Source organism: Cynocephalus volans, chromosome 3 (genome assembly GCF_027409185.1).
Source record: "Cynocephalus volans isolate mCynVol1 chromosome 3, mCynVol1.pri, whole genome shotgun sequence".
In the NCBI taxonomy this organism is placed as follows: domain Eukaryota; kingdom Metazoa; phylum Chordata; class Mammalia; order Dermoptera; family Cynocephalidae; genus Cynocephalus; species Cynocephalus volans.
Window position 1 is genome coordinate 12,935,465 of NC_084462.1, and position 144,179 is coordinate 13,079,643.

Consider the following 144,179-nt stretch of genomic DNA (forward strand, 5'->3'; position numbering starts at 1 on the left):
TTTGTATTCATCAGGAAAATAATTTGTACATATATGTGTATATGATTTGTTGTAGCTGCTTCTTGTTCTGTGCCATAAACTTGTCTATTTTTTCATTTTCAGTATAAAGCAGTTAGTACCCATTGTCTTCATTTCATTTTACTTCTTACTTATTTTTGTAATTTTGATATTTTATAATCAATTGGGAAATGTTAGGAATGTTACCATTTAGATTAGAATTACTTTAAATAAAATATTTTGTAAAAATGTGTTTACATATACTATCTTAGGCTATAGTTTGAGCTAATATTTATTTCTGATGTTCATATTTCTATAGAGTTTTAAAATTTGCTTCAATTTTCTTTAAAATTATCTGATTTTAGGGTTATTTTTACCAAATTTTATTTAATAGGCTTGTTTTTTTTAATGTATAAATCCCAGTGGATTTGGCCAATACATGATTTGGAAGGGACATCAGGGTATTTTTGCAGAAACTTTTGCCTTGTATATATACCCCTTAGATTTTTAAAAATTGAAATGTTTATTGTAAAAAATGGCAATTCACGTAGGTTTGTAAGAAATAATATAGACAGATTCCATGTAAATTATACTCAATTCCCCCCGTGGTAACATTTTGCAAGGCTATATTATAATATCAAAACAAGAATATTACCATTGGTAACTATTGTTCTTAGTTTCTTCTAGATACACTCAGGTGTGTGTGTATGTTTATCCCTCTTGGTTTTAAAGCCACATGAAGGATTTTTCTTTGGAATGGCCATCAGCTCGACACAATCATTCTCACTTCTTATCTCATTTTACTTTTGATTTTATGAATTTTAAAATTTCATTTTGACATAACAGTATTTAAACATTAAATAAAATACTTATACAAAGTCAAAATTATAACTCAAGGAAATTCCATAAATTTTTATTCCTGTCCTTTTAACCTGTCGAATTCTCTGTCCATATTCTTATACTCTTCTACTTGCCTCAAAACCATAGCAGATTTTGTATGCTATTTTGGATCATAGTTTTTCAACTAAGAATATACCATGGAAAAATTCTATAGAGTAAGTTCCGCTATAATGCAAGATATGTGTTCCTGAAAACCATCAAGCTGTGCAAAATCCAATAAAAAATCACATGGCTTATTAGGACATTCAAAAATGTCATTAGTGAGACAGTAAAAGTAGCTAGAAGCCTACTAAATATGGTAGCACAGTTCTACGCATGTTAAAAGTTTGAGCAACACCTAAGTAGTGTAAGAAATATGGCACTTTATCTTAAAAAGCCTGAAGTTTGCTTGTGGAAATAGATGTTGGAAAGGTTGCAGCTTGTGAATTAATGTGAAATGGTGACCCCTGACATCTGCACCCAGCCTGGCAATGACCAAGCCACCACTGGAAGCCCCACAGTCTTCTCTGTGGGAAGTGGAGGGTGCCACAGGCCTCAATCCTGCCCCTCCTTCTTCCTCCTTCTTCCATCACATTTCCTTCCCCTTTGCCCTCTTCTCCTCCCTCCCAACTGCTCTACAACAACGTCATAGAATGTAAAAATATATATAAAATTAAATTAAATTAAAAAAAATTTTCTTTTTAATGTAAAATGGTGAAACGAGGTGACCTAAAGTCAGATGGAAGGTTGTATTACCAGATGTGAATGAGTTTGGTTCATACCACATGGTGAACTGGGTAGCTGGTAGATATTTGAGTTTTTGCTTGTGTGTGATTTTATATTCAAACATATCTCAGCTGGGTGCAGTTTACTACATTCATCTGTTTTTTCTTGCAGATGAAACACCCATAAGCAAGCACAGAATTTGCTTCATGCTCAAAATGTTTCCTAATTTCTCAATCATATTGTGAAAACTTCTGAAACAATACCGATTGGGTCCATACACAGAGTCATCTCTACAGCTGGACAGATCTTTTGTGCAGTTGTGCTCTCATTTATTTACCCAGACTTTTCTAGCTAGACACTGAGGCTATTTCCAATGCAGTTCTTCAGTGAATTGCCTTTGCACAAATAAGCATTAAATGTTCATGCCTGCTTAACGTGAAAAAATATGAATTAGGATCAGTTAGGATGAATTAGCACATAAAAGTACGCTCTATAGTGATGGTAAGACATTTATTTTGGCTTTTTTTCTATTGACTCTTCGGACTTCAATCAAAGCCAACACCCCTTAGGTACTGATGAAATGGATGCTGCAAAATTGGAATTGGGGATCATCTTCCTCATTCAGACTGGAGTCGGGATCCTTGGAAACTCTTCCCTCCTTTGTCTTTACAGCTTCTCTCTGCTCACTGGATACAAGTGGAGACCCACAGATGTCATTCTTAACCAACTCGTCTTAGCCAACTCCTTGGTCCTTTTCTCTAAAGGGATCCCTCAAACAATGGCAGCTTTTGGATTGAAAAATTTCCTAAATAGTGCTGGATGTAAAGTTGTTTTTTATTATTATAGAGTGGGCACAGGTGTTTCCTTTAGTAATATTTGCCTCCTAAATGGCTTCCAGGCCTTTATGCTTAACCCCAGTATATGCAGGCGGATGGAGCACAAGATTAGATCCCCAAAGTTCATTGGCTTCTGCTGTTCCCTCTGCTGGGTCCTGCAACTCTTGATAAATTCATGCGTACCTATCTTAGTGAATAGACCACTGAATAGTGAAAACTTTACTGTGAAGAAAAGTCAAGGATACTGTTCCTGGATAATGCCAGAGAAATTTAGTTCACTATATACAGTAATATATTTTTCCCCTGGCTTTGTGATTTTGGGCTTCATGATCTGGGCCAGTGGCTCCATGGTCATTTTCTTGCACAAGCACAAGCAGCGAGTCCAGTACATTCACAGCAACAGCCTTTCCAAGCCCAGACGTTCTTATGAGGCCAGAGCCACATACACCATCCTAATCCTGACGAGCTCATTTTTTACCTTTAATTCAATCTATACCATTTTGACTGTTTGGATGACTCTGGTTGCAAATCCAGGCCAGTGGATGGTGAATAGCTCTGTGCTGGTGGCATCATGTTTCCCAACATTCAGCCCCTTTTTGCTCATTGTCAATGACAGCAGAGTTTGTCAGTTCTGCTTTGCTTGCAGGGCAAGGATAAATTGTTTTCCTAATGTAGTTAAGGTGCTATGAGTTCATTTTCCACCTGGCATGCAGTCAATTCATTTCAACTTTTTAAACTTTTGGTTGTCTATTACATGCTAGGAATTTGTGATGCTGTTGCCAATAATGCCAGTAATGTCTCTGACCACATGGATCTCATAATATTGCTAAAAATGAACATCATGTCCTTAATAATAAAAGGATCATTCAGGTCTCAATTCTCTCTGGATCCCTCCTGCTCCAGGCACTGAGTCATAGCTATACAATACAGCAAGTCCTGCTCTGTAGAGGACTTGTCTTCTTTCCCAGTGAAGGCACAGAGTAGGGTAAAACTCTAATAAAAACAGCATGGAGCTGAAGGAACAACCAGTGATGGCTTGAGCTTTATGTTTATGAAAGAGGTAAAGGTTGCTAAGCCAGAGGAGGTGAAGGTCTTAGAGACTCAGGAGAAAAGGTGGAAGGAAAATGAAATCCCCAAGTTGGAGGAGGAAGAAGCCTTAGAGCTAGAGGAGGTGGTGAAGTGGCCTCAGAGCTGGAAGACGAGGAAGAAGAGGCATCAGAGGAGGCAAGAATGATGGAGAAGAGACCTCAAAATTGGAGGAATGGGGAGAAGAGGTGTCAGGGCTGGAGAAGGAGGGAGAAGAGTCCTCAGGATTGGAAAAGGAGGGAACAGAGGCTTCAGGATTGGAAGACAAGGGAGAAGAGGCCTCAGGGCTGGAGGAGGACAGAGAAGTGACTTCAGTGTTATGTGGGGAAGAGGACTCAACCCTTCAGGACCGTACAAAGCAAGGAGTTGAAGAAATAACCAGTGATGGCTCAGACATTATTATCTTGAATTGGTAGAGGATTCTGAGCAGGAGGAAAAAGGAAAGGACTCTGAAATAAGAAAGGTAAAGACTACCTTCTGGACTGAGAAAAAAGAGGCCTCATATGGACTTAAAGAAATTGCCTTTGGTTATTTGGTTTGGAACTCTGAGAAGAAAAAGTTGGCAAAACTCCAGGTGGTGCACAAACTCAGAAGGAAGGGGAAGCAGCTATGCCCAGAAGTCAATGAACTGGATCACCCTGTTTGACCTTATGTTTGGCCTCTCCCTCAAAGTCACTGGAGATAAATTATGATGAGCATAAAAAGCATTTACATGTAAATTTGAGTACTCCATCAGGAGTCACCAAACTTTTCAGGAAAACAGAGAGACACACAAAACAGCAAACAGAAAGACTAACATCCAAAGATGCAGACAATACAGGAAGCAGAAGAAAACTAGAGGAAGTGTGATTAATATCTTCAAAAAGATATGAGAGGAGGTTGAAAATATAAAAAATTGTCATCCAGAAGTCTTGGAAATTAAAATTTTAATGAATGATCTGAACAGCAGAATGGACATACTTGAATAAAGAATGAACAATCTAGAAGATCATTGAATTCTCAAAGGATACAATGTAAATGGTCAAACAGATAATAAAGAAAGAAAGGTTAAGGGAGATGGAGGATAGATCCAGAAGCTCCATTTGATAGGGATTCCAGAAAAAGATGATAAAGAGAATAAAATAGAGGACCTAACTAAAGAAATACTTGAAGAAAACTTTCCAGACCTAAAGCAAGGCTCAAGTTTTGAGATTGTCAGTGCTTACCAAATACCCAGTAACATTGATGAAAAGAGACTCACTCCTATACACATCTTGGTGAAATTTTGGAATTCCAGTGATAAAGAGAAAATTATAAAGGCTTTCAGGGGGAGAAAAGAAATAACCTGCAAAGGAACAGAATCATATTGGCAACAGACTTATCATTGGGCACCCCAGATGCTAGAAATAAATGGAGCAATATTATAAAATTTCTCCAAGAAAAAGGCTTTAAAGCTAGAATTTTATATCCAGCCAAATTGGCAATTGATTTTGAGGATGAAACAAAGATTTTTTTGAGTATGAAACGAAGAATTAAGAAAGTTTATTTCTTGTATAATCTCTTTGAAGGAATTACTGGAGAATATACTCTAGCAATATAGGGTGACTACAAACACATACACACAATATGCTTTTCTCCCACCAACATACATCCAAAAATCAACAAGTAAACCTGGAAAATAAAACAACACACCTCTACCCAGAAGGATGGACAGCTAACAGCATACCTGGGATGAGGGGAAAGGAAGGTTATAGATACTACCTAGATGTTGGTAAAGTTAAAGGGTGTATTAAAAAAATGTAGTGATAACCATCCTAGCTTGTATGGGAGTAAAATTTCCATACTGGGGGGAGGGGATCTGTCAGTGTAACCGTAGGTAGGAAATGGTGAGAGAAAAATAATAGAAAGTCACACGGGAAAAGATGGCAAAGTACGTTAATAAAGAAAAATGGAAAAGCTGAGCTCATCAAGAGAAGAATATTTCATAAATTTTATCATTTATCATGGTGTGAATCTTGAATCTTTATATTAAATCATTTTCCTTTGGGAAAAAAATATTATCCAATCTGTCTTAGGTTCAATGCAGAAATCTATGGAAATCTGAAATAGTGTGCTAAAAGAAAATTTCTAAGTTTAAGGCATTTAGGGGCATCTCTCACTTTGGGTCTTATGAAGGTGCACAGCAGTGGTTTTTGAAAAAAAATATATATGTATATATATTTTTGCAGTTTTAAAAATACTTTAAAAAATTTTAAGCATATGCACACTTATTTGTTCAAATAACAAATACATAAACTGAATAACAGATGAATAACAAAATACTCTGTAGAATGTAGGGATTCAACTTTTCACAAAACCTGGAGCTGTAAAACTTATTAAAACTTACGTATATCATTTTATAATCTCTACAATTATTTGAAATATTCTCTAAAGTCTTCCAACAGCATGCAAATATCAAATTAATTTCAACAAAGGAAGATGAATAAACTTTTCAAAGGCAAATTATTTTCTCAGCAAATCAGTAAGTCCACTTACTACAAAGCAACCAAGAACAGAAATTAAATATCTAAGTTTAGCAACATAAATTGCATTAAAAAATCAATAAAACAGAATATAAACACAAGGGCACTTCAAAAAGTTCATGGAAAAATAAAATGAAAACATAATGGATATCTTTCCATGAACTTTAAAAAATTTGTTTAAATTTTTCCTTTTTCTTTTTTTTTTAAGACTAAGATAATAGAAAATATGTTCTCTGTCCACAATAACAGAAGGAAATTTAGAAAACTTACATATATGCGGAAATTAAACAACACTCTCCTAAATAAACAATGGGTAAAAAGAAAAATCACAGGGAAATTAGAGTGTACTTTAAGATAAACATCAAAGCACAACATATCAAAATTATATGATGCAGGGCTCATGCAATGCTTAGAGGAAAATTTGTACTTGTAAACACCTATATTAAAAATAAGAAAACTCTCAAATCAGTAAACTTATGTCTTAAGAAAATAGAAAAAGTAGAGCAAACTAAATCAAAACAAATATAAGTAGGAAATAACAAAAATTATAACAGAAATGTATGAAATAGGCTATTAAAAAACAAATCAACAAAACCAAGAGTTGATTCTTTAGAAAGATCAACAAAATTTGCCAATGTTTTTCTAGACTGACCAAGAAAAAAAGAGAAGACTGATATTACTAAAGTCTGAAATAAAGGAGCATTATTACATTGTCACTGTGGCTTTATGTGGTGGTAAGATTTAGTTTCTTTCTCTTTCTCATTTGCATTTTTATTCTGCCAGTGGGTTTTGTTCTTTCTTGTGTATTCGTGGTAGTGATTATCATTTTTCAGATTCCAGATGCAGAACTTCCTTGAAGATTACTTTTAGGCCTGGTTGTGTGGTGGTGAACTCCCACAGTTTTTGTTTGTCTGGAAAATACACTATTTTTTTCCTTATTTCTGAAAGATAGCCTTGCTGGGTATAGTATTCTTGGCTGGCAGTTTTTTTCTTTTAGTATTTTGAATATATCATCCCACTTTTTTCTGGCCTGTAGAGTTTCTGTTGAGAAGTCTGCTATTAGTCTGAGAGGGGCTCTCTTATAGGTGACTTGACCTTTTTCTCTTGCTTCTTTTAAGGTTCTCTCTTTATCTTTGAGCTTTGCCAGTTTGACTATAATATGTCTTGGAGAGGATCTTTTTGGGTTGAAAATGTTTGAGGATCTTTGAGCCTCCTGGATCTGAAGGTTCACATCTCTCCCTATTCCTGGGAAGTTTTCCATTATTATTTCATTGAATAGGTTTTCCATGCCTTTTCCTTTCTCTTCCCCTTCTGGAACACCCATGATGTGAATGTTTGTACACTTCAGGTTGTCTGCTAGCTCTCTCAGATTTTGTTCATTTAAAAAAAATTTTTTTTCCTTTTTCTGTCTTCCTGGATTATTTTTAAAAAAGACTATCTTCAAGATCAGAAATTGTTTCTTCTGCTTGTTCTAGCCTGCTGCTTAAGCTATTCATCGTGTTTTTTATTTCACTGAGTGAATCTTTCAGTCCCATGAGTTCTGTCACATTCTTTTAAAAATATTAATCTCTTTGTCAATTTCCTCCTTCATGTCCTGGATTTTTTCTTTTCATTCATTATGTTGTCTAACTGGGTCTTCTCATATCTTGGTGAGTTACCTTAAGATTGTTGCTTGGAATTCATTCTCAGTCATTTCAAGGATTTCCTGCTCTATAGGGTTAGTATTTGAGAATTACTATATTCTTTTGGTGTTGTCATATTTTATTGGGTTTTTTCATTTCTAGTGTCTCTACATTGATGTCTGGTCATCTGGTAGAGCAGTTGCTTCTTCTATTACTATGGAGTGGGCTTTGAGGAAAGAGACATCCTATTCTTTTTCTGGTCTCTGCTGGTGACTCTCCTTTTGTCATTGCAGTTGAGTATTCAGCGGGCCACGTACACAGTGGCTGTGCTGCTACTGTGGCATCAAGCCACGTTTTTGGCAGCCATGGCTGTGGCAATGGCTCTGATGGGCCACCTGCACGGTAGTGGTGTTTTTGGCATGCTCTCTTGCCTGTTTTGGGGTGGAGGGGGCTGAAGCCCTCTGAAAAATATGTTTTTAAGCATATTGGGTCTAGCTCTTTTGAACAGAAGAAAGGCCACCTGTAAATACTGTATGTTAAGGAAGGCATGTGTGGCTTCAGGGGATTGGGTGAAATCCCTTATGTTTGGAGTGTACAGAAATGGGGAGAGTAGCAGAATATAAATCTAGAGAGGAAAGCAATAGAAGTTTCTGGGTGAGCACTTAGGACTGGCTAGGAAATCTGAATAGTTGTTAAAAAAAATAGCAAATCAGTGAACGGGTTCAAATTGTGGGTGATAATATCATTTATCTTTATTTTAAATTATTTATAAAATACTTAATTTAAACTTCATATATTTATCTAGTAATACTTTATTATTATAGTTTAAATTTTATAGATTGAATATTAGTCTTAAAAAATGAATTATCAATTTCGATGTCCAGTGTTAAGTTTCTAATATTTACAAAAAATATATATATTTTTTGTCTATTTTCACCTAAATGACAAATTTTAAAATAGAAAGCTGATTTTTTAAAAGATTTAACTATGTTCTTTTCATAAATTGAGCATATTCTACTTTTGTTTTCTCTACTTTCTTATTATGTAAAAATTGCAAGTATTTTATGCAAATTATTTTTATTTATCTACATAATCTCTCATTATATTCTACATCTTGAAATTACAACAGTGCTTATTTATACTCAATATATGAACCTTAATTTTAATTATAATCTTGCTTAATTCCAGCTGTCACTTTTATTTTTACACAGTAACCAGTAAGTTTGAAGAATTCATTCCATCTGACACTTATGTAATTACTAACATTCTCCCCAGCAGATGACAGATCATGAATATTCTCAGCCTGCATAATCACGTAAGCCAATACCTTAAAATAAATCTCTCTCTCTGCTACAATGTTATATACTCTAAAGAGTAAAAAATATATATATATTTTATTTTGTAATGATTATCTTGTCACATTCAGATAATATTACATTTATGTCTTTAAATATAACTGTATTCTAGGGCTGGCTGGTTAGCTCAGTTGGTTACAGTGTGGTGCTAATAACACCAAGGTCTAGAGTTCAATGTCCGTACTGGCCAGCCACGATATATGTATATGTACACGCACACACACACATATCAAATCATATATTCTTCATCACTTTTTCTGTTGTCGAAATCTCAGTGACAGGATGGGAGGATGTGCAGAGCTTTTCCTACTTCTCAAGCTGAGCAGAGGACAAGATACACAGCTTCTCTTGAGAACACAAAATAGAAGAGACTAATTCTGAGATATTTGCCCCATAGAATACAAAGAGCAGTAAAAATGAGCTGACCGCCACTGCACTAACAGACAGATAAGTCTACCCAACACAAAGGAAAGAAGTTGGTCACAGAAAAATGTATACTTTTTATGTGTGATTCTTTTTGTAGAGAGTATACAAAGTGTCAAACTTTACTGTTTGACCTGGGTTACCTGAGGTGGTAAAATGATAAAAAAAAAAATTCAAGGGAAATAATTTCAGATTCAGGGAGAGTCAACTCCAGACAGGAAAGTTGAGGGGAAAGGGGGAGAGGCTATGAAACTCAAAATGTTTTGTGTATGACTTTGAATGACAGTTACACTTCTGTACATTTTTACTGAAATACATAAAATTCTATATATGAGGGCATTTCTAAAAGTTCTGGAAAAATAGAATTAAAAGATAATACTCTTATGTTTCTAATGTCTTCCATCTCAGTGAGTGGTACAGGAAGCTGAAGAAAGAGTAAACTGGTTTGGGGAGTGAAAAATCTTACTCTCTTCATGTATAAACCACAGATAAATATACAGTAAATATAATGAGATACTGTGTAACTTTGTTTTTAAAATTTTATGTTTTTGCCGTCCAGCTCCATCTCGGATTAGACAGTTTTCCCAAATGCATCAAGAATCCACCCTCACGTAATTGGCACATGGCTATACCTTGTGTGTTAGGTACTGGGCTTGGACCCTCAATGAGTGGTCAAGGTTTATAAAGTGCAGTCCCAAATGTAGAACACAATTTTAGAAACTTCTGAGTAACTTGCCTTCTAGCCTTGTCAGGAAATGATTTTTGTTTTTGCTACAGGTGTAGGACAGAGAGTGGGCTGACTCTGGAGCATCAGCCAACTCTGCTGCTGAGGAAGGAATTTCTGGAGCTGGACATTGGTAGTGAGTCTGGCAAACTAGACGGCATAAAAATTCCTGGTAGAGGCCACATGCATAAGAATATGGAGATATCTGGGGATAATCTCAGAGACTGCAGTGAGATGTATATGGTTAGGCTAGAATGTGCCAATAAAATATTATAGGGATGGCAAAAATCAAATGAACAGAAGTATTCAGAGCTATTAAATTATTACTATAAAAGTTGAATCCTTGTAGAAGGTGGGGCTTTGTTCACTTTCCTTAGGGCCAACCCACACTTTGCCTATGACGTGTGTTTGCTTTACTTTTGTGTTAAACTTATATCTAATGGGCAGCTGCTCACTCTCTTGAGGCAGCCTAGACTTTGTACTAAACTTTAAGTGTATATTTCTTATTTTTATATTAAACTTAGTGCTGGCCCTGCTTTGGAGCTAGGCCACACTTTGCTTGTGAATATCTCACTTGTTACATTAAACCTGTTTTCACTTTCTACTGTGACTCTGCTCTTGAATTCTTTCCTGTGACGGGGTCAAGAACCCGGAAAAGGACAGGGTGGGTTGAAGCCAGCCATTGGACCTCCCCAGACCCTCTCCTCTGGTATACAATCACTCCAGCCAGCACCATAAGTGTTACCTGTGTACTTTTCTGAACAGAGTTTATGCCTAATACGGGTGAGGAGTCTTTGTCTCTCTTATTTTCTGAATTGTCCCATATACCTACACTAGTGACAGAACCCATTAGAAACTCACTGAATATTTGTTTTCAATGACACCACAGATTCCCTGTCCATTTTACTACACTGGCTTATCTAAATATCCTTTTAAATTCTACCTGCAAGCTGGTATTAATATATTCATTTAAAAAACCATAAATTTTGAGGACAAAACCCACGTTTCAACATGGTCACATGCTTAGCTTAATTCTATTTCTTACACTTCAGTGTCTCCTGCTCAAATACCTCTGAGATTTTAACTTTTTTCACCTTCCACTGCTTCCTCAGAGCTATTTCTGGCCCTATCTTTGAATAATTGCATAATCATTATTAATAATGTTCAGTAATATTTATTATACAACTTTTTCTGAGATAATCTCAACTTCCTCTGTCGACATTTTCCTTACAGTATCAGTAGAAATGATAATCACTTCTCATCAAAGGGATGAGATCTTGGTGTCCCAAACCTTTATCTTGGGGTTCAGATATTCCCTTTGTACACTTGCTCTGGCTGTGCACACTTAACACATTGTACTGTCTCAAAGTGACATTTGGTATGTGACTTTCTTTTTTAGATAGTTGTCAGATTCATCAAAGGAATTGAATATATCTCAGAATATGAAGTAAGAAATATTATATACATAAAACAGTGTGATCACTGGGTTGAACACAACCACTGACAATTTGTCCTGGAGAGATATTTTCTGAAGGAACCTGCTATGGTTTGAATGCGTCCCCTCTAAAATTCATGTGTTATAAACTTAATCCCCAACGTGACAGTGTTGGGAGGTGGGGCCTTTGGGGAGGTGTTTAGGTCATGTGGGTTCTGCCTTCATGAAAAGATTAATGCCACTATAAAAAGGAATCGGGGGAGTGGGTTCTCTTTCTTCTGCCCATGTGAGAACTCTCTTATCCTTCTGCCTTCTGCCATGTGAGCACACAGTTAGAAGGCCTACACGAGACACTGGCACCTTGATCTTAACCTTCCCAGCTTCCAGAAATGTGAGAATAACTTTACGTTCTTCATAAATTACCCAGTCTGCAATATTCTGTAAGGGCAGCACAAAACGGACTAAGACAGAACCAGAAGTAAAGTCCCATCCTTGTTTACGTGCTTCAGCGTGTTCTCTATCTTCACTGCCATGTCCCTATCCGCAGTCTTTTCTCTCCTGTCTTCTAACTTGACGAAACTAACAAAACTGCCTTTAAGGCTCCAGGCTACATGCATTTGAACAGCAGCAAAATAACTTTTATTAACTTTCAGCCATGAAGTGGTAGCATTTTGTATCTAAGTGATTCTGTGAAATAAAGCGTCCATTTGGATCTATAGCCTTCGGGAGCTACAGAAATAATACTTTTTAGCTTCTGGGAGCAAGCTGGGCTTCATGGAGTCTGAGATAACAGGTTTATGAACACTTTGGTGATCATTTGCAACAACACACCCCAAAATATGGGTGCGGCTTTTTAAGAAGGAGTGAAGCCCCCACCCCTCCCTTGGAGGGTGGCGACGCCATTACCCAGAGCCCCTCTTGGTGCTTCGACTTTTGCCCGGGCAGCAGGAGCGGGAAGCAGCCTCTGTTACCTCTACGGAGCTGTGGGAACTACATTACCCAGAATGCTCTGCTCCGAACGCCAGCGGTGATGAGCCAATGAAGGGCCAGGAAAGGGACGTTTCCGCGCAAGTGCATCACGTTGGGGCGGGGCTTTCGGCGTCCTCCTCTTGGCGGTTATTTTGGCTTGTTTTAGGTCTGACCACCCAGTCTTGGGTCAAAGCTGAGGCGGTGAGACTCAGAAGGCGCGAGAGGAGCCACTTTTCCCGTGTACAGAGGCGGGTCTGAGGCTCGGAGACGCCGACCGGGGTGACCTCCCCGCTCCGCCCACAGAGTCCGATGGGGGCGGCATTGAGGGACTCGCCCTAGGTGAATACTTTGCGTCCTCCGGGCCTCACCTGCCCTTCCCTTATCCAAATTCCAAAGCCCCGAGTGAGGGGCGTCTGTTTACGTCCCTGCAGCTCGTGCCCTGGTCTCTGGGACAATGAGGCGCTCGTGGGTGGGGTCCCTATTTCTGACAGCTAGTGTGGTGGGGTGTGGGAGAGTGTGACAGACAGAGAGACTGGTGTGTGTAAAGTCTTGGATGTGCGACTGAGCCGGGAGGATAAGAGAAACCTGCGGTCTCGTGTCCCGGGTGGAAGGAAATATAGTTGTATATTTGTCTTGAGGTTCTGGGAGTCATGGAGAGTTTTGAACAGAGCAGGGACATAATCTGAATTAGGGTGTCAAATATTTCCTAAAGGCTGGATTGGATGGGGGTTGATGAGGACATTGAGGTATTGGGATGTTGAGTTCTTGTGCAAGGTCACACAACTGTAAGAGGCAGCACTGAGGAACAGAGGTTAGACAGCTCAGGTCACCTGGCATCAGTGCTGGGCAAGAGTACCAGTGAAGCTTGAGACCAGGGAACCTGGCCATGGTTGCATTTGTCTATAGCCTGCCTCATCCTACATGTTCCATGGTTGATGAAACCTACATAGGTGAGTGGAGAGTTTCCCAGGCCCTGGCTGATCCTGACCCCATGCATATGGTCTCTGGGATTGAGGTGTCTTTGGAGTCTTTGCCTGCCCTTCTCCTAACCCTTGGGCCTGTGGGACCCTGGAGAAATCCCAAGCCAAGGCTGGATATTACATAAAGGGGTTCTCATTTCTGACAACAATGGAAAGAAGTGTGGAGTTTATCCCAGGAGCAAGTACCAGTATGTGTAAATGCTTGGAGGTGTGCCTTGGCTGGCAACAGTTCAGGGAACTGCAGGTCTCCTTTCCTTCTCATGGGAACAGAGCTCATGGGGGCAGGAGGCAGGACTGGTATGACTGTCTGAAAGTTTGGATGTCTATTCTGAAGGTAATGAGAGGTTTGGATAAGAGAGTAGTGAAATGATCTTACCCAGGTCTTTTTTTTTTTTTTTTTTTTTTAAAAGACGACCGGTAAGGGGATCTTAACCCTTGACTTGGAGAAATGATCTTACCCAGGTCTTAACAGGCTTTATCTGGCCACACAGTGGAGACCAGACTCTTGTGTAAAGAAGGAGGAAAATGACCAGGGAGAAGGTAAGTGTTGATGGATGTAAATGGTGGTCATGGAGGTGGGAGAAGTGGTTGGATTCTGGATTTGTATTTTTTAGGTAGGGCCAGCCAGACTTTCTGATGTGGATGAGGGAGAGAAAGGGAGGAGTCAGGGATGACCCCAAGGTTTTTGGTTTTATTTTATACCTGGAAGGATGGAAGCTCCATCAACTGAGATGGGGTAGTGAGTAGTACAAGCAAATTTCAGTGGGAATATCAGGCTTGTTTCAGCCGTGTTGAGAGCCTGGGATGTTTCAAAGACACTGAGGAGAGGCATCAAGTGGGCAGTTAGACATAACTGGTTTGGGAGGGTTTCAATGGAGTCATCCCAAAGTTAATTGCTGCTGTATGGACCAGGGTGCAACTGTGAGTCACATTTAAGAGAGGGAATCTTTTGGTCATGGTGGTAATGCTGTTAGCAGGCCAAAAAGAAGATGGTGCAGGCCAATAACTGAGCCTCTTGCTTGGGCATCTGCTTTGACATGGAGTGTATTAAATACACAGGTGAGGGAGAAAAGTGACCAGGCAAGGGTGTGGGAGAGAGGGTGATCTGGCAGTGGCCAAAATTTCCAAGAGAAAAGTAGACATGAGATGGATGCAGAGAAATAAGAGTAATTGAAGCAAGATGATATTCAGGCCAGAACTGGTACTTATTCACCACTCTGTAAACTCACCAATATTTTGTGGTGACCCATGGTGGGGCTTGGGGTGTTTTAGCCAGATTGGTCAATTATTTTAGAGTCAGATATGGTCATCTGTGAGAGCCATTGGGCCTGGGATGGGGGACCACTAGGGCTGGACTTTGAATAAGGATTGGGGGACAGAGGAAGTTTGTGACTGGTGAGGGGACAGAAAGTGTAGCACAGAAGTTGAAGAGAGCCAGGGATGTCTGAGATGGGCATATGGTTCTGAGTGATTGACGGTGAAGCAAGGAACAGAGTCAGATGAAAGGGAGGCTTTCAAAGAAGGATTCAGGGCTGCCCCTGGCAGTGGGAGCCACTGGAAGTCTGGGGTAGTGATAGATCCTCTTTGAATTTGCTGAGCATTCTCTTTATGCCATGTGCTGAGTAACATGGGGAAAAGTGCTTATGGTGTGGGGCAGGGAGGAGGTGGTGATGGAGAGGGCACATCTCTGGGCTCTAGAGATATGAATAAGCTGCAGTCTAAAGAGTGATGTGCACATGGAGAAGGGAGTGTGACTGACGGACCCCAGGTACTGGAATTAGGGACTTAAGGTTGAAGGAAAATCTCAAATTTGGTGTTTCTGGGACACCTGACTTAAGAAGGGTAGAGGAATTGTTTAGCAGGAGGAGAGCACCCTGAGGGCCAGGCCTAGAGTTTAGATGTTGTTTATCTGACCACCTGCCTATCATTGCTAAAGGCTAAACACAGCAATTCATGGGACCATGAGGACAGAATGGTACCAGTGGCACCACTGTGATGATTTTGTGTGGAAAAGACTGTGGGTCTTCAGAAGAGAGACTGTTTGTGGTTTCATCTGTCTCTGTTGTGACAGGGCTATGTGACCTTTGAAGACATGGCTGTATACTTCTCTCAGGAGGAGTGGGGGGCTCCTTGATGAGGCTCAGAGACTCCTGTACTATGATGTGATGCTGGAGAACTTTCCACTGGTGACCTCACTGAGTAAGGCACTCACACCCTTTCCAGTGACCTGGACTAGGCTTTCTTTCCCCTTTTTTCCCAGGGGTGATCTGTCCTTATCACATCACAAACATGGGCACTGCTTCTTTCCCCAGTTCCCTGGGTAGGTGCTGAGGTTGGTAGGTCTGGGCAGAGTGCACTGCCCTCTCTTTTCTCTTGCTGCCCCAAAGCCTCGCAGGGGAGGATTACGGGTCAGTTGTCTTGCAGTTACACTAATGGGCCCCACCTAGCTTGCCTTCTCACTGTCTGGCTGACTCTATCCAAATGCATGGCACTTCAGTGCACCACGTTTTGCCCCTTCCTGTAGGTGACATTTCCTTGTCCCTGCCTGTGGCAAAAATTCATCATTGACATGGTCAGAACTTATGTGGACTGTTCTTGCAAGATACTCCTCTGAGGATTTTTTTGTAATAGTTTTTTTCCCCCCGTGGTCTGTTGTGTGCTGAGTTGCTCTGGGCCAGTGCTGTCTTTCCCTCCCTGGGCTGGGAGGAGAGTCCTGGGTGGTTCACAGAATGGGAATGACTCCAGCCATGGTAAGATGGACTCAGAGGGAACCTGGCCCTGAGGAGTGGTAGGTGGTGGGGCGTATAACATCTGGAATGTGTTCAGATGATACGAGAAACCTATCCTGTTCCACTAGAGTGTTTGTGCTGTTGCCAGTGACCACACCTCATTTTTCTTCTCCGCCATTCTTGACAATTTGCTGACTTGTCATTTCTAATGTGACTTCCAGCTAATTCTCACCTCTTTGGATTTCACATCTCACCATTTCCTGTCACTGCTTCCTCTGCAGTACTTTCCAACATTGGCCCACACATGTTATATTATGAGGTGTGTACATATCCTTAAATAGTTCTTGAACACCAGCTATTCTCTTGCAGTTGGATTTTCCGGGGCTTGGACACACTCTTTTGTACAGTGCTCATGGATCATCAGGAGCAAGGATTTGCTGAAAGCCTCGAGCAGAGGAATGAGTCATAGACCCTGCTTCTCCCTATGCCACATCCTGTCATTGTGTTTTTCACCTGGTGAGGCCTCCCTCATTGTCTGACCTTTAGAGTCCTAATGCTGTATAGCAGCAGCTTCTTCAGTGTGACCCCACTCCCTTTTCCTGATGACAGTGCCAGGGACTTATTCATTGGTGTGTTAGACACATATTTATGATGGGGCTTCTCCTTCCCACAACTGTCTACATGCACTTCACCAGAAATTGTCTGCTTTCAGGTTGCTGGAGTAGAGCAGAAGATAAGGAGGCACCTTCTAAGCAGAGTGTTTCTGTAGAAGGACTGTCACAGGTCAGGACTCCCCATACAGGTTCATCTCCCCAGAAGGCCAATCACTGTGAGATGTGTGGCCTGGCTTTAAAATATATTTTGGGTAAGGCTTTGTATCAAAGAATACATTCTGGGCAGAAAATAAACACATGTAAGGCATGTGAGAAACAAATCTGTTTAAGTACAAATCTTCACCAGCAATGGAAGCAGCATGTTGGAGAGCAACCCTTGAAAAGCGACATGAAAAGAGCCTCGTTTATGAAGAGCTGCAGATTCCTTGTGTCAGGAAAGGCCTTTACCTGTGGGGAGGTCAACAAGAACTTCTCTGCCAGCTCAAGCCTTCTCCAGTTCCAGGCCACTTGTAATGACCAGAAACCACATAGTTGTACTGCTTGTGGGAAACCCATTCATAGTGGGAAAAATCATTATAGTTGGTGTAAATGCAAGAAAGCCTTCAGCCGCAAACATGCATTTGTTCAGCACCAGAGTGTCCATACTAGAAAAAGGCCTTATGAGTGCCACAAATGTCAGAAAGCCTTCACCTGAAAGTTTAATCTCTTTCGACATCAGAAAATTCACACTGGAGAAAGGCCTTGTGATTGCAATCAGTGTGGAAAATTTTTCACTCACATCTCCAGCTTTATTCAACACCAGAGAATTCACACTAGGGCAAGACCTTATAAGTGCAGCACATGCGGGAAATTCTTTAGCCAAAGCTCCAGCCTTACTGTACATAAGAGAATTCACACTGGAGAAAAGCCTTATGAATGTAGTGAATATGGGAAATATTTTGGCCAAAGCTTCAGCCTCTTTAAACATCATAGAGTTCATACTGGAGCAAGACCTTATAAGTTTGGTGAATGTGGGAAATTCTTTAGGGACCCATCCAGCCTCATTAAACATCACAGAGTTCACACTGGAGAAAGGCCGTATGAGTGCAGGGTATGTGGGAAACTTTTTAGTCAAAGCTCTGGCCTAATTCAACACCAGAGAGTTCACAATGGAGAAAGACCTTATAAGTGCAGTGAATGTGGGAAATCCTTTAGCTGCAAATTTGATCTCATTCAACACAAAATAGTTCACACTGGAGAAAAGCCTCATGAGTGTAGGGATTGTGGGGCATTCTTTAGCAAAAACACCCAACTTGTTCAGCAGCAAGAAATTCACATCAGAGAAAGGCCTCATAAGTGCAGCAAATGTAAGAAAGCTTTTAGCTGAAGATCTAACCTCATCCGACACCAGAAAGTTTACCATTGCACAGAAAGGCCTTATATGTGCGGCAAATGTGGGAAAGTCTTCAGTCAATGGTCTGTCCTGATTCAGCACCAGAAACTTCACAACCTAAATAGGGATTATGAGTGCAGTGAATGTGAGAAAGGCTTTAGTGGAAAGTGTTACCTTGTTTGACACCAAGAAGTCCACACTGGAGAAAAAACTTATGAGTGCAGTGAATGTGGAAAAGCCTTGAGTCAAAGGTCTCACCTCATTGGGCACTGGAAAATTCACTCAGCAAAACCATAGACATGCAGGGAATATGCTATTTCCTTGTTCATTGTATTCACACAGAGGAAAGCCTTTGTGAGGAAGACATCTTCCTGAAATTGAAACTCAAACATCTGTACTTATAGTGGGGAGATTCCCAATAAGTTCTAGGTTTATGGGAAGCTTCCAGTAGCTGTACTGCACTTCTTAACCTGCCCAGGACCTTGCCAAAATTATGTCACTTCCAGTTTCTGTGGTACAGGTCATCTCAGGTTTATCATCTGACAGGTCCCCACTTTGTGTATCAGTCACCCCAACCTGTTCAGGGAGGTATAGACATCTGTGATCTCTCTCCCATTCTCTAGAGAAAATAGTGAGTAGCCTGAGCCCTTCGGGAGCCTTTGAGGCCCAACCAGCATATCTTATTCTTATTTTTGGTGGAAAGTCTTCATTGCTTACTGTATTTACTACCACCAAGGCAAGGCTGCCCCTCCCAAGACATTAGGAGAGAGAGGGAGACAATACAGGGTTGTCAAATCTGATTTCCCAAAAAGACTGAGGTGTCCATATTTTTATTTTGAACTATTATTTAAAGATTTATTAAGACATAATGACATGCAATGACCTGTACCTACTTAAAAGTGTACGGTTTGATAAATGTTGACATATATAAATCTGTGAATCCATCATCATAATCATAATAATAAACATATCAATCCCATTCATATTTGCTTTGTATATTTTTATAATCTTTCCCTCCCTGCCCTCTCTGGCTCTTTGGGCAAACCTTGATTTATTTTCCTTTATAATAGATTTCTGTGCATTTTCTAGAACTTGGGATGATTGGAATTGTAAAGTGTTTATTGTTTTTACTGGTTTTATTTATGCTGCATAATTATTTTGAGATTCAACAAAGTAGTTTAGTCTTTTCATTGCTGAATAGTATTCAGTTGTGTGGATATACCATTATTCCATTCATCTATTATGGACATTTGGGTTATTTACATTTTTTGGCTATTACAAATAAAGCTGTTATGAACATTCATGTGGAAATCTTTATACAGCTACACATTTCATTTCTCTTGTGTTAATGAGTGCAATTTCTGAGTTATAGAGTAAGGTGAATATTTAATTTTTTAAGAATTGTCAAGCTATGATCTAAAATATTATTTCTTTTTACACTGCTGCTAACATTGAATGAGTTTCACTTCCTTCTGAAGCTTGCTAATACCTGGTATGATTAGTCTTTTTCATTTGAGTTATTTTAATAAGTGTGTATAGTATTTCACTGGTTTTAATTGCTTATAAGTTTACTTGCCCCCCTGTATATCTTCCTGAGTGATATGTTTGTTCATATCTTTTTGCTCTGTGTGTGTTTAATGAAAGTTGAACTAAAAATTACCTTTTCATTAACAAATAAGACAGTGAAAGAAAGACATATGCTGGAATTTTACTCATCCAATGACCTGAGTGACTTCTTTACCATATGGAATACTTGTTTTGAATATTTTCTCAATATTTCCTTCATTCACAATGTAACAGCTATGAACACCATACACTCAGGATGGAGGAAATTGTTTCCCTAAGAAAAAAAGCTCTTATGTTGAACAAAAACGTTTACAGCAACACTGATGTTACTGCCAATACCTGGAAGCAGTACAAAGGCCTATCAGCACAGAATGGAGAGAGATATTGTGAAATGGTGCACTCAGCAGCAATGACAATGTATGACACAGAGACAAATGGAACAACATGAGTGAATCTTACTGACATTTATTGGGCAAGAGAAGTAAGACCGAGCAGAGTACATAGCATATGATTCTATTCATACAAATGTCAATAATGTACAGAACCAAACTATATTTTGAGATTTATAAAAAGTAGGCAAAACTATCAAGAAAATCCAGAAGATGCTGACTTTAAAAATCAAGATGTTGGAGCTGACCGGTTAGCTCACTTGGGGAGCATGGTGCTGATAACACCAAGGTCAAGCAAGGGTTCAGATTCCTGTACCAGCCAGCTGCCCACCCCTCACCCCCTCAAATCAGGATGTTGGGTTCCTCTTGGAGGAGGTGTAAACAGTGTCTGGCATGGAGGATTCAGGACATGGCAGGGCACTGCTAACATTCTTCATAGTTCCTTAGCGGCAGGTACTTAAGCATGAATTTTAGATATATTTGCTAAACTCTAAATATACATTAAGCAATTCCCTATGCCAATATCATATTTCACAATAGAGTATAAAGAAAAAATTGATATGAATAAACAAATATGGTTCTTACATTAAGTGAAGCCACTGAAAAACAGAAATATAATGTATGGATTTAATGGAGATGAAACACACCTGACCTATTGCACAGAAAGCACGAAAGGAGAAAAAAATTGGAAATAGAAAATGAAGAAAAAGAAGGCTGGATATTAGGCTTAAGTGGCAGTTCTCTTTCAAATAAGGTCTCTGTTGTGAGGGACAGTCATGAGACATAAACACAAAGTCAGTGTCAGTATCAATTCCTCAGACCCAGAGAGCGATTGCCTGAGTGAAAATCAGGTGAAGCACTGTGAAAGATCAATCCATAATATTAAATGACAAAACACAAAAACGAAAAAAATCTTTTCCAAAATGGTTCATTTAATTTAAAAACTGGGTGATAATCAGAATTACTAGGAAGCCAACTATTTCCATAAAGAACATGGTCTGGAACTTGGACAATGCAGTATTTGAGTCAAGCTTTATTGTGGAATGATGGCTGGAGTTTATAGCCTGTAAATCTATGCTTTCTAATCTTTCAGTTGGACATGAGGATACTGTGAGTTGTGTGGATATGTTGTTAGTGAATTCATATAAATGAAATAATTTCAGAACTACTATTGAAAAGAGAAAATGTGAACTCTGCTGTAGAACCAACAGGTAAATATGAACACGGGGGGCAGATATGAAGATGAGAAAAGTATTGAGACAGAAGGTGTTAGAGCATGTCTGGGGGTGCTCACTGCTTTATGAAGTGGGTCTGACTGACTCAGAGAGGCAGGGTCATCGTAGATAACTAAACTGCTATATCTTCTGTAGCTTCATTGATTACTGTCTGAATTACGTGTGATTGGACTAAGGTAAAGTGTTATACACAATGTTTCATCATCAATTATTCAGGAATTAATTGGTCTAGAAATTACCCTACGATTACAGAGGACAGTTTGTGACCTGGGTTAGGTACTTGGAAAGTATTGAAATCAGTATGAATTGGAAAAACACACCCCTCACCTGTGTGAATGGAGGTTATGGGAAGAATAAGGCCTCATCACAGACTATTGCTCAAGAAATAGTTGCAGAGTGTATACATTCTTATAAAAATTAATTGGACTTAAGAAGGCCTTTAAATCTCATCATTTTTGAGTGCAAACAAATACAAGGTTACACATTCTCAAGAAACAGAATTCAGCCCTAGGGTTTATCAAGAGTAGCTATAAAACAGGGGGTCCTCAGCAGGAACCATGGGCAGCCCCTGCCACTGCCACAAACACCACTTCCATGGGGGTGGTCCAACACAGCTACTGCCACCGCAAGGGCAGCCTGCCACCATAGCAGCAGCCATGGCCACTGTGCAGGCAGCCCACTGACCACTTGACTGCCATCCAACCCAGCAATTCTAGCTCTGGGTATATACCCAAAGGAATGGAAGTCATCATGTCAGAGGGATAGCTGCACTCCCATGTTCATTGTAGCTCTATTTACAATAGCCAAGAGTTGGAATCAACCTATATGTCCATCAACAGATACTGGATAAGGAAAATGTGGTATATATACACAATGGAATACTAATCTGTCATAAAAAAGAATGAGATTCTGCCATTCACAGCAACATGGGTGAACTTAGAGAAAATTATGTTAAGGGAAATAAGCCAGGCACAGAAAGAGAAATACTGCATATCCTCACTCATTAGTGAAAGCTAAAAAAATAAGTAAATAATAAAAGAAAGATACAATGATCACAATAATTCATCGAACTTTCAAAAGGAGAGAACGGAACTTAGGCCTCTAGAAGTGGGAAAGGGACTGGGAGGGGGCTGTAGTGAGAAATTGGAAAAGGGCCACAAAATATGATTATATTGCGTAGTGTTAAATATACTAATTATCCTGATTTGAGCATCACATATTGCACACAGGTATTGATATTCAATGCTGTATCCCACAGTGTATATGATCAATTATGTTTCAATAAAAAATAAATAAAACATTAAAAAAGAAGTAACTGTGAAACCGTTGTAAAATTGCCTGAAATCTTCAGAAAAATTAAAAAATTAAGTTTAAATCTTTAAAGACAATATAAGCAGTATTAATTAAATACAGCTAATTAGATCATTGAAAAGAAAACTCATTTGAAAGTAAATGTGAGAAATTAAGTGCAAGCTCTTTTGAAATTTTGCCTTTCATTAAATTAATAAAAGCTCATGATTGAAAATTGGAAATACATTAGGTTTGATAACCATTAAGCCAAAACATCTTGACTAGAATTAGAACTGAAATGGAAGTTTATTGAAATAAAACACATTTAATTATATATGTAGTAAACGATGTCTAAGAAGCGAAGGTGGTAATTCACTCATGTTACTGAACCCATGCATGCATTGGGCTACCATTATTATTAGGACACAGTTTAGAAATCTAATCTACAATATTCTGCCAGGAACACTGGAATTTTTTATTATTCACTGACGCTGCATGTGCATTTCCTACATGGGACATTCCAGGTGATTTTCCCTGGAAGATGCAGCCTCCATCTATGTTCACAAAAAATATTTAAACTATTAGAAGGCCCTGTATAATACCCAACACAGGTGATGTTTTACTTATGGTCACAAACTAGTTCATTTTCCTACATTATACTCTCACAAACGACCTTGAACTTCACTGAGGAATACAGCATATGTAGATTATCTTTGCATGTATAGGTAATCTCATATTCTGGTTAAACTATAAGCTCTAGGAAGATGGGATGTTGTTCTTAATCACCGTGTATCACAGAATTCTAGAAGTGTAACTAGCATAAAATAGTTTACTATATATTAATAAAAGGTAAAATTAAAAATGTAGTAACCTGCACAGATAAAAAGATTTACTGCCATTTTACTAGATTATGGAAAATTGTTTTTCTCGTCCAGCAGGCAAAGTAGAACTGAGAGACACGCTCATCAGTGCTGATGAGCACAAAGGAGCTGAATGCAGGAAAACATGATGCTGTGAACACAGCAGTGTTTACCAGCCACTGTTTTGGACTCAGAATAAGCGCTATGCAAAAAGACAAAATAGAAGAGAGAGAGTAAAAGGAGACAAAGGTGCTCACCAGGATCAGGATGGTGCACGTGGCTCTGGCCTCATGGGAAGATCTAGAGGAAAGGTTGTGGCTGTGAATGTGTTGGACTCTCTGCTTGTGCCTGTGCAGGACAAATACCATCGAGCCATTGGCCCAGACCACGAGGCCCAAACACATAAAGTCAAAGAAAAAATACATGGCAACATTTATTGAGCCTATAAATTTATCTAGTGGTAGCCTAGGACAGTAGCCATATATTTTTTTCAAACTAAGGTTTTTGCTGTTCAATGGCCCAGTTACTTTCATAGGAATATAGATGTTTAATAGGAGATGCAGAATCCAGCAGACAAAACAGCAGAAGCCAATGCACTTTGGGGATCTTATTCTGAGCTCCATCCACCCAGAGATATTAGAATGAAGCCTAATGGCCTGGAAGCCACCCAACAGGCAGGTGATGCTGAGGGAAACTCCTCTGCCCACTCTGTGTAAATAAAAGACAAGTTTACATCCAACATCATCCAGGAAATAGTTCCATCCAAAAGCTGCCATGGTCTGAGGGATCCCTTTGGAGAAAAGCACCAAGTTGTTGTCTATGACCAGTTGTTTGAGAATCAAGTCTGTGGGTCTCACCTTGTGCCCAGTGAATAAAGTGAGGTTATAAAGACAAAGAAGAAAGGAATTACCCAGGATTCCCACTCCTGTCTGAATTAGGAAGATAATCCCCATTTTTAAGTTGGAAGAGGCCATCACATCACTATCAAGTGGAAATTGTTCTTAATAATAAAGAAACTGGGAGGAAAATCAAAATTATATAATACCATCTTCATGTTTCCCCCAGGGCTTATCATAAACCACATTTTTCCTACTTAAAATACACATTCAGAATATGTCCTTAAACAAGCAAGAGGGCGAAATAGAAGTTATTTAAAGGAGATTTTGCTGAGTAGATATATATAAATCAAACTGTTTCTGGAAGGATACACACCAATTGACAACAACCCTCAGACCTTGGATTACTGAAGGAGGAGGGGATTGTGGAGTATTAAGACACAAAACATTCACATTAACTTTATAGACATGGATTTGTTCAAGATGATTAGCTACAATAGGTACAATTGTAATTTTTATTACAGTTTTTATTTCAGCAATTACAGTTGAAAGGTAATTTTAAGAAAAACTAGAACTATATATGTATGTACGTGTGTATGTATGTACATGTGTTCACGTGTGTGTGTACATATGTATATATGTACTTTATCAAAGAAGAATTTTAAGCCAAGGGAAAAAAAAGAAAGTTCCAGAAATAATTTGGAAAGAAACAATAAAATAAATTTAATTCTACAGCACGAATGCCAGTTGATGTTGAGTGAAAATTTATACAGCTTCTGTAAACCAGAGACAACTTAGAGGAGTTAAACTGTGATGACTGATTGTTTTATACACAAGAAACTGGAGTCTTTCAAGGGCCAAAAAAAAAAGACTCATCTACTTGATCAAAGGTGTTTTCATGGAAGCAATTTCAGGGGCTAAATTATGTGCGCTGTGCTCTCAGAGACAGGGATATTGATATGTCCATCAATACATTATCTGGATAGAATTTTATTAACATAAATCATGTTAATGCTATGTGTGTGAGTAGTGATCATGCTAGAAATTCATATTGATCAGAGGGGACAGTGAGGTTCTTTTTGGGTAGAAAGAGTTACAGATTTTTAGGATAATTACAATATCACAGTAAGTTTGAAATCTGGTTCTATGTCAGGGTAACATTGAGAATTTGAGAATATTGAAGTCTCTGATGGTCTCTGTTCTCTTAAACCTGGAATCTTTTGTCACTTTTCCCTTAAATGAGTCTTTTATTTATTCACATGGGAGATGAAAGCTTACATTCTAACACCAATCACAGATTTTAGAGAAATGTAATTGTAGACCTCTTTAACCACACAGGCTTTCAGTGATTTTAAAACAATGACAGCAATCTACCGCATACACCTATAATTACCACCCAGAGGCCAAGCGTCCACTCTGAGGGTGAGAGCTCATTACTCTTCATTTCTATTGAGATTAAATCCCTTAGCCTAAATGTCTTGAGGGTGTGTATGATCTCTTATTCCAGGGCAAGAGGTTTAAGACATCAGACAGGGTTATAGCAGGGAAGGGGGAAAGAGATGCAGCCCTGAAGCAGGTAGTCAAGCATGGACAGTGTGTCTCTAGATCCCTTAGCAAACCTGCTGCTTCTTTTAATTATGAGAGTTCTTGTTTCAATCCAAGCAAGAACTAGTTTTTCCATATAAGTTACTGGGTTACCTGGAATACATTCTATTTCTTCAAAGTTTCCAATGTTTAATGAGAAAAAATAGCCAGCTACCAAATTGTGTTTGCATCTGTATGTCTGTGAATTTGTGGAGATGGGGATTCCAAATCCAAAAATAAAAGGTTGGGATTCTATGATCTCATCTTTTTCTGGGAAGTGATTATCTCTTCACCTGTAAGTGGGGGGAGCAGGTCTGTAGGTGAACTGGAGATTATATCTGAAAAACATTGTGAAGTGAGAAAATTACTTACAGCTACTACCGTTAATTAATAGTTATACAAAGAGAGTGACAGAAATAGAAAATAAAATTATCAGTGAAATCTAAGATTGGATGTCTCAATAGAAGGGAAGTAGAGGTCACTGAGTTCTAAGACTTGAGGGAATCAAGTTGAGTCCATGGCTATGCTACATCTTGGCTACAATGAAAGTCTTGTTTTCTAAAGTATGTTTTTATTTCTGAGAACACTGAGCAAAAACTAACTTGAAGTGTAAGAAAGAGTAGAGGAAAGTTAGAGAATTTTGCCAAGGTGTATGAGTATAAGTAGAAGGAAATAGTGCCCCGTTGTTTCATTGCTGAATAAATACTTATCGAACACCTAGTCAGGCTGAGAGGCTATTCTGGAAGGGTGTTCACATGAGAAATGTATTGCTCACATTCTAATTGATGGGAACAGAAAATAACAAATACAAATAGTGGAGTTCATAGTAAGTTATAAAGTTATATCACCCAAATATAGAGAATAGAAAATTCAGGTAATGATGAGCATGTGCAGTAGAGTATATTGCAATATAAAAAATAGTGGCTAGGGTTGGTTTCACAGAGAGAATGACACAGCAAATATCGAGTTGGGTGAGGCGGAGTGATTTGGATATAAGGGAAAATGTTCCTTGTAGATGAAACAGTCAGACTAATGCCCCCGGGGAGGATTGCGCCTTGATCTTTGCAGGAAATATGAGGATGGAGTATAATTATGAAAAGAGTAAGTAGAAATCATTGAGGTCAAAGAGATAAGGGGGTCAGGTCATGCAAAGCACTGCAGACCAATTGAAGGAATTTGGTGTTTCTTTAAGGGAAATGGTAAGCTGGTGCAGACAAAGTATTGGAATAAAGAGGGGCATGATCTGGCCTATATGTTAGAAGGACAGCTTTGGTCTCTGTGTTGTATATAGACTGGAGGGGGAATAGAAGAGGCAGAGAGGTCAGTGAGTCACTATTGCACAATAATTTGAACAGGGAAAATTTAATATAAAGAAAAATTAACAGAGGACTGAAAGCACAAGGAATTGGCTAGTAAGAAGTAGCTACAACTCTGAAGAATAAAGGAATGTCATATAGAAGGAATAGCTACTGACTATAGGGCCAAGATACAGCACTCAAGAAAGAGGTATTTCCAGGCCTGAAATCTGTACCTTGTTGGAGAGCACACAGCTCTGGCTGCTAAAGGACAGGTAAGTCTCTATAGTATGTGCATTTTCTCCAGCACCAGGCTCCTGCGGTACATGCAGCTTCTCTAGCTCCCAGGATGCATGCAGTGCTTGGTAGCCAGCAGCACCCAGTTGGCAGCAAGCTTCCCCAACACCACCATTCTTGAGAAACTTTGACGTAGAGTACCTCCCACAAGTTACCTCCTGAGCTTTCCCAAATACACCTCACCTCTGGAGGGAAGATTTTCCAGAAGCCCTGCTGGTGAAGCACCACAGCAACTACTCTATCGTTCTGTGAATCACAGCCATGCCCTCTACAAGATCTTATTCTCAGTCTGGGGTGGGGATGTCTTACTTGGACATGCTATCTCAGCCCTAAGGAGAGTGGCTTCTCCTAATATTTGCTATTCCTATACAAAGTTACTTCTAAAAGTTAATGGAAAAACAGAATTAAAAGATAATATGAATCTTTCCATGAACTTTTTGAAGTGCCTTTAGAGCTGTCTTTATTTTTCTAACCAACCTGTCATTACCCCAATTCCTTGTTATACATAATGACTTTTTCTGTTAAACTCTCAGTGTGTACATAATAGCGTGGTTTCTCTCCTCTGATGGCTCCGATCTATCACCTTGTGAGTAATTAAGGAAATCAGAAGTATAGCATCTTTTCTTGATATATCTATAGCCATGCATGTGCATGTGCACGTGCACATGTGCTTGTATATTTATGCACGTGTGTGCATGTTTGTATGTGTCTGTGTGGTTTTGTGTGTTTAGATTGTGTTTGGGTTAAGATTAACATTAGTTTTAGAGAGAAATTAGAAGCAGAATGGAGGAAGAGGCTTCTTTTTTGTTGTGCATATGTGTATGTGTGCTTGTCTATATGTGTGCCAGTGTGTATATTTGTGCACATGCATGTCATGTTTGTGTGTCTGTACATGTTTGTATGCTGTATGCATGTGTGCACATTTGTTTTTTTTGTGTATTCATGCTAGTGCCTGTGTGCATGTGTCTATATGTGTGTTTATATGTCTATGTATTCTTCCATGTATTTGAGCTTTTGTATGTGTGTGTTCATTTTTATGTGTTTTCCCATGCATAGATTTATGTATTATTGTTTGTATATATGTGTGGGGGGCATATATTTGTGTGTGCTTCTTTGAATGTGTTTGCATTTGAGTGTCTGTATGTTTTTCATGTATGTGTTTGTGTATATGCACTAATTGTTTGTTTTTATACTATTGTTTTTTGATGTTCCTTAGAACAATTTTCATGGCAATCAGGTTATTTACCAAGAGATGTAGGATCCAGGAGAGGAAACAGCAGAAGCCAGTACACTTTAAGGATCTACCTTTGAGGGCCGGCCTGTGGCTCACTTGGGAGAGTGCGGTGCTGAAAACACTAAGGCCCCGGGTTCGGATCCCATATAGGGATGGCCGGTTTGCTCACAGGCTGAGCGTGGTGCTGACAACACCAAGTCAAGGGTTAAGATCCCCTTACCGGTCATCTTTAAAAAAAAAAAGGATCTACCTTTGAGCTCCATCCATCTAGAGAAATTAGGGCACAGTCTAATGGCCTGGAAGCTAGTGAGGAGGTAGATGGTACTGAGAGAAACTACTCTGCCCACTCTGTGTAAAAAAAAAAAAAAAAAAAAAAGGTAAGTTTACATGAAGCATCATCCAGGATATAGTTCCTTCCAAAAGCTGCCATTGTCTGAGGGATCCCTATAGAGAAAAGAAGCAAAGAGTTGGCTAACACCAGTTGGTTTAGAATCAGGTCTCTGGGTGTCATCTTATATCCAGTGAGCAAAGTGAAGTTTTAAAAAACAAAGGTATAAAGAATTCCCCATGTGCCAAACTCCATCAGAATGAGAAAGAAAACTCCTATTTCCATGTTGGAAGAAACAATCACATCAATATCCAGAACTTAACTGAACTCAAAAGAATTAGAGACATCTAAGAAATAAAATATGTTTTGATTCTGCCCAGAAATTTCCAGTGCTAAGCCTAATACATGCTTTCTCACTGTAAATGAGCATTAAGGACATGTGCTCATGTGTGTAACGGCCATTCACTAAAGTTCTGCTTTGGAAATAACAAACAATTAAATAAAGGAACCTGTTTGAATACATCATAACACAGCCATCTAAGAAAGTTCTCTACAGCATCTTATTTTATAAAAATAAAGGACGAATTCCTTATTACAAATGTGGAATTTCCTTCAGGATATATTCTTAAGTGAAAAGAAGAGGGAGATGTGTGTGTACAGTAGGCTGTATTTTTCTAGGAATGCAAAGAATACCAATATAAATATAAGTATAAAGATAAATATGAAGAATGATACAGTACTTTATGAGGACTATGAAAGAAACAAAAAACAAAAAACTTTAACAAAAAACTTATGAAAATAATGACCTCATGGGCCGAGAGAAAGTTGGAAGCTGGACTTCTCTGAATTGATCTTATTTTAACTTTTGATTATTGTAAAAATGGGAATATTTTGCATATTTATCGAGAAACATAAACTAGAAATATAGTAAAATAATTCATTATGTTCAGTGTTGAAATGAATTTATATATTTATTTGCTTGTGTGTACGTTGTCTTAGTTTCCTGTCACTGAAAACAAAATACCTGAAACAGTAACTTAAAAGAAAGTGAAATTTATTTCTTAGAGTTTTGGAGGCTGAGAAGTCCAAGGTCAAGGGGTGCATCTGGGGAGGGTCTTCTCCTTGTTGGGAACTCTCTACAGAGTCCCACAGTGATGCAGGCAATCACATGGCAAGAGGCTGAGCCGGAGTGCACTAACATGCTTCTTTCTCTCCTTGTAAAACCACCAGTGCCCCTTCTATGATAAACCATTAATCCACTAATCCATTAATCCATTAGTCCATGAGTGAATATCCATTTACAAGGGCATAACCCTCACAATCCAATCACCTCCCATAGACTCTACCTTTCAACACTGCCACACTGGGGACCAAGGTTTCAGATGAGCCTTGGAGAAGACAAACATTCAGACAATAGTGTGTGTGTTTGTGTGCGTGTAATTTATTACGTGTATAGTTTGTGATCAATTCATACCAATAATATTTTTAGAAACCTAAAAAATAATTGTGTCTGTTTATTTGTATTTGTATTGGGATATGCTCAGGAAAAACAGCAGTCAAGAAACTGTAAATTGGTATCCAATATTATATTGTCAGTGTGGGGTTTTGTTTTTGTTTTTGTTTGTTTTTTGCTGGGGGTGGGGTGAGGAACAACTAAGTAAGAATATTAATGTAATTGAGAACTGAGGCTCTCAACAGAGAAAAGAATTAGAAAAGCCAACGGTTTCTTTAAAATGCTATAATTTTTCGTATGAAAAAAATCAGCATTAAGCCAATCTGTATTTGATTTGAAATATATACAGATATAGATATATTCTGTCGCATTGCACAGGTCTAGGTGTTATGATCAACTCCTGAGCAACTACCAACCCCGTTCCCCAGATGGCGATCTCTCAATGCAATCTCTCACTAAAAGAATGTAAAGCATCTTGATTAAAAAAAAAAAAAAAGCCAATTCCAGGTTAGAGAGGTCAAAGATAAATTTGTAATGTCATCTTAAACCAGCAAGGAAAATGTAAAAAGACTTCTGGGGTCATTTTAACATGACACGGGTTTTAATTTGAAAGGATCTCATTCACAATGATTTTAGAGACTGAGATCAAAGGAATAGTAACTGGAAAGAATTAAACATGTCAAGTACTTAAATACCTACATGTTCCTAATGATACACAGCTACATTGGCTAAGGTTGGAGGATGATAAGGAATTAACATTATTTACAAACTGATAAAGGGAAATTATCAATCATTTACCCTGCCTTTCTTGTTTAGATTGTTTTTCTGTATAACCAAACAGAGGTCATCATTATAGTCAAGTTCCATCAATAAATTCAGAAGTATTAATAGATTCAGAATATCAGTATTTTCCATTTTTTAATGAAGAATTACATCTGGGGAATAATCATTACTGGCAGCTGAAACCCACAGATTGGAATGTGGTGAGAAGCTGATCATGGAGAGGTCTTGATTAGTTACAGCCCAACGTGACCGTACCCTGTGGGGGGCGATGAGGAGGAACTGTGCCAGCTCTGAAGTCGCCTTCACAAGCAACTGAACTAGAATCTGATGAAGCCATTAGCACATGCTGTACATTTAGTGGATGTCCAGGGCAATACGTGAGGCAACATCAGTGTGAAGCAATATGTTAATAGAATGTTTACAATTATTTTAGATAAATGATCCACTTACTTTTTTCTTTATATGACAAAAAAGAGGGAGACTTATTAATTACTAGACTCTTAAAAGACCAAACACTGAATGCCTAAATTATATGAGAGTATATGGATTAGATCCTGATTCAAATGAATATAATATTAATTTTATTTTGGTGGCTGTCCAGTGTGAGAGAATATTAATTTTCTGAAGAAATAAGGAAAACATGACTTCTTATTTTTATTTAATGACAGAATTGAGTTTTTGTTATTGTTGTAGGGTTACAAAGATACTCAGGTCCTCTTAATGACATAATTCCATTTTATAGATGTACAGTCTTGATTTTTACTTCAGAATGTAAATATGTGCATATTTTTTGTTAAATAATTCAGTATGGGTAATGTGGTGGCCAAACAGATTAAATGAAACCTCTGTATACTGATGATTAACAGTTGAAGGTGGTGATGAGTCTATGGGCTTTATTATACTTTTATCTCACCTTTTATGTATATTTGAAATATTACATTATATCAGTTTTCAAAAATGTTTTCTTACATCAATTATATTTCGTGAGTTGTTTTTGCTTTTGAAGCAGTATTTTTCAATATAAGACAATATACTTCTTATTCTTAGCATTTTATTGTTAAATTATTTTATTCTTACTACAATTTTTGTTTTTTGTCAAGTTAGGACTCTCAAAATCAACTGATGTTTGTATCCAGAAGAGACAGATAAAGGAGCAGTTTGCAAAGTAAAGAAAATTAAACCCGCCTAAAGTACAGGTGTTCACAAGCCCATAAGTTTATGACATGTATGATTTTCACATAATTTTCAATGTAAGTATATAAATTCTTATAATATTTAAAAGTAAAAATAATCACATTAAGGAAACTCTTTGCAGGTATCAAAACCAGGTCTATTTTGTATAAGATCAGAGGAAGGCCAGTGCCTTAACTCAGATAAAAACATTATTAATGTAATGAAAAAAGAAGCAGAGATCCAAAGTTAATTAATAAGACATGAAATCCAATATATTTTTTTTTTCTGACCGGTAAGGGTATCCTAACCCTTGGCCTGGTGTCGACCGCACCACGCTCAGCCAGTGAGCAAACCGGCCATCCCTATACAGGATCCGAGCCCACGCCTCTGCGCTACCAGCGCCGCACTCTCCCGAGTGAGCCACAGGGCCGGCCCATGAAATCCAATATTTTAAGGGAAGAATTCCCCAAGAAGAACAGTTATGTCTTCAAGAAATGTTTTGAGTGTTCAGTACTGAATGGAGAAATATGGGAATATTTCTGAATTGATCAGGAAAAAGATGACCATGCTGGACATCTCATGATTGGCTCACCAATTTCCTAACATGATCATTTCAATGAGGCAGATCAAATATCCATAAGGCATATTTATTTTAAATGAAGATGTTAATTGTGTATTATTGACAGCTGAAATACTTGTGTGCCTCAGAAGCACTATAGGATCTCATAAAATATTAAAATTAATAACATAGTTTAAGATTTATATATATATATATATATATATATATATATATCACATAAATCACCAGAACAAATTAGTTTCTTATATATAGGTAATATTGTCTACAATTATAAGGAAAAATACCTTACTAAATATAATTCAAATTTTCAAAATATCAGTAAACTAAGGAATGGTAATGAAATATGGAAGCAAAATTAAAACTCTATTAAGAGATTGAGATCAGTACTAAAAAGTAGAAGAGATTAATTTAATACAAAGACAGAAAGTCTAGTCCTGTAAATGATTTAGTTTAAAAAATTAGTATCTTATTTCATTAATTCAAATAAAAATTTTTAAATCTCTCCTGTCATTACAAAAGAACAAAAGTTTAAATATATATAATATAATTGACATATAATATATATGACTTCAATAAGAGAACTTGCCATACCGAATACAGAGGACAGGGAGTCAGTAAATTGAAAAACCTATGTATGAGCTTATATCTGATAAAAGTCAATTATCAAGTATTTGGAAAAATTATTTACTTAATAAAATATTAAACTATTTGGAGATTTATTTGAAATAGAAGTAAACTTCTAGCTTTCATTTTAAAATTAAATAACATTCTATATATCTTAACATAAAAATGACAAATATCCCAGATAAAAATACTAGAGTATGTTTTTGTAAATTTGTATTGGCAAATCATTACTATGCATGGCACAAATCAGAGGCCATTTTATTTCCCTAAACATGAAAGTAGACATAAGTGTAGACATAATGTAAACAAAATAAAATTAAATACAAAGAAATTATTTAACTACATATAATATAAAAAAAGAAAAATGTTAAGCACTAGCTCAGTATTGATATTAATGATAAAAGACTTAAAATGCTGTCAATGTATATGAACAGGCAGTACTTAGAAGTAAAGCATCATAAAGTTATAAAATGCTTGTCTCAAAAATAATGAGAAAAAGTAAAATCAATTGAAAATGACATTCTATTATTTTCAAGTGTAATTTTTATTAATTTATCAAAATTGTATTATGGGACAAATTTCTATGATATATATTTTTTTCAATTTTTTTTCTGTATCACAAACCATAATTAATTAACAGCTTTAAAACTGTATATTTTAAAAAATGGCCTGAAAAGTTTGAGGCATTTAAAAACTACTTTGAATGCAGAATACTCACTGGTTATTCTGTAAACAGTATAGTTTTATCACCCACTTTTCCTTAACAGCTCTTTAAAAGAATGTATAATTTTAATTATTCAAAGCATTAAGTTTAGGATTAGTAGAAATAAGGTATTTTCTTTCGTGCATTCATATTCTAGTTCACTTTATCATATCAAATACACTGAGTAATTGAAATAAAGGGTGCAATGGCAAAAAAATTGGGGGGAAGAAAACTCACTCTTGATGAAGACACAAGATTGAAAAACATTACATCACCAAAAAAAATATATTATAGAACTAAAACAATGAAGTACAATAAGAACTGGGGGGAAATAGAAGTTATCTGGAGGGTAAATCATAGAATGAGTTTAAATGACAAACAGGAAAGTCAGTAATCATGGTGTGGAATTTAATAATTTCCTTTTTTCTCTTTAACAAGGGATACTACAACAGAAACCTGTGAATCTTGAAATCAATGTGTTTATTAATCACTCTGACCTATTAAAGAATTGTAGCAATTCAGAGGGCAATAACAACTCACAATTTTCACTGCAACAAAGTGGCTCTGTAGTCACAGGGAGGATCTAAATTAAGTGCCCTGCTCTCAGAGAGAGGCAAGAGAACCTGTCTGTCAATCAGGCTCTCTGGTCAGAATTGTTTTCTGTTTGAAAACAGAACCATCTATAAAATGAGGCAGGTGGGTGGGGTGGTCATACATTACGTATATCTTTAGATAGATGATAGATCAATGATAGAGAGATAAAGATGTTTATAGATACAGAAAAGGATGCATCCAAATGGACAGCCGAGATCTTTAAAGGGTAGAAAGAATATCAGATCAGTATGAGAACAAAATCTTGAGGCACTTTTAAAATCTGGTTACTTGTCGAGGTAACATTTGTGTTTTTACACGATTAAAGTCCTGATTATTCCTTTTGTTTGTGCACCATAAACTTTTTGGCATGTTTTTCTTCATATAATATTTTTGTTTCTATAAAGGCAAAGTAAATAAGAGGGTTTTTTTTCGCTAAATGAGATGTGAATGTTAACAGCCTTCTACTAATGAGAGAAATTTAGAAAAATATTACAGACTAGCTAAAACTATATGCCCCTCCCGTTGGTAAAACATAAAGCAACAACACCAGAAATACTTACACGGGCCAGCAACTTCACTCAGACATCAGGCATCCCCTTCTTAGCTGGGAGACCAGCTTTTTATTCTTACTGTTCTTCACATGCCTGTAGCATGAAGCCTTTCGAAAAGGGAGCACTGTGAGGTTCCATGTGTTTAGTCAGGGACACGTGAGAGACAACTTTACAGAGGACTTCTGGGAGAAGAGAAGGCACATCTCTGGCCTCCCTGAAGCAAGTGGACACAGTGGTGAGATGCCTCTGGTTCCCTCAGCAAACGTCTTTCCTGTTTGTGCCTCTAAGTTTTTCTGTTTCAACCTCAGAATGCCTAATTATTTTAAGACAATAGCTACTCCTGGATTTCTTATAATAAATTCCTTATACGAATGTAAAACTTATCTGAAAAGAATGGCTGCTGACTCAATCTGGTGTTTTTGGCAAGACAGTGGCAGCAGGAAAAACCATTGTTGCAGGCGTGAACCCAGAGATAAAAGTTTGGAACTCCATGATCTTATCTCCTTTCCGGGAAGTGATTATTATTTCACCTGTAATTGCACTGACATTGTCTGCAAGGGGACTTGAGATTATCTCTGAAAAACATTTGTGAATTATGCAAATCACTGAAAGATATTAAAAATAAATAAGAATATCCAACAGGAGTGGCAGAACACATGGAGGAGACTTTTGAAATAAACAAAAATTCGTAATGGAAGTTGATTAGAAAACACTAAAATCTAATAAGTGAGAGAAAGAAGCAGGGTACATCCTATCCAAGTTTTAGTCAATTCAGTGTTTGTATCTAAACTATAATTTCTTTTCATCCCTGAGAGCCCCGAGGGTAATGAAATTGAAGGAACAGACTGAATAAGTAGAGTTAGAAAGAGTATACAGAATGTTGCAAATGAACAGAAAATCTGCATTTTCATATTTGTTCAGTGGTCGCCACCACCAGATGGACTTTGGACTTCCCAGCCTTAGAAACTGTAAGCAATAAATTTTGTTTTCTTATAAATTACCCAGCTCCATGTATTTTGTTATAAGCAACACAAAACGGACTAACACAGGCAACAATCTCATTTATGCAGATGGAGCCCTCATGACTTACTTTCCAAAAGCTCCACCTTTTAATACTATCACATTAGGTTATTAGGTTCCAACATATGAATTTTGGGGAGACACCAACATTCAGATCATAGCATCAAGCATGACAGCTGATTCTGGCAAGCACTATATAACTGGTCAAGAATTCTAACCTCCATCCTAAGTATAATGACAAGACCACAAGATCTAAATAAATAAGAAAATCTGCCCTTGTCATCCCCACTTCCTTTATAGCTTGTTTGACAACCCCTTTGTGTCATCATTACTCAAAGTCATATTCCCAGTGATGCCTTCTCTGGGAAAATCCATTTATAAGTGGAAATATATGACATTTCCTGCCCCATACTCATGCTTCATTTTTTAACAGGTAGATTTACTATTTTAAGTACTATGTTTTAAAAATTTTATTTGTACTCTGCATTTATTCTTCACAAGGGGAAGTGCTTATGAGTATTATCTTTCACTACTGCAACCCTCATACATAGTAGAGAGCCTTACAAATAATAGGTGGCAGGTAAATAACCTTAATAAATTAATGCTGTCACTTGCAAAAATGTCTCATTTTATGGAATAAGAGTGGGACGCAAATAAAGACAGACCAACATATGAGCAGAAAATCCACAGAAGAGGAAGAACACTGAAGGCACTGAAGGATATAAATTAATGTTCAAACTCATATTGAGAAACAAGTACCAGATATATAACACTTTAAACCTCTCATAATTATGAAAAAATGAAAAGCTGGAAAATTCTAAATGTTAACTGAGATATAATGATAAACACTTTTGTCGATCTCAAGGAAGATGGGAGGGCAGTCTATACCCTAATTCCAATGATGTACTGGGTCACCATATGAACTAGCCATTTGGCTCTTGGGCACATCTCTTATATACTGTATAGCCATAAGTTTTCATATGTTTTCATATATCAATGATCCTATTTTTCAAGGTTGAAGCAAGTCAGTAGTAACAAATTTTGTAGCAAAAAATTGGAGAAAATATAAATGCCTGTAATGGAAAGATTAAAGGATGAATATAAAATATTATGTGGCAGTTAGAAGCAATTGGCTAGTGACAACTTCATGAAATATGAGATATATTTTAAAATTGCATTTTTGGTTAAAAGAAAGGAAAAAAAACAAAAGAAATTGTGGTCTACAATCCAATAACATATGGTAATTTAAAAATAATGGGGCGGGGGACAAAACCAAAAACAACCCAGGACCCTTCTTGCTAGCACACAAAGGAATCAGACCCACTGAAACAGTGGCCTGTGTACGGAGGGATGAATGAGATGAGAACAAGTAAGTTCTTTCAGGAACCATGGCTGAAATGTTGCTTTCTCATTGTCCAGAGCCTTTGAGTCCAATTTCATCACAAAACTGTTCACTGCCTCAAGGATCACGTAGTTGTTATTACAGAAAGTAGAACTCCAAAAGGAGATAAACAGATAAAATAAACATGTCTAAAGTCAACCTGTCTCCTATGAGAGAATGTATACTCATCATAGAAAAGGTGTAGAGGACATCTTACTCCCACCTGAGATGGCTCTAAAAGAAAGTTATGTTCTTCCTTCTTCTGACATATCCTGTTATTTGCTTAGGAGTAGCAGGATTGCTTTCCAAGAAATAAAACATATCCAAAAGTCTTCTTTAATATTAGTTACACATAAATAACAAAAACATTGTGCCTATTGTTTTTTTTTAATTGAGGTAAAATTCACATAAAATTAACCATTTTAAAATGCACAATTTAGTCGTATTAAGGAAACTCATAATGTTGTGCAACCATCACCTCTGTCTAGTTGCAAATATTTTCATCACCCCCAGAGATCCCCACACCCATTAAGGAGTCACTCTCCATATGCTCATCTTCTCAATTTTTCGATTCCAGTGCTCTGTCCACCTACCACTGAGATTTTAAAAGTTCTTCCCTATTTGTTTCTGCCAAACCAAAATAAAATGAAATACTCACCTGACACTGACAAGCAGGTTCATCTCCCTTACTCTGAGAGCTAGCAATTAAATCCTGTGTCCTTACAGAGTCCCTTTGATCAGGGAAAAATTGACAGCTTTTACTGCCTATTTTAGTTTACTGGGGCTGAGGTAACAAAAGACCATAAACTGTGTGGTTGAACAGAATCTATCGTCTCAGTTTGGAGACCAGAAGTCTGAAATCAAGGTGTCAGCAGAGCTGGTTCCTTCTGAGGACTGTAAGGAAAAATCTGTTCTATGCTTCTCTTAGCTTCTGGTAGCCTCCCACATTCCTCAGATTGAAGACTGCGTTCTCTGTCTTCACATTGTCTTCCTTCTGTACACGTCTGTCTCTGTGACCAAATTTCCCTTTTCTAGAAGAACACCAGTCATATTGGATTAAGGCCCAAACTAATGGCCTCGTTCTCTGTAAAGACCCTTTCTCCAAATAAAATCACATTCTGAGGTACTGGGGGTTAGGACTCCAACATCTTGGGTGACACAATTCAACACTTAACATTGCCCTATGAATTTCTGCTGTTCTTCAAAGGGCAGAGTGATCAATAACCACAGCAATTTCAATATTAACAGGCTCCCACTGCGGGATGGCTTGTTTAAAAAAACTTTAATTCCCCACACTCTTCTGATCTACTTCTCTGTTGTTTACATTCACTTTAGAATTTCTCTTTCATATCATTCCTAGTTCTTCCTCCTTAGTTTTCCTGTTCTAGTTCTAGTACATGGTTTTATTCCATCAGTGATTTCTTAAATTTCTTTTCAATCATAAGTGGTTTTTAAATTTATAAAATTTTCTGCGAACATTTTGAATGTCTCCACGAGTATGAAGTTAAGTTGAATGTTCACTTTTACAATCCCCTGCCCCACTCCTTCCCCACCTCCATACCCAAGGAGTGAACAGTTTAACTGGGTGAGGATCCTTCCAAATACATTTTTCTTTTATTTACAAACACTAAGATTTCTAATTCATCTCTGACCAACTTGCTGAGTTATTTCACTGCCCACATTCCCTTTGTGAAATTAACTGGTGTTTATCAAATGTGAATGGTCCTGGCTAGTCCCACCCCCACAATTCTGTTCTCACAGACTGAGAACCAAGAGTATGGTGCTTTTTATCTCACTTGTTCATTAAATATAACATAAGTAAAGCAACTGAAACATGAGTGTAAAAAACTGTTTTCCCTCAATTAATCCTAAATTGATATTTGGAAAGAATGCAGAACTAAGTGCTTAAAATTTTTACTGACTTAAAAATAGGTGATAAAACAAGTTTAAGTTAATTTATTGTACCTGTCCTCATGTGTTTTTCCTAGACAGTACACTCCATTCCTGCTCAAGCACAGGTCCTATGTGTCAGCCACTCATATGCCCCACTCTCCACAGGGTGACCACAATAGAGAGAGTGGTCATAAAGATGAAGAATGGAGGTCTTAGGGGACTCTTGCCTATCACAGCAGCAAGTTCGTAGTAGGTTCTTTCGCACTGAACACATAGGTGAAGACTATATAGAAAGAGCCAGAAGATGAGAGAACTTAGGGTGGACAACTAGAGTGTCCTTCATCCAATGGAAAACACATCACAAACTGGGGCCCAGGTCCCCAGGCCTGGAAAGAAGAACCCTTTGATGAGAGCCAAGATGTTTCTAGAAAGATTTCTCCAACTCTCTTGAACTCAGGGGCTCAGGTCCAAGAAAAGCCACAGCTACAATACATATGGCCTCCCAGAGAGAGGGTTAAGAAGGGTGGGGTCTTCAAGAGTCAACTTTTCCAAAGAACAGAAAACTATAGTGTCCTGAAAAAACAAAAACAAAAACACAGAGCTCTTAACTCATCAAGAATTGCATTCATAATATGTACATAAAGCCCCACAAAAAAGGCATGTGCCCACTATGAAAATATGAAGTACATTTGTGGTCTTGTGTAAACTAACTCAAAGAAAATCCCACAGGAATCTCTAATTACCACATTAAATGCTAGTATCAAGGGAAAAAGTCCACAGAGGTGAACTGTAAAACCTACATAAACCTGTATATATACAACCAGATTCACCAGTTAAATTGCTAGGCACTTTATCTTGTAACAAAACTTCACACAAATATTTATGAGACAGTGAGATTCCTCTCCGTGTTTGTTTTCCTGGGTTTATCATGAATTTACCTTAGCTGTGTTTTCTTTTGCTTGTTTTAACTATAATTTAATCCACAGAAAAAAAATTTTTTTTAAACCCTTAGAATACTTATTGGGAGAGGACTTGAAAATGCCCTTTTACACAGGACTGAAGAACCTGAGAAACACTAGGAAGAATAAAGAATTAGGACTTAACCTGAGAAAGCCTCACGAGTACAAAATAATCATCATGCTGTCAGAGAAAATAAAGAAAACAAACAAGTAGAATGGAATCAGAAAATCTGAGACTGCTGGGCATTTAAAACCACATTGATAAGGGGTTTATGTATAAAAGCCTTACATGGTTTTAAATGGGGCACTTTTTAATGTGGCCTTCCATATGTGGATCCTTCTCTTGTCAGATATGAAATAGAAGTATCATGACAATATCTTCAGTATTCTAATTTTTTATAAATTCAAGTATCTCAAGCCCTCATACTTCTCATAAAGAACTATCCTCCTCATGAGCAGAGATGTTTGGAACAAAGAAGGTTTTCAATAAATATTTGAAGAGCTGCCCTCACTGTCCAACTATCCTGACACAAGGCAGCAGTGAATATATATTAAAAAACAAAGGGCTGATACCTTTTTACCTCTCAAACATTCCCCTACCAAAAAATAAAACTGATGAAAAACTGTGATAGGCTTGGTAGGAAAGTGTGAAGAATTTAGAAATACATTTCTTTTTTCCTCTTAGAGTCTATGTCTCCATCTCCACCTATTTTAATTTTTTTTTTTTCAAAACTAATGCTATAATGATTTTCCAGTGTAACAAGCAGACACCTGTGCCTGAGGTTTTTATAAGTTTACAGTGTATACCCTAAGGTGGGTCAAAGTCTAATATGACTCTTTACATGACAAGTGATGATCTGTCACAGAAAAGTTTTTTCACAATGATGACAATTACATAATGTAAATTCTCAGATGGCAAATAAGATTTTTCTTCTGGCTAATAACTATCTTTAGTATTATTTTCAGAATGTCTTTCCTGCATGATTTCTCTGATGTTGGTGGAGGTGGACCCACTGGTTAAATGCCTTCCTTATTTCTCTCTGATATGAATTCTTCTGTGATAAGTGAGGGCTGAGCAGCAGCTGAAGGCTTTCTTATATTCATTCACTGCATTCACAGGGCTTCTCTCCAATGTGACTGCTCATATGTTTAGTTAAGAAGAGCTGACCAGTGCAGGTTCCACTATGAAAGGAGCAGTGGGTGAAGGCCTTTCTACCTTCACTGCACCCATAGGGTTTCTCTCAAGTATGGATGCGCTGGTGCTGTAGGAGGTGTGACCTGCGTTTGAAGGCCTTCCCACACTCAATGCACTTGTATGGCATCTCCCCGGTATGAATGACAGAGTGCTGAATGAGGTACGTGCTCCGGTGAAAGGCTTTTCCACACTGGGTGCATTCGTAGGGCTTCTCCCCTGTGTGAATCCGCTGGTGCTGCATGAGTTCTGAGCTGCATCTGAAGGCCTTTCCACACTCCACGCAATCGTAAGGCTTCTCTCCAGTGTGGATGACGTAGTGTTGAATGAGGTGTGCCCTGTTGCTAAAGGCTTTCCCACACTCTTTGCACTCAAAGGGTTTTTCTCCAGTGTGGGTCCTATTATGGCGAATAAAAGTAGAACGATGGGTGAAGGCCTTTCGACACTGACTGCACTCATAGGGTTTCTCTCCAGTATGAATCGGATGGTGCTGCATGAGGTATGACCTGCGTTTGAAGGCCTTCCCGCAGTCAACACACTTGTATGGTTTCTCCCCGGTGTGAATGAGGTAGTGCCGAATAAGGGTTGAGCTCTGGCTAAAGGCTTTCCCACACGCGTTGCATTCATAGGGCTTCATTCCAGTGTGAACTCGCTGATGTCGAACAAGATACCACTTCCTGTTAAAAACTTTCCCGCACTGCTTGCATTTGTAGGGGTTTGTCCCTGCATGAATCAAGGCATCTTTCTCTGGTCGTTGTGAGTCATGTTCATGGAGAACATCTCCTGAAGAGACGTGCTCCTGTAATGCCCTGGAGTGCAGACTATCACCTATCTCCAAACCATCATCTTCAAGGCTCATTTTCCCAGTATGGGTCTCCTTGTGGGTGTCTGTCCCCAGCTTCATCTGACTTTTCTGCATTTTCAAAAGCCCTTCCTTATCCCTAGATTTCCCCAGTCTGAAGTCCCTTGAAGATCCGTGAGTCAGGCTTCCCTGGAGAAGGGCTCCCTCAGAGAAGACCGGCAGACAAGCGGTTGGCTCTCTGGTTTGAAGCTGTGCTCTGTCACCTGAAGGGAATCCAGTAGACAGAGGGGAGGACTTTTAGTTATGCAATATAGAAGAAACAAGATAAACACTTTAACGGGAAAATGAAGATGAAAATACTACCTCTGATACTTGCTGTGTTTTTATATCTTTATAACTCAAGTTTTCGATTACTTTTTATGGTCCTTGTCCCCTTGACAACATTAAAGGGAAGATCTGGAGGTCAGACTAGACCAGAAGACAGACGATCTGGAGTGGAGACAGCCCCACTTCACAATCCAGAGCAGGAAAAGGATGACAGAGTTTTAATGTCACTGTCTAGAGGGCATTTGCTCCAAGAATTGATGTCTCTTGGTGCTAAGAAAGTGTACAGAAGTGGCATGTAACAAGACTGAAAAGAAAAAGAGATCATGGAAGGCTTCCTAGAAGGGGTGTCCCTTGAGCTGGGTCCTAATGGAGAAGCCAGAGTAGTTGCCAGATAAAGAAAGTGGGCACTCAGTTGAAGTGGAGGGAATAAGCATGGGGAGATTCACCCTTGGAGAATACTTAAGAGTTAAAAGAAGAAAAAGGCACCAGATGCCTGACAAAGCCAACACTAAAGGGATGATTACAGTTAGAGGAAGAGAATGAAGATCCCAGCACAAATGGGATAGAGGGACACACAGGAACATATGGTAGCAAAGGTCAAGAGTGAGGGTGCTGGAGACAGAATGACTCAGTTCAAATACTGCTTCTACCAAGTGAGCTGATATTGGATGAATTACTTATCCCACTAACTCTGAATTTCCTCATCTATAAGCATAGGAGACTCAGTTTCTCAGGCATCATGAGGGTTAAATAAGGAAATGTCTGTAAAACACTCAGCACAGTTTTTGATGCAGCGTAAGTGTTCACGAAATTCTGAGCCGTTGTCATTATCATTCTCAATACTGCCTTGGGCAATTAGGACAACAGTGACATAAGCATGAACAATTTCAGTGTTGTGGTCTAAGGAATCTAACTACTGTACCTCAAAGAGTAAAGTGTACAATACCATATGTTCAGGAGGACCTAGTGCAATGGTACTCTCACACCTGGCTGGTGACAATGGGAAATAGTGCAGCCACTCTGGAAAAATATTTGGTAGCTCGATTTAAAAGGTGAGCATAGACCTATCTCATGACTCTGCCATTCCTCTCTTGGGTATATACACAATGGAAATGAGTGTTTAAATCTACTAAACATTATGAAAAGAAATATTCATAGCAGCATTCTTCAGAATACCCAAATAATGTAAACAATACAAATGTCAATCAGCAGGAGAAAGGATAAATACACCCCGATATTTTCACACAATGTTATGGCACAGTATACAGAATGAACCAAGCTCATGGACACAATGGTGATGAAAGGAAGAAATACAGAAGAGAGAAAATACTTTGGGGTTCCGATTATATGCATTCACAACCAATCAAAACTAATCCATAGTGAGTGAGTCTAAATAGTGGTTACCACTGTAGGAAGAGCTATTGACAAGAATGGGGCAACATGAGACCACCAAGGTGCTAGAAATATTCTAAATTTTGACCCAGGTGAAGAATTCTTATTTACATATATGTAAAAATTTAAGCTGCACCCTTAAGATTTGTGCACATCATTATATACCTTAGATGAAAAAAAAAAAAATCAAAGAAATTTTAGACAAAAAATATGGAAGTCAAGTGTATACATGTCTTCCAAAAATGAGATAACTCCGAGGAGTGTGGCTTTATAAGTAGAGTCAACACAAGTTATAGGCTATTATAAATGAAAAAGCATTTTATGTTCATTTTCCTAAAGTGTAAGCAACTTGAACATATTTTTATGCTGAGAATGGAGAGGATGAAGATATACACAAGGCAGAAAGAAAATAAGCAAGTTCCCTGAGAACACAAAAGGTATGCTGTAGGTGTTGGTAGAGAAACTGGCCATAGAGGTAAGATCTCTTCCACAGATGACAAGAAGGAAAGCCACAGATGAGAGACAGATGTAGATGAATCTTTAAGAGCTTAGGAGCAGGAAAGCTAAGTACATAAGCTTTATTTTTAACATGAAGTTAATTACAGATGCTCCTCAACTTATAATGGAGTTACAACACAATAAACCTGTTGTTAAGTTGAAAGTATCCTATAGAAAATGCATTTAATACACCTAATCTACCAAACACCATAGCTTAATCTAGCCTACCTTAAATGTGCTCAGAACACTTACATTAGCCTACAGTTGGGCAAAACCGTCTAACACAAAGCCTATCTTATAGTAAGTATTGAACATCTTATGTAATTTATTGAACACAGTACACTGTAGAGTACAGTACAGGTGTTTACCCTTGTGATTGCGTGGCTGACTAGCAGCTGTGGTTTGCTGCTGCCGCCCAGTATTATGGCAGAATATTGTACTATACTATATTACATATTACTAGCCCAGGAAAAGGTCCAAATTCAAAATTTGTAGTATGTTTTCTACTGAATGTAAATCACTTTCACACCTATATCATAAAGTTGAAAAATCCTAAATTGAACCATCATAAGTTAGGGACCATCTGTTCCAAGCACTGAGACATCAGTTGCTTGAGGAGTGGTAAAGATTTAGAACATGTCTGAGTGGCTGCAAGAGTCAATGCAGGAAAGAGAGCTGACCAGAGACACAGAGCAGATGAGTGGAGACCTGTCAGGAGTGATTGGCATCATAGGATGTAAACAATACAAATGTCCTATCATCAATCAAAGATGATAGGAGCGTGGACTAGGTTGTTGGCAATGGAGCCAGTGAAGGAGGTGGATGTCAGAGATTGAGGGGACATGGATAACGGAAAATAAGCAGGGCTGGAGATGGATGGATGTTCGGTTTGATAAAGTTAGAGGAGTCCAGGAGCTGTCTGGGGTGTTTCCGGCCTTCTAACCTTCTTGGAAAGCAGGACATTCTCTCAACTAGGTACAGGGGAGGAGTGGGCATGATCCTAAATATCTTCTTAGCCATCATGAGCTCAAGGTGACTTTGAGACAATTAAGTGGAAATATGGGATTAATGAGATGGGGGAGGTGTTTGGAACACAGAGTTGAAGGTGGGGCTGGCAAAGAAGACTGGGAGACCACAAGAGAGGTGAGACCATGACTTAGCGGTGATGTCAATCCACTAGGTGGATGGCTCCAGCTAAACTCAGCAGCACAGATGTGGGGCAGAAAAGGCCAAATGTCACCTTGGTGTTTTTAGGGGCAAAGTGGGGCAGGAACATACAGTGCAAGGGGCTTCTTTTAATATCTGATAGACCAAGAGGAGGATGAATGAATGGGTAGTAAAAGTGGAAAAGAGTGGGATACATAGTACGGTGTGGATAGTGGGAGAAAAGGTCCTTTTTCTCTGAATCCAGAAGGAAATATGTGATATCATTTTTATTCATCACGATTACTGCTATTATATGAATAATACTAACAGCTAACTTGTGCTGACACTATGGACAAGGCACTGAACAAAGCTGTGTCATGATTTATCTAATTACATCCTCAAACAACTCAATGATGCAGAAATTACCATCACTCTGATTTTTTTGAGAATAGCAGCCTGAGGTAATGTAAACCAAACCCATTTGCTCTGCTTCTTTGACACGCAGCCAACCCCCATTACTCAGTCCCGAGCACCCAGATGCAGCAAATGCCTACTTCTTGTCAATAATATGTGGAAACGAAGTACGTGTACAACTGGGAATGACATCTGCCCTTCCTCTCTAGTGTCCCTTCTGCCAGTTGGCTTATGTTAGAGCAACCTTAAAACTGCCTGTTCACATTAGAAGGCACCTAGGTCTCTTAATAACCATGTGGTTCAGAGCTCACCTGCTGAGAGGCACACTGCACCTTGATGTGAATCAGAGAGAATGAGGCCCCCAAGAGGCCATAAGGAGTTTTACATGGCAGTTCAGAGGCAGCTGTCCCCTCCTACTCTGAAGGCTGCCATGACCCCACCTGACCAGGCCTTGGCTGCCTACCTGGACAGGTGCTATGTGAGAGGCCTCTCTTCACTGTCCACAGCTCCTCTCCATACTCCAGCAGGTGGATCAACTCTGGTTTTGAAACCCGATGCCCTGTTGATGGTAAAAGAAACAGGAGAGGGATAATTTGATGTGAAGAATGAAACCTCTCCATCTTGCCTGGGTCTTCATCATGGGGCCAGAACATGAATGAAGCTGTTCCCAAAGTAATCAAAATGGGGATATGAGACCTAAAAACACAGGGCATTCCTATGGAGTAAACTGTGCCCCCCCAAAAGTCATGTGTTAAAGCCCTAACTCCCAGTGTAACTGTATCTGGAGATAGGGTCTTTAGGATGCAGTTAAGGTTAAATGAGGTCATAAGGGTGGGGCCCTAATCTGATAAGACAATGGCCTTATAAGAAGAAGAGACCTTTCTCTTCTCTACACCATGTGAGGACACAGTAAGAAGGCTGTTGTTTGCAAGCTAGGAAGAGGGCCCTCACCAGTAACTATATCATCTGGTACTTCTCCAGAAGCTCAGAACTGTGAGAAAATAAACTCCTGTTGTTAAAGCCAACCCACTCTATGATATTTTGTTATGGCAGCCAAGGAGATGAAGACAGGCACAAATCCCATTCTCAGGATGCAACTGCAGTAGAGGGTAGTGCTGTCTGTCTACACATACCCACTGTTCAGGTGAGGTGCATACCACTTTCACACACAGCCATGGGACTCCACAAAGGTGAGCCCCTCCCTCTGGAAGGTATTTTCTAATTAATCTAAGGCACTGGTTCTCAAAAACCCTGTGCTTCACTTGGCAATGCCTCATTCTAACCTCAAACCAAATTAAACAAAATTTCTTGGGGTGAGACCTGGGCATCAGTACTTTTGAAATCTCCACCAGAAGATTCTGGTGTGCAGAGAGGGTTGAAAATCATTGGTTGAAATAAATTGGCAAATGGCATCCCTGATCATCAGTAGTCTGAGGTCGGCAGGTAACCAAAGCTGAATTCTTACTGTGAAAAGAAAGCCTTTATTCCAGTGTGGGAGAAGGTTGAACACAGGTGCCTGCTGCCCCAGTCACGGCTGCAGCATCCCTGAGAGGGAGCCAGCCTGAGGATAAGACAGAAGCCCGGACCAGGGAGAGAGAGCAGAAAGGACCTTAATATCCTTGGTGACCTCACGGGGCTGCTGCATCCCACAAGCCTGAAGCCAGCCCTGCCTTGGAGCTTCTCACTAGGCAAGGTAATAAATTTCCTTCCAGGTGAAACCAGTTTGATCTGGTTTTCTGTTACATGCAGCCAAATGCATTTCACCAGATGTGGGGAGTAAAAAACAGGAGGGTCCTTTATAGAAGACCAATTACTGAGGCACAAGGACCCACAGAAATATCAACTGGCAGATTCCAATCCATAGCCCAGGATTCATTCAGACATGTCTCAGTAACGTTCACTGATGTGTACTAAAGCCTGGCTCTGAGCTCCATGATGGGCTGTGGAAAAGGTGAATCAGACATTCTTTCAGCTCTGCCTGGAGCTGGAGCTGAATTCTTGCCACCTCAGAGTCTTTTCATATGCTGGTTCTGCCACCTGGAACATTGTTCCTTTTCCCCACCTCCCCACCTAGTTAGGTCTTAACTCAAGTCTCAGCTCCACCTTCACTTCCTGAGATGCCTTCTTTGAAGAACCCATGATAGGTTATGACCCCCTGACTATTTACTCCCAAATTCCCCTAATTTTTCTTTCTATAACTCATCTCAACTGTCACCTGTAGATTGATGTCTGTCTACCTAACTGAACTCAGCGTGACAAGTCTACACAGCACACATGGTGTGTCATCACTTCTAATGGCTTCTATTTAACCTGGTCCACTTTCCTTAGATATTTTATTCTGAAAGGAATTTAGTTTTGGTCTGGTAAAAGAGAAAGTCAATTTCATTTCCTACAAATAGGAAGCTACCATCGAAACACAACGATGAAATAAAAATAATGCCATTAAGTCCCAGTGAGCTCATGCAGACTGCTCAGAGCCAAGTTGGAGGCTGTCTCCTCTGCTGAAAAGAGAAATTATCCCTATTTAGGGGAGGGGCATTAAAAAACTCAACACTGATCAAAGACTTTTTCATGACAAAAACCAGCACACTGGACAGAGAAGTAAATGAATGGTTTTCTCAGAGTATCTACCCATGCCATTTGAGGACATTCCTGAGCACCCTCTAAATACATCTCCTGGACCAATGGAGGATTGAGGACCAGCATCAGGGAAAAAGTGATGATCATGCAGGCATCAAGGGGCCTTTTTACCGATTTGTAATGATGACCATGCTAATAATACTGATTTGATCATCACATATTGTACACAAATACTGATAGTCAACTCTGTACCCCATAAATATGTACAATCAATTATGTTTCAAGTGTAAAATTTAAAAAAATAATAGTAATAAAAGGGAGGACTTTTTACCAAGGTCATGTTGTTTAGGAAGATATCTTGGGGGCACTGATGACAAATGCCTCCTGGGTGGCTGCCTGAGAATAGTCCATAACCCATGGCCCCTGATAACAGGGCTGTGGGGACAGCTAATCTCACGATGGTAAATCAAAGTTCCCTCCTGTAGAATCTGGAATAAGGGCCTCCGACTGAGGCCAGAGTATGCTGGGCACTGGGGTGAGGGTTTGTGTTTAGAAGGACTGTTTTTACCCCACCAATCCCTGCTGCAGGAACAGCGAGACCAAGCAGGAGGAGTTAGAACCAGAAACTGCAGGGACTGTGGGGAGGAAGAAAGGCAGCTTCGGTGACCTTCTTGCCAAGCCAAGAATTAAGAAGGAGTCTGGGGTCCCCACAAGGGTGAAAGGTGAGCCATTACCTAGTGAGACTAGGAGCCTGCAGGTCTCCAGCATCACCTCCTGGTACAGGGTTCTTTGGGCCAGGTCCAACTGTCTCCACTCCTCCTGGGTGAAGGTCACAGCCACATCCTTGAAAGTCACCAACACCTGGAAAGTCAAACAGAAGTACTAGTATTGGCCTTGTGCTACTGGATAGGATCAGAGCCAGTCCCTCATTCACTGGTGAAGGTGTAGACAGACCCAGGCCTGAATCCCTGAGGCTTCCTGAGGGTCAAGCTCTGTGCTGGGCTAAAAGTGGAGGTGGATACTACCTGTGGATGCAATGCGATTGTGGCTGAGAGAAAAGCCTCCCACAGGGAAGCCACTAGTGATGACACAGACAGTGGTGATCCCAATCCCATGAGGACTGTGGGGACAGACAGGAAATGCTCTGGGATGTCAGAGGAATGGAGGAAAATGACTGTTATAATAATTCAAATCATGCTAACAGCAGCAGCAGCAGCTGAGCCCCACTGGTCCAAGCTGAAGGCTTCATGTGCTGTGGTAAAGCAAATAAAAATTTCCACCTCTGGAGCCAGACCCCCAGGGTGTGACTCAGGCTTCTTGAATCTGACATTTTCCGGCGGTGTGACTGTGATGAGGATGTCGCATTATTTCTCTAAGCCTCAATTTCTAAATCAATACAATAATTATTCCCACTTCACCAGGCATTTCTGAGAACTACAGAGAAAATGTTCACAAGGCAGTCACTGGAATGCCTAGCACATGTAAGTGCTTGATGTATTTGGCAACTTTTATTAACCATTCCTGAGGTAAATGCCATCATCACTTCCATGTCACGGTCACCAACCTGGGGCTCAGGCAGCTTTGAAAGTTGCCCACAGTCTCATATTTAAGAAGCAGAGGTAGGATTTGAACATCTGGAAAAATATCTCACAAATCTCCCAGAAGGTGGGCAGGTGAAGGCAAGGGGTACTTTAGCTAAAACTAGAACAGCCAGGAAAAGACTATTCTACTAGGTGGCAATGATGTATAGGAAAGATACAGAGGAGCAGCCCTACAGAGATCTGGGGAAGTGTCCCAGACAAAGGGAAGCAGAAGGGCAAAGTTTGCAAAATGAGAAAGAGCTTGGCAAGTTCAAGACTCCGTGGTCGGATGCAGTGAGAAAGGGGAGAATGAAAGGGGGAACAGAGAAGCTGTTGAAAGGGCAGATTAAGCAAAGGCTGTGGGTCACGCTGGGGGTGAGGGGGATGGATTTATTCTAAATGTGATGGAAGCCCTTAAAGGGGAAACGTATTCATTTATCAACCATTTACTGAGTACAATAAATGTCTTCAAGCCAGGCTGTTCTAGGTCTTGGGATATAGCAGCAACAGGTGCTAACATTCCAGAGCTAGAAAGAGATCCTAAACAAGCGACTAAATAAATGAGCAAGACAATGTCAGATGACCCTAAATATTCAGAAGACAAGAAAATAGAGCGAGGAGACCAAAGAAATTATGGTCAACTTTAGATGGGAGTAACAGGGTAGGCTTCTTTAAGGAGGTATTGCTGGAAGGAGTCTGAAATAAAGTGAAGGAGGGAGACACACGGATGAGAAATTAATAAGACAAGTTCTGACAGTAATCAGAATGACTGACAGAGAACAACCCAGGCCTCATGTATTTACATCCAAGGGACACTACAGTCCTGCACACCATCACCGCTGAACTTTTTAATGGACTCACTCTTCACTTATAACTAAATATCTTAAACAGGAAAACATTCACCACCGTCAGTGGCGACACAGCTCCACTTGCTGTAGACTGAGAGAAAAATTCCTTAGCCTGCCCTGCCACCTATTCTGCCCTAGCATAGCAGCAATCCCCAAAATGCTAGTCTCCCCTCTCCCCACTGCAGCCCTTAGTTTTGTAGAGATAAGAGACCTGGGAGGTCCAAAGGTCAGACTACTGTTGGGGTAAGCCTCTACAATCAACACAGGCCCACGAAGTATCTCCGTGGAAACATCTACAGGGGATGCTCTCTGGACCACGGTGGGCACTGGGCAGGGACAAACATCACTCACGTACCTTTTCTCGTTCCCTCAACCAGGGAGGAAAAATGGTTAATACTCCTATTTTCTGCCCCCCCTCCAAAAAAAAAATAGAGACCAAGGGAAGCAGGGGGACTTATTCAAGGTCACAGCCCCGAATCCATACTGAAGACTCCTAACCGCAGACGTTCCACGCACATGGTGACGGGGTCAGAGGGGCTCTAAACGCTACATCTCACCTACCACACCGCACCCCATTGGTTGCCATTAATGGTAACCCTCCCCATATTCCTGGCTTGGACTCTGGCCACGGGACCGAGAGTCACCACAACCTAGGGCTCCGAGAACCAACGGGGAGACGGCAAAGCGAAGGGTCACGGGACGCCGCCATCCCGCAGAGCGGAGCCCCGGGACTATGTGCGCTGGGGTCCAGGGGGATGAAGGCCTGGGGCACAGTCCACTCACCTGTGCCGGGTCTATCCGTACCGCCATCGGACCGTGGGGAGAACGGGGCCGCGTGAGGCAGCTCCCGCGGGATCAGAACCCTCCCCAGGCTCCTACAAAGGCGTGGAGGTGGCCCCCATCCTCCTCACTGTTTTTTCCTGCTCGGAACCGCGGGTGTGGACAGACGGGCCACGCCACGAACGGCCCCGCCTGCGACGCCGGAAGTTCCGCTCCTGCCAACGAGAGCCGCCAGGCACGCCCCCCTTCTGTGCCGTCATTGGTCCAGCGCACACCGCCGTCCCATTGCCTTCTGGGTAGTGTAGTTTTCCCCAGGCAACTGGCCAGGTAAAGGACGCTCGTCTCGCCTACTGGGTAGCGACTAGCGGTCCCCAGCGGGGCTCGGGGGGAAAAGGGCATCCACAGAGGTGCTAATGAAGAAGTGGCCTTGGATGTCCTCAAAGGAGACACACCCGGATTTCCTGGCTATGTTTTCTGAAATTTATTTCAGATTCTCATAATGGAGCAAGAGGGCACACTGTATTGTAAAATTTAAAACTTATTATTCTGACGCATTAACATCCTCACAGAGAGGCTGTGAGCACTCCACCCAGGCAACCAGGTGCACCAGTGTGATAAAGGTTGGCCCCTGCCACCGAGTTCCTCTTCTTGCCCTCCCCTGACTGTGACCTAGTGACATTCAAATCCACCAGTTAAATAAATAAATAAATCTCTTCAGGTCTTTTACTTGCTTACTCCACCCTGATCTCAAATAGAGGCACTTTTCAATAGATTCACAATCTCTTTCAGATCTCCAACTGCTTGGTTGAGCCTGCTTTCTTGGCACTCTTCCCTTATGGTCCCCTTCGTGAGGTGCCATGCCTACCTCTTCTAGGACCTGTGAGTATAATTAATCCTTTAATTTCATAAGCCTCTCAGTGTAATTTCTAAGGCCATGTTGCAGTGATCCTTAAAGACCCAACAAGGACTTACCCCCTCTCTCCATTTACAACACAGGATAGCATAATGTCATTCGGTTACAAAGTACGTTCACCATAGCAGCGAACTAATAAACACTATTTTGTTGCTCTTCAAATACACTCAGACTGAAGATTTACAGTCAGTTTTGTGAGTTTCAGTATGTTAGGTCAGGATCAAGAGAGAAAAAACTTCACAGAGGGCTATGACAGGGATGTTGAGGGAAAGATGTTGGATGTCCCTGAAACAGGTGGGCAAGAGTGAAAACTTTGCTTTTTATAAATTTCTGAATAAATTCATGAAGTTCCTCAAAATTCTGTGTGAACTATATATACTGGATTTCATTTACGTAAAATGAGGGAGGTTTAACATAAATTAAAATTTTAAGCTCTTGTCATTATTCAAATATCTTTATATATATTCTGTTCTACTTATATATATTCCCTAAAGGGGCTTTTGCATTTTTGTTGTCAATCCCTACACATACTATTTTTACGATTTCTCACTTTAAAATACTATCTTTTATAACTGCTGCTTTCTTAACAGTTGCTTCTGACATAGTTCATTGATCAAGGAATTTCTCCCTAAGCATGTAAAGATAAGAGGGTATTCTGGCTACAAGAAATGGGCTTTGTCATTCACTGTGTTTTAGTGCCTGGAGCTCATCTTCCCCAACTTTGATTCAACTTAAAAATTACAAACTATGGCCTGGCCTCAATCATATTCTCAGTATAGCACTGGGTGGGAGACTATCCAGAAGATCATGACATTCAAGAAAGCATCCTTAGTTATCTGAAAGGAATAAGTACTATAAGGAAAGAAAACTATTTAGCTATATAAACTAGTTGAAAAATATTTTTTTGGAATAGACTAAAGTAGGTATAAAATAAAAATAGGTGTATAAATTGTATTCACCGAGGGATGAAAGTTGAAATATATTTTTAAAAAATATTTAAGATACATAATAGGTGGGATCAATAGCAAGATGGGCATAGCCAATTATAAATTTAAAAGCTGGAAATTCAGATAAAGAAGTAGAGAAAGCAATAGAAAAAAGTAAAGAGCAGGAAATATGTAAACAATTATTTTAAAACAAGATAAGGGCCATTAGCATGGAATCTAAGAAATAGATAAAATATTATAGAGGGAAGGAAATATTTAGAAAATAACCCATATCCAGACAGATTAAAATATAACACAAATATCAAAAAAGTAAAATTCTACACTCATACAGTAGGAAAAAATAGATCACCTAAGAACAAACATGAGAATAAGTTCTGACTTTTGAACAAAAACAGTGGATACAAAATTTTAAAGGAAGTAATACATTTTAAAAATGAAGAAACCAACTTTGAAGCAAGATTTTTTCTGCCAATACAATATATATTTGTAAGGGAGAGAACAATATTTATAGTCAAAGATGCCCTTAGCATTTTTATCACACACAGGCATTCAATATTTAAACAAGAAAAGACAAATTTAGGAAGATCCTTTAGTAGAAGCTTGTGTAAGAAGTAGGCGGTTTATAAACCTTACTTATTGATAATCACTTCATATGTAAGTGAATTTAAATTGAAATTACTGAGCTTAAGCATAACTTTAATAATTTAAACAAATATTTTGCTCAGAGTAATTGCCAGACTTTTAAAGTACCTTGTGTTGTTGTATCCATGATACAGCTGTTTACATGTGAATTAAATAAAAGCGATTCTGAGAATTTTAAAACCTAATTCACCATACAAAGGCTGGCTTATCCTTGAAAAATTTGATGCTATGTTTTTTATTATAACAAAAGAATCACAAAAAGGAGAACCCCAAACAAATTTTACAAATCTCATATGTAAGATAATATGTAGTTCTCCGTAATTTCAAGCGTCACGAACCATAACTGCTATCTTGTATGATTTTTGGAGCTAAGTTCATCTATTTGCTTCTGTAAAACCTATTAACAGGCAAAGTCAGGGTAAACCACACACCAAGATTGGGAGGTATCAAGAAGGAAGTGGTTAGATCAAAGGTTATAGTGCTCATTGTCACACTGGAAGGTAGACAGGTCCAAGTATGGAAAGAAATTTCTCCCTTATATAGCTTTACTTTATTCCCTTACTGTTATTTAATCTAAGATATATTTTCATATAGAATTACTCATTCATAAATATCTATGTATGAATTGCACTGCAAAATGATCCAAGCGTTAGAGTGTGCAACCATTTCTTGATGATCTAGGTTTGCTAATTACAAAAGCTTTTGTGTTTTTGTTTTCTTTCTTTCTTTCTTTTTTTTTTTTTTTTGATGGCTAGCAGGTATAGACCTTGATGTTATAACACTGCTCTGTAACCAACCGAGCCAACCAGCCAGCCAGCTATGTTTGTTTTATGTAAATGATACCACCCCATTTTCTGGTTATAAATATTGGGAGAAGTGAGTTAATGAAATGAAAAGCCTCTCACAGAATAGAACATAAACATGGACACAATAAATTTTTACAGAATAGGTGCATTTTTATAAAAATGGAATAGGTCAGTGGTCCCTAAAGTGTGGTTCCCGTACCAGCAATATCAACATTACCTGGAAACTTGTGAGAATGGTACAAACCTGCTCCACCCTAGACTCAGTCAGACCCTCTGAAGCTAGTATCCTACTATACACATCTGAAAATGAAATATAAATCCAGGGATTATATATGGATAAAATATAAAACATTTTTATAAAATACATAATCTGTCATAAAAATTATAAAATTTCATTAAAATTCTTAACATAATTTTAAATAACAAGATTATATTAGTCGGATAAATGAAGAGTAACAACGTTTCTCTGAGTTAAAACAAAAAAAAAAGTAGAATAATAGGAAACCCTAATTTAATTGCATTGAAGTGTCACAAGCACAGGAAAAAATGTTTTTAACATTAGTTGATGAAAGCTGATCATTTCGCTATGAAAATGGTTTTAGGTGGGACCAATAAATATTACTTTAAAATTTAACTAAAATTAAAAATTGGAAATGCGTCAGGTTTTATTAAATAATAAACATGTTTTATTAAATAATAAACAGACAATAGGGTATCTCAGTGTGACTCAATGAGAAGTTCAGACCAGCGAGTATGCAAGGTCTTTGCCAAAATTTGACTCTAAATCTACTAAACCTTTCCCTCCAATTAACAATGTACAGAATATATGGAGGGGAGAAAAACATGCTAACATCATCTAATGGATGAAATTAGTCAAATTAGAATGTGGAAATTTTACTACAGGAATGATTAAGATTCCTTATCAATAACTACAATAAAAATTGAAGGAGAGAAATCTAGAGGTCAGAGGAGACTTAAGTCTCGTATGTGATAAAAGTGAATTTTCAAGTTTGCCCTATACATGGTATTTATTTATTTTTAGAAATTTACTTTATAAAACAAAGTTAAACATCTACCTTAAATCATACATATGGTTAAGAGATGCAGTGTAGAATAAAGTATTTTTTGTAAAATATCAGAGTATAATTTTATAAATTTGGCTTAAGAAATTTTATTAAGTAGATCACAAACCTAAAGAAAACCTTTTAAAAATACATATAAAGGAATAAAAATAATTAATAATTAAATTAAAATGTAAATATTTCAAACATAAAAGTAGTTTGATAAATTGTCTCCCCACCCAACCCCCCCAAAGCTGGTGATACATATTTGCAAGCAGTAACTGAAATAAGGAATTCATTTATGTATAAATAATGTTTGTTTCACAAATGATCAGGCAAAGAGAAATAAATTTATACTGGAATTCTGTTTTTCCCATATCACATATAGCCAATTTCTATAATTTTATTACAGGGTTGCAGCCCAGTATGAAGAAATTTGAAAAGCCAGAAGGCAGAGATGACATGAAAAACTTGGCTAATAATCTCTTAGGGCAATGATCAGAAAGGTTGTTCTAGATAAAGACTGTCAAAGGTCAAGTCCTTTGACTCGATCGCTCCTGGAGACCCAAAACTTCTCACATTTTTGAAAGACACTGTCTGGATTTTCTCCTTCATACAGCTGAACCAATATAGACAGACACTTGGATGAAACCTCAAAATTTCAGAATCTTTGTTAGGAAGCTTGGATTTTCTGTTTAAAAAGGGGAAAACTATTTGGAAATGGGCATATAAAAATTAAGTCTTTTCCACAAATATTAGTAAAAAAGCTTTAGCTATGTAAACTTAACTTGTCCCATTTCTTTTCAGAAATACAATTTGGATAAAAATATAGGTGGAGATAAATCAGTGGGTTTGTATTAGTATGTTTTATTGACGCGTGACTAAAATTAAAAATAAAAACTGTAAGATCTGCCTCTGTCTGTGTGTTTATATATATGTGTGTATACATATTTTTCTACCTCCAGATGGTATTACCAGATTAATTTATAAAATCCCTTAAAGGAGCTCTAATTAATTGGCTTAAAGAAAAATATGTGCTTATATGAATTAACTATTCCTTAAACTCTTGGAAATATAGGAACTAATACAAATTATTTTCAGTTCACATGATTTAGATAAATATTTGGTAAATAAGAATAGTTTAATATTGTTGGTTTAATAAAAACAGCCGTGTCTTCTGATTTCTCAGCCAAAAAACATGTATTTAACTTTTTAGAGTTCTTGCTTCTGTGATGACTGTCTGACACGCATGTACTGTTAAAATACTTAATAGGGAAATAACGAGATAATGGCTAGCTTTGTCTACTGTCTCATATAATTTTCATGAGTAATCCAAGCATAATTGTTAAGAACAAGTGAATTAAATGGATGTTAGTGGGATAAAAGTTTATAAGTGAATTTTTCAATAACAATAATGTTCTATAAAATATATCCACTTAAAAATAATTTCAAAAATCCTTACAATAATAGATATTTATTGATGATGTAGACCATTATAAAATAATGTTTGGTCCATTTGTAAATAAGATAAAGTGCTGAAACTTTAATGACTGAACATAAGTTGAAGCTTATATGCTTTTGGCTTTTTATTACAGAAGAACTAAAGATATTTGGATCTGTTAGTAAATATGTCTTGTGCCACATTAAAAAATTGTATTATGAGGAAACATATGTGTATAGAAGTTTTAAAATGGTGATTTTCTACAGAATACTGGTGTGACAGACAGTTCACAATGCTTACTGCTTTTCACTAGAAATTAAGGTTACTAAGAGTCAAAAATTATAATTAATATATTTAATTAAAAATAATAGAAATAATAAGGGAATAACTGTATGCAACGTGTACGAGGAAAGTAAGATGTTTTAGATATACGTATAAAGTATAAGGATATTTTTTCTTGTTGTTGAGGAAAGAGTAATTTTGTCTAGTTTGGAGTTATTTAAAGTTTTTTCAGAATAAATGAATGAAGAAAGAAAAACTGAGTGAATATAGAAAATTAGTAAAAGAATGGGCAACAGAGAGAATCCGGTGTGGTCAAACTGACAAAAATTGAATGCATTTATTATAAGGGTTTCAAAAATGAGCCTTAATATCAAAAATACACTGATGCAAAAGTAGAATTTGGTCTTCTCCTTTAAAATAATGTTATCTTGGAGTACTAAGAGACTGTGAAAGGTTTTCTTTACCTTTTAAGCAATCTGCCTAGAAAACAAAGATTTTGTGTCTTATCAAAGTAATTTCCTGTGTTTCATGTTGTCTTTTACCAGGTCTTTGATTACTTAAGAAACTGAGTTATCTCTGTTAAAAGAGCTAAGGTTTTTTCTACAACTCTGTAAATTCTTGTATTTGCCTTTGAAATCTTTTGTCACTTTGGTATTGTTTCATAATAACCTGCGATCCTATTTCGATCAAATGTTTGAAACCTCTGATATTTTTTACAAACTTACCAAAATCAAATACTAAATTAATTATTTTTCTTGACCTCAAATTAATTTTGAGATTTTCCAGATGAGCCCCTGAAATATCTGAAAAGAATCTGTTTTCTCTTCTTCTAAAAAGAAGGATATTAAACTAATTAGGCTCATTTGATAAGCTAAATTTGTGTCAGCAACATTATCAAATAAAAATGATTAATCTTCTTTGAGTTATATGGATATATGGTATTAATATGGGTTCCAGAAATTGTATGATTTCTGATGTGTGGGTGACTCAGAGTTCACTGAAACATTCAATGCTGTAATCAAAGACATTCAAATTGCAAACCAGGAAAATATTCTTTGAGCTCAAATCTAGACGTCTTGACTGACTTCCCTCTGGACTTAGAGACCTAGTTTATAGTTTGTTCTAGCCATTAACCTTTGATTGTTTTGTTTTGTTTTGTTTATTTTAGTTGGTTTGGCTAATGGGGACCCTGGCTAAGGAGCATAGTCCAAACACTTGGAATTACCCCCCTGATAGTCATCATAGTAGTCTCCCTGGTATGCTGTACTTTCTCAATGGGTCTCAAATGTCTGCATGCAGCCATCCAATTAACACCAAATGGTTTCTCTCCAGCTGGAACAACAAAAACTCAAAGCAAGTAGATAAATTTACTTGGAGTGAGAAGAAACAAAGTGGTATTCTCTGCAGCATCTCTTCAAATCATGAAACTGCTCAGCCATGGTTATAGATTTTTCCTTCTCCTTAGCACCTGCTATTCCAGGTGAAATAAAGGCCCATAACTTTCTTCTGGTTACAGGGTTCAAAGAAGAATCAATTCAGATATTAATTAAGTACAGCATCTTATCAGGAACAAGATGGGGAGAGATTGAACAAGGGGCATAAAGAATAATTATGATTTGTAATAATATGTACGCTAGTAATATTGATTTGATCAACATATCTCAATGTTGAACCCCAAAAATATGTATAATCAATTTTGATTCAATAAAACTTTTTTTTAAAAATTAAATTAAATTAAGTTAAAGAAAAAGAAAATACCCATCCCAGATGCTCAGAATTGGATTTCTTGAAATAAAACCGTTTATGACTGCTGATTGGGAAGAAGGAGGACTATTATGGTATAACCCTAAATAATGGGTAGGAAGATCTGAGGGACTGTAAGGGTAACAGTGTAAAAGCTGCCTCAGAAGATTAGGACATCAAAGGACCTTAATCTGGTTAGATGTCAAGTAAACATTTGTACTTTGAGTAGCAAAGGTGTTGCTTATACCTGCTTACGAAGTCTGCAATGATTAAACACAGTTTCATGATCTTCATAAATCTCTGTAGGGGTTATAAAGGTTTAAAATTTGCATCCCATCACAGAAAGATTTGGTGACAATATATTGTAGACTCCATTCAGCAGAGCAGAAATCCAAGGAAAAACTTGAATGCACACACCGCAATGTCACAAAGAGTATGCTTTCAGTAGCTGGCAACAAGTAAGCATTATCTTATGGCTCTTCAACTATATGTAGATCACAGGTTTAGAGTGCATTTTGTGGGCCTCAGTATGGGTGGTCAAGGGACAAGAAAGAAACTAGTTCAGCCAGCGCCAAGACAGGGGAAATGGATGAGGGATGTCGGGAGGTCCTGAAGCAGGTAGACAACGTGGTGTTCTGCCTCTGTCCCCTACACCCCCCACCCCCCACAATTCTTCCCTACATAGATACATCTCAGTGTTTGTGTTCCAAACCCAGCAAGCCCAACTGCTTTTTTCCATGTCATATTTTTAACTCAATTTCCTGATAGACTCATTTTTAAATGTTAGACTTATCTGAAGAGCCACTTACCAAATGCTTTTTCCTGCAGTGACAGTGGCTGCCACAATCACAATCACAACACATGTGCCAAGGGGGCATCTTATCCCAAATAAAAACATTTGGGACACCATGAGGTTATTTCCTTGCTGGGAAATGATTGTCATCTCACCTGTAAATGCAGTGATAGTTTCTACAAGGGGAGTTGAGATTATCTATGGGAGAAAAAATTGTGAAATGTGAAAATTATTAAAAAACTAGAGAGCGAATAAGAGGATGAAGCTCAGCACATGTCTAGACTGAGACCTGGGCCACTGTGAAAGTTTTGTCTCCACAATGCAATTTTTTTCGTTCTTGAAACACTGAATGATACCTACTAGGAGAAGGAAGGTACTGAGAAACAGTTGTCATCGGGGTAAAAAAAGAACAGGGAATTAGGGTCTTCATGTTTATTCACTGCTTAACAAATGTTCAATGAGCACCCACTGGATTTCAGGCACTATTGTAGTTCCCTGAACACACCAGGAAACGAGAGACAATGACTGCTGCCCTCATAGAGTTTATGCTGTATTTGTCTTTGTTCAGGCCGCTATAACAAAATATCATAGAGTGAGTGGCTTAAACAACAAACATTTATTGCTCATGGTTTCAAGACTGGGAAGTCTAAGATCAAAGTGCTGGCTAATTCAGTTCCTGGTTATGTGCTCTTCCTGGCTTGCAGATATCACCTCGCTGTGTCCTCTTATGGCAGAGAGAGAGCAAGCTCTGGTCTCTTCCTCTTCTTATAAGGGCACTGATACCATCATGGGTGACCCACTCTCATGACCTCATCTAAACCTACCTCCCAAAGACCCCACCTTCAAATACCATTACATTGGGGGTTAGGGCTTCAACAGATGAATTTGAGGGAGAGGGCACAGACCTTCTGTCCATAACACAATTCAAGGAAGAGAGACAGGAAACAGAAAGAAGAAATAGCAAATTACATAGCACAGCATGCTAGGATGTGATACGAACTGTGGAAAAGAGAGAGGTTAAGGGTTGCCAAGAAGTGGGTGGGAGAGTGAAGGGTAAAATGACAGAGCAGAATAAGGAATAACAGGGCAGATGAGCAAACAGTTGAAAGAAGCCCGGAACTGAGGCTGTAGTTTTCTAGAGGAATAAGTTCTAGGCAGAAGAAAGGCCCTAATGCTAGAGCTGTCTGTCCTGTTTTGGGAAAAGAAAGGAGGCTGGTGCTAGTGGAAGTGGGTGGGTGATGACAGTGGGAAGAGAGAATGATGGAGAAAAAACAGGGGCCTGACCAGTGAAACACCAACAGAACAGACGACAGAACTCATATAGCATCACAGGTATATGTAGATCATTGGGGTCGCTGCTGGTGATGTCACAGAGCATCGGAAAATGGCAGTTGTTAAATCTATTATTCTATGGGCTGGCCGGTTAGCTCATTTGGTTACAGTGCAGTGTTGGTAACACGAGGTCAAGGGTTCGGAACCCCATCCTGGCTGGCTGCCAAAACACCAACAACAAAAGAAACAGAAAACAAGAAAACCACAAATATATTATTCTGGCATGCTGGGATATTCAACCGTAAGATCTAGACCTACACTTGACATCATGCACAAATATTAATTTCAGATGGATAAGGATTAAACGGGGCTTAAAAGGCTGTGGAACAGAATCCATTTGTAGACTATCTAGAAAGGATTTCTTAAGCCAGACATAAAATGCTTCGCAATAAAGAGTTTAAAGCTAAATCTAACCACATTAAAATGAGGCGCCTCTGTTCCTCAGAAAATATCATTAAAATTGAAATTAAAAGCCACAGAGTTAAGAAGATAGTATCAGGGTTTAAAAGTAACTCTTACAAACAAATAAGGAAAATACATCAACTCAAGAATATGCAAATAAAAATCATGTTTAACTTTACCTGCAATCAGTTGTAAATTAAAACAAAACTCAACAGATTGGCAAAACTCAGTAAGCCTGACATTGTCAAATATTCTAACAGTATAGAAATTAGTACATCTCATAAACTACTATTTGGTGTCAGGATTGGTAAAATTTATTTTGAGGAACATCCTGGCATCAAAGTTTATTTAATAATGTGGTACTTGTCAAAAATAAATTCCTATCTTGATATATTCAATAGAGAAAGTTGTTTATATACATCAGAAAACATGGCAGTTACATGTATAGAAGTAATGTCTGTAGACACCAATAACTTGAAAAAGCCTTCTACAGGAGAATGCATACATAAATTTCATTCCTGGGTGCTACACTGAAGAGGAAATGACTCAGCCTGCATGGCTGTGGCAGCCTTGGAGAATGTGGGATGTGGCGGTGAGGGGGGAACGTGAGTGAGAGGATTTAACCCATGGAACAGAAACCTATGGGAGGGGATGATTTGACGATTTCCAGAAATAGACATTTCATAAAGAACTAAAAAGTTAAAAAATTGGAAAGCCCACATGAGGATTTGATCTAATAAGGATATTTCACAGATATCAACTATCATCTGTTCCTACCCACATTCCAAAAAAAGAAGGGACATTGACCACTAAAGAAGGCAAAAGATGGCACCTCTCAATAAAGAAGCATCTTATAAATTGAGTGAGTAAAGCTTTATGAGGGACTCACAGCACTGGTGTATTTTTTACTTTGAGAGGACAAGAATGTGATGAGGATTAAATGAATGGTCAGGGACATTACCTGGAACAGATCTGACATGCGGTCAATATCAGAGGACATTAGCTGTGGTCATTGTTACTGCTGGTTTCAATTTAAATGGACCCAGTTTTTATTTACCTTAAATAGATTTATTCTAAAAGAATACATTGCATTGCTTTGGTAAATGGGAAGACCATTTTGGTTTGCCACAAATAGAAAATGGCCCTGCAAACACAGCAATGAAATGGAAACAATGCTGTAAATCCCGGTAAGCCCATGGTGCCTGCTGAGGGTTTTCAGTCTGAAGATGCTCCCTCATTTAAAAGAGAAATTGGTGATAGTTGGGGGGCATCAACCACCAAAGCACTGAACCTTGACTTCCTCTTGAAAACATTTTGAAGATAAAGAGAAGGAAAAAAAGATTGACTTTCTCGGGGCGTCCTCTTGTGCCATTTGATGAAATGTTGTACACCCTCTAAAATCATCTCCTGGAACAGTGGAGAAGCAAAGCCTAGGCCTCGGGAAACAAGGGATGATTGTGCACACACTGGGGTCCTTTTTATCTGAATTATTTTGATTTGGAAGATACTTGGTGGCCTGCCTGACTCAGCTCCTTCTCTAAGAGCAGCCCGTCATCCACAACACTGCCAAGCTGTGAGGACACTTGATTCAACCAGGCTGGGATGATGAGCTTCTTTCCTCTGATTCTAGAATAATTGAGATTGAGGACAGAATGTTCTGGGCACTGGGGTGAGGGTTCACCTTAAGAAGGACTATGATTCTTGTCCAGTGATTCATGACGCAATAACAAAATGACCAGGCAAAAGAATGTGAGACCAGGGGCCAGGGGCTATGGGTAGAAGGAGAAAGGCTCATGAGGACTTGCTTACCAGCCAAGCATGAGCAAGAGTGTGGAATCAAGGAGGAAGCCACATAAGAGAGAGATGAGGCCTTATCCAGCAAGAACAGAAGCCCACAGTTCCTCAGTCTTCTGGGCCAGTTCCACATGCTCTCATTTCTCCTACGAGAAGGTCATGGTCATATCATTTAAGGTCACCAATGCCTGAAAAGTCAGAGAGAGTGAGTATCCCTTTGGCTATTGGATGAGATTAGACTCCGTTGCTCCATCACTGGGAAAGGTGCAGAGAAACCCAGGCTCAAATCACTGAAGCCTCCTGAGGGTTGAGTTCTGTGTAGGGCTCAGAGGAGGTGGACGTGGCCTTTGGACATAATGTAATTCTGACTAAGGTAAAAGACTCCCATGCAGGAAGCTATTCCTGGGTCCTGCTTTTTGTTACCGGGTCTGTCTGGTTAACTCCTCTCATATCCTCATGAACTTCCATTTGATCATCCTACACTGACCCTCCACTTAGGCCAAAGTGAGCACCTGCTGTGACCCTCATCAACACATTATCAACATGCAGGATGATGATGAAGTTGTTTTCTCTCAGCCAGGTTGTGCCTGCATTGTCACACTCAGTATATAGAGACTGTGCAATTGTGTGTCTGTGAGTGTGTGTGTTGTGGAAATACATGAAGATCACCCAAATGAGAACAAGCCAAGTTTAGATATTCAGAGCTTGCTACAGCAACAGCAATATAGTGTCTGTATGTGACCCACGCATCAGACTCTGGGGCATCCCTATAACATGTCTGTCTCACAAATCTCTGTGTAGTATTTGTGTGTGTGTGTGGCCACAACTGCTGTGGTGTGTCAGCACCTCTGTCCTGTCTCACAGGTCCCTGGTGTGCTTTGCACATGCTAGTTGTGTCTCACGTCTGTCACACTTGTTTCCTGCTGTGGATGTGGTGTATGCATGTATGTGTAAGTCCATGCTATGTTGAGGTATGTCAGTTTCACACACTCTCACACAGGGTTCCTGAGATACATATTTATCTTTAAGCTGTGCTACAGAGAAACTGTCACACACAGAACCACACACTTCCACTCTATTTTAGACACCTGGAACATATGGTACCTGAAATGTTTTGTTTCCAGGCTGGGCTGGGGTGTACTAGCAAGTCACACTGTAACACTGTGTACTTTCCCGGTGTGTCACTACTACACACTTAACCATAGGACTAGACTTCAACCACCCATCTCATTAATATGCAGTGTGCAGGAAATATGGGGGAAGGATCAGCATGTTAAACAGCTTCAGGGGGATGCAAAAAAACAAATCCTGAAACTGGCAAATTCTGATAGAAAAATAATTCAGCAACTTCAACAAACAGAGTTAAAAAACCCAAGTAGAACCCGTAGGTTAGTAGAAATTTACCAGACACAGCTATTAAAAGTCATACAGGTACATTTTGAATCTGAATATATTAAAGAACACAATTTTGAGAAAATTGAGAAAACTAAGCACTGTCCACATAATTTATGATGCCTCAAATATTTTGTTTGATAAAGTTATTAGGAAATGAAAAATCCCTTATGTTTTGGAAATGTACCCTGAAAAGATTAGGCACTAAATGACAGTGTCAGGAATATAAGTGAAACAATGCAGTAATATGCATGGGGGACAGATGAAACAAGAACCACCATGAAATGATCAATAATGATGAAATATTGGGGAAGGGTTCATGGAGCAGCATAACACATTCCTTCCCATTTGTGCATATATTTTAAAATATCAATTACGAAGGGTAGAATATGTCCTTGAATCATTATGTTAAGAGGGATGGATCAAAAAGGCAGAGGGAATTTTTGGATTTAAGGGTTTAGGAAGCATGTATCAAAACACAAACTGTACATATTAAATATGCAAAATTTGGGCTGGCTAATTAACTCAGGTAGTTAGAGTGTGGTGCTGATTACACAAAGATCCAGGGTTTGATCCCTGTACCAGCCAACTGCCAATACATATACTGTCTTAGTCTGTTTTGTGATGCTATAACAGAATACCCGAGACTGGGTAATATATAAAGAACAGAGATTTATTTATTTGGCTTATCATTCTAGGACAGCTGTGTCTGGTAGGGACCTCAGGCTGCTTCTATTCATGGCGGAAAGTGGCAGGCAGCTGGCAGATACAAACAAATCACATGGTGAGAGGAAGAGAGAGAGAGAGAGGGGAGGTGCCAGGGTCTTTTAAACAACCAGCTCTCACAGGAACTAAAAGAGCGAGAACTCACTCAGGCCCCCACCCCCAAGGAGAGCATTAATCTATTCATGAGGGATCCACCCCCCTGGCTGAAACAACTCCTAAGACTGACATATTGAGGATCAGATTTCCATATGAGTTTGGCAGGGACAACACATCCAAACTCACACACACACACACATGCACGCACATTTTATTGTGGAAACAATTACACTTCAATAAAGCTATTTTGAAAAGCAAAGGTAATGAATACTAAAAAATTGTCACTCCTAATTATTTTACTATGTTTTACTCATATTTCTGGCTACTGTAACAACATGGTGGAAATAGAATGTAATGGTGTGCTACTGCCCATCTCTTCCCAACTCCGTGTTCAGTGTCATCATGTTGGCAGCTTGAAATTGGTCATGGTGAAAACATTTGAACCAGGGAAACTGACAAACATTAAAACCAGGGTTTATTTGCTTTATTGGATGGCTAGACTTAAGAACATGATGAAGAACATGTTAATAATGTAGATTAGGTTTAAAAATATATAGTGTCTAGGCTGTTAACACCATGAATAGCAGGAAAAAGTTGAGAGAATATTCATACAGGATTCAAAGACAATTATTCCATTTAGTAAAGAAGTCACTCACATGACTGAAGAATGAGTGAAGTTCTAACATGTCTTTGTTATACATATGCCTTGTATTTTAATGAAAAGGAGAATATCATCCAATATCCATTGAAAATAGAGTAATGGTATTAACATGTTTTATAAAGGAAGAAACAGGTGGCAAATAAGTAAAAAAAATGTTCAACATCATGAAATATCAGAGAAACACAAAACCACAGTGAGATGACATTACACACTTAATAATACAGTTTAAAAGACTGCACCAAGTACGTATGGCTTGTGGAAGAACAGGGATGCTCATATACTGTTGTTGGGATTGCAATGAATACAACCAGTTTAGATCACAGTTTGGCAGTTTCTTAAAAAGTGAAACATTCACCTAATCTGAAGTATTAGCAAGAGAAGCAAAATATATTTCCATAGGTTATATGCCTATGTTCATTGTAGTTTTATTTGTAACAGTCCCAAATTGGAAACAACCAAATGCCTATTAACAGATGAATGGATAAACAAATAGTGGCATATCCACAGGACAGAATATTACTTAGCAATAAAAAGAATCAATTATAAGCAACATTAATGAATCTAAAAATAATTATCCATCATGAAAAACACCCCCCAAAATGTAGTTTTATTCCATTCATACAAAGCTCTAAATTATACAAACTAATCCACTATGAAAGAAAGTTATCCAGGCCTGGGGAAGGCAGGGAGATTATAAAAGGGCACGAGACAAATCATGGATATGTTCGTTATCAAGATTATAATGGCTTCATGAGTTTATGTGTATGACAAAACTTTTCATATTGTACACCTTTAAATACGTATGTGTCATTGCATGTTAATTTTATCTCAATAATTTTTTTTAATGGTGCAAAATAAAAAATAAAAACTTGGGATCTCCCACTTTTCAGAAACCAGAAGGTTTGGCAACCCCATGCTGATCCCACTATCTCCTTCCTCATTTTAATCTAAGACAACAGGAACATTTGCTGGACCAAAACAATCCATACCCCTGCACAACACAAGCCATTCTATCTTTGTTTTTTTGCCTGTATAGCATCTGGACTTCAGGTAAACATTTGCAGAAAGACAATGGGAATCTGCAAAACCCTAAGAATATTTTCTCTGATGCTGACCTCAACTACAACACATACACAGATTTGGAGGTACCATGATTGATCAGAGCCATAGTCACTGGAATTTGGATGTTTTTTTGTTTTTTTTTTTACCGGTAAGGGGATCGTAACCCTTGGCCTGGTGTCGTCTGCACTACGCTCAACCAGTGAGTGCACCGGCCATCCCTATATAGGATCCAAACCCGCAGGCTCAGCGCCACCAGCGCTGCACTCTCCCGAGTGAGCCATGGGGCCAGCCCTGGATGCACTTTTATAAGAAGCACATTTATCTGGCTTGCTGCAGACTGCTCCACTCCCTACCAATTACACCATTTCTGTACCAATTATGGTTCACACCTGACTCCCCTACTGTTACCAATGACACTAGCCTACAGAATTATGTATATCAGGGCACATGGCTCTTTGCAGAACTTCATGAAAATCTTCCTCTCAACAGAGCTGGACATTATGTGACATCATGTGGGAACAACAAGAAACAAACAAACAAAACCATTCAGGCTATTCCAAGAAGCACTGGATGTAATCATAACAATTGACCCCTCTTCAGGGTGACCTCTGGTTTCAAAAAAAAAAAAAAAAAGATGGAGGCGTCAAGGCCAAAAACTAGGACCACAAAGCCCTGCATGCATTATTTCATTGGAAGTCTTGGATAACAATGAAAATTAAGCAAAATGGAATGAGAACTACTCTCTGCCATTATAGTATCCCTACTGAGGCACACAAAGTAAGGGCCCCATAAAAGCTGTCCAACCTTTCATACAGAGCCCAATTCTACATTCCACCCACCAAAGTAGTGACTAGAGAACCCCTTGATTAAAAGAAGACAAAACAATAAGGCCTTTATTAGTGCACACACAAGAGCAATGCCATACAAGAAGTTGCCAGTTAATGACTTAGAGTCTGTGTAACATCAACCACACAGGTCATATGAGACCAAGAATTTCTATAAAGGTAAACCTTTCCCACAAGTCACCAGCTGAACTCTGACTAGGTCCTCTTAGCCAAAACAGTCAGATTCACAGCATACTTGTCAGAAAACAGAATAAAGTTGCTCTAAGGGCTCAGGCCAATCAAGATTTCTACCAGAGAACAAGGAAAGCAGACATCTGCTTTGCCTCAGCATGTCAGGGTGACCAATGCACACTGTGCAAGGTGTGAGAGGACATGGCTTCTACAAGAGAATGTGGAAGTGACTTAACTCTGGCAAGGCCCCCAGATGGTTCAGAAAGTGCAAGTAGCTCCTGTAAGTCCCACACATGCTTGGAACTCATGGAGAATTTCACCCCTCTCGGTGCTTGGTTCAACTTCAGGCAGACGGCTCCCTTACAAAGGCTCTCTAGTGCTGAACAGAGACAGCACATCCCGTGCAGTTGGAAGGCCTTAAGCATGGACTTTCTGGTGCTAAACAACATTGGACCTTGGGCTGAAGGATTTCCCATATTTGCTGCCTTTATGAGGCCGCTCCATGGTGTGACACTTTTGGTGTTGAAAAAAGCTTGAGCGTTGGCTAAAAGATTTTCCACATTTGCCACATTCATAGGGTCTTTCTCCAGTGTGAACTACTTGATGTTGAATGAGAACAGACTTCTGTCTAAAGGATTTCCCACATTGGTCACACTCATAAGGCCTTTCTCCAGTGTGAATTCTGCAGTGCTGAATAAGGCTAGTGCTTCGACTAAAGGATTTTCCACATTCTCCACACTTATAAGGCCTTTCTCCAGTATGAACTCTCTGGTGTTTAATGAAGGCAGCTCTTCGGCTAAAGGATTTCCCACACTGGCCACACTCATAAGGCCTTGTTCTAGTGTGAATTCTCTGGTGTTCAATGAGACTGTAGCTTTGCCTAAAGAATTTCCCACATTCACCGCACTCATAAGGTCTTTCTCCAGTGTGAGTTCTCTGATGTCGATCAAGTTTGGATTTGTACCCAAAGGCTTTCCCACATTCCCCACACTCATAAGGCCTTTCACCAGTGTGAACTCTTTGGTGCCTAATAAGGGTGGCCCTTTGGCTAAATGATTTTCCACACTGGCCACACTCATAAATCTTTGCTGTAGTGTGAATTCTACGGTGTTCAATGAGGCTGAAGTTTTGTCTAAAGAACTTCCCACATACACCACACTCATAAGGCCTTTCTCCAGTGTGAATTCTCTGGTGTCTAATGAGAGTGGTTCTCTGGCTAAAGGATTTTCCACATTCCCCACACTCATATGGCCTTTCTCCAGTGTGAATTCTGCAATGTTCAATAAGATTGGAGCTTTGACTAAAGGATTTTCCACATTCTCCACACTTATATGGCCTTTCTCCAGTGTGAACTCTCTGATGTATAATGAGGGTGGCTTTTTGACTAAAGGATTTCTCACATTGGCCACACTCATAAGGCCTTAATGTAGTATGAATTCTCTGGTGTTCAACGAGGCTGAAACTTTGTCTAAAGAATTTCCCACATTCGCCGCACTGATAGGGCCTTTCTCCTGTGTGAGTTCTCTGGTGCCGAACAAGATTGGATTTACACCCAAAGGCTTTCCCACATTCCCCACACTCATAAGGCCTTTCTCCACTGTGAATTCTGCAGTGTTCAATGAGGTTGGAACTTTGACTAAAAGATTTCTCACATTCTCCACACTTATATGGCCTTTCTCCAGTATGAACTCTCTGGTGTATAGTAAGGGTGGCTTTTTGGCTAAAAGATTTTCCACATTCACTGCACTCATAAGGCCTTTCTCCAGTGTGGACTCTCTGGAATGGAACAAGTGAGTATTTGTCACAGAAGGCTTTTCCACATTTGCTAGAATCATAAACCCTTTTTCCAGTACAGATTCTTTGGTGCTGAACAAGAGTATGTTTGTGGCTAGAAACTTTTCTGTATTCACCTGACTTGTAATGATGCTTTCCACAGTGAAAGGCCTCCCCACACTTGGTGATTTTGTTTGACTTCTCACCTTTGGGAATGACCTGGTGCTGAAGAAGGCCCCACTTGGCCAGGAAGTCCTTTCCAATCTTCCTGCAGAAGAAGGGATTCCCTGACACATGGAATATGTAGCTCTTCACAAAGGAAGCCCAATCCACATCTCTTTTTAATGGATATTCTGCACTGCAATGCTTCTGGTCCTGGTGAAGGTTTGCACATGTCCCAGCAAAGTATGGCTTCTGTCTACGTTGATCACCCAGATGCAAAATGTCTTTCAGGATTGGGACACACATCTCACAGGGCTGAGTCTTCCGGGTGGACAGACCTGCCTTTAAAGTCCTAACCTGTGCCACTCCTTCTAAAGAAACACTCTGTTCTGAAGGTGTCTCTTCATCTTCTGTTCCTTGACAACAAACTGAAAGAAGAGAAATACTGATGAAATGCACGCTGACCATGGTGGGAATATATTAACCATGCTTTAAAATTTTTCTGTATGATGTTTTAACATCTTAAAAAAATGTTGCTGGCCAGGGAGACTGCCCTTCCCAGGGTTAGACAATTCTTACGAGATAGCAAAGGGCTCAAATGGGAGCATGCAGTTCATATGCTAATCAATCAATCTCAAGCCTCCAAACCATATTTTTGTGGCTTGTACACTCAAGGAGGAAATATTTGTCTCCCTAACCATCCTAGGGCCAGGAGCCAGACAACTAAGGCTAGTCCTCTCTGCCAAAGCCTACCTAAATTATTCCAACCAATCAGTTCTAAGTTGTTTACCCTTCCCCACCTTTCCCACAGAAATGCCAGTAATGGCTATGGCCTAATGTTTTCCCGTTGCCCTCACTTCTGCCTCTTGACCACCCTGTGCTTCCCCATGTTGCCCTGCATGACACAGTGTGCCCTTCTCTCAGAAATCTAAGTAATAAATTCTTCTTTCAGTGGCATTCACCTCTCCATGTCAGCACTAAGTCACCTCTACAAGTTGAAATCCCACAAGTACAGGTTGAAACAACTGGTACAGCGAGCAGAGCAACTCAGTGTTCCACTGCAAAGGCTTTTCTCTGGACTACTCTGTGCTTAGTACCTCATTGTTCCAGTCAGCATGTTCTGCCTTAGAAGTCATTGCTGGCTATAGGTGTGCTTGTGCTTTGGCTGGTACCACTTTTTGCTGTGTCTTTCTTTTCTTGTTTTGGTTTTCCAACCTGAACTGCAGACTGACCCAAGGTCTTAGCGTAGGGCAGGTACTGCATGTGCTCAGTGTGTTCCTGGGCATAAGTGCTGCATGCAACCGTGTGTCTCTGGGCCACTGTATTTCTGGGTGCCTTATGGTAAGAGTAGGATGAGTTTCTGGTGTATTTCCAGAGAGCAATAAGGCCGACTGGTTAGGCTACTGGAAGAAGTCTCCAAAGGAAGCAAGGAGAGGAGTCACTGAATATAATTAAAAATTACCGGGGATGAGTCTGATCGACTGAACAGGCAGTGCCATGATGGGAATGGGCACCACGGAGGGCTGGAGGCCAGACACTGAACCCCAGGTGACATTCCCCATTGACTTTTCAACCTATTCTCTACCTTAACGGATGATGACAGTCTGGGTAAATAAGGTCCCTAGTTGACACTCCACTTGGAATCATGACTGAAAGTCTAACAACTGGGACACTGCAGTCCCAGGGGGTCAATGTACTGATGTGGTTTCAAACAAACCATAGACCCATCCCAATTTACTGCCTGCCAAGTGCAGAGCACCCTCCCCATGGAAAAACATGTGACCCAAAAAGTGAAAATGTTGTTTAAAAGGAAAATCTCTTTGTTGTTGCCTGCCTTTGTGCTATTACAGCTCATCTCCAACCTGGTAGATTAGAAGGGATCCCATCCTTGGAAACTTGTGGCCGAATGTTTAATGAAAAACAGGAAAAGGGAGAAAAAACATTTGTTCCAGCTCCTCTTAAGACACCTGAGAAAGTTTCTCAGCTCATTAGAGATGGTAAATCTCCTGGTTACCATGCTTGGGCACACTTAAGTACTGCTGTCTGTTGACATGCTAAGAGTCTTCTCCTTCAAGCCGAACTGTCACAAAACTAATAATTAAAAAAAATAAAGCTGAGGCCACCATTGTTCTCTAGCACGTGGACCCCAGGCACTTTAAAGCTGATTGGGACACCTTTGAAAGGGAGGCTTCTACTTCCAACAGAGGCCACTCCTAACCACCAGGAGCTTATAAAGGAAACACCCCAAACGACAAAGAACAAAAAACAAAGAAAAAAACAAGAAAAAAAAGGGGGGGGGGAGGGAGGGAAGAAGAAACTAATGATGCTGCTTCTCCATCTGACAGCCCAGTTGTGCCCGTTCTTAAACCTGAAAAAATTAAAAGGAGCATCATGGTAGATTAGTACAACCTTAATGCTGTGGTCCCATACATTAGGGTCCCTGTACCCAATATCAATACTATTAAAATCTCAACCTCTATCCAATCAGCAACTGCTAAATACTTTGCTATTATAGATTTGGCTAACATGTTCTGTTTAGTGTTTATTTCAACACCCTCTCAGTTGCAGTTTGCCTTTACCTACTATGAGACACAATACACCTTTTCTGGCTACCTGTGGGGAGTCTCGAGGATTTTGCCATTGAATACATTCTCTGCAGACAAGATCTTCACTTCACACCTACTCTTATGGATTGAATGTCCCCCAAAAACTCACTGAAGCTTGATTTCCATTGTAACAGTGTTAAGAGGGTGATAAATCAGACTATGGCAGTGTTAAAAGGTGGGGCTTTTGAGAGGTGATTGGATCATGAGGACTGTCCCCTTGTGAATGGATTAATACATTCATGGAGTAATAGGTTAATGGTTTAATGTGTTATCAGGGAGTGGTTCTGATGGCTTTACAAGGAGAGCAAGTGAGCACATTAACTCTCTCGCTCATGCCATTCTCACTGTGTGATACAGGACTCTATGCAGAACTCCCACCAGGAAGAAGGCCCTCATCAGATGTGCGCCCTGGCCCTTGGATTTCCCAGCCTCCAAAACTGTAAGAAATAAATTTAATTTCTTTATAAATTACCCAGTTTCAGGTACTTCTGTTACAAGCAACTGAAAACGGACTAATATACCCACCTTGCTCCAGAAGTAGAGGTATGACATTACATTAATGACACCTTCCTCCTAGGAAATTCATTTGACATACTCACTAAAGGCATACAAATCCAAAATCTTTTAGTCCTTAGTGGGTTCTGGTGGCAACATATTCCTCATTTGCAAATTTTACATCCAAATTGAAATTAACAGGCATTCCTATTAGTGCTCTCAGAAACTCCTTCTGAGGACTTCAGAGGCTTTGACAACCTCTTCTTGTGCCTCCTGGAATTCCTGAACCACCTATAACAGATATACGTTGCCTAGGGACATGTGATGCAGGAAACTGGCCGACCCTCTTGAATTTGTACTATACACAACTGAAACAAATGACTGGCTTCCTACTGGGTTCTCCGGAAAATAGAGGCTCTCACAGGCCCTGAACCTGTGACTCTCCATACCCAGCTGCCCATTATGCTTTGGGTCATGAAAACAGCACCCCAGAAGCTCAGCAGCCTTACTGAGATCTCCTTCGGACAGGATGGAATCAAGCTGGGCCCTCTGTCACATTCTACCTGCAGGAGGGAGTGGCCTCCCTGTCCTCAGTTTCTTGCCAGATGCCACAATGTTGGAGCAGGTCACCCCTCCCTGAGACCCTTGGCTACTTGGGGTGTCCCTTGAGATTAACTGCGTAAGATGCAATGGGAGTCCGTGAACTAAACAGAGGGCACTTCTAATCACCAGACAGGATGGAGCTCAGTGGAATATTGCCACTTTCCATCCCTTAGCCGGGATGTCCCTAGTAAAGAATGGGACCCAAGTAACATACACTGTCTACACATTAGTCATCTGGATGCCGTGGCCAACAAGTGGTACCATCTTCACATTTATTATAAATGATTGGGACACTAGCTAAAAATTGTCCCTTTCAGGATACAAAACCCTGCCTATCTCTTGCCTCACAGATGCATAAAATATAAATCAAAATCACACATATCCCTACATATACTAGGACCACAAACAAGGCCTTGTCAAGATATTCCTTATTCCCTTCGGAGTTACAGATATTTTAGTAACTAAGACTCACATTTCACTTTTCAAGTTACACAATGCTGGGCTCCTAGAAGAGGCATTCAATAGAACTTTAATGTTTCTAATAGGTTCAAAATAACCAGTCTAACCAAGAGACATGTGGTCTCCTCAAACAACTCTTTATAAATTCCAGCCAGGCACAAAGACCCCTAAATGAGTCTCTATCTTGCCCCAGGCCTTAACCTATCTTTATTAATTTAGATCTTGCTCTGATCCCATAAGGCCAGAGGCCAGACTGAGGGCACACACTCTCCTGGAACTATTAACCAGATTGTCTCACAGGCCAGGCAGCTGCTCATCTGATATGGAATGCATGTGAACTTAAACTTACACCAAAACCAAAAACAAAATCTTCTCAAGTGCAGATGCACCATTCTTGAGACTATTGGTCTTATTACTACTGGTCTGGGTGTTCTCATTAGTTTACAATCCAGAGACTAAAACCCTCCAAGAAAGCCACTTTTTCAACCAAACATGGCAAATGCTGAGATTCATATCAACCTGAATGGGGATCCACTTAAAAAGGATACCTCACTCCCATACTCCTGACATCATTGCCCTGGCTCAGAAGTTCACTGCTGGAAATGGCACTGCTTCAGATGACGTGACCCCAGCAGAAGACTTCACCAATGAAGACAACTTCATCCTGGACACTAACACATTTCCCCCAGTAACAATGCCTCTCTTAAGGCACAAATAGAACAATTTTTCTTTATTTAATATTAGAGATTCTATTACATTTCTGAGATTGCTGTCTGTTTAGCTGATGATCCTGGTATATTCCTTGTTCTCTATCAAGAGAAACACCCTTACATTTACATGCCTAAAGGAAAATCTGGTAGGTTACTAATATCTGTGTCATTCTAAAAATTAATAGAGGTTATACTTTACCCAGGAGGCACCTGTCTCCATCACCTTTGAAAAGAGGACCACTTACTCCCCAGTGCCCTCTCCTACTATCTTCTCTGCCTTTTCACCATGATCTCCTGCCCTAAATCTCTCCCTAAGAATAAAAAATAAATATTCATTCTTTGTCTCTGGTTTCTGGCACACAGCTCACAAAACCATTGGAATCTTCACAATGATAAGAGTGTCTTTTGTAGGCTAATGAGATAACCAGTTGCTGAAGCCTCTGATAACTTCAAACTGGGGACTGATCCTCAAAAAGATCAGGCCTGAGTAGAGGGTTGGAACTTTCAGCACCACCTGGGTGTCTGAGGAGGGGAGAGGGGCTGAAGATTGAGTTAACTACCTATGGGTGATGATTTAATCAATGATGCCTATGCAATGAGACCTCCATAAAAACCCCTACATGAGAGGGCACAGGGAGAGCTTCTGGGGAGCACACTGAGGTGCTGGGAAGGTGGAACACCTGGAGAGAGCATGGAAGCTCCCTGCACCCCACGCCCATACCTTCCCCTATGTATCTCTTCCATTTGGCAGTTCCTGAGTTGTATCCTTTATAATAAACTGGTAATAGTAAAGTACTTTTTCAAGTTCTGTGAGCTGTTATTGGAAATTATGGAACCTGAGGGGGGCTATGGGAACCCCTGAATTTGTAGTTGGCTGGGCAGAAATGGGGTAGCCTGGGCATCCTATGTGTGGCTAGTATTTGAAGTGGGGACAGTCTTTTGGGACTGAGCCCTTTAACTCACAGGATCTGTTACTAACTCCATGTAGATAGAGTCAGGATTGAATTGAAATGTAGAACCACCATTTGGTGTCTGGAAAGTTGGAGAACTGGTTGCTGGTGTCGTAAAAACTTGCCAGACCACTATAACCACTCTTTCTTTGTGGTTACACACAATGCTACTGATCTTTACACACACTACGAAATTATCAGATCACATCCTTCGACAACATAACTGCCTGATCTGCCACCTTGACCAGAGAGTACATATTTAAAACACTTTCAACTCCAGCAAGATATTGTTAGAGATGACCCCAAAATTTCAGATATGTTTTCTTGGCTAATGGCATATAAATAGAAAACTTAGTTAAGGGCTGTCTTATAAAGACTTCTACCTATTACTTCCTCCTTTCTTACTCTCATAATTAAATGTATTCTGTTTAAGGAAATTTATGTTCTACTTCCTAAAATTCTCCTATCATCACCCCCAGTTTTCCTTAATATGATGTCAAAACAGCAGAGGACCAATTGTATTAATCATGTTTTACATTTTCTGTATATTGTTTTGACTTTTTTTTTTTTAAACCATGAGGATGTTTGACATTTTAAAAAACTTTGTGGCTGGGGAAGAGACTGCTGCTCCCAAGTTTAGCCAGTTCTTAGAGATAGCGAAGGGCTTGGCCAGGAACACACTGGTCAGCTGCAGACTAACCAATCCAGGGCCCATAGTTCAAACCACATTTTCTAGGTGGCTCATACACTCTAGGAGGAAATATTCCTCTGCGCTAAACACCATGCAGCCAGGTACCAGACAACTAAGGCCAGCACCTGTGCCCAAAGCCCACCAAATTATTCAAGCTAACCAATCCTACAGTGTTTACTCTGTGCTGCCTTAATTGTAAAAACCCCCAATACAGGCTGGGGCCTAATGTTTTCCCCTTACTCCTGCTTCTGCCTCCTGACCATCTGGTGCTTCTGCATATAGTTCTGCCGGACATACGCCTCCTCTTGGAAATGTAAGTAACAAATCATTCTCTCAATGTTGTTAATCTCCCCATGTTGGCATTCAGTGATCTCCATAAATTAAATTCCTGCAGGTATATTTTAAAACAGGGAATAGCAAGCCCTGTCAAACATACAATGAGGAATCCGAGTCCATAGGCTATTCTGAGGATGAGAGAACTGAGGACAGGTTGAAAAAGGGGATGCTTGGCAGTATTAGACCCATAAAGATCACAAAATAGGGAGGCCTCATCAGATGAAGGACATAAGGATGGGGTGCAGCTCAGGGAGGAGAGGCAGGGTCTCCAACCCACTCCTCTGCTAATGGTCTTCAGCAAGACCTCATCTGCTGGTGACATGTGCACGCTGTGCAGAAGGTGGGTTGTGTCCAGGCCTAGGAAAATCCAACTGGAACTGAGTAGCAAGTGTTCAGGAATATTTAATGATAATGAGCACACAACACATTAAGAGTGGGTCAGTTTCAGAGAACATTGCAGAGGAGGCTACGAACAGGAACAAGTGATGTACAGAGACCAGAAAGTTTGGGGCTGTCAGGGGCTGGAAATCACAGTTGAAATGACGAATCAGCTAAGTGTCAAGTATGGGGGAGAAAAGGTAAAAATGAGCTGTGTCCACGGGTACTTGCACCAAAACACTGAAGACACAGGACAGGTTCCCGGTATGATTTGAAAACAACACAGATGTCATAGCTTCCCTTAATTGTCACTCACAGGGGCAGGCCTCCTCTGAGACCATTTTGCCATGTCCACCCTGTGAAGCAACCAGGGCTCTCCCCCCATCCTCAGCTGTACAACTACATGGGACCTGCATGATGCAAGTTCTAAGGGAAAGACAGGAAAGGTGAGTGTTCAACAGTGGCCCAGCGTGATTCAGTACTCAACAGACCACAGGAAAAAAATTAGCATTACAAAAAAGCCTGGAAAGAGGATCAGGCAAAACAGCCCATGGTCCATGTAAATATTAATCATCACAATGCCTGCAGTTCCTGACACAGGCAGCTAGAAAAAAATGTCAGCAAGAATAAGGGGCAGAACCAAAGGCAAAAAGTTGTGTCAGATCTGGATGCAGTCAGCCTGCCTGGGAGAGGGCAAGGAAGGTGAGAGCCATTAGGCTGACTGCAAAACGCTGCCTCCCAGACCCTTCCATGTATACCTCAGGGCAGCAGGTGTTAGAGCTGCTCCCAGCACTGCACACAGCTCAGCGCTGACACCCACAGCACATGTGCCAAGAAAGTGGAGAAGTGTGGCTGTGGAAAGGGCAGAGCTGCCTCTGAGAGAAAAGCAAATACACAGAGAGCAGGGCACTGGGGTGCCTTACCCAGTGAGGCTACAAGTGCAAAGTTCTCCAGCATCACATCATGGTACAGGAGCCTCTGAGCCTCATCAAGGAGCCTCCACTCCTCCTGGGAGAAGTAAATGGCCACGTCCTCAAAGGTCACACAGCCCTGTCATGATAAAGACAGAACATTCCACAATCAACTTCTCTCCTGGAATTCCAAGTTCATCCACCCACATATCCTTCCCCTGCTCACTCTCCTCCTCACCTTGCTTCCCCTGAGATACGAGGCCCCAGGGGACCGATGCCCATTATTTAACCATGGTTCCATTATCACTGTGTTCTCCCATAACACTAACAAGCAGGTGGGCAGAAAAATACCATCTAAATTCTGGACCTGGCATGTAGGGCTACATGCCCTCTTGTCAGGCAATTATCCTGGGGTTTCCTAGATTATGCCTCCCAGACACAACCAAACACGGGCTTGCCCTTCACCCTTATGTCCTGAACGCCAGCACCCTTGAGCCATACATTCACACTCCCTCTCTCTGTGCACGTTTCTCCTTGTACCGCACCTCTAACACAGACTTACTCCCACAGCCACCTCTACTCTCCTGGCCCACATGATAGGTATCTCCCTAGCCTCCCCACATATTACTCAGCACAAGGCATGTAGAGAGCACTTGGCAAATTAAGACAAGATCCAGTACTACCCAGGCTTCCGTTGGTCCTCACTGCCAGAAACAGCCCCAAATCCTGCTCTGAAGGCCTCCCTGCTTGACTCTGTTCCTTGCTTAAACCTCAATCACCAAGAACCACCTGCAGATCTCAGACAGCCATGGCCCTCTCCCACTGGTGCTGCACTTAATGTCCCCTCACCAGCCACAGCCTTCCTCTCTCTATGCAACCATAAATCAATACCCAGCCCCAGGGGCCCTCCACTCCAGACCCAGTGTTTCTCTCAGATGACCACTGTGCCCCTGAGCTAATCCACACACCTGACTGAAACTCCCCAGGCACACCAAAGGTCACGCTACTAAATCCTAGTGAGTCTAAAGCCTAGTGAATAAGCACTAGTACTAGCTGCAGTATCATCCTGCCTCATTTACTACTGATTCTGCATCTAACTCATGACCACTCTTCCCATGGAAGACTTGGCCACCTGCCAAATCATCCACTTTGTCACATCTTTCCCACGACTACTTTAGCCCCTCAGCTGTGTTTATGATGCCTACTAACTCCACCCAGATGCCCAAGCATGAGACCTAGTCGTGAATCCCACCCTCCCTTTCCTGGGCTGCTAATAGCATTACCATCATGACCAGAATTCCTTCTCCTAATTGTGTCCTAAGCTACATCCAGGGCAGACATCAGCCACCATCTTTTGGATGTCTCCATCCTCAGTCCCTCCCCAGAGTTCCAGACCTGTGTGGCCAGCTACCAATGGGATATTTCCACTAATTGCTCTTTAAAACATCTCACTGTTAAGATAGCAACAAACAAAACTCCTAATATCCCCAATGAAAATTAACCCTACTATAAACTTTTACATGTGATTAATGGACTTCCATCCTTCCAGCTGTTAAAATCAAAAACCTTGGAGTCACCCATCTCTTACCTTTCTCTCTCTCATCTTCAAAATCTGAAAATCCAGGAAGCCTTAAAAACTGATCCAGAATCCAACTACCTCTCCTAGCTCTTTGGCCACCACATTGGTCCAGTCACCATCAACACTAATCTGGACTACTGCAGTAGCTTCCTCCCTGGTTTTCCTATCTCCTCATTCACACCCCTAGTCTGTTCTCCTTGCTACAGTCACGGGGATCCTGATAAGATTGGAGTCAGATCACCTTCCTCCCCTGCTCTAAATCTCACATTGCTCTCATCATCTCCAGAATAGACACCCAACTTCTCACAGCACGATTCCAGGCCTGACTTCTGCCTCCCTTTTCTAATTTCCCATGACAGAGAAAGGAACTTATGATCCTTGAGCCAGCTCAGCCTCATCTCCAAGCATCTGAACATTCTAGGACCTATGCCTGGGTAACCTTTCATCCTTTATTCCACTGCTTGCCAGCAGTAGGAACCACACCATATAACCCCTAGTCTGGACTAAGGTCTCACGGCTTGGGTTTCTTCTGCATACTCAGGCCCAGAGGGTGGAAGAGTGGTAGGCAAAGAGTGCCAGGACACAGTTCCAGAGACAAAGGGTGTCGTCACACTAGTGAGGCCCTAGAACATCCTCCACTCACCTGTGTACAGTCCAGAAGCATTTCTGTAGTCATGGTAATCTGTGGGAAAAAGAAAGTTGTGAACGGCAAGTAACCAGGGGCTCCGTAGTCTCAGGCCTCCGTGTACCCCTACCCAGCCCTGGAAGCGAAGTGACTTCGGAATGACTAAATTATCTCTAGGCCTCAGTCCTCAGTGCTGATTCTTACCAGTTGTGGGCCGTTGCACAAGGGCTCAACCTTCCTGTGCCTCAGAGTTATCCCCTTTCCGGGCTGTTCTCACCCTGAGCAGCTTTTGGAAAACTTTGAAAAACCATGTGCCTCTGCGGTTCACAACCCTCCGTGGCTCCCAGAGTCCTGAGGATTCTGAAGGTAAAACTCCTCACCCTGCCATTCCAAGCGTGAATGCTCCCGGCTCAATCGCCCAAACAAGACTTTACACACTGGTCCCTCTGCTTGTCACACTTCCACGCCCCATCACACAGGCTATCGGAAATAGGGACCCCACCCACGACAGCCACACTATGCTGGGCACAGGGGCCTGGACTGTAGGAACGTGAGCAGGCGCCGCTCATTCGGGCCTTTAGAATTTGGGTGGGCCTTGGGTGGGCCGAGGACGGGTGAGGCACGAAGGACACAGCATTTACCTGAGCCGGGTCCCGCAGCGCCGTCGCCGCCATCGGACTCTGCAGGAAGGAGCGGGACTGGGAGCGGAGGGTGACCGGGGAGTGGACCCGGGCACAGCCGTCACCAGCGCTGCCGACCCATCAACCGCTGTACAGTAGGGATGGCCTCTCCCCTCGCCCGTCACCTCGACCGGACTCTGCGCTCCTAAAGCACTGTCGGCATAGAGGGACCCCAGCGAAGCTAGACTATCGCAGCGGCGACGCCGGAAGTCCCGCCCAGAAACTACGGTCCAACCACTAAAACGATCTTTCCTGAGCGTTCATTGGCTCAGCCTTTCGCCACTTGACTCGCGGCATTGTGGGTAATGTAGTTCCTACAGCTGCGCAAGCTGCGGAGAAGGGTACTCCGCACTAGGATGCTGGAGTCTAGGAGGCCAGAGCGAGGGCCGCGTCGCTCCGGCCTCGTCCTGCCCTGCGGACCCGTCCGGAGATTGTCCCAGCAGGTGCGCGGGAGACGGAATAGGACACAGTCTCCCGGGGCGTCTGGGGCTCTAAGGGCGGCTCGACTCCCACACGGGGACTCCTCCGCCGGCAGGGAAGCCTAGGGGTCTCTCGGGGCGCGGTTCGGCTCGTGCGTGGATCCCAGAATCCAGAAGCGCTTCCGCGAAATGTTCCAAGTCCCTTCCTGACTCGCTAAAGGGCTCCCCGACCCTCCAGACGTGAAACCGGCTCGAGAAAGGACCAGGTCGGGTTTGCAGTCAGTTGATGGCAGCCCGTGTCCCTGCGGGTTTCTCTGAGCTTCTGGGGCGTCACTTGGAGAGATCGGGACTTAGACTCTGAGGCAAAACGTTCAGACTCGGGCCGCGGGGCGGGGACTCGGACTCTAGGGCTAAAGGGCGGTAGCTAGGCTCCGCCTCCTGATCATTTGGAGTGGACTCGTCCTCCAGGGGACAGCGCAGACCCCTCCCTGGTGCCAGTGTTTGCGCCTGCGTCTGGGGCAGCAGTGAGGTCCTTTCTCCCTGGGAGAAAAGGTGGAGACGTTGCCTCTGGAGCAGAGGGTCCAGGGAAGAAGCCCTTTGAGGCGCTCCAGGTCGCTCCTGCCATGAAGAGACACAGAGAGACACAAGAACCTCCACGGGAGTCCTGAGGCGCCTCAGCCTGGCCGCACAGCTCCCTGCGCTCCTGCTACCCAGAAAACCCTCTGTGCAGCTCTCTGCTGGACCTCTCTGTTCGACCCTGGATACCGCATGTTAAAGTCGGGATTTGGCAACTGAGGTGTAAAACCCGGAGGGGAGTGTCCTTAAAGGCCTCTGTGAAGGTGCAAATACTCTCTTGGTGTTCTGTGGACCCCGTGATCCACTATCCTACCGCTGATCCACCTTCAGACCCTGGCACCGTGGGGATTGCCGTTCCCTCCAGAGTCCCCCACCCCCCCTCAACTGCCCCCAGGCGGTGCTGTTCCCTTAAGATGCAACCTCATATCACATGTGGCCCCACTGACTTGAACAGCTTTGGTCCCTGAGGAAGAGAACTAATCAGGGTTACCTAGGGAACGTGGTGATGCCCGAGAAGAGGGTCTGGTTTAATGGAATGGATAAGAGATACAGATTTTACAGAGAGTGTGGCCTTGCTCCAGAGACTGTGCAGAGCCCACACCAAGTTTAATACAAAAGTAAGAAATACACAAAGTTTAGTACAGAGTGCAGGCTGTTTCAAGATAGTGAACAGCTGCTTGCTGAAAGTAAGTTTGGTACAAAAAGAAAGCATACGCACCTCAGCCATCTGAGTGTTGGCCCCAGGAATGAGCAACAACCCTGTCTTCTTCCAGGATTCTGCTTTTGTGGTTTTGCTCTCTAATACATATTCATAGTACCTAATGAATATTCAACTAAGGGGGTGGGTCACAGTTATATAACATTGTCTCACACATGCTCGGTTGGTCTTCTTTCAGGGCATGTTCATTGGTCAAATTCTATAACATGCACCAAACATATTCAAGAATATTCTGTGCTCTTTGGGCCTCCAGGGGAAGGTCAAAGGATAAATTCCACTTTACTGAGCATGCTCAGCTATTAGGGTTCTGTAACTCCTTTCTACTGGGCATGCCCAGCCACTTGATTTGCATAAGCCAGCCCCCTGAGGCCTCAATTTCCTCATGTTGGTTCCCAAAATAGGTCCAACAAGCAACAGAAACTCACCTCTAGGGAAGGGGCGGGAGGAGGGGCCTGAGAGCTCCAGGAGTGGCTTGAAGCCCAGAGGTGTGTCCTGAAACCCAAACCTGGGAGAAGCTGAGTACCTTCTAGCTCAGTGGGACTTGGGAGAGCTCTGGGAAGACTGCTGCCCTGCCTGGTGCACATGGTGGAGCTCACAAGGCTCAAGATGGTGCAAGTGGCTTTGGCCTTAGGGGAAAGTCTGGGGAATTGCTGTGAATATGTTGGACCTCTCTCTTGTGCCTCTATAGGAAAAGGACTATGGAGGCACTAGCCCAGACCACGAGTCTAAAACACATATAATTAATTGCAGAGAATACAATAAGGCTAAAGTCAAGGGTTCAAATCCCCTTACCTGCCAGTTGCCAAAAACAAAAATTGCATCCTCACACACACATACAATATCTTATTGTACTGTACTCACCTATTTCCCACCCTAGTGAACTGAAACTGCAGAAATTGAAACCACAGTCAATAAGAGGGACTTTAAAGTTCTACTCAGAACTAGTTTACATGTTTATCTTTGTGAACCAGTGAATTATGTTCCATATGCACGGCAAGTTTTGCACATCTATAAATTGAGGAGTATCGCTACACTCTAATCAACAATTGTTTTATATGTTATAAGTGATATAAAAAATAATTGCTAAGGTTAATGCTGGAAGATATTAGGGAAGCAACTCTATATTCTGAAAACCTGTAAAAGGGAAATGTCTCCTGCAATAGCTGTGCAGACTGCATTTCGCGTTACAAAATCTCTGTGTACACACACTAAACTGGTCTGTTTTGGGTGAGGCTTGTGGATGTCACATAACATTTTCCATTATGGGTAAAGATACAAAGATCAACATAAAATAATAATGAAAAAATAAATTCAACAATATTTTAGCAGAGAGTTCCTCATGAGAATTATTCCTGATTCCAGAAATGCACTGATGTTTCGGTATTGGATGACTGAATGTGAAGGTATTTTTAAATTGTGAAGGAACCCTGCAGGACAGCATCTTATTGGGTCAACATCTTCCTGGCATGGTTCTTTCAACTGAGCAGGAATAATAGCAAGCTTAGGCTTGAATATTTTGAATAATTTTGACAGGCTCCACTATAAGGTTGATCCCTAGTTGTCTGATACCTACCTGGCCCTGGGGTTATTTAGATCAGGGAAAATATTGGTTTGGTGTGTGCTATGTTTGAATATGGTTTATATATTTATGCTCTCTGCCAAAACTCATGAGTCAAATAAACTCCTTTCCTTTGCAAATGACCTAGTCTGTAATATTCTGGTACAGCAGCAGAAAATGGACTAAGACAGGATGTGAGAGTTAGATAAAGGAGGTGGTTAGGGGTACAGGCTTCAGATTAGTTGGTTTGTATATGAAAGATGTGCACATGGGGAAGTTATTTGCTATCTCTAGTAATTACTAAACCCTAAGAGGCGCAGTCTCTCCCTAGGCCCCCAAGAACCCAAGATGTCAATGCATCAAAAAATATAGAAAATAAAATACATGATTAATACAATTGGTCCTCTGAAGGTTTGACATCATATTGAGGAAACTTTGGTGAATTGATAGTAGAGACTTTTTGAGAATAGGGCATGACTTGCCCTAATAGGCATGGAAAATATTTTATGGGAGTAGAAAGGAGCAACACAAGTAGAAGTATAGAGTCCTTGTAGGCTGGTCCATAACTAAGTTTTTGATTTATATGGCATTAACCAAGAAAACAGACTTGAAATCTGGGGGGTTCTCTAACAATATCTTTGTGGAATTGTAAAGTGTGTCGTGTTTTTTGTTTGTTTGTTTTTTCACAATGATATCACAGTGTATTTCTCAGGTCAGAGTGGCAGATCCAGCAGTTATGTTGTTGGAGGGCATGGGATGAAATTTAGTAAAGTGTATGTAAAGATTAGTGAGTGGTGTTTGTGTGTAAACAGGGAGAAGGAGCAGTGATGGTCAAAGACTCGGGGCAGAAGGTCCTGGTGGAAAGCAGGGGAGTAGATGAAGGCACTGGAGAGTAAGTGGTCCTTTTTCCAGGGGGTCTAGGGTTTAGCATATAGGAGGCAGGTGCTTCCTGGGAAGAGTAATCATCACCATTAATTTTTAGAATGGCATAGAAATTAATGACCTCTACCGGATTTCCCTTTAGGCATGGAATTTTGAGGTGCATGTTTTGGCAAGGAACAAGTAGTGTACCAGGATCATGGATTAAGCAGACAGTAAGCTCAGGAAACATAATAGCATCCCTAATACCAAAGAAGACAAGCAATATAATTTCCTATGTTCAATTCATCAGCACCTTGCCAGGGGCAATGCATGGATGTCACTGGGACAGAAGTAATTGTACGAGTATTAAGGACTGAAGTTTTCTCTGGTGCAGGGGGCAAAGTCATCTACAATGGCAATGTCTTGGGCTTGGGCAATGTCATCTGTATGTGGGATTGGGATATATTTTTCAACTGATACCCACTGAAGTTGATGTGGATATTGGCATTTTCCATGTTTGATTGAAACAGTGGCTTATGTGGAGGATTTGGCCAGATTGTAAACTAATGACAGCATAATAAAACCAGTGGTAAACAGAGTGATGTGCAGCTGCACTTGACAGATTTTTGTTTGTTTTTGTGGAATTTTTTTTTTTTTTAAAGATGAGCGAGCGGTAAGGGGATCTTAACTCTTGACTTGGTGTTATCAGCACCACTCTCCCAAGTGAGCCACAGCCCGGCCCTGTTTTTTGTGGAAATTTAGTCTCAGATGGGTCCATATCAGATGAGCCTGGTCTGTGGAACAATCAAATAGGGGGTAACATTATTAAAGGGCCTTATATACAATGAGTCTCTAAATACATAAAGGTGAGACATATTTTCCTTTAAGTATAAGAAAGTGTGAAGGGAATATTTTTAAAGTTGGTGTGAGATGTAAGTAGGTGAAGGGGTCTTGGCAGAAGAGAGATTAAGGCATGGGGCAAAATAAAGACCTATTTGAAGATCCATTTGCTGGAATGGAATTTTGTTATTTATTTTAATTTTGGTGGCTGACCCAGTACAGGGATTGATTGAACTGTGGACCCTTGGTGTTATCAGCACCATGCACTAAGCAACTTAGCTAACTGGCCAGTCCCTTGGAATTTTAAAAGGAGCTATTTGAGGAGGCCATTTAAACCAGCTATCTGGGACCTATCAGGAACATAAAATTTCTATTGAATGCCTTTTCCAAGAGTCCTGAATGGAATATTTTGAGGTGGAACGTGTGCCTTGGCTACAATCAATAATGTCTATAAATCAGAAGGGAATAAGGGATGTCTATTTTGATAGTTCCCTACCTAAATTGGGGATAAGGTACTAAAGCAGCTAGCAACCCTGCCCTTACAGGAAATAAGGGGAGCTGGACATGGGTGTTTACACTGCACCTTTCATGGGATACTTTTACCTGGCAGATGGCCTAATGCTTAGTTTTCTGACTCATAACCAGGGGGTTCCTCTCATGGAAACTTGTTTATATTAGCAGACACCCTTGTGGCTCTTGTCTAACTTGTGTCCACTTTATGTGTGCCTGACCATGGCTCTGGTGCTGGGACCCAGACCTTATATTCTTCCTGGAGTCCCAAGGAAAACCTGGCCTGGGGCAGCCCCTAGTTCTTCACATGGAAAGCACAAATTCAATACACCACCACGGTAGGAGACAAGTTCAAAGATTTTTACTTACAGATTCTGGGAAAGAGGACATATGAGTCAGGAGTGCAGTCTTCCAGCCCTGGGTTATGTGAGGTAGGAATGGAGAGAGGGAGAAAGGGAGAGAGGGAGAGAGGGAGAGAGAGAGGGGGCGAGGGGGGGGGAGAGAGAGAGAGAGAGAGAGAGAGAGAGAGAGAGAACTAGCAGTATGTGTATGTAAGAGAATAGGGTGTGGGTCACTTTAAGTTCATGGGCAAATGCCTGAATGCTCCCTTTAAAGGAAGCAGCAGGAAAGTGAAAAGCCCAATCTGCTAGGTGGGACAGATGCCTCTAAGTTCTTATCTCTGGCCACTGGCTTGAGCCATTTGGATGTGGTGTGAAACTGGAAACTGGGTCAAGGGTGGTTGAGTCCCACTTCTGGTATTAGAAAGTTAAACTCATATTCAAAGTGGATGCCAAGACAACATAAAATTATAAGGATTCACTCGGGTGTCCTGGAAAGGCCCTCTGTTTTGGCCTTAGTATGCGCAGGAAGAGATGTGATTTTGACTTATATTTTATGTATCTGTGAGGCAAGAGAGTCCCAAAGTTCTTTACCCTGAAGGGGACAACGCTCAGGCAATGGCTCAACAGTTTATAAGGAATGCGAAGATAAGGTCATTTGTTGACCAGTGTATACAAGTGCTAGATTGGCAGGAATTTTGGCCAATTTTGTTGACCCGTGAGTCTCATCCTTTTTTAAATGACATCTTGGCTAAGGAATAGAAAGCAGCAACATTCCACTGAGCTGTCATGTCTGATGATTAGCATTGCCATTTGTATAATCTATGAAATTCCATTGTTGTTCAATCTCACCAAATGGCCTCCTTAGCTAGCCAAGGGGTCTGGGGGAGGGGTGACCTCTTCCAGCACCATGGCATCTGTCAAGGGACTGAGGACAGAACAGGTTACCCCCACCTGCAGATGGAAAATGCCAGAATGCCTGCATTTGACTTCACGTGTTAAGGAGAACTAGCTAGCTGTGCCAAGTTTATGTGGTGCTGTTTTCATGACTCAAACTACAGTGCACAGCTAGATATGGTGGGTCACAGGCAAAGGGTGTGTGAGAGTCTCTGTTTTCAGGAGAACCTAGTCTGTAGCCAGCAATTGTTGTTTTAATGGTATATAGCAACAGGCCAAGAGGGGCAGTTTCTTGCTTCAGAAGCCCTTGGCCAACTTATGGCCATCGTAAGTTCCAGAAACTCTAGGAGGCATGAGAAAAGGTTTCCTAGCCTCTACAGTGAAGGAATCCCTGAGGGCACTCTCAGGAATTCCTGCTGATTTTAATTTGAACAGATTTTAGAGCCTTTGTTGGAGGGAGCCTCATTAAAGGTAGGCTGATTTGTAAATCATCAGAATTGTGTTAAGTGAAATAAGCAAGTTACAGACAGAGAAATATAGCATGTCCTCCCTCATATGTAGGTGCTAAAAAATAAGAAAGGAAGAAAGGGAGAAAGATAGAGAAAAAGAGAGAGAGAGAGAGGAAGGAAGGACGGATTACAGTTGATTCACAATATGTAGAACTTTCAAAAGGAGAGAACAGAACTGTAGTTACTAGAAGCAAAAGGGAGGGTAGTGAAAAATCGGTTAATAGACACAAAATAGCTAGTCAGAAAAAGTAAGTTCTACTGATTTACAGCTGATCTAGACAGCGATAATTAACATTAACTTACTACGTTATCAAATGGATAGAAAAGAGATCAAATATCCTCAACACAGTAAAATGATTACATTTTGTAATGGTGAATATGCTAATTATCTTGATTTGATCATCACACATCATCGACAGGTATTGATATTCAACTCTGTACGCTACAAATATGTACAATCAATTGTTTAAATAGAAAAAATCGGTGAGATTAACGAAAATTATTAATAAGGAATATGTTGCCACCAGAAGTTAAAAAAGACTAAAAGATGTTGGACCTGTATGCATGTTAAGTGCACGTCAAATGAATCTCCTTGGAGGAGCATGCCATCGATAATGTCCAACCCGTTCTCCTGGAAAAGGATGAGTGCAGTGGAGCTCTTGTGTACAAAGACTGTGTGCAATGGCGAAACTGCTCAGGTATCTCATGGATAGCCTAGAAAACATGTACCGTTTCTCTCTGCAAGTGAAGACAGAAAACTGCAGCTGTGCTGCTGGAGAAATAGGCACTGAATAAAACATCTTAGCCAAATCTGTAATAGCAAAATATTTACCAGGTGTTGATCGAATAGAGTCAATAATTTTTAATAATTTTGCATATTGGATATGCGGGCCTTAATGGATGGGACTGTAGCATGGTGTAATTCATTATGAAGTGCTTTTTTTTTTTTTCCTTCCAGATTTAAGAATAGGCACAATTGGACTGCTGAATGGAGAAGGAATGGAGGATAATCGCCACTTTATTAATTAGGTTTTATATAATTAAGTTTTAGTCCTCAAAGGCCCTGTTTTAGTTGACATTGGGCCATATTACTATTTTAACTGAATGTCTTTGGAGTCCAATTTTATCAAGCCAATTTGACAGTGCCAGACACTTACCCTAATTTTAATTTACTATTCATTGTGTTAGAGCCTATATGCACAATATGATATGTTTTAGGACAACAGTTGCTGGACTGTGAGAAATTTAGGCAAGGCTACAGTTAAATTATGTATACCTATTTGTTCTCTATTTTATATTTAGTTACTTTCCTAAGATTATAGGGAGTACAATGTTTAAATTAAATGGGAAACCCAAGTACAAGTATAATTTGATTCCCACTATTGATTAAGTCCATGAAGTTTTGTCAATTGGTGCAGTATAACAAATGTTAAAGTTAATTTAGAATTTACGTTGTAGAGGCACAAATGCTAATGAGTGCCCTTTTAATCTTCATTATATAAATTTTAGTATATTAATCTTGTTATATATTTATTACATATAGAATTATATATACATAATTTGTTATATAAATTTTACTATATAAATTTCAATTTCCAATTGGGTCAAATTATGGATTTTTTTTTTTTTTTTTTTTAAAAGATGACCAGTAAGGGGATCTTAACCCTTGACTTGGTGTTGTCAGCACCACACTCTCCCAGTGAGCTAACCGGCCATCCCTATATAGGATCCGAACCCGTGGCCTTGGTGTTATCAGCACCACACTCTCCCGAGTGAGCCACGGGCCAGCCCTGATATTTGTTTTAATTAAGTTTTACATATATATATATATATATATATACACACACACGCACACACATACATATATATGTATGTGTATATATATATACATACATATATATACACATTTATTATACATATTTTATATTAAAACTATATATTTTTATATATATTTATGTTATTTAGTTAGTTGCCTTTCATTTTTCTCCACTTGTATATAGGATTTTGTTTGTTTGTTTCTTATTTTAGGGTTTTAGTTGCCTGAAGCTGTGGTTTTTAATTTCTGCCTCTGGCTGATAAGAGGAAAAAGGGGAAGCGGGGAGAGGTGGCTCTCATCAGTAGACTCTCTCCCTGGATGGCCCCTGACCAAGTATAATCACTCCATTTTTGTCTTTTTTTTCCCTCTCTTTTTAAGTAAAATCCTTTAGAATGGCTTGTATCTCTGGGTGGGTAAGATTATTCTCTTCTTTTATTCTTTTTTTGATATGTTTTGTTTTGTTTTCTGTCCTGTCTGTCTCTGACTATTGGTTTTCCTTTGTGTGTCTATCAATCACTCCTGGTGGTCTCGAGTGGCCTCCGCTTTGAGTGGTGGTCTCACTTCGAGGGTGTTCCACTCGGCCTCAGAGATGCTGGGGTTTAAATACAAGAGAGCATCTGCTTTATCTTTCAAATTCTCTCCTTTGAGTATGAGACCCTGTCTCTGCTGACTAGCAACCACAACTTAAGAGAGCTCATGACCTTCCTTCTGGAGTTTTGGGGGAAGCCAGAACCAGATGTCCCTTCTTTCTCCTTTTTCATTAAACATTGCATCACATGTTTCCAGGAATGGGACTTCTTCTATCCCACTGTGTTCGAGGACAAATTGCAACGGTGGTAAGCAAACAGCAGCAGAGAATTTTGTGACCAGGATAACTATGTTTGTAGGGTGCCATAATTCCCTGAGGAAGAGGTTCTCACACTAAACCAACAAATGGCCCAAGACATACATGTGTGCTTATGTGTAGCACTCTCCCACTTCGGCAGATTATGCTGAATTAGACTCAGCATAGCTCAGGAAGAAAATGGAAAATGGTTTACTGAGTGCACCCAGGAGCATATAACATCCCAGATACTAGACACTTTCCTATAAATAACTCAGTTTATCCCACTGCTCGGCAGTGCCACCAGGTCAATGGGTCAGACTTATTCCCCAGCGCTAAGAATATAATGATTCTTCATCCCCCTTTGGGGAACATTTTGAGATCAAGTAGCCAATACACACTCCTGGAATTATGTCCCAGGCCTTGAGTGCTCCACTAATGTAGAGAAATACGTTGAATGAGTTTGGCCCCTGAGTCCCAGATACTTGACACTCTAGCCTACATGACAGCTCAGGCTTTGTGTTTTAGGTTGGGAATTTATGGCAACAGCCAACAACAGCAAAACAACACTGTGCAGGAGCTATCAAATATCCAGGATAACAACAATCAGCTGTGTCTTTTCAGGCTGCTGTCTGTTAGATTCAAATAATAAGCCAAGAGCAGTTTATGGATGTATCATCATCTGGAGTAAAACCACTCTGTTTGCTGTGCCAACTGTTTTAAAATGACCTGAGATTAATTTTAATTAGATATGGTAAGACACACAGATATGGAAATGATTGCCATGAAGGAAGAAGTTTTTACATGGTTCCCTAGAAGCAGAGGGCATGGTCACACCAGTCATGGCCACATGAGGAAGCGCCAGATTCAGAAGAGGGCAGATGAAGCAGGAGGAAAGCATAGGCAGAAACCTTTCTTGTGATTTTTCATGGGAAGATGCAGTGGGTGATGCAAAGTGAGCAGGTGGGCAGGTTTAGGATTGCACAGGGTGAATAATTTTGGTGGGCTCTGGGTTATTGGTGTGGTCCCTAGTGATCCAGTAGCTGGCCCTGGGGTGACTTAGAACAGGGCGATATTGTCCTGGACTGTAGGAGACTGATAAAAGGAAGTGAGTATGAGTGTAAGCTCTGGATTTGCTGGTTTACATATGAAAGGTATGCTCCTAGTTAAGTAGTGTCCTATGTCTAGGAATTAGCTTACTCTAGGAAGGATGCCCCTCCCTGGTCAGCAAGTCTGGAAAATGTCAAAGCATCATAAAATATAGAAAATTAAAATAGATGATTAATACAAAACCTAGCATTGTCAAGTGTCCCAGCACTGTAGAAATCAGTAAGTCTCATAAACTACTATTGGGTGTCTGGATTGGAAAAATTCATGTTGGGGAACATATATATTTTAATGCTGGGGTCTCCTGTCACTAACTTCTGATTATATGATTGAAATCATGGCAATATGTCACAAAACAATGGAAGTCCATTATGAACTGAAGAACACTGAGAAAGAAAAGGCTGATCATGAGAATATATTCACTAAAAATACATATCAAAATAATTAAAGAAAATGAAACTGACAAAATTGCGGGTAGAGATAAATATATTAATAGCTCCTTTAGATTTTACCACAATCTCTCAGAAAATGATCAAGCAGGGAAAAATAAATGTAGGTGATATTAGCTTTTAACATTCAGAAGAGACACCTACACCTTGGCCTTATACTGTTGAATATTTACAAATACTTACATTCAATATTCCAAAAATGAAAGCGCAATTAGGATACCAGGATTTCTGAATCTTTTTGTGGGCACATGTGGAATATTCTTAAAGCAAATGTACTTCACAGGGCCTGGTTTTCCAAAGCCTTGCAGTTTCAAATATTGACCTTGTGGAGGACTGGAAATTTTTCTCAGGCTACAAAGTCTCTGTTGTAAGATTTTTGGTGCAGCAAGGTTGCTGGCTCAAAGACAAGTTACTGATTGATATGTAAAGATACTAGAAAATTTCTGGAGGGAGAAGGAATGTTTGTTAAGATCAAGCTTTTGTTGATAGGACCACTTAATTGCCTTACTGGAATGTCATCTGGCTTGTTTCACTGAAAGTTACCAGCCTATATTGTTAAATTATAACCCCTCCTGTGTTCTTTTCCTGTAACTTCCTGGTCTGGAAATTAAATGCAGGAAAAGAACCCCAATTCGGGGTTCATTTCCCAAGGAAGGGATGCCTCTTGCTTGAGGGTTCCGGGGAAATTAACCACTTCGGGGCTTCTCACTGCTTGGAAGAGATGGGCTTTGAGTAATCCTTTGTGGCTCTGTCACCCAGGGGAAGTGGGGTGACAAACCCATGGGAGGCAAAGCAACAGGCACACATGTATTAATTTGTCAATTTTACAGCAGCTATCCTCAATTTATATTCCTGAGAGAATTAAGTCCTATAGAAAATGAAGTGAGTGGATATGGTCTTAATTATCCCAAGGAGATACAGAACTATTAGTAGTCTAGACACATAGAGTATAAGTTAATTACCTATGATGGAATCCTTATGATATTGGTACTTAATTCTCTTATGAAATTTGGTCAATAAAGGGTACAGTGTGAGAATTACCAGGAGCTTACAAACATGTGAACTGTCTTTCCTTGCTGCTTGCTGCTTATTCATAAAACCCAACAGAACACGGACTGAAGACCACAATAAAATACTATATATGGAGTCATTGCAATGGCGTGATCAGAAGCACCTCCTGGTTGGGAGAAGTTCTACTACAGCAGTCCTTTGGTAAGAACTTGCTGTGAGGCACAATACTCCCAATGTGCCTGCCTACTTCAAATGGATTGTTTAGTCAGAAACACAGAAGGAGGCTGGGACAGTCTAGTGTGTGGCATTTGCTGTGTTTTGTCGCTTTTGAAAGACTGAATGAAGTGCAGTTCTTCCTGAAATTGGAGGAGCTTTTCAGCTTGAGTTTCCTTTAGGAAGATGGTTCAAAAGTGAGAGTGAAATGACCACAGCCTGTGGGTGAAAGTTATAGTTCCCAATCTCTGGGTGGATTGGAATTATCTGGTGAGCTTGGTGAAAGTTCACATGCCAGACATCTCCTAGTTCAGTGAGCTTAAGCATATATATTCTTTTTTTAGTCATTTGGATGCATTCAAAAATTGAGAACCACTCAGCTAAAATATTTACATAGCAAAATATAAGTCTCTAGGTGAGATACTGACAAACTAAATAAATATAGAAATCACAAATATATAATAGCATATGTAATATAATTCATGATAACATAACATAAATTAGCCACTAACTCCAAGGCTGACATTGAGTACCCAAGGACGAGCTGCCCTCCACGCAGCTCTGAGATCAAGACCTTGTTGGAGAAAGCATAGCTATATCTTGCTTAATAGTAGAGAAGTCACTGTGAAGCCTTACTGGCAGAACTTGCTGGAAATCTGCCATCTGGAATTTGCTGGAAATGTACCCTTTAGGGTGCCAGATAAAGCTGTTCTCAGGGAAGCATCTCATTGCAGGCACTCTGTTTCGAAAACATCGGAGGCACTGCCCAGGGAAACTTGGCAACTGGATGTTGTTACTGGCCACCAAGCCTTGCAGGAGCTGAGTGATAGAGAAGCTATTAGCATCGCTGGATCCTGGTGCTAGGGGAGGTGCATGTGTTGTAGGACCTGCTTGCTAGAGAAGAGGCTGCAGGAGCTAGTCATTAGAGCAGCTGCAGTACCATAGGAACCAGGTGCTGGGCAGCAGGAACTGGACACTGGAAAAGCCACCAGACTGTAGGAGCCAGGTGCTGCTGGTGAAGCCACATGTGCTGCATGGTGTATCTGTGTGCTGGCGAAGAGCCCAGCCTGCAGGAGCGGGACCATGGGAAGCCATGCATAGTAGAAAACAATTCATGCTGCAGAAAATCATCAAGAAGTACACCAGAACCACAAAGCAAAGCCCTTTCCTCCTATAGTGTCTCTCCAGAGTCCTCTACTGATACAGCTTAACATCATGCCAGCTGGCAAGTGTAAAGTAGGAGTGGTCTTCAAAAAGTTCATGGAAAAATAGAATTAAAAGATAATATGAATCTTCCCATAAATTTTTTTGAAGTACCCTCATGTTTAAATGGCTCAGGTTCATTGTCACAGAGCAGGAAAAATGGGTCACTTTGGAGCTGAGATACATTGAAGTGATAACCAGCACAATTAATAAAAAGTAGACTGTTTCAAATTAGAAATATATTCATTTTGAGAACTGATGAATACTAAAAACTTTGTAAGATAACATGAAGTTACCAGAGGTGGGAGAGAGGGAGGGTAAGGAGGGATAAGGGAGGAATTGGTAAAGGGCCATGGAAAACAATCACATTGTATAATGTTGAATATATAATTATCTTGATTTGAGCATCACACATTACACACGGGTAATGATATTCAACTCTGTACCCCACAGATATGTACAATCAACTATGTTACAATCAGAAAAAGCACATTAAATTATAAAAAATAAAGCTGGCGATTTTGTCCACTTAATTTTAACCTTGCACTGGCATTGAGAATTCTGGTTTGGTCTTATAACACACATCAGAACCAGCCACCTGAGTCATATCCTGCTGTGCTCTTAACAACTTTCAGATACTAAGTACACAGACTTACCTTCAGTTTCTGAAGACACTTAAGCCTTCATAACACAGGGTCTGTCCAAGTGACTTAGACTCCGCCCAACAGACCTCGACCCAACTATGCTGAAAATAAATTTCAAAAAAAATCTTTCTAGATCTTTTTAACAGCCAACAACACAGCAATATTTTTTCTGTATACCTTCAAACTTGGTAACTTCCTTTCATTACATCATCTTGGTACATTCTGAACATTTACATTGAAGAACATAATAATTAGTTTACACAATATTTATATAATTATTAATGCAAAATTTATTTTTTAGCAACAAAATTAGATCCATGAGGGCAGGGATAACATTCTTCTCAGTCATATGTTATCACAAAAATCCTAACAAAGTACCTGGCATTTAATAATCACATGCATAGTAGGAATTTAATAATCGATCTCTGTGAAGAGAACAGGATACTTATAGCCCCATAAGCAGATTAGAAAAAATCATTTCCCCTGGGCAGTGAGGAATTAAGAGACACATTTGTTACTGGTCATGAGTACAAAGGGGCTAAATGTTGGGAAACATGAATCCATAAACAGAGGGGTCTTCTAGTCACTGGCATCATTCACAAATAGAGGAGCATAAACATCCAAAATGGAAGAGAGAGAGTAAAAGGAGACAAACATGCTCACTAGGATCAGGACACTGTCTGTGGCTCAGGCCTCATCAGAGGGTCTGCAGGAAAGGACTTTGGAAGAAATGTTTTCTGCTACTTAGTGCCTTGTAATTTTCAAAGTAACTAAGATATTTAGTAAGAAATACAGGAAGCAGCAAGGCAACAGTAGAAGCCAGTGTTCTTTGAGTATCTAAATTTGGGCTATGAATTTCTAGAGTAAACGGGCCTGGAAGACACTCAGGAGGTAGCTGGGGCTGAGGGAAACCCCCCTGTCCACTCTGTGAAAATAAAAAAACAAGTTCGCATCCAACATCACCGATGTTATCCATTTAAAAGCTACCATTGTATGAGGACTCCCTCTGGAGAAAAGCGCCAAGGAGTTGGCCAAGATCAGAATGGCTTGAGAATTGCATGTGGGTCTCCCTTTGTGTCTACATAGCAGAGTAATATTATAAAGACAAAGAAGTGGGGAATTCCCCAGGATCCCAACTTCCTTCTGAGTGAGGAAGATGATTCTTTTTCCAAGTTAGCAGAACCAATCACACAAATATCTAAAAAATATTTATTTTCATCGGAGTCAAAGAAATTAATAGAGTAATGACAAGGAACAAAACCATCACCACCATCATGCTTGATAATTCCCAACACTTTAACAGACACATAATTTTCCAGCTTTAATTGGACTTTAAGATTATGTGCTTATGTGTGAAAGGATGGAAGCATATGTGTACATCTTGTGTTACAGTTTTGCCTTTTAAACTAACGTTAAGTATTTTATTTAAATATAAAACTGAAGTGAATAAAAATAAAAATCACAAAGACCAAAGGCAATAACAATAAAGATTCTGCATGTTTGGGAATTTAGTGATATATCTGCAGAAAGAGAAATGTATTAAACACAAAATTTTGACACTATATCCATAACGAAGTATATCTTAAAGACAAAAATACGTGAAATACTTAGTGTGTTTCATTACCATACTATTGGTAAAAATAATGATATTGTTATTTTGAGACACAAAAAATAGTGTTGGTGCATTTGGGAACTAAAATTTTCATCCTAAGAAAGAAGAAATAAAAATATAAAATTATGGAAGTAAAAGGCTAAATTTCTAAATTCATTTCAAAAAATCATTATTAACTCATGATGCATAATGGTTTATTATACACTTATATCTTACATCTTTCCATTGAAAACACCTAATATCATCTTACTGACAATCAATGCCTTAAAACACCAATTATGGTTTCTAAGTATAATTTCTTGCTAAGCAAATCCAGAGCTTCTTTAAAAATGAACCACTTGGGTGCTTGCCTGTGACACAGCAGGTAGGCCTCACATCCGCCACCTGACTCCACTCCCACCCTAGGCGAGTATGTGTGGAGCAGGGAGATGTCCAGCAGGGGAGGCAGAAGCTCCGCAGAGACCACACACCCTGTGGTGAGGGTGCGCGACCCAGCAGCCCAGCCGAGTGCATGCTGACCAGAGAGGCAGCTCCCTGGAGAGGCACAAGACCCAAGTCAACCAGGCACTAGTGGCAAACCAAGCAGACACTGAGGTAGCCATACCAAATTGTCAACCACAGCAATATCCTAGCCAGACAATTGTGTCAAACCAGTAGAATGTGACACTCCCTGCCAAAATGACTAAACATCAAAGGAAAGATACCAGAAATATGAAAAATCAAGAAAGCCCACTACCAAAGGGTAATAACTCACAAGCTCTAGATCCTATAGAACAAGAAGCCAATGAAATGTCTGACAAGGAATTTCGAGTGATAAGTCTAAGGAAACTGAATGAGATACAAGAAAACTCAGCTAGACAACATGATGAAACGAGGAAAAGTATACAGGACCTGAAAGAAGAAATGTACAAGGAAATCAATGCCCTGAAAAAGAATGTAGCAGAGCTTGCTGACCTGAAGAATTCATTCAACAAAATAAAAAACACAACAAAGAGTTTAACCAGCAGGCTTGCAGAAGTAGAAGAGAGAACTTTAGACCTTGAAGATGGGCTGTTTGAAATAACACAGGCTGACAAAATAAAAAAGAAAAAAGAATTAAAAGCATTGAAGAAAATCTGAAAGTTATTAGACAACCTTAAGCACTCAAATATCAGAGTTATGGGTATTCCAGAAGGGGAGGAAAAAGGAGATTGCATTGAAAACATATTCAACAACATAGTGGCAGAAAACTTCCCAGTTATTGGAAAAGATACAGATCTTCAGATTCAGGAAGCTCAAAGATCCCCAAACGTATTCAACCCAAAAAGGTCTTCTCCAAGACATGTTATATTCAAATTGGCAAAACTCAAAGACAAAGAGAGAATCTTAAAAGCTGCAAGAGAGAAACGTCAAATCACCTATAAGGGAGCCCCAATCAGATGAACATCAGACTTTTCATCACAAACCCTAAAAGCCAGAAAGGAATGGGATGATATATTCAAAATACTAAAAGACAAAGATTGCCAGCCAAGAATACTCTACCCCACAAGGCTATCCTTCCAAAATGAAGGGCAAATACTATATTTCTCAGACAAACAAAAACTGCAGGAGTTCACTACCACACGACCACCCTTACAAGAAATTCTCAAGGGAGTACTGGGTTTGGTACCTCAAAAACAACTACCACTGCCATAAAAACCCAAGAAAAATCAAAACCCACTAGTATAATAAAAATGGCATCTATGAAGAGAAAACAAACAAACAAACAAAAGGCTATCTACAACCCAAGGAACCAACAAATACAGAAAACAAACAGTAAATCAGAAAGAAAGGAACAAAAGACACTTAAGACATCCAAACAAAAATCAATAAAATGCTAGGATTAAATCAACACTTTTCAATAACAACTCTTAATGTAAAAGGCTTAAATTCCCCAATCAAAAGACACAGACTGGCTGACTGGATTAAAAAGGAGGACCCAACTACATGCTTCCTTCAAGAGACCCACCTCATCATAAAGACTCACATAGACTAAGAGTGAAAGGATGGAAAAAGATTTATCATGCAAATTAGCCAATCCTAAACTTGCTTGGCCTGCTTACCCTACCTTATATATTTGGTTGGATAAAGTTACTAGAATTATGAAATAGCTCTTACATTTTGTAAATTCATTCTGAAGATATTAGTAATTGAATGACAAGATGTTGGGATTCTAAGTAAAAATCCAGTGATATGCATGTGTACAGATGAAAGAAGAAAAACCATAATGATAAATAAATGGAAGATTGGGAAGAACACGGGACTTCATAACACAGTGTTTTCTATTTGTGCATATATTTGGAAACATTCATTACAAGAATAGAGAATACTACTCTGCCAAAAAAGAATGAAATTCTCCCATTTGCAACACTAGAAACTGGTGAATATCTTCCACTCAAAAGTGATGAGCATTATGTAACATCTTCTGGGGAAAATGGAATAAACTCATGTTATTCCAGATGTACTGGAGCTTGGCATGACAACTGATACATCCTCAGGGTGACCTCTGGTCTCACAAAATATGGAGTCCTCTAGGCCAGAAATTAGGAACACAAAGCCCTGCGTTATTTCATTGGAGGTCTTGTTCAGCAACGCAAATTAGGTCAAAACTGAAATAAGAGATGCCCTCTGCCATTATAGTGTCCCTACTTAGGCACAAAAAGTTGGCAGCCTTATAAAAGCTGTTTATCCCTTCATACAAACAGAGACTAATTTGGTATTTACCTCACCCCAAACAGTGACTAGAACCTTTCATGATTAAAGACAGATTCATGGCTTTCAAGTGCTGATACACTGAACAAAAATAAGCACATTCCTTCAGGTCTAAGTTGAAACTTCCTGGGGCTAAACAATGTTAGACCTTAGCCTGAAGACTTTCCTATATTTGCTGCTTTTGTAAGGCCTTTCAGTGATGTGACATTTTTGGTGGTAACTAAGGGCAGTGAGTTGTCTAAAGGATTTATCACATTTGCTGCTTTCATAGTCTTTCTCCAGTACGAATTACCTCATGTCAAATGAGGCAAGACTTTTGCCTACTGTATTTCCCACACTGGTCACACTCATAAGGCCTTTCTTCAATGTGAATTTTGCAGTGTTTAATAAGGTTGTACCTATGATTGAAATATTTCTCAGATTCACACTTACATGGCTTTCTCCAGTGTGAACTCTCTGGCATATTATAAAGTTAACTCTGGTTAAAGGATTTCCCTCACTGGCAACACTGATAAGGCTTTTCCTCAGTGTGAGTTCTCTGATGTCTAAGAAAACTGGAATTGTACTTAAAGGATTTCCAAATTTCTCACACTTATAAGGCTTCTCTCCAGTGTGAACTCTCTGGTGTATTATGAGGTCAGTTCTCTGGAAAAAGGATTTATCACACTGTCTACACAGATAAGGCCTTTCCTCAGTATGAGTTCTCTGGTGCTGATGAAAATTAGATTTGTACACACAGGCTTCCCACATTATCCACGTTCATAAGGCTTTTCTCCAGTGTAAACTCTGTGATGCTCAACAAGTGAGAACTTGTCATGCAGGGCTTTCCCACATTTCCTACACTCATAAAGCCTTTTTCCAGGGCAGACTCTTGGGTGGTGGACAAGAATGTATGTATGGCAGTTTTGCTGTGTTTGCCTGATTTGTAATAACTTTTACCACCAGGAAAGGCCTCCCCACAGTCAGAGAGTTTGCTTGGCTTCTCCCTTTTCAGAATGGCTAGGGGCTAGAGAAGGATCAATACAGCTGGTAAAACATTCCAGATCTCCTTACAGTTGGAAGACTGCCCTCACACTCATAATCTGTAGCTCTTCACAAACAAGGTCTTGTCCATGTCCCTTCTGAATGGTTTCTTGGCATTGTAATGCTTCTGGTGGTGGTGAAGGTTTGCACCAGAGTGCAGTTCAGGTTTGCAGCTGAGTATAGTTTCTGACTAGGTAGATCAGCCAGATGCAAAATGTCTTTCAGGGTTGGGACATGCATTTCACACTGGTGAGTGTTCTCAGTGGATAGACCAAACCTTGGAGTCCTGAACTGTGACTGCTTCTACAGAAACACTCTGCACAGAAGGTTCCTAATTATCCTCTGATCCATGTCCACAACCACAAATCAGAGAAATGATGATGAAGTACATGTAGACTATGGTGGGAGGAAGAAGCCCCATTACACACACCAAGGAGTCCATTGGATTGTCTTGAGGGTATGGAAGCTGGAAGCAGATTGAGCAAAGGGATGTTTGGGAGTATTAGCCTTCTCAAAGCCATATAATTCAGGAGGCCTCACCAGACACAGGACACAAGGATGGGGCACAGGAAGGAGAGGTAGGGTCTACAACTCATTTCTCTGCAAACAGCCTCCCATACTGGCACCTCGTGGTCCTATTGCTATCCATGAGCAGCCCCCAAATCCCTCAAACTCAACACACAACCTTCTGCAGGAGGTTGACTCTTGATGAAATGTGTGTGCTGTATGGAAGGCTGTTTCCAGGCCCAGGAAAAATCAATTTAACTGAGTAGTAAATGTTCAGGAATATTTATAGATATGTGTACATCTGACAGCACATTAGGTGTGGGGAAGTGTTGTAGAACATTGAAGACAGGGCCAAGGACAGGAACAAGTGATGCACAGAAACCAGAAATTTAGGGGCAGCCAGGGGCTGGAAATCACAGGTAAAATTACAAGTCAGTAAAGCATCAAGTATGGGAAAGAAAAGATAGAAATAAGGTGTTTTCAGTGGCACCTTCACCAGAAAACTAAGGACACAGGACAGGTTCCTGGTTTAATTTTAAAATATCCCATATGTTATGCCCTGCCACAGTTGCCACTAAACAGGACCAGGTCTCCTCTGAGACCATCTTGCCATGTCCACCCTATAAAGCAACCAGTGTTCTGCCTGAACCAGATGTGCAACTATTTGTAACACATGGTGAGAGATTAGTGGTTCTAAGTACCTTAACACACAGTGGACCACAATAAACAAAATTAGTTTACAAAAAAGGCTTGAAGGAGGATCTAACAAGAAGAGCCTATAGTCTGAGAGTGCTGATCATGACAATGCCTACAGTTCCTGACACAGACAGCTATAAGAAAATGTCAGCTACAGGAAGGGGAAAAGCTAGGGAGAAAAAAGTATAACAGACCTGGACACAGTCACTGTCCAGGGAGAGGGCAAGCAAGATGAGATCCATTAGGCTGACAGCAAGATTTCTAATTCCTAGACACTTCCCTGCACACTTGAAGGCAGCAAGATCAGGGCTGACCCAGGAACTGCACAGCACATATGCCATAGAAGTGGAAAGTCAGTAGTAGTCATGGTCTTGCTGTGGAAAGAGCAAAGATGCCTCTGGAAGAAGAGAGAAAACACAGACCAGGACACTGAGGTGTGTGAGGGTATTACCCAGTGAGGCTATAAGTGCAAAGTACAAATTTTTAAAAAATAAAATCATTCCAAGTATCTTTCAGACCACAATGGATTAAAACTGGAAATCAATAACAAGCAAAATTCTGGAAACTATACAAGTGCATGGAAACTAAACAACAGACTCCTGAATGACCTATGGGTCCAAGAAGAAATTAAACAGGAAATAAAAAATTTCTTGAAACTAATGAAAATAAAGATGCATCATACCAAAACCTGTGGGATACTTCAAAAGCAGTACTAAGAGTAAAGTTTATTGCAATGAACACTTACATCAAAAGAATGAAAAGACTTCAAATAAATGACCTAACACTACAACTCAAAGAACTATAAAAACAACAGCAATCTAATCTTAAAAGTTGTAGATGGAAAGAAATAATAAGATCAGACCAAAACTAAATGAAATAGAAACCCAAAAAATGATGTGAAAGATCAATGAAACAAAAAGTTGGTTTTTTTAAAAGATAAATAAAGGAAACAAACCATTAGCTAGGTTAACAAAAAAAGAAGAGAGAGACCCAAATAACAAAAATCAGAAATGAAAAGGGAGACCTTACAACCAATACCACAGAAATATAAAGAATCATTACAGACGATTATAAACAACTGTATGACAACAAATATGAAAAACTGTACAATGAGTTTCTGGACACATACAAACTACCCAGACTGAACCAAGAAGAGATAGAAAACCTGAACAGACCAATAACAAGCAATGAGATTGAAGTGGTAATTAGCAACCTTCCAACAAAGAAAAGCCCAGGTCCAGATGGCCTTACAGTTGAATTCTACCAAACCTTTAAAGAGGATTTAATACCAATTCTCCTCAAACTATTCCAAAAGGTTGAAACAGAAGCCATTCTCCCAAAATTATTTTATGAGTCCAACATAACTAATACCAAAACCAGATAAAGACACAACAAAAAAAGAAAATTACAGGCCAATATCCTTGATGAACATAGATTCAAAAATCCTCAGCAAAATATCAGCAATAAGAATACAGCAACACATCAAAAAAATTACACACCATGATCAAGTGGGCTTCATTTCAGGGATGCGAGAATGGTTCAACATACGAAAGTCAATAAATATGATACACCACATCAACAAAATCAAGGACAAAAACCATATGATTATCTCAAGAGATATAGAAACAGCATTTGCCAAAATTCAACATCCTTTATGATAAAGACTGTCAGCAAATTAGGTATAGAGGGAAATTATCTCAATACAATAAAAGCCATTTTCGACAAACCAATCACCATTATCATCCTGAATGGGGAAAAGCTGAAAATTTTTCCCTTAAGAACAGGATCAAGACAAGGATGCCCACTCTTACCCCTCCTATTTAACATAGTATTGGAAGTACTAGCCAGAGCAATCAGGCAAGAGAAAGAAATAAAGGGCACCCAGATTGGAAAGGATGAAGTCTAACCATCCCTGTTTGCAGATGACATGATCATATATATATATAAATGAATAACTAAAAACTCTACCAAAAAACTCTTAGGGCTGATTAACAATTTCAGTAATGTTGCAGGATACAAAATCAATACCCAAATACCAGTAGCATTTTTATACTCCAGCAATGGACTAGCAGAAAAAGAAAGCAAGAAAGCAAGCCTATTTACAATAGTCACCAAAAAAAAAAAAAAAAAAAAAAAAACCTAGAAATCAATTTAACCAAGAAGGTGAAAGATCTCTATAAAGAGAACTACAAAACACTGCTGAAAGAAATTGAAGAGGACACAAAAACATGGAAAGACATACCATGCTCTTGGATGGGAAGAATTAATATCACGAAAAAATCCCCATCAAGATACCAATGACATTCCTCACAGAAATAGAAAAAGCAATCTTAACATTTATGTGGAACAACAAAAGTCCCTGAATAGCCAAAGCAATCCTGAGCAAAAAAAATAAAGCTGGAGGCATAACACCACCTGACTTCAAATTACATTACAAAGCTATTATAACCAAAACAGCATGGTACTGGCATAAAAAACAGACACTCAGATCAATGGAACAGAATAGAAAACCCAGGAATCAACCCACATACTTACAGTCAACTGATCTTTGACAAAGGCAACAAAAATGTACGTTGGGGAAAAGACTGCCTCTACAATAAATGGTGCTGGGAAAATTGGACAGCCATATGCAAAAGAATGAAACTGGACCTGTATCTCTCACCATATACCAAAATCAACTCAAAATGGGTTAAAAACTTAAATATAAGACCTGAAACCTTAAAATCACTAAGAGAAAACATAGAGGAAACATTTCAGGAAGTAGGACTGGGCAAAGACTTTATGAATAAGACCCCAAAAGCACAAGCAACAAAAGGAAAACATAAACAAATGGGATGATATCAAACTAAAAAGCTTCTGCACAGCAAAGGAAAGAATCAACAGTGGAAAGACAACTTACGAGTGGGACAAAATTTGCAAACTATACAGCTGATGAGGGATTAATATCCAGAATATATAAGGAACTCAAAAAATTACACAGTGAAAAAACAAATTATCCAATTAAAAAATTGGCCAAGGAGATGAATAGCCAATTTTCAAAGGAAGGCATACAAATAGCTAACAGGTACATAAAAAAAAAATGTTCAACATCACTAATCATCAGAGAAATGCAAATCAAAATCACATTGAGATATCATCTCACCCCACTTAGACTGGTCATTATTAAAAAGACTGAGAATAACAAATGCTGACAAGGATGTGGGGAAAGGGAAATTCTTCTACACTGTTGCTAGGACTGTAAATTAGTTCAGCCATTATGGGAAATAGTATGGAGGTTTCTCAAACAACTACAGATAGAACTACCATACAATCCAGTAATCCCACTACTGGGTATATATCCAAAGGAATGGAAATCATCATGTCAAAGGGATACCTGCCCTCCCATGTTTATCACAGCTCTATTTGTAATAGTCACATTAGGGAACCAACTTAAATGTCCATCAACGGACAACTGGATAAGGAAAATGTGGTATATATACACCACGGAATACTATTCAGCCATAAAAAAGAATGAAATTCTGCCATTTGCAGCAACATAGATGAGCCTGTAGACAATTATGCTAAGAGAAACCACCCAGGGGCAGAAAGAAATACCACATATCCTCACTCATAAGTGGGGACTGAATTAATAAATAAACAGTAAAGAGAGAGAGAGAAACGACAATCACAATAAAGCACTAAACTTTTAGGAGGAGAGAACAGAACTGTGGTTATTAGAAGTGGAAAGGGGGAAGAGGAAGGGATTAGTGAGAAATTAATGAGAAATTGGTTAACGGACACAAAGAATAATTAATTACATACTGTAATGATGAATAAGCTAACTCACAATTTGACCATCACATATTGATGACAACTGTTGATAATCAGCTTTGTACTCCACAAACATGTATAATCAATTATGCTTCAATAAAAATTAAATTTAAAAAAATTTTAAAAATTAAAATTTTTTCCTCTATAATTTGAGAGATAGATGCCTACAATTAACACTAGACAACATATGACTAGTACCAGTGAAATAAGCAAGAAAATGTATTGAATATATTATTTACACGTGTGCTGGCTTCCTGTGACGTAAAATCCAAAATATACAACAAATATGAGGGTATTTCAAAAAGTTCATGGAAAATAATTTGTATTATCTTTTAATTATAATTTTTCATGAACTTTTTGAAGTACCCTCATGTAGACTAGGGGAATTCAGCAAGGTGCCTGATACAATGTCAACATTTCAAAATGAATTAAATTATATAATACAGTGTATTAGTCCATTTATGTTGCTTATAACAAAATACCTGAAACTGGGTGATTTATAAAGAAAAATGATATTTATTGCTTACAGTTTCTGAGATTGGGAGGTCCAAAGTCCATCTGGTGGTGGCGACAGTGACCCAGGGGTCTCACATTGCAAGATGGTGGAAGCGGAGAGAGCAGAGAGAGCAAGAGAGACAGATTCTCCTCTTTTAAAGCACTCAGAACCATGCCCCGACCACCATTTCTAATCCATTCATTACGGCATGGTCCTAACATCCAAGCACCTCTTCAAGGCTCCACCTCTCAATAACCATAATAGGATTTCCCACCCTCTTAACAATCACAGTGGGAGCTAGGTTTCTAATACATAAAACTTGGGGGACACAATTCAAGCTTCAATGAGCTTTGGGGGGACATAATTCGATCCACTGCATACTAGAAGTTATACATGAAAATTTAAAAATTTACCAATTATATCAGCACTAAACATCAAACATATAGGAAAAATCTAGTGAAATATATGCAAGACTTCTAGAGAGACAACTACAAAAATATTAATGAATATATGGAAAGATAAACCATGTTCATAAATTGATTGGAAGACTCAATATTATAGAACATGACAATTCTCTCCAGATTGATTTAGAAATTCAATGAGATACCATGGGAAACCCAGGAATTGTGTGTGTGTGTGTGTAAGCTGATAAAATAATTCTAAAATGATATTTTAGATACCATTTGATAACAAAGGGCCAAGAAATAACCAATACATTTCAGAAGAGGAATAAATTTAGAGTATTTACACAACCAACTAAAAAGATCAGATTATCAGTCTATAATAATTCAGAGTCATAGTGCCACAAAGGTGGTGAAATAAAGTGACAGAACAAAATACTGTTAGGTCGGTGAGACAAAGGGATTAAAGGACTCCAAGCCAAATGCTTACCACGTCAGTGAGTTTATTTCCAGCAAACCTGGGGCGGGGGGGAGGAGACGGAAAGATCAGTTAATTAGGGGTTTTACAGGGTTTGAATTAGGGGAAGGGGTTGAGTAGCTATTCTGAGCATTTAGCACTTTGCAACAGCTCTGTGGTTTTCCTGTTCTGCACAAGATTCTGCCTTGCACAAAATCTGGTTTTTCTCAAAAAGCACTTTGCTTAAAACAAAGGGAGGCAACAGGGGGAGGATGTGGTTAACACCGCTGTGCTTATGCTAAGCTGATTGTGAGGCCTAATAAATACCACCCTGATACAGACTGACTTTTAAGCAAGTCACTTGATTTGTGTACATACTGACACTAATATGTAGCGGGGAAAGACATTTTTTCAACAAATAGTGCAAGGTCAACTGAATATACATGAGACAAAAATGAATACTGATCCCTACGTTACACCATTTACATTAGTTCTAGATGGCATTTAAAATAAAAAAATCCAACAACTCTAAAATGTAAAACAATGAAGCTTCCAGAAAATCACATGGAAAAATGTATTTAAGGAATTGTAGTAGAAAAAAGATACCATTAACCAGGCACAGAACGCATGCTGCATTAAGGAGAAGACTGATACATTGGCCTGCATTATAAGAATTATTGTTCCTCAAATAAAATCATTAGACCATTTAACAGGGAATAACAGAGTGCTAGGAGAAACTTGTGATACATGTGTGTAAAACACAGAATGAGTTTAGAAAGAACTCTTTCAAAACAATTATGCAGAAGACTGCTTTAGAAAAAGAATTTGTCAAAACTGGAGATCAGCAAGGCTAATATATAGAAACTCCATAACTTGCAATTATTGCAGAAATGCAAATTAAAACCACAGTAAATGTTCTAAAACAATAACCAGAATGAATAAAATCAAGTAGTTTGAGGATGCTGGGTATTGGCATGGATTGGAACACCTGCAAATCTCCATCACTGCTGCTGGGTAAACACTTTGGAATGTTTGGGACGGTCTCTGCTAAATGTGTATTTATATATTCTTGTGACTCATCAATTATTACCCCTTAGCATATTCACCCATAAAAAGTGTATTTCTGTGCCTTAAAGATATGTACAAGAATGCTTAAATCATAATTCACAATAGTCCCAGGCTCCAAATAACTTAAACATTCCAAAGGAAAAATCGTTATTTACTCACGTATAAGAACATTTGACAGAAATGAAAATAAACAAATGCTCATGTAAGAACTTGGATTAATTTCAAATGACAAAGTTGAATGAAATAATTCAGCATTAAAAATACGTTACTTATATCCATTCACGTTCATTCAAAAGCATAAAAATATTATCAATGTTAGTTACAGTGTTGATATTCTTAGAGACAACAGTAGATACTGAGACAACAGGAACACTTGCTGGACCAAAAAGCCACATTTCTGAACTACAGGATCTCCACTCTCTTTATCTCCTTGTCTTTCTGCTTCTACAGTATTGGACTTCAAGTGAACAGTCCATAAAGACAATGGTAATCACAAGTTCTTTAGATTATTTGCTTTGGCAATTACCTCGACTATAGGATATATACAGATCTGGAGGTACTGTGATTCCTCACAGCCATAATGACTGGAAGATTTGTGGGTGCATTTTTACAAGAGGCACATTCCATCTAGTTGGCTGCAGGTTGCTTCACTCCCTATTAATCACACCCAAAATTTCTGTACCAATTCTAATTCATGCTTGGCTATCATAGTTGTATAAGTCATAACAACCTATAGAACTATAAACATCAGAGCATACAGCTTTTCATAGTACCTGGTGAAGAGCTTCCCCTTCACAGTGCTGGGTGTTATTAGACATCCTCTGTGAAAAATGGAACAAATTCATGCTATTCTCAGAAGCACAGGAGATTGTCATAAAAGATGACCCCTCCTCATGGTGACCTCTGGTCTCAAAAAATATGGAGGCATCCAGGCCACAAATTAACACACACTGTCCTAAATTTTTCACTGGAGGTTTTGGGTAGCAATTCAAATTATGCAGAAACTGGAAAAAGAACTACTCTCTGCCATTAAAATCTCCCTACTAAGGCACACAAATTTGGGGACCGCGTAAATACTGTCTGTATGTTTATGTGAGCAGAGCCCCATTTAGTATCACCCCATCCAAAACAGTGACTAAAACCTCCATAATTAAGGAGATAAAACAACACTTTATTAGTGCACACAACAGAGTAATGTGAGGCAGGCAGTTATCAGTGGGTGACTTGCAGGCTGGAAGCATCGAACACATTGTCACGCTAAACTAACAATTTCAGCAAAGGTATGCCTTCCCTGCCAGCTTCCCTCTGAATCCAGAATGAGTTTTCTTGTCTAAAACATGGTCAGATCCATGGCATAATCAGTCAGAAAAAAAGTTTCCCTAAGAGATCAGGCTACTCTAGATTTCCTCCAGAGAATGGGATAGCAGAAGTGTGTCTGCCTTGCCTCAGTGTGTCAGGGTGACTGAAGCACACTGTGCATGGTGGGAGGGATGTGAGCTTTGCCAAGGAAAACTGGCACTGATTTAAATTTTTAACATCCAAAGCAGCTCATGAAAGGATCACACATGCCTGGAACTCAAGGGAAATTTCATCCTCTCAATATTTGGAAGTATGAAGTTCAGCGTCAGGCAGATGGGTCTCTTACAAAGGCTCTCTAGTTTTTATACATTGAACAAAGAGCACATTTATTCAGGTCTAAGTGGAAACCTTGTACTGCTAAACAACTTCAGATTGTGGGCTAAAGGCTATCTCACATTTGTTGCTTTCATGAGGCTTTTTGATGGAATGACATTTTGGGAGGTAACAGATGCTGAAGAGTTTTCTAAAGAATTTCTCACATTTGTTGCATTCAGTCTTTCTCCAGTGTGAATTATCTGGTGTTGAATGAGATCAGACCTTTGCCTAAAGGATTTCCCACACTGGCCACACTTATAAGGCCTTTCCTCAGTATGAGTTCTCTGGTGCTTAAGAAAAGCAGACTTGTACACACAGGCTTTCCCACACTGGCAGCACTCATAAGGTCTTTCTCTAGTGTGAACTCTCTGATGTTCAACAAGCGTATATTTTCCCTTAAAGGATTTCCCACACTGGCCACACTCATAAGGCCTTTCCTCAGTATGAGTTCTCTGGTGCTGAAGACAACTGGATTTGAACATAAAGGCTTTTCTACTCTAGTAACACTCCAGGGTGAACTCTTCAGTGACTCATAAGGTGGGAGCTTTGCACAAAGGATTTCCCACATTCCCCACACTGATAAGGTCTTTCTCCAATGTGAGTTCTGTGATGTTCAACAAATGAGGACTTGCCATGCAGGGATTTCCCACATTTGCTACACTCAAAGCTTTTCCCAGTGCAGACTCTTGGGTGACAGCCAAGAACGTGTCTGTGGCTGACAGCTTCACTGTATTCAATTGACTTGTAGTGACTTTTACCACCAGGAAAGGCCTCTCCACACTTGGAGAGTTTGTTTGGATTATTACCTGTGAAAATGCCTGGGGGCTGGAAAAGGGCCAATGTGGCTGGGAAGTTCTTCCAAACCTCCTTACAGGCAAAGGGCTTCCCTGACACACAGAATCTGTACCTCTTCACAAATGAGGCCCTGTCCATGTCCCTTGAACAAAGGTTTCTCAGCACTGTAATTCTTCTGGTGCTGGTGAAGGTTTGCATTTGCCTTAACCAAGTATAGTTTGTGCCCAGAGAGATCATCCAGATGCAAAATGTCTTTCAAAATTGAGACACACATCTCACAGGGATGAGTCTTCTGAGTAGAGAGACCAGACTTTGGAGTCCTGAACTGTGACACTTCTTCTGCAGAAACACTCTATGCAGAAGGTGCCTCCTGATCCTCTGCTCCATGCCCATGACCTTAAAGTGCGGGGGATGCCCCACCACACTTACACAATAAATTAATCCATATGATTGCTCTGAGTATGTGAAACCTGGTGGCAGATTGAGGATGAGGTTGCTTGGTAGTATTAGGTCTAGAAAAATAAAAGAATTCGGGAGCTTTGCCAGATAAAAGACACAAGGATGAGATGCAACACAGAATGAAGAGGCAGGGTTTCCAACTCACTCCTCTGCAAACAGTTCTTAGATACTGCCACCTCATAGTCCTATTTCTACACATAAGCAAGCCCCCAAACCCTCAAATTCAACACACGGCCTTCAGCAGCACTTTGTCTCAAGGTTGCTTGTGTCCAAGCCCAGGAAAATACTATTGAATCTGAATAGCAAGTGTTCAGGACTATTCAACAACATGCATACAGCTCAGAAATACTATGTATGGGTTACTGTTGGAGAACACTGCAGAGGGTGTCATGGAGAGATATGAGTGATGCAGGGGAACCAGAAAGCTGAGGGCAGACGGAGGCAGAAGTTACAGGTAAAATGACAAGTCAGCAAAGTGTAAAGTATGGAAATAAAAAAAGGTATAAATGAGGCATGTCCACTGGTACTTGCAACGAAACACTGGGGACACAAGATAGATCCCTGGAATTATGTGAAAACAACCCAGATGTCATGGCCTCCCCCATGTGCCACTCACCAGGTCCAGGCCTTCTGTAAAACCATCTTGCCATGTCTCCCTATGAAGCATCCTAGGTTCTCCCTGCACCCCACTTGTGCAACTTATAAGATGTGCATATAAAAAGTCCCAAGAGAAAGACAAGACAGGCTTTCAGTCAGCAGTGGCCCTGAGCAACTCAGGATACAACAGACCACAGAAAAGAAAAATATCATTACAAAAAAAGCCTGGAAGGAGGTGTTGCAGTGAAGCCGCTCAAAGAAAGAACCAAATGCCCATTTAAAAGTTTAAAAAAACAATTTAATAGGGTCTATGTCAGCTGGCCAGTGGCTGTCCTTCAAGAAAAAAACTTGGAGAAGTGCGGGGGCACACCTGGGGTCCTCCAGAAGACCCAGAAGGAGAAGGAGCCGACAGATTACCCCTGGTGTTGGGACTTAGGGATCTCAGGGAAAAGTGAGCCTGCTGCCCGCCAACCCAGCCCCGTGAAAGAGACACTCAGACACGGCAGGGGTTCTGTCAGGGCAGTTCCACTTTATTGCTGTTACACTGCAATTTATATAAGCAAGCAAGTAGGGGCTTTCCATGAACCAATCAATTAAAGGATCACGCAGGCATGCATTTTGTACTAACATGTTGAGCATAGCGATCACGCAGGGTTCACGAGTGCGGAAATACTGGAGGACCAATAATAACCTTTTGGAGCTATCTTGGGTTACGCCTCCCCTACTTCCCGCGGGCGCCATCTTCATCCTCCACCCATAGGCACCATGTGGCTCACAGATAATGTTTGCTCCTAAAAATGGGCCCAACACCGAAGCAGCCTAGAGTCTAAGTTTCGGGGGGTTATAAAGGCAAAAACTACATCCCTATTGGCACACAGGGTGCTTTACAAAGCCTGAAGCAACCTGGTTACAGAAGCAGAAATTAGCAAAATTAATTAGCCAAAAACAGCACACACAAAAAAATTTTTATCCCCACATCCTGGTGCAAGTTCTTGTTTTTATCTAACTAGAACATCTGTGGTTATTATAAGTGCAAGTTGTCTCAAGGGGAGGCAGATTGTGCGGAGATGTAGCTTCCTGTTATCTAACTAGAACATCTGTGACTGTAACAGTAAATTTCCATGAGAGTAAACCTAAGATGGAGTAAGTTAAGCCAAGTCCCCTGTCACAGAGGGTCTGGCAAGAACAACCCATGGTCCAGAAAGGTATTGATCATGACAATTCTTGCAGTTTCTGACATGGGCAGTGTTTTGGTCAGTTTTGTGTTGCTATAACAGAATAACCTGAGACCAGGTAATTTATAAAGAAGAGAGGTTTATCTGGCTTATGATTCTGGGACAGCTGCATCTGGCATGGGCCTCAGGCTGCTTCTACTCATGGTGGAAAGTGGCAGGGAGCCAGTGGGTACAAGCAGAATACATGGCGACAGGAAGCAAGAGAGAGAGAGGAGGTGCCAGGGTCTTTTAAACAACAAGCTCTCACAGGAACTAATAGAGTGATAACTCACTCATTAATCCTCCCTCACCAAGGGAGAGCATGAATCCATTCATGCAGGATCCACCCCCATTACTGAATCTGTTTCCAACACTGCCACATTGGGGATCAAATTTCCACATGAGTTTTGGAGGGGACAACATATCAAAACTCCATCAGGCAGCTATGATAAAATATCAGTGAGAAAAAGTGGGCTGGACTAATGGCACAAGATGTCATGGATCTAGACACAGGCACACTGTCAGGGCCAGGGAGGGGGCAAGGAATGTGACAGGCATTAGGCTGAAAGCAGGACCCCTGCCTCCCAGACCTTTCCCTGCATGCTTTGGGGAGGCAGGTGTGGAGGGTACTAACATTAATAAAGCAAATGTATTTCACAGGACCTAGCTTAAAAGGCCCTGTGGTTTCAGCTATAGCCTAACTTTTAAAAATTACACATTGAAATGTTAAGCTTGTGAAAGACAAAAAACTTTCCCTAGGCTAAAGTCTCTGTTGTAGATAGAGAACTGTAACACAGCAAAATTGCTGGCTCCAAGGGTAGATGTCCTTGGTGCAGCTAAACCTAATGATTGTTGCCATGACAATTATCTTACTATTCTTTTTGTAACCACCTATGTTCCTTTTCTGTAACTTTCTGGCCTGGAGAATAAATACTGAGAGAAAACCGGAGTTCAGTGTTATTTCTCTGAGGAATGCCTCTCTCTTGAGGGTTTGTGGAAATTAATCCTTTTGGTGCTTCTCACTGCTCAGAAGAAATGGGCTTTGAGTAATCCTTTGTGTGTCCATCACCCGACACACACGGGGGAGAGGTGACAGCAGGTGCTAGGACTGCTGATGGCACACACAGGGGAGAGGTGACAACAGGTGCTAGGACTGCTGATGGAGAGTGTTGCTAAGGGCAGTGCACAGCGCTGGCACCGACAGTACATATACCAAGTAATTAGGGAAGCCAGCAGAGCTCACGTATGAGCTATGGAAAGAGCAGATTCACCTTTGGGGGAAAGAAAGGTTACACAGTGACCAGGACACTGGGATGGCTGGGAGGGCCTTACCCACTGAGGCTATAAGTGCAAAGTTCTCCAGCATCACATTGAGGTACAGAGCCTCTGAGCTGCATCAAGGAGCTCCCACTCCTCCTGCAAGAAGTAAATGGCCACATCCTCAAAGGTCACAGTACCCTGCCATGGTGGAGAAAGTTCGTTTTCATGATTATCTTCTCTCCTAGGATTCCATGTTCATCCCCCATTCCACATCCATTCTCTGTTCACCTATGTTCTTTTACCTACTTTGGAGAAGATACCTATTCTGGTACACTGATGCCACTCTGTCCACATTGTTCATTTGACCACTATGTCTTCAGGAGAGAAGCAAGACACGATCTAAACAGTGGGAAAGACTTATAAGGCTATTTGCCTTCTTCTCAGGGAATTCCCCAGGGGTCCCTTAGATCGTGAATCTCAAAGACAAATGAAGGCTTACAGTTCCCTTTTATGTTATCAATGCCAGGGTGCCAGGGGCCATCATTTCACACCCTCTATCCATGTGCACATCCCTCTTTTGACTACATCTCTCAGATGCTAATTCCCACAGCCATTTCAACCTTCCAGCTCTACACCACAGACATCTCTGTGCCCTTCCTGCATATTAATCAGCACATGGCATCCAGAGAGTGCTTATCATACTTAAAGAGGATTCAGTGGTTCCCACTGCCAGAGGCAGCCCCCATACTTCTCTGAAGGCAACTCTGCCTGACTCTGGATTCCTTGTTTCCACCAAAGGCACCAAGAACCATCTGCAGATCTTAGATACCCATGGCCCTATTCCACTTGTGCTGCATTCATGTCTCCTCACCAGTCACAGCCTTCCTCTCTCCACCTATTCCTCATTCCAATCACAGTCCCAGTGACTCCTACCATAGGCCCACTGCCTCTCCAGATGAACACTTCTGCTCCTAATTTGCCTGCCTCACTTAACCTCCTCAGGCTCACCTGTGGGCCACAAAAAATCCTGATGAGTCTGTAGGGCAGTGAGTAAGCACTAGCCCTGACCTCAGTGCCATCTTGCTTCGATTATTTCTAAGCCTCTCGATCCTTCTCTTGTTCCTCATCCCTTGAAAGCACTGGCCACCTGCCATATCATCCTCTCCCCACACTGTTCCCATGGCCACTTTTCTCCATCATCTGTGTTTGATGGCCACCACCCACACACCCACATGCCTAAGCATCAGACTCAGCCCTGACCCCCACCCTCCTATTCCTGGGATGCTAATAGCATTATCATCATCTTAATTGTGAAATAATAATAGCATTATCATCATCCTAATTGAGGAATAATAGCATTCCTCAATAGCATTATTCCTCATCCTGTGACCCAAGCTATCCTCCAGGGCAAACACTGGCTACCACCTTTTGGAAGTCTGCATCCTGAATCCTTCCCCAGAATTCCAAACTTGTATGTGCAGATGCTTATTAGATGTCTCCACTAATTATTCTCCAGAACACCTCAGACTCTTAAGATGACCAAAAACAGAGCTTCTGATAATCCCACTGAAAATTGCTCCTACTAATGACTTCTCAATTAATAGAGCTTGCAACCTCCCAGCTGCGAAAACCCCAAAACTTTAGAATCATCCTTGACTCCAACCTATTTCTCTCAAAATCAGAAAAGCCAGGAAGCCCTACTGAAAATACTGATCCAGGATCCGTCCACTTCTCCCACGTCCTGAGCTACCACACTGATCCAGCCATGGTCAACATTCACCATGATTATCTCAGTAGTCTCATCCTTGGTCTTCCTATCACTTCACACATCCACACCCATAGACTTTTTTCCTTCCTGGACTCACAGGAATCCTGTTTAGACCAGGGTTAGATGAACTTCTTCCTGTGCTCCAAATCCGTTGCTCCTAACATCTCAAGAATAAATTCTCAACTTCTCACAGACCCATACTAGGTCTGACACCTGCACCCTACCTTTCTGTTCCCATCAGAAAAGAAGAAAACCAGCTGTCTCTTGAACTAGCTCAGCCTCACCTCCAAGAATGTGCACATCTGGTAAATATGCTTGGAATAACCTTCCACACCTCATTCCACTGGTTGCCAACAAGAGTAAAAACTCCATATAACCCCCAGGCTGGATGTACAATCCTGTGCTTGGTTTTGTTCAGGATTCTCAGACCCAAAGACTGGAAGAGTGGCAGGAGAGAGTTCCAAAACCCAATGCCACGACAAAGTGTGAGGTCAGGTTCAGTGAAAGCCTGGAACATCATTCACTTGTGTAGGTTCCACAAATGCTTCTGCAGTCATAAGAATCTGGACGAGGAGGGAGGTTATGAGAGGCAGAAGACCTGGTGGGACTCCTTGGGCTCAGGCCACTCTGTACCCCTATCCACCCTGGGGCCAGAAGTCCCGAGATGACTGAGTTATCTCTGAACCTCAGGGCTCAGTGCTGTTACCTACTGTGCTAACTTGCACGAAGACGCAACCTCCTTGTGTCTGTGTTATCATCCCCCTTCCAGGTTGCTCTAACTCTGAGCAGCTTTCGGAGAACTGAAAAGTCTAACTCACACCGTGTGCCTCTTCTGTTCACAACCCTCCATGTCTCCCAGAGCCCCAATAATGAAGGTAAAAATCCTCACCTTGCCGTTCCTGGCGTGAATGCTCTCGGTTCAATCGACCCAACAAGATTTTACATATACACCTCCCTTTGCCAGTGAACGTCCACACCTCGTCACACTGGCTTTAGAACTCAGACCCCACCCACGAGCTCGCCAATGTTCTGGAACAGGGACTGAACCCCAGTGACGTGAGCAGACGCCCCTCACTGGAGCTTGGGACCCGGGCTGGGCGCAGGGCGGGCGGGCCAGGGCACAGAGAGCGCAGCATTCACCTGAGCCGGGTGCCTCAACACGGCCGCTGCCGTCACACTCGGAGCGACGCGGAACCAGGAGAGGAAGACGACGCGGGGGAGGGGTGGGGTGTCTCCGTCACCGCAGACCCCAAGAGCAGCCGATATGCAGTGGGAACGACCTCTCCCCTCGCGCCTTCCCGCTGCCGTCACCTCCTGCTGGGCTGGACAAGGCGTTCCGAAGCTCTGACGGCGCGGACGGACCCTAGAGTGGCTGAAGTGACCACCACCTGAGCGCTGACGCAAGTCCCGCCCCAACACGGGGGACTAACAAGGAAGGACCCTTTTCGAAGCGCTCATTGGCTCAGCGTCTTTGGCGCTAGGCTGAGGGTACGCCCGATAATTAGTTCCCATGGCTGCAAAGGACGCCGCGAAGGGAGCGCCAGCGCAGAATCACCTGGAGAGAGGCCCGCGGGGCCCCACAAACGGCGCTGCCGACTCCCAAGGCTGGGGGAGAGGATTCGCTGCTTCTTAAAGGGGCCGCTGTCTGGGGAATCGTCTGCAGCTGATCAAAAATGTGTTGAGACGTTATTGCAGACCCCGTCAAGCTCAAGTGCTCCCAGAAGTAAAAGATTTTATTTCGGCTTCTTAAGGCTACAGATCAAAATGGATACATCATTCCATTGATTAACTCAAACACAACATTGTCTTATCGATACTCACCCGCGAATAGCCGAAGTGTTGGAGTCAGGCTGTCAAGCGTTGGAAGGAGCCTAAATGTCCATCGTCAGATGAGTGGATAAGGAAACTGTGCTACATCTACACAATGGAATGCTACTCTGCCATAAAAAAAAAAAAAGAAAGAAAAGGAAAGAAAAAGAAATACTACCATTTGCTGCAACAAGGATGGACTTAGAGAAAATTATGTTAAGTGAAATAAGCCAAGCACAGAAAGAGAAATACCACATGTCTCACTTATTTGTGGGAGCTAAAAATAATTAATAAATATACAAATAAATAAATGGTGGGGGTGGGAAGAAGACACAACAATCACAACAGTTCCTTGAACTTGTTAAGACAAGTGAACAGATATGATGTTGATGGGGGAGGGGGAGGGGGAGGGAGGAAAGAGGAATTGGTAAAGGGACACGAAAACCAAACTACAATGCATATTGATAAATTAAAATTAATTTTTTAAAAAAGTTAAAAAAAAAATAAAGTCAAGCTCAGGTGCTTCAATGAGTTCAGTCAGAGACAGGAGAGAAAAGAATCCAGGTGGGTTCCTATATGGTGTCCTGTGGAATGGAGACCACCTGAGCACTGCAAGACCTGATCGCTCCCTGCCCTGTGTGTGGGTCCCGAAATTGTCCTGGCAAGTGTGTGGAAAGGTAGCCAGTGAAGTTCCCCTAAGCCCTGGAAGGGGCCCAGACTCCCGGATCTACCCCCACACAGGGACCCCTCCATTGGAAGTAACCAACCAGGTCTTCGTGAGCAAGGGGGAAACCTCCTGGGGTGCAGATTAGGTCATATGTGAGGCCCATGCTGAGAAAGGGCATTCTGCAACATATTCTGACATGCCTCCACTTGTTGGCAGGCGGTGCAAGTGGGTTTGTCTGGTCCCCAGGCAGATTCCTAGGAAGTTCCAGAGTTGGCCTGTGTGGGCAAAAGTTGTGACTGGCTCAGGGGTTACAGGTGGGAACTCGGCCTGTGCAGGGAGCAGCAGAGTTTGACCTCTAAAATGAAAGAGCAGAACTTCGATCGCCTATTTGTGTATTTGGCATCCATTAATCATAGGAGCTAGTATTTACTATCTTCTCTTATTTTCTTTATTATTGATGCTTTGGCATTTGAGGCCTTCCTGACTGGGAAAAGACTGCCCCACCCAAGGCTAGTCTATTTTTAGAGATAGCAACTGGCTACCCCAGGAGCAGGACTTTCATATAGTAAGTAACCAATCCAGAGACTACACCTCAACTACCTCTTTATCAAACTCTGACTAAGCTAATATTCCCCATGTCCTAAATCACCCTAAGTCCAGTTACTGGACAACTAAAGACCACCACTCTACCCATGAGCCTGCAGAAATTATTTCAACTATCCCATCCTCAGCTTAATAAGCAAACATACCTTGCCTTGATCATTTCTTCTGCAGAAAACCCCCATAAAGGCTCTGGAAAATGATCCTCCTCTCCACTCTTGCTTCCAAACAGACTGACCACAGTCTTTCCCCATGTGGCCCTGCCAAGCATGGGATGCATTCTATTTTTAGGGATCTGTGAGAAAATAAAATAAAACAAAACTTTTTTTTTTTTTATGACAACTATTTCTGTATCTGGGTGTATTTCCATACCCAACTAAAACAAATCCTGGTTATAAGTTAATATACACATACACATGAACACGTCGATGACAGGGAAACTCTTACTTTGATTTTCCAAAGACTAGGCTGAGGATGGCAGATTGAAGTGATGTGAACCAAGTCCATTTACACTTCTCGGGCATTTAACTAGACCACATTTCTGTGTTGAGCACATAGGTCGACCCAAATGCCTATGTTTTGTCAAAAGAATATTTGAAAAGAAAGTAAGTATGCAATTGGAATGACTTCTCCCTTTCCTCTTTCATTTCTCTTTGGCCAGCTGCATTATGCCAGGGCAACCTTAAAGCTGCCTGGGTTTCTCAGTAACTGTGTGGTTCAGAGATCACCTGCTGATGCACAATGTACCTTCTTGTGAGTTAGAAACAACCAGACCCCGAGGGAGGTCACAACAAGAAGTTTTACACAGACTTTCAGAGGCAGTGGTCCTCTCACATTCTGCAGGCTGCTATGACCCCACCTGCTCATTGGTGGCTCTATACTTGGGCCAGTTCTTTGTGAGAGGCCTGTCTTCATTATCCACAGTTCCTGCCTGTTTTTCAATAGCTTGAACAAAACTGGTTTGAAAACCCAGTGACATGTTGGTGCCAAAAGAAATGGGACACCTGAGTTTTGAGGAGAACCGTGAAACCTCTCCACTCTGTCTGGGACTTCATGACAGGGAAGATACCATGAATAAAGCTGATTCCAAACTGAGCCAAATGCTGATTTGAGACCTGAAAGCCAAGGGCATAAACACAATCATTGTGCTGTTACTGCTATAGAAGATGGTGTTGGATTTCCACACATAACTATTGCTCTCAAACCTTATCTATAAAAGCCGATGTTGTTCAGGTACACACCACTTATACATGGATTCTAGACACCAGGGAGGTAAGGCTCCTCTTCCAGAAGGTGTTTCCTAATTAATGTTTTGGTTCTCAAATGCTGTGTTTTATAGCCACCTAGGAATGACAATCGCAAGCCAAATGAAAAATTCCTCTTGGGGAAATGCTTGCGCATATGTAGTTTGGAAAGCTCCCCAGGAAATTCTAATGCCCATATCTAAACCAACTGGTGAATAACATCCACAACCTAAGATATATTCTCATTTGAAGAGACAGCCTTTATCCCAGTGTGGGAGGAGAAGGATAAAGAATGAGGCCTGCTCTTCTAGTCACTGTGCAGCATCCTGTGTTCCTGCAAGAGAGACGGCTTGAAGACAATACAGATGCCCGTGCAAGGGAGAGAATGCAGAGATGACACTGATATCCTTGGTGGCATCACTAGGCTGCTGCATTCAACAAGCTTAGAGCCAGCCACTCCTTATGGCTTCTCCTTAGATGAGGCAGTAAATTTCCTTCAGGGAGAAGTCAGTTTGATCTGGTCTTCTATTATATGCTGCCAAATATATTTTAATACATACGGGTAGTAAAAGGCAAATGGAATCTGTCTATAAGTCCAAAAATTGAGTCACCAGGACCCACAGAAATATCAACTGGCAGATTCTGATCTACAGCTCAGGATTCAATCAATCATCACTCAGTAAATAGTCACAAATGTGTGCTACCTACCTGGCACTGATTTCAGGGATCAGGCAGTGTATCGGATGTTTCTTCAGCTCTGTCAAGTTGAGCTCTTGCCACTTCGGGCCCTTTCACATCCTGATTTCTTCTCCTGTAACATTCTCCCCTCCTCCAACTCCCACCTAGCTAATTCTCATGCTGCTTTCATGTCTCAGGTCTATAGTTACTTCCTGAGACACCTTCTCTGAAGCATCCATGATAGGTTATGACCCCTTATTATATATTCTAAAGTTGCCCATATTATGGTTTTTTTTTTCTTGGAGTTGCCTGCTGTGTTTTATTTTATTTTATCAATATACAGTGTAGTTGATTTTCGTGTTCCTTTACTGATTCCTCCCTCCCACCTCCCTCTCCCCACTCCCACCCATCAACATCATATCGGTTCACTTGTCTTAACAAGTTCAAGGAATTGTGATTGTTGTGTCTTCTTCTCCACCTCCCCGTTTGTTTGTGTATTTATTTATTTATTTATTTTTAGCTCCCACAAATAAGTGAGAACATGTGGTATTTCTCTTTCTGTGACTGACTTATTTCACTTAATATAATTTTTTTTAAGTCCATCCATGTTGCTGTCAAGGGATGGATTTTTCATTTTTTACAGCTCTTACAATTGTTATCAAATGACTGTATATTTAGTGGAGTTACACATATCTTCCAAACTGAAACCAGAATGATGGGTTTGCATAGCACACATAGGAGTTCAAGGAATACTTGCCAAATGAAAGTAGCCTGAAGACTGCAGAGATGACTGGTTGATAGAGAGAATGTGAAGAGAGGAAGTAAATGGGAAAAGTGAGAGATTTGTTCATGAGGAGCTCATATAGAACTGAGTGATTATTTTCAGTTGGCAGTCAGACATACTCAGCTGAAAACACAGAAACAGTTGGAAGTGAGAACCAGATATGAGAATTCTCAGGGTACAGAACAGTTTATCCTATTCAACTGCTGAGTGGCAGTAATGATAAAAAATATTAAACAGTCCCTCCTTACTTTTATAAATGTCTGGGAACCTCTGCTCTGATCTGCAAAGATGTTATATGAGCATAGTGGCCAGGAAAGCCCTGACAGTGAGAGCCTATTTTGTCATCTGTGTAAAAGGAGCTCTCCCACATTTATTTGAGTTCCAAAGACCAGTTTCTTTGCAAACTGGCTGCCAAGAATGAGGTGAGAGAGCATCTGGGCATTCATTCATTTGTTTTATATAAAAAATAAGTTTTTAGATCTTGTTATGCTCCCAGTTTTGTTTTTCCAACATTACTGAATATTAATCCATTTAAATCCACACTATAACACTATGAGGTGAATACTATTATTATTCCTACATGAAGAAACCGAGTTCTAGAGAGGTTAAGTAATGGTCCCCATGTCCCACCACTACTAAATGTCCAACACCAAGGAGCTTCACAATGACTCATGAATCCAGGTACTCAATTACTTTGTCAGCTGCCATGTGTCATTAATACTACCAGTAAGACCAGAACTAATATTTATGGTGTGTTACCAGGTCCAGGAAATGTGTCAAGTATTTTAAATATACATGTTTTTGAAGTTTGATAAAAATGTTTGGACTAATATGGGAAAGTACCATATTTAAAATATTGGGTCTCTTCACTACAAGCATGTTAGATGTCTTCATTGTAAAGTATATACAGCATATCTTTTATGTCCTGCAGTAAATGATTCTGTTTTTTCTTTTCCTCAAACTGTCTTTATTTTTTAAAAATTTATTCAATAAAAATTTATTGAACACCTCTTAAGTGCTAAGAACTGTGCTTAAATAGAAACCTTTCTTGTTATTTCTGCTGAAGGTTTTATTTAAACCTCAAAAAGATTTTAACTGGAAGTGGAAGGGAAAAGTAACTTACACTATAGTATATACACTATTAAAGAAGGCATATATATACTATAAAGTGAGAAACTCATCACTCTTAAAATAGTTTGACCAGTTTTTTTCATCAAATAGAAATAAACCTTAAAGTTCTTTAAATGATAAATTTAAATGACATTCGAAATACAAAAATTTTAAATACAATTTGAAATACATAAATTACACTGCCACATCTCAGTCCATAGGTAAAACACCTTTTTCTCATGGATTTCAGTGGTAAAACAATTACTTTTCAGAGGAGAAATTTTTTTCTCATGGTCATATGACTTTTATTCAGACAGACTACGGTAATAAAACAGAAATATGCACACTGGAACTTATAAACAGAAATATGCACATTGGAATTATGCACTTATCCACTTATAAAAGTATACAAATTTTACATACACATGTAAATAAAAGGACCTTGCATGTCTCCAGAAAGGTCCTTTTCATCTTTCCAATGGCCCACACATGAGATATATAAAGACATATAAACTTTGATTAAATAATGAAATGTAGAATATATATATTCTAAACACATTTCATCTTAAAAATCTTTCTGCCTCTTTAAAAATCTCAATATTTTTTCAAGACTCTGCAGCATATCCTCATTTTAAACTTTAAAGACTTAAGTATTAACTCACTGGGGATTGTCGTACCAGCTGTTGAGCTTTAACACAAAGTTACACAAAAAAGCCCCAGTAATGTGATAGTGTTATTGTGATTACACTCATTTGGTTTTTTCAAATTCTCATTTATTAACAATACAAACTTAAGTATTTACAGGTGAAATGATATGATCTCTTGGGTTTGCTTTTCTTTTTTTTTTCTTAATAGCAGATATTTATTTATTTATTTTTAATTTTTTATTGAATCAAAATTGATTATACATATTTTTGGGGTTCGACATTGAGATATGTTGATTGAATCAATATTACTAGCATATATTGTTAGAAATCATAATTATTCTTTATGCCCATTGTTCAATCTCTCCCCATCCCCCTTTCCTTCCCCTATCCCCCTCTAATTACCCTAGATTTATTCTTTCCCTCTAAAAGAATAATGGTTACTCTGTTGATTTGCTCCCCAAATGATCTGTCCAATGCTGAGAGGTGTGATCAGGTCTCCCAGTATTATCATAGAGCAGATGCCTCTTCCGTCACTCTGAAATGGGCTTGGTGGAGAGAGACATCCTTCTCCTTTCTATATCTCTGCTGGTGACTCTCCTTGTGTCAACGCACTCCAGTGGCTGGTAGACCATCTGAATCGTGGTTGTGGCGTCTAACTGCCTTTGCAGCAGCCATGGCTATCGTGGTGTCTGTGGTGGACCACCCACATGGAGGAGACGTTTTTGGCATGCTCCTTGGTGCTGGCAGTGTGCCTGGTTGTGGAGAGAGTCCGATCCCTGGCTGCTTATCCCAGGCCCCTGGGTGGGTCCAAGGCACTGGTGAGGTGTGCCTGGTTGTGGGAGCGGGGTCCGGTCCCCTTCTCCATGCTTTGAGTCCCCGGGCAGGCCCCAAGGAGCTGGCATGGTGTGCCTGGTTGTGGGAGGGGGGTCTGGTCCCCTTCTCCATGCCTTGGGTCCCGGGCATGCCCCAAGGCACTGGCGAGGCCTCAAACTGTCTTTGAAGCATGTACCGTGACAGGCCCCCCCCCTTTAGATGAAGAACCAAAGCTCAGGGTGATAAACTTAATTGCAGAAGGTCATGGAAGTGATCTAAAATAGGAACCCACTTGGATGGTTTCTAACATGTATACTGTGTAACCACCCAACTCTGCTCCAAAAGTTGTGGGAGACAAGGTATGTTGATGATGATGATGACTATTATAATGATGATTATGAAGATGATTATGACAATCATGGTATTAATTTTAAAAAATCAAAATAAAGTAGGTTTTCCAAAATTCACTTGGTATAAATCTCATGAACTCGGTGTCAACATCTTGTTCTTAAATAATGTGGGCTGGTCTTTTACTCAATTGGTTAGAGCACGGTGTTGTTAACACCGAGTTTAAGGGTTCAGCTCCCTGTACTAGCAAGCCACCAATAAATAAATAGATAGATAGATAGATAGATAGATAGATAGATAGATAGATAGATAGATAGATAATGTATAAGGTTAGAACTGCTGATTTTTGGTAATGCATAACCTGCTGGTTTTGAATAAGCCATTTAAATATTGTTAAGAATAGCTGAAGCATGAAGTTTCTGCTTCAGGTTGCACATAGACACTTTTTGCTCCCACGTTGTAATCAGTAACCAGTGATTACGATTCTTGTATTCCATGAGAAAAGGGTGACTGTATTTGAAACTGTCCCCTTCCCTTTTGAGACTCTCCTTAAAATGCCTTTGCTTGTAGTGGACTTTGGAGCACTTTCTAACTCTGTTGGTTAGTGTTTCCTGGGTCGATCCTCACATTTGGCTCCAAGTAAACTTCCCTAAAAATATTTTGTCTCGACAGCCTTATTTTTGGTTGACAGTATCAACATCCATACTGATGGCAACAGGGATAATAATGAATATCCTGCACATAGAGATCAACAGACTCTGTGCTGTGCACTTTCTACCCATTAATCAGCTTACCCTAACAATAGCTCTGTGAAGTAGATAGCATATTACCCCATTTTTCCAAGAAGAAAACTGAGGAGGAAATCAGGTACTTACCCACCCCAGGACCACAAGACTCATAAGCGTAAGAGTTAGGATTCAACACCAGGTGGTCTGGCTCTGGAGCCCAGGCTCCTTGGTGGTACACTTAGAAGAAAATGGCTGTGTGGAGGTGGCTGCCTTGGAGAAAGGGGTCTATGAGGTCATGGTCGTGGGGCAAGAACAAAAGATTTCTCTGTCAGAAAAGAGGGGGCTGTGGAAGACAGTCAATGGTTGGCTGCCCCGAATTAGACAAACAACAGAACATCTAACAATTAGAAAACCTATATTGTGATTTCATCCAGTAAAGACATTTTAAAGACATCAAATATCATCTACTCATACCAACATTTTACAAACGGAAGGACTTTTTTTAAAAAACACAAAATGCAATGTCCTAAAAAACCCAAAATGTACCACAATACTAATTCCTATGAGTTTGCTGTGCTACCATACACAAGAAATTAAACCATTAAATATTTAGGAACATTCAACATCAGAAGCTTTAAAATCTAACTGTATGAAGTAGCCCCTCAAAAAGCTACAACCTGCATTTTTAAAAAAGTATTTTTTCTCCCTTTTGCCTTTTCAAGATGGCGGCGGCTGCGGCGGCTGGCGCGGAGTAGCTGAGGTGGAAAAGGTGGCCACTGGGCCTCAGGCAGCCGGGAAACTTGTGGACCTTCCTCTGGCCATCTCTTAAGGGAGGACTGCTGCTGCTGGCCGGTCGTGGGGGCTCAACGCCACTTTGCCCCCGGCAGGAGAGGCTGCCTCATTTACAGGCAACAGCTTTGAAGTGTGGAGCAGGAAAAGAACTGATTCTTAGCTGCAAAAGCAAGTCTCGAAACAGGGAACACGGCGCCAGGGCTGCTGTGGATGCAGACAGGACCCCAGAGGCCGGGGCCACGCTGAAGGCGGCCAGCTGCCCTATTCAGGATTCGAGGTTTCAGGCCGGCATTAAAGAAGATTCCTGGGAGCGCCCGAGCCGCGCCGCGACTGAACAGCCCGAGGGGGCAGCAGCCGAGAACTGGGAAAGGCAGCAAACCAGAGACAGAGCGAGCGCCCGACCTGGCACAGCACTGTGAGTGACTCCTGGCACAGCTCTGTTTGGGGGGTGGATGCCCACGCGGCTCCCGCCTGCACCACCAGGCCACTCACCGCCCAGGTGCTGCCTCCATTTTCCCAGGTGCGGGCAGCTCCGCCCTGCTCGGCCATCACTGAGCCCTCCCACTTGCTTGGCCTGGTGCGGGGCTTTCCGGAGCCTGCAGACCGGCCTCCGCTCCCACTCCCTCCACGGTTCTCTGGCGGGGCTGGTGGCGGGGGGCGTCCCTGGCCAGTGTCGGGAGGGCAAGGAAGTACGGGTGGGCCGACTGTCACTCCACCACACCCTGGACTCCGGCCCCAGGTAAACTCTCTGTTACTGGGAGGCAGATACCATCTCTGTGGCCACCAGTTTGGAAAAAAGCCTAACGAATTTCTGGTTGGGAATAGTGTGGTCGGAGAGTTCCCAGGTCCGCTTGAACCTGCCAGAGACCAGGCTGCAGGTGGGCGCTAGACTCGGTTTATACTGGGGGGATACAAAGGTGAACAAGACCCGAGAAAAATCTACATAGTGCTACAAAGGCACCCAGAGAGACCGGTCGTCTGTGCCTAGCAGAAACCTGGTAGACTTCCTGGGCAAGGCGGTGCCGAGCAGGGTCTTGAAGGCCCAGCTGATAGACGAGAGGTTCAGAAGACACGCCCCAGCCCAGCACAGTGCGCACAGAGTGGGGGGACGTGCGGCCAGGGAGGCGGAGACTCGACAGAAACCACACACCCAGTGGGGTTGCCACTGCACGATCTAACAGCCTGGGCCACAGCACACGGAACAGGGAGAAGTCCTGCACAGGAAGTGAAAGCTCAACAGAGATCACACACCCTGTGGTACGTGATCCACCAGCCCAGCAGAGTCCAAGCTGACCAGAAAGGTGGCTCCCCGGAGAAGCCCAAGACCCGAGGCAACCACACACACAAGGCACTAGAGGCCAACTGAGCAGTCACGGAGGGAGCCATACGAAATTGGCAACCACAGCAACATCCTAGTTAGTCATTAGTCTCAAACCGGTGGACTGTGAAACCCCCTGCCACAATGAATAAACACCAAAAAAAAGATACCAGAAATACAAAAAATCAAGAAAGTACACCACCAAAAGTTAATAAATCTCAAACTCTAGATCCTATAGAACAAGAAGCCCTTGAAATGACTGACAAGGAATTTTGAGTGATAATTCTAAGGAAACTGAATGAGATACAAGAAAACTCAGATAGACATCATGATGAAATGAGGAAAAGTATACAGGATCTGAAAGAGGAAATGTACAAGGAAATCGATGTCCTGAAAAAAGATGTAGCAGAACTTGCTGAACTGAAGAAGTTATTCAACGAAATAAAAAACACAACGGAGAGTTTAACCAGCAGGCTTGTCGAAGTTGAAGAGAGAACCTCTGAACTTGAAGATGGGCTGTTTGAAATAACACAAGCAGACAAAAAGAAAGAAAAAAGAATCAAGGACATTGAAGAAAATCTGAGAGAGATATCAGACAACCATAAGCGATCAAATATCCGAGTCATGGGTATTCCAGAAGGGGAGGAAAATGGAGATTCCATTGAAAACATATTCAACAAAATAGTGGCAGAAAACTTCCCAGGTATAGGAAAAATCACAGATCTTCAGATCCAGGAAGCTCAACGATCTCCAAATGTATTCAACCCAAAAAGACCTTCTCCAAGACATGTCATAGTCAAATTGGCAAAACTCAGAGACAAAGAGAGAATCTTAAAAGCTGCAAGAGAGAAGCGTCAAATCACCTACAAGGGAGCCCCAATCAGGTTAACATCAGACTTTTCATCACAAACCCTAAAAGCTAGAAAGGAATGGGATGATATTTTCAAAATACTAAAAGACAAAGATTGCCAGCCAAGAATACTCTACCCTGCAAGGCTATCCTTCCGAAATGAGGGGCAAATAGTATATTTCTCAGACAAACAAAAACTGCGGGAATTCACTACCACACGACCACCCTTACAAGAAATCCTCAAGGGAGTACTGGGTTTGGTTCCTGAAAAATAACTACCACTGCCATAAAAACCCAAGAAAAATCTAAACCCGCTAGTATAATAAAAATGGCATTCATGAAGAGAAAACAAGCTAACAAAAACACTATCTACAACCTAAGGAACCAACAAACACAGAAAACAAACAGTAAATCAGAAAGCAAGGAACAAAAGACACCTAAGACAACCAAACAACCAATAAAATGCTAGGAATAAATCAACACCTTTCAATAACAACTCTTAATGTAAAAAGCTTAAACTCCCCAATTAAAAGACACAGACTGGCTGACTGGATCAAAAAGCAGGACCCAACTATATGCTGCCTACAAGAGACCCACCTCACCCATAAAGATTCACACAGACTAAGAGTGAAAGGATGGAAAAAGATTTACCATGCAAACAGAAAAGAAAAACGAGCTGGAGTAGCTATTCTTATATCTGACAAAATAGACTTTAAACTAAAAACCATAAAAAGAGACAATGAGGGACACTACTTAATGATAAAAGGACTGATCCATCAAGAAGACATAACAATCATAAATATGTATGCACCCAATGTTGGAGCAGCCAGATTTATAAAACAAACTCTATTAGACCTAAAGAAGGAAATAGACACTAATACCATAATAGCAGGGGACCTGAACACCCCACTGTCAATATTAGACAGATCATCTAGGCAAAGAATCAGTAGAGAAACACAAGATCTAAACAAGACTCTAGACCGATTGGAATTGGCAGATATCTACAGAACATTCCACCCAACAACCTCAGAATATTCATTTTTCTCATCAGCACATGGATCATTCTCCAGGATAGATCACATATTAGGTCACAAATCAAGTCTCAATAAATTCAAAAAAATTGCACTTATCCCATGTATCTTCTCAGACCACAATGGATTAAAACTAGAAATTAATAACAAACGAAACTCTGGAAACTATACAAACACATGGAAATTAAACAGCATTCTACTCAATGACATATTGGTCCAAGAAGAAATCAAGCAGGAAATCAAAAAATTTATTGAAACTAATGAAAACAATGATACATCATACCAAAACCTGTGGGATACTGCAAAAGCAGTATTGAGGGGAAAATTTATTGCATTAAACGTTCACTTCAGAAGAATAGAAAGATGGCAAGTGAACAACCTAACACTTCACCTTAAAGAAAACAAGAACAATCCAAACCTAAAGTTAGCAGACGGAAAGAAATCATTAAGATCAGAGCAGAACTGAATGAAATTGAAAACCAAAAAACGATTCAAAAGATCAACGAATCAAAAAGTTGGTTTTTTGAAAAGATCAATAAAATTGACAAACCATTAGCATGGCTAACAAAAAAAAGAAGAGAGAAGACTCAAATAACAAAAATTAGAAATGAAAAAGGCGATATTACAACTGATTCATCTGAAATACAAGGAATCATTCGAGACTACTATAAACAACTATACGCCAACAAATTTGAAAATCTGGAGGAAATGGATAAATTTCTGGACACACACAAGCTCCCAAAACTGAACCATGAAGATGTAGAAAATTTGAACAGACCAATAACAATAAAGGAGATTGAAGGTGTTATCAGAAGGCTCCCAACAAAGAAAAGCCCAGGACCAGATGGATTCACAGCAGAATTTTACCAAACATTCAAAGAGGAATTGACACCGATTCTTTACAAACTATTCCAAAAGATTGAAATGGACGCAAATCTCCCAAACTCATTCTATGAAGCAAACATCATCCTGATACCAAGACCAGGTAAAGATATAACCAAAAAAGAAAACTACAGGCCAATATCCTTGATGAATATAGATGCAAAAATCCTCACTAAAATACTAGCAAACAGAATACAGCAACACATACGTAAAATTATTCATCACGATCAAGTGGGATTCATCCCAGGGATGCAAGGTTGGTTCAACATACGCAAATCAATAAATGTGATACACCATATTAATAAACTCAAACACAAGGAACATATGATCATCTCTATAGATGCTGAAAAAGCATTTGATAAAGTTCAGCACTCATTCATGACAAAGACCCTCTATAAGTTAGGTATAGAGGGAAAGTATCTCAACATAATTAAAGCCATATATGCCAAACCCACAGCCAATATCATCCTGAATGGGGAAAAGCTGAAAGCTTTTCCTTTAAGAACAGGAACTAGACAAGGATGCCCACTCTCACCACTCCTATTCAACATAGTGTTGGAAGTACTAGCCAGAGCAATCAGAGAAGAGAAGGAAATAAAGGGCATCCAGATTGGAAAAGATGAAGTCAAACTGTCCCTGTTTGCAGATGACATGATCCTATATATCGAACAGCCTAAAACCTCTACAAAAAAACTCTTGGAATTGATAAATGATTTCAGCACAGTAGCAGGATACAAAATCAACTCACAAAAATCAGTGGCATTTCTGTTCTCCAATAGTGAACATGCAGAAAGAGAAATCAAGAAAGCCTGCCCATTTACAATAGCCACCAAAAAAATAAAATACTTAGGAATTGAGTTAACCAAGGAGGTGAAAAATCTCTATAATGAGAACTACAAACCACTGCTGAGAGAAATTAGAGAGGATACAAGAAGATGGAAAGATATCCCATGCTCTTGGATTAGAAGAATCAACATAGTGAAAATGTCCATACTACCCAAAGTGATATACAAATTCAATGCAATCCCCATCAAAATTCCGAAAACATTTTTCTCAGAAATGGAAAAAACTATCCAGACATTTATATGGAACAATAAAAGACCACGCATAGCCAAAGCAATGCTGAGCAAAAAAAATAAAGCTGGAGGCATAACACTACCTGACTTTAAGCTATACTACAAAGCTATAATAACCAAAACAGTATGGTACTGGCATAAAAACAGACACACTGACCAATGGAATAGAATAGAGAATCCAGAAATCAACCCACACACTTACTGTCAGCTGATCTTTGACAAAGGCACCAAGCCTATTCACTGGCGAAGGGACTGCCTATTCAGCAAATGGTGCTGGGATAACTGGATATCCATATGCAGGAGAATGAAACTAGATCCATACCTCTCGCTGTATACTAAAATCAACTCAAAATGGATTAAGGATTTAAATATACACCCTGAAACAATAAAACTTCTTAAAGAAAACATAGGAGAAACACTTCAGGAAATAGGACTGGGCAGAGACTTCATGAATACGACCCCAAAAGCACGGGCAACCAAAGGAAAAATAAACAAATGGGATTATATCAAACTAAAAAGCTTCTGCACAGCAAAAGAAACAATTAAAAGAGTTAAAAGACAACCAACAGAGTGGGAGAAAATATTTGCAAAATATATATCTGACAAAGGATTAATATCCAGAATATATAAGGAACTCAAACAACTGTACAAGAAGAAAACAAGCAACCCAATTAAAAAATGGGCAAAAGAGCTAAATAGGCATTTCTCTAAGGAAGATATCCAAATGGCCAACAGACATATGAAAAAATGCTCAACATCACTCAGCATCCGGGAAATGTAAATCAAAACCACATTGAGATACCATCTAACTCCAGTTAGGATGGCTAAAATCCAAAAGACTGTGAACGATAAATGCTGGCGAGGCTGCGGAGAAAAAGGAACTCTCATACATTGTTGGTGGGACTGCAAAATGGTGCAGCCTCTATGGAAAATGGTATGGAGGTTCCTCAAACAACTGCAGATAGATCTACCATACGACCCAGCTATCCCACTGTTGGGAATATACCCAGAGGAATGGAAATCATCAAGTCTAAGGTATACCTGTTCCCCAATGTTCATCGCAGCACTCTTTACAATAGCCAAGAGTTGGAACCAGCCCAAATGCCCATCATCGGATGAGTGGATACGGAAAATGTGGTACATCTACACAATGGAATACTACTCAGCTATAAAAACGAATGAAATACTGCCATTTGCAACAACATGGATGGACCTTGAGAGAATTATATTAAGTGAAACAAGTCAGGCACAGAAAGAGAAATACCACATGTTCTCACTTATTGGTGGGAGCTAAAAATTAATATATAAATTCACACACACACACACACACACACACACACACACACACACACACACACACACACACACACACACACACACACACACACACACACACACACAAACCGGGGTGGGGGGAGAAGATATAACAACCACAATTACTTGAAGTTGATACGACAAGCAAACAGAAAGGACATTGTTGGGGGGGAGGGGGGGAGGGAGAAGGGAGGGAGGTTTTGGTGATGGGGAGCAATAATCAGCCACAATGTATATCGAGAAAATAAAATTAAAAAAAAAAATTAAAAAAAAAATGAAATTTAAAAAAATAAAAAATAAATAAAAATAAATAAAAATAAAAAAATATTTTCTCTACAAAGAATCTTATCAGCTATACAAAAATCTGTACAATTTTTATACTGAAGCTAATATTGAGCTGCACTTGAATTCACATTCTTAGCAAAACAATTGCCTGAGCGCGCACACACACACTCCACACCCATCATTACAGGATAGCCATTTATTCTTCATCTTCATCCTCTTCCTCCTCCTCCTCATCATCTTCCTCTTCCTCCTCTTCATCTTCTGGTTCATTCTTCTTCTTTGAGCCTGTTGGCCTGCCAGGACCCTTCTTTCCTGCTTCACTTTTGCCCTTGGCACGGTATGCAGCAATATCCTTTTCATATTTCTCCTTTAGTTTAGCTGCTTTCTGTTCATATGGTTGCTTATCTTTTGCTGACTGTTCAGACCACATTTCACCCAATTTTTTTGCAGTATCCCCAATGGATAGGCCTGGGTGTTCACTTTTTATCTTTGGGCGATGTTCAGAGCAAAACAGGAAGAAGGCAGCTTTTAGGAGCATTGGGATCTTTTTTCTTTCCTTTCTTATCACCTTTGGGAGGAACATAATTTTTCATCTCCCTGTCATAGCGAGCTTTGTCACTTTTTGCCATATCTTCAAACTTCGACTTTTCCTTTGCAGACATGGTCTTCCATCTCTCCGAACATTTCTTGGAGAATTCGGCAAAATTGACGGAAGAGTCTGGGTGTTTCTTCTTGTGCTCTTCCCGGCAGGTCTGTACGAAGAAGGCATACGAGGACATTTTGCCCCTCGGCTTGTTGGGGTCTCCTTTACCCATGGTGACAGATGGTGTCTACCTGGTGCGAGGTTCTCCTCAGAGTCCCACAGATTGGCCGAACCCAACAGAGACGCTTCCTCCCAAGGCTCCGGCGTGAACTGGTTTCTGTAGGCCTTCTTTTATGTATGTTCTTAGTACCCTTATTGAAGATCTGCATATAAGTGTGCATATTTATTTCTGAGCTCTCTATTTTGTTCCATTTGTTCATATGTCTGTTTTTATGCCAGGTTCATCATTGATTTTATTATGTAGTTTTGAAATCAGGAAGTATTACACCTCCAGATTTGTTCTGCTTGCTCAATAGTGCTTCTACTATTTGCAGTCTTTTGTGGTTCCATTTGTATTATATAATTTTATCCTCTTTATATATAGAATCACATTGGAATTTTGACAGGGATTGCATTGAATCTGTTAATCAGTTTGCATAGTTTGGACATTTTAACAATATTAATGAGTCTAATCCATGAACAAGTCTTTCCATTTATCTGTGTTGTCTTTAATTTCCTTCATCAATGTTTCATAATTTAGAGTGTACAAGTCTTTTATCTCATGGGTTAAGTTTACTCCAAAGTATTTTATTCTTTTTGTTGCTACTGTGAATGGAATTGCTTTTATAATTTGCTTTCAAATAGTTTATTGTTTGTTCATAGAAACACAATTGATTTTTGTATGTTGATTATGTATTATGCACCTTTACTGAATTCGTTTGTTAGTTCAAACCATTTTGTTGTAGTTGTCATTGAGTCTTTAGCATTGCCTATGTACATGATTATGCTATCTGAAAACAGAGATTATTTTACTTCTTTTTTCTGATTTGATTGCCTTTTCTTTTTCTTGTTGAATTGATTCAGTTAGGAATTCCAGTGCTACAATAAAAAGAAGTGGCAAGAGTTGACATCCATGCCATGTGTCAGAACTTAGAGGGAATGCTTTTAGTTTTTTCCCAGTTACTTATGATGTTACCTGTGGGCTTTTTATCCACGGGCTTTCAGTTCCTTCTGTACCTATTTTGTTGAGAGTTTTAGTCATGAACAGATGTAAAATTTGTCAAATGCCTTTTCCATGTCTACTGAAATGATCATGTGGTTTTTATCATGTTTTGCTAATGTATTGCATTACTATTGCCATTTTGTTAGTTTTTTAAATTTTGAAATTGTTTCTTTTGAAAAACAAGTGATAGTCTTATGGAGTTTCCTTTTATGTGTTGAGTTTTTTCTGTTGCTGCTTTTGAAAATCTCTCTCTCTATTCTTGGCTTTTGACAATTTGGTTATATATATCTTGTAGTTCTTTGGGTTGACCCTAATTGGAGATCTTTAAGTTTCATAAACCTGGATGTCCATTTCCCTCCTATGATTTTGAAAGTTTTCAACTATCATTTCTTTAAATAAAGTCTTTACTCTTTTCTCTCTAATCCCTTTATGAGATTGCCATAAGGTGTATATTGATAATGACCTTGATAATGTCCCAGAAATCCAATAGGCTTTCTTCACTCTTTTTAATTCTTTTAAAATTTTTCTCCTAAGACTGGATAATTTCAAATATGTGTCTTCCAATTCACAGATTCTTTCTTTTGCTTGATGGAGTCTATTGTTGAAGATCTCTATAGTAGTTTTTACATTTATTGTGTTATACACCTCCAGAATTTCTGTTTGTTTTTTTAAAATGACTGTTATCTCTTTGCTGAACTTCTGTCATATTCATGTATTGTCTTCCCAATATTGCTGAGTTGCTTGTGTTTTCTTGCAGCTCATTGACCTTTCTTAAAACAATTATTTTAAATTCTCTGTCAACTTGTAGATCTCCATTTCTTTGGGGTTGTTTACCAGAAAATTATTGTGTTCCTTTGAAAGTGTTACATTGCCTTGATTTTTTGTTTCTTGTAGCCCTGAATAAATGTCTGAGCATTTAAGGGAGCATCACTTCTTCCAAAATTTATGACCTGGTTTCTTTGGGGAAAGATCTTTACCTGCAGGTTGGTTCTAGGTCACTGGATGGGTGAGGTTCAGCAGTTCTAGTTCTGAGGAGGGCACCAAGGCATAGTTTTCATGCAACTTCATCAGCTGAGCTTACTATTGGCAATTACTACACAAATATTTGGCACCCAAGGCTGCAGGAGTCTGCATCAGTAGTGCAGGCTTTTGGAGTCCTCAGTGGTGAGGGCTGCTGAGGTCTTTCTTTTTTTCCCACCAGGGGAATATTTTGCTCAAGAAAGTACATCTTAGCCCCAGGTCTGGCATATATGTGCATTAGCAGTGGCACAAGTGTATGGGTGCTGGTGCAGCTACTGTAGTGGCAGTGCTGGTGTATGAGGTGTGGACAGTAGCAGAGTGACCATGGAGCAAAGGTTCAGAGCACAGGTGTGCATGGACTGACTGCATCACCAGATTCTGGGTTGCGGGAATGCCCACTATGGTGGCAGTTCCAATGTCCTAGGCATGGATGTGCATGGAGAAATCACATCAGGGTCCAGAGTGTAGGTGCTTGAATAACAAGCAAGACTCCAGGTTGTGAGCCTATTTACTGAGACACTGGTATTGGTATCTGTAGTATGGAGACATCTGCTGAAGTAGGGGAGATGTCGTACAATGTGTGGGCATGCACAGATTGGTCAGAGTCAGTTTGTGAAGTACAGGCATGGGTCCTGCCCCAAAATCCATGTATTAAAATTTAATCCCCACTATGATTGGGGAATTAAGAGGTGGGGCCTTTTGGGAAGTGATTAAGTAATAAGGGCTCCACCCTAGTAAATGGATTAGTGACATAAAAGGGTTGTGGGAACCATCTTATACCCTTCTGCCTTCCACCATGTAAGGGTAAAACAACAGCACACCATCTTGGAAGCAAAGACCGGGCCCTCACAAGACACCAAGACTGCTGACAACTTGATCTTAGAACTCTCAGCCTCAAGAACTATAGGAAGTAAGTTTCTGTTCTTTATAAATTACCCAGTCTCTGGTATTTTGTTATAACAGCACAAATAGACTAAAACAAGTGTGAACTTGCCTTCTGTGGTAGTGGCACTGGTGTTTGAGGCATGGGGTGTTCATGGATCAGCCCTGGAGCTGGAGTCTGGAGCACAGGCATGCACATGGCATTACAGGCTCTGGAGTCTTGGTATGCAAGCATTTTTTTGTGTGGTAGGGTGGCAGCTCCATTCCAGGGTGTGGTGTAGTAACACCTTCTTCTCCAGTGGTGCACAGTGGTGTCTCCTTCTCCAGAGATTCTGTGGGACTTTGAGGGTTATTGATGTCTGAGTGTCAAAGGCTGCTAGGGTTATCCTCAAAGCAGACCACTGGGGACCATGCTGGCATCCACCACCTGACTTATACTGAGAGACCTGGTCCTTCTTCATTGTTCCTAACCACTTCCAGGTGTCTCAGATATGCTAATCTCCCCTGCGATCACCGTGGGTTGAAACCAAACCAGTTACTTTTGGTAATACCCCAAAAAGCTTTGAATTTTGGTTGGTCATCCTGCTCTCCGTTTTCCCATGACAGGAACTTGCAGGCTGAGAAGTTTCCTGTTTGCACTGAACTGTGCTGCCTGGGGGAAGGAATGATGCAAGGAAATGAAAGTGTTCTTTGTATCATTTTTGTGCAGTTATTCTCCATTTCTTTGCTCTACTTTGTTGCTGCAGATTTTGATCTGGACACCTGTGGTCTCCCAGATCTGTTTTTGTTCACAAATAACGTCTAATTGTTTTTTTTTTTTGTTAGAGGATGAAAGCTGGGACCTCCTACTCTGACATTTTGCTGATGTCATCACTGACTGTATTTTTCTTAAATATTTTATTCTAAAAGGAAATCTTGTATTCTTCTAAAAAAATAAAAGTAGCAGCTACATTCAGCACAAATATAAGGTTATCATCAAAACACAACAATTAAATCAAAATAATGCTATTAAGTATGCTGATCATATAACCATACATCCTATGATTATCTAGAAAAAAAGACCATGCTGGGTGGGAGACTCTTAACTCATGGAATTTCCTGAGTTGGTTATTTATAATGGCTCCCCTGAGATACAACTAAGTTTATGCTAATGAAGTAACCTGGTGGATCCCTAGATAATTTGTGCTAAAGAAATGACTCAGGATGGGGGCTGGTCATTTCAGAAAGAACTACCATATGATTAGAAGTTTGGAGCTTTCAGCCTCATGATATCAGCACATCTCATCCTGCCTTCATGTTTAGTAACATCATTTTAGGAGACTATGTGGATTATACTTAAGGTCATATACTGTCTAGGATGTTACACTGAAAGTAGCACCAAAAAATTGAGAGAACAGTCCCCCATAATTCAGAAATAATTCTACCACTTTTCAAAGCAGTCACCCACATCACTGAAGAATGAGTGAGATTCCAGCATAAGACTTTGTTATACATGTCTTTTTATTTATAAATGAAAAGGGAAATATCAGCCAACATACATGAAAATATTATAGAATGGTATTAATAGGCACTTTTTCAAAGAAGATATACAGGTGTTAAACATATAAAAAAAAATCTTGCCATAAAGGAACATCAGAGAAATGCAATTAAAACCGTAGTGAAATGCCATTACACACCCATTAAAACACTTAAAATTAAAAGGGCTGACCATACCATATATTGGCAAGAATGTAGAGGACCAAGAAAGCTCATATACTATTGCTGGGAACACAGTGGTTACATCCAATTTACATCACAGGGTGGCAGATTCTTCAAAAGTGAAACATTCACTTAATCTGAAGTGTTAGCACAAGAGAAACAAAACATATATCCATATAAAGAAATGCATGCCTATGTTCATAGCAGCTTTATTTGTAACATTGTGAGGCATCGTTTTGCAAGAATGCACTTACATGCCACTCGTGCTGAAAAGGCCAGCGACCGTCCCTCAAGGAGCAACCAAGGCAGAACGGCCCCAGGCCTTGGTCTTGTGGGGGTTTTAAAGGCAAAAACCACATCTTGTTGGCACACGGGTTTGTCCAGGTGCACAAAGCAAGCTAGGTAGCTAGGTTACAGAGGCCAAGAATGAGCCGGTAGAGCAATCAAGCATACAAGTTTTCATTGTGTATGTTCCCATGTAATAGTTCGCTGTCTATGGTTTCTGTTCCCATGTAATAGTTCACTGCATATGGTTCCTGTTTCTATGCAACGGCTTTCATTTCTATGAGAAGGTCAATGGTTTCTCATGCAGAAGGGGGGTTAGTCTACAGGTCAGACAGGGGGCAAAATGGAGTTACTTAGGATAAACAAGCAATTCTACAGAAGCAGATAGCATATGTTATGAGGGTGTAGGGAGCTCTATTTCATTCTCAACTCCTCTTTAGGAAGGAATCAAACTATTGATTCATCGGTACTTAATTTGTTGTACTTAGTAAGTAAAACATGGAGTTTGACTGATTGTACTCATTTTTGAATGTAGCTAGTGAGGCAGGAAATTAGGCGGGGTCCAATAGTAACTAGGAGGAGGAGGAGGACTAGGGGACCAGAGATTGCTGTTATTAAGGTCATTAACCAAGGTGAACAGGAAAAAAGATTTTCAAACCAATTTTTATTATTACTCTATGACTCTTCTCTTTCTTTAATGTGCTTTCTGGCTAATGCAAGGCTGTCTCTAATAACACCTGAATAGTTGGTATAGAAACAACGGGTTTCTCTGAGTGCTACACATAATCCTCCTTGTTTAAGGAAGAGTAAATCTAAACCTCGTCTATTTTGAAGGACTACTTCAGCTAAAGAGTCTAAGGATTTTTCTAATCTATTGACAGATTTTTCTAATTCCCCTAAATCTATATTTATTTGTTGACTGAGTTCTTGGAGGTTCTGCCTTCCTGTAATCAGGGCTGTGGTCCCTACAGCGGTAGACCCGGGTACCCCTAAGCCAACTAATATGGGGATTAGGATCGGTGCTGCTCTTTTGGTGATAAAATGGTGGAAACCTGCTTCTCCCTCGTAATAATAATATACTGGGGTACTACGTATACCAGAACACACGTTTCAGAGACATTAGAAAAGGCGAAATATTGCGTAGAAATACAAGGAGTTAATCCCATTAAACAAGCGAACAAAGTGTGAGCTGGGGCAACTAGGTAAGTGGGTTGATTTGGATTATTTACTAGTTGGGATTGGATACAATTGGCATTATTGAAGGAGAGGCAGACAGGTTATAGCTTGGGGAATACAAGCAAAGTCCTTGTCCTTGGATGCCACCTAGTGTTAGTTTAGGTGTTCAACCCCAGGTCAAAGTTGATGTTGGTTAATATAGGTTAGGTTTAAGTACCTAATGGACGAATTATGACTTTAAGAGGTGGAGATATTAATATAGCTAATCCCACATGATAAGGGGGTTTGGGGTTTAAACCCAGCCAGCAACTTTGAGCAACATTGGGATCGATCATATTAAAGTAGCAGTAAAATGCATCAACAGAATTTACAAGGGGGTTTTGGAATGGGAATTTGGACAGGGGGGTAGGTTCATAGGGGATCTTAGCTGGACTAGAGGAAGACCTAGGAGGGGGGCTTGTTATTGGGCAGAGGGAGGACAGGAGATTGGGGCAGTAGGTCTTTATGTGGCCCTATGGGAACATAAATTGTATGTTCTCATCCTGGATTACTTCATTGTTTAATTTGGGTAAAAGCAGTGGTGGCCACCCAAACATAATTTCAAAAGGAGTGAGACCAGAGGCATATGGAGTACAGCGTGCTCAGAGGAGAGCAAAAGGAAGGGGACTCATCCAATTTTCACCAGACTGTAGAGTAAGTTTGGTTAGAGTTTCTGTTAATGTCCTATTCATATGTTCTACCTGAACTCTGTGGCCTGTAGACACAATGTAATTTCCAATTTATATTTAGGCTACTTACTAGTAATTGAGATACTTGTGCTATGAAGGCAGGTCCATTGCCAGACCCCAAGGTTACAGGTAGGCCAAATCTGGGGACAATTTTTTGTGACAATTTCTTTAGTGTTAACTGAGTGGTTTCAGTTTTGGTAGGAAAGGCTTCTACCCATCTAGAAAAAGTGTCTATGAACACCAAAAGGTAGCGATACCCATATTGTCCAGGTTTTACCTTGGTAAAGTCAATTTCTCAGTGTTCGCTACAGTTGGTTCCTTGCGTTCTGGTTCCAATGGGCAGCCTTGATTTTTGGCCCTGGATTTACTTGTGAACAAATTTCATATCTGGTAAAAGTTCAGTTGATTTTGTGGATCCAAGGTGTGTTCCTTGATGTATCTGTTTAATCAGCAATCTGCCCAGAGCCTGTGGCAAATAAATCCTGTGGTCTGGCAGAATTTTCTAATTCATGGCATTGTTGGAGGCTTTTAAGATCTTAGCATGTTTTACTTCTTTAGTATAATGGGGGGTTGGCAGCAATTGAAGTGCTGGAACGACTATTAAAGAGTCAAATGGCCCCACTGGTTTTAATGTGGCCTCTTTGGCAGTCAAATCTGTAGGAGCATTGCCTTGGGTCTCAAACAAGTTATCTTTTTGGTATCCTGGACAATGTGTGATGGCCACCCTTTTTGGATACCATATGGCCTCAAGGAGAGCTAGTATTTTTGCTTTATTATTTATTTATTTATGTTAATAGTCCTCTCTGTTTGTATAAGGCCCCATGAACAAGGGCAGTTGCAAAAGCATATCTGTTGTCAGTATATATGTTAACAGTTTTATCTTTTCCATGCTTTAAAGCCTGTGTTAGGGCTATGAGTTCAGCCTTTTGAGCAGATAGATGTTCTTTGGCTTAAGGCTTGAGCCCAAATGACCTGATCTAAAGTTACCATGGCTGTCCCAGCATACCTTATTCCATTGGAGATGAAACTGCTTCCATCAGTGAACAGCATTTCCTTAGGCTCTGTCCAGGGCACATCAGTCATGTCTCGCCAGAGGCCTTGGGCCTTGGAGAGTCTTGTCGAGGCAGTCATGGACAGGCTCAGTTGGGTCATCATTCGGGAGAAGGGTAGCCGAATTTAGAGCCATGGTTTTTAGGTATTTTATTTGGTGCTGATCTAGAAGTAAAGCCTGATACTGGGTGAAGTGGAAGTTGGTGAGCCAACATTCAGGTGCACTTTGTAAGATAGTCTGCACGAAGTGGGGGGCCACTAAGCATATGTCTTGTTGGCCTTTTTAACTAGTAAAGCAGTTGCTGTTATAGCTCGGAGACAGGTTGGCCATCCTACAGCTACACTGTTCAACCTCTTGGGGAGGTAGGTGATAGGCCTCTTCCTTGATCCCAGGGCTTAGGTGAGCACCCCCTTGGCAATGCCTCACATCTCAGCAACAAACAGGGTGAAGGGCTTCATCAAATACAGCTGTAGACTTTTAAATCCTTAGGGGAGGTGAGTTCAAGTTAATTGTCCAGAGTATCCTCCCCCCAGGATCGGTCCATTCAAAGGCAAAGAGAGGTTGGCTTACTTCGGCCAGTGGGAGGCTGGAGAAGGCATCCTTGAGATCTAGCTTTTTGGTTTGTTTCTCTTCTGGACGATCTCTGTCATTAAAGACCCTCTGGGCAATTTCAACCAGCTCAGAGAATAATATTCCTTTAAATCCTTCCTGTCTTTGGAGCTTTCTCCTAATGTCTGGGGCTGACTGGGTGACAAAGGCAATATTTATCACCCGCTGGTTTTCTGGGGTCCCTTGGTCCACAGGAGTGTAGGTCCTGTAAGCCTCCACAAGGCATTCCAGGAAAGTGGTGGGGGTTTTGTTTGGTCCCTGAATAGTTTCACTTACTTTTGACAGGTTAGTGGGCTTCCAGGCTGCTGTGTGGAGTCCCCTAAGGAGAGTCTGGTGATACAGGTCGAGAGCCCCCTTACCTTGGTCCGTGTTTGGGTCCCACCCGGGT

At 40.4% G+C, this 144,179-nt stretch overlaps 3 protein-coding genes and 4 pseudogenes across 6 annotated transcripts; 2 read left to right on the top strand and 5 right to left on the bottom strand.

Moving 5' to 3' along the window:
* Window positions 1-1,367: 1,367 nt before the first annotated feature.
* LOC134372434 (vomeronasal type-1 receptor 1-like) lies at window positions 1,368-12,811 on the top strand. The gene is made up of 7 exons (XM_063089939.1): window positions 1,368-1,419; window positions 2,109-3,118; window positions 3,499-3,612; window positions 7,941-8,049; window positions 9,985-10,036; window positions 10,203-10,378; window positions 12,474-12,811. Exons 1-7 carry the CDS (start codon window positions 1,368-1,370, stop codon window positions 12,809-12,811), a joined length of 1,851 nt encoding a protein of 616 aa, XP_062946009.1.
* Window positions 12,812-17,264: 4,453 nt separating this feature from the next.
* On the top strand, window positions 17,265-18,549 carry LOC134372435 (zinc finger protein 551-like; annotated as a pseudogene).
* A 5,068-nt stretch (window positions 18,550-23,617) lies between these two features.
* Window positions 23,618-24,562, bottom strand: LOC134372436 (vomeronasal type-1 receptor 1-like). Its single transcript, XM_063089940.1, has one exon. It carries the CDS (start codon window positions 24,560-24,562, stop codon window positions 23,618-23,620), a length of 945 nt encoding a protein of 314 aa, XP_062946010.1.
* A 13,842-nt stretch (window positions 24,563-38,404) lies between these two features.
* On the bottom strand, window positions 38,405-82,576 carry ZNF550 (zinc finger protein 550). 4 transcript variants are annotated; one of them, XM_063089548.1, is made up of 5 exons: window positions 82,464-82,576; window positions 81,841-81,879; window positions 79,631-79,757; window positions 70,057-71,907; window positions 38,405-42,716 (listed from the first exon to the last, which is right to left on the bottom strand). In XM_063089548.1, the coding sequence occupies exons 1-5, from the start codon at window positions 82,494-82,496 to the stop codon at window positions 42,118-42,120; spliced, it is 2,649 nt and encodes an 882-aa protein (XP_062945618.1). In that variant the 5' UTR covers window positions 82,497-82,576; the 3' UTR covers window positions 38,405-42,117. The 4 variants fall into 4 exon arrangements, with proteins under 4 accessions (XP_062945618.1, XP_062945617.1, XP_062945616.1 ...); XM_063089547.1 differs by lacking the exons at window positions 70,057-71,907; window positions 79,631-79,757; window positions 81,841-81,879; window positions 82,464-82,576 and adding exons at window positions 47,111-47,206; window positions 49,962-50,088; window positions 52,439-52,601 and having other exon boundaries at window positions 38,405-43,133; XM_063089546.1 differs by lacking the exons at window positions 38,405-42,716; window positions 81,841-81,879 and having other exon boundaries at window positions 69,426-70,376; window positions 70,713-71,907.
* Window positions 82,577-111,510: 28,934 nt separating this feature from the next.
* On the bottom strand, window positions 111,511-115,979 carry LOC134372438 (zinc finger protein interacting with ribonucleoprotein K-like; annotated as a pseudogene).
* Window positions 115,980-134,733: 18,754 nt separating this feature from the next.
* LOC134373600 (high mobility group protein B2-like) lies at window positions 134,734-135,439 on the bottom strand (annotated as a pseudogene).
* An 8,220-nt stretch (window positions 135,440-143,659) lies between these two features.
* The window catches only part of LOC134372439 (vomeronasal type-1 receptor 1-like), a 9,853-nt pseudogene continuing 9,333 nt past the window's right edge, over window positions 143,660-144,179 (bottom strand).

Excerpts from the sequence above, each read along its gene's own strand:
- LOC134372434 (XM_063089939.1), top strand. The coding sequence starts at position 1,368 with ATGACCAAGCCACCACTGGAAGCCCCACAGTCTTCTCTGTGGGAAGTG. Across the intron at positions 8,050-9,984 it reads TCTGATGGGCCACCTGCACG|CTCCATCTCGGATTAGACAG; the intron begins GTAGTGGTGTTT and ends TTTGCCGTCCAG. Across the intron at positions 10,379-12,473 it reads GGATAATCTCAGAGACTGCA|GGTGGCGACGCCATTACCCA; the intron begins GTGAGATGTATA and ends CCTCCCTTGGAG.
- LOC134372436 (XM_063089940.1), bottom strand. The coding sequence starts at position 24,562 with ATGGCCTCTTCCAACTTAAAAATGGGGATTATCTTCCTAATTCAGACA.
- ZNF550 (XM_063089548.1), bottom strand. The coding sequence starts at position 82,496 with ATGGCGGCGACGGCGCTGCGGGACCCGGCTCAG. Across the intron at positions 81,880-82,463 it reads CGCTGCGGGACCCGGCTCAG|ATTACCATGACTACAGAAAT; the intron begins GTAAATGCTGTG and ends TTTTTCCCACAG. Across the intron at positions 71,908-79,630 it reads TGCACTTGTAGCCTCACTGG|TTTGTTGTCAAGGAACAGAA; the intron begins GTAAGGCACCCC and ends CTCTTCTTTCAG.